This window comes from Phocoena sinus, chromosome 12 (genome assembly GCF_008692025.1).
Source record: "Phocoena sinus isolate mPhoSin1 chromosome 12, mPhoSin1.pri, whole genome shotgun sequence".
In the NCBI taxonomy this organism is placed as follows: domain Eukaryota; kingdom Metazoa; phylum Chordata; class Mammalia; order Artiodactyla; family Phocoenidae; genus Phocoena; species Phocoena sinus.
This window is the reverse complement of record NC_045774.1, coordinates 82,681,220-82,825,398: the sequence shown is the minus strand read 5'-3', so window position 1 is coordinate 82,825,398 and position 144,179 is coordinate 82,681,220.

The window sequence follows — 144,179 nt, the reverse complement described above, 5'->3', positions numbered from 1 at the left end:
AGAGTCCGCCTGCCGATGCAGGGGACACGAGTTCGTGCCCCGGTCCGGGAAGATCCCACGTGCCGCGGAGTGGTTGGGCCTGTGAGCCATGGCCGCTGAGCCTGCGTGTCTGGAGCCTGTGCTCCACAGTGGGAGAGGCCACAACAGTGAGAGGCCCGCGTGCCGCAAAAAACAAAAAAACAAGAAGGAATGTTATCTTTTAAGGAGTTGTCTTTTTGATGCTGTTCTTTATGGCTGAGCAGGTATCCCTGCCGATGCGGAGGTTGGTTGATGCTTGATGGAGATACACGATGCACAGTGTGGGGAGAGAGAAGGCCAAAGAGCAGAGAAGGATTTTTTACGTTTAAATATTTCTTGTCTTACCATAAAATATGAATTTTTTTTCACACTGCTTTCCTCTCCTTATTTTACTTTTGCTTCACCCTCCTCAACTTTTATCTTGCAACATTTTATGTATCTTTCTAAGTCACTGCAAATAATTTTTGGGGAAAACTAAGATATAAATGAACTAAAATGGACCTCCAGGAAAAATATTTCTAAGTACCAAATTAATTGGAAAATAAGAGCATGAAATTCAGGAATCAAATCCCAGCAACTGCTCTCTGCTATCTAAGCTTTAACCTTAACTTACATTGACCTAGAAGGGAAGCCCAGGAGAGTAATTTAACTTTGCAAGTCAATTTTTTTGATCCCTACAGCGGAATGGTTTTGATTCATCGCACTGGAAAAGTATGTTAAATAAGTGAATTCATTTCCTAATTGTTCTGCCGTTTGGAAATATGAATCTCAAATGGTTCTGCGATACTTATTTCATCTACTTAAAATGCTGTGTATCGCACCACTTAAAAATAAAATACACTTTTTATCTGAAAAGGTAGGCTCAGAATTTATTAAGTTTCTTGGCATTACTTTTTATAAGAAGATAATACGATTTAATTTTTCAATGAGGCAATTATGTAGTCTTCCTATCTTTTCCACTAAAGATGAGATATTGTATAATTCTCTGGTGGCACAATTAACATTTTATTTGATGCATCTCTATTAGGAATTCCTTATCTATGAAGAGCCATGAGTTTTATTAACTATGTCACCTACCATATCAGTTTTGTTTTAATCAAGTTTCATTCTGCTTCATTTGCTTACGGCACTAATTCTGGGCTGCAAAACCAGTTCACTCCTCTGTATATAAATTGATTATTTCATGAGAGGTAGCCACTGTAACTATTAAATGCAAAATTGACCATAACAGGGACTGCAGTTGCCAATTTGGCCACACCTAAATTGGGAAGCTGTGATTTTTCTGTAAGAGGAATTAATTTAACATCTTTCTGATTGTTTCTCATGGACATTCCTCAGTGTATCTAGAAATTTACAGAAGCAGAATGCTGTAAAATAAGCAAGTTACTGTTCTCAAGAACCATGAAAATTTATATGTGAAACACTGAGTCTTTCCTGGCCTTAGCATAAGAATTAGAATTAATTACATAAGGTGTTATTGATCTTTTGGGGTAAGTTGCAAGACAATTGAATACGTCTTTTACAAATAAAATTAAAACAGCAATCACGGGCTTCCCTGGTGGGGCAGTGGTTGAGAGCCTGCCTGCCGATGCAGGGGACACGGGTTCGTGCCCCGGTCCGGGAAGACCCCACATGCAGTGGAGTGGCTGGGCCCGTGGGCCATGGCCGCTGAGCCTGCGTGTCCTGAACCTGTGCTCCGCAACGGGAGAGGCCACAGCAGTGAGAGGCCCGCGTACCGCAAAAAAAACCCACAAAAAAACCACAGAAAAACAAACCAGCAACCACATGACTGTGTAATGACCACCAGGACACATTAAGTCCCTGTTCTCTCCACGTACTTTTCATTCCCTTTCCTGCCTTGTTGAGGTTGCTTCTGCTGCCTTGAAATGCCCACCTGTTGGAGTCCTAACCCAAGTTCAGTGCCTGGATCCCATATGGACAACTGAAGGGTCTTTTCTGCTTCCTCTGTGTGGCGACCTCTCCTCCTGGCTGCCCTTTGGTGACAGTGTGCGCCAGCCTGTCCTGCCCAGCACTTTCTATGTGTTTGTCATTTCCCCACAGCCTCCTCCCAGCTCCAGGCCTTCAGTGAGCTCTGGGCGGGGAGAGGAAGTGCCATGTTTGTGCATTTTTGTCACCCCTGACCCCAGAGCTCTGGGGCCACGGCTCTGCACCTGGAAGGTGGTCGAAAATGTTGACTGGATTATAAACTGAGGTTTGTGCGCCATGAAGTTGACGGAAAAATGTGTAACACCAAACCTTCATGAGATGATAGCTATTATGGTCACTGAGCAGGATCCTGTGGGGCCTTCCTGGGACAGACCCACCCCCGTGTCCTCCGCCTGCCTCTTGTCTGTAGAAAACTTTAGCCTCCTAGGTCTTTCCTGAGTTCCATAGGGTAAATTTAATCAGAGAAATGAGAAAATGCAGAAAGGAGGGAAAACAGTCAAGTAAGACAAAATAATAATAGTTTAGCCATTAAACAAATTCAAGGACTTTTAGTTTCTCCTCAAGCACTGTAGATAAATTTCTGAGCCTTGTCCCTGAGATGTTTTGAAGATGCTGAAGCCCCAACCAGGGGGAGAAGTTAACTGCATGCTGCCCACAAGCACGTAGACCCCAGACTGGTTGGAACCAGAAGGTTGATGATGCCGACTCCCAATGACTTCCCCACCAGCCAATCAGAAGAATGTCTATGAGCTGATCACACACCCCACACCCCCCTCCCTCACTCTGTTTTTAATTTTTTTATTTTTATTTTATTTTTTTTGCAGTATGCGGGCCTCTCACTGTTGTGGCCTCTCCCGTTGTGGAGCACAGGCTGCAGACATGCAGGCTCAGCGGCCATGGCTCACGGGCCCAGCCGCTCCATGGTATGTGGGATCTTCCCAGACCGGGCTACGGACCCGTGTCCCCTGCAGCGGCAGGCGTACTCTCAACCACTGCGCCACCAGGGAAGCCCCCCTCACCCTGTTTTTAAAACCCCTTCCTGAAAGCCATTGGGGAGTTCAGGCCGTTTTGAGCACAAGCTACCTGGACTCCTTGCTTGGCATCTGCAGTAAACACTGCACTTTCCTTCACCACGACCCGGTGTCAGCAGATGGGCTCTACTGTGTTTGTGGGCAAGTGGACCCACGTTTGATTTGGAAACATTATCATCTGTGAGCCCACTCTGTCTGGATGGACGTGTGTGTGTGTGTGTGTGTGTGTGTGTGTGTGTGTGTGTGTGGAGGGGGGGTGAGAGATGGCACGTGGAGCCTCTTGACACCCACACTTGTTTGCTCCTTCTAAGTGCTCCCGTTTGGTCAATAGCAGTGGCTTTGAGGAGTGGAGAGACTGCTGTGTGAACAGCACTCTCCCACCTGCCAGGACTTCATCCTCCCCTCCCCTTCCCTCTGTCTCTGGCTTGGTTGACTCCAGGCTTTGCCACTGCCTCCCTGCCTTGCCCCATTTAGGGTCAGAACGGGGTTTCAGACTGTCTGCCAGGATCCACCTGTCTCTCTTCTAGGAAGCGCCTTCTGGTAGCCACACCAGCGCGCTGCCCTGGCCTCCAGAGCCTGACTCTTCTTATCAGGGAGGGAACCTCAGCATTTATGATATTCCAAGTAATATGAATGGGATTCATTAATTTTGGAATGAATGTTCCTATCTCAATAGTCATGGTATTCTAAGGAAAAACTAATGAAGCTGATTGCCATACATGGGCCTTATTATTATTTTTTACTTTGTACTAGTTAAGTTTCCACTGGTTAGGTTTTTACCCTTGAGGCTCTTTTTAGATTGCATGACAAACAGACAAGATACAATCTTCTCAATGAGAGTATTTCGCAGTGACAGGGAAAGGGTGATGGATGCCTAGTGAGCAAAGTCAGGAGCCGGTGCCTCTCTCCTTTGCTGTCTGATTTGCTAAGACTCATGTCTTTATGGATGGAAGCAGCCTGAATTCTGGAGACACGAGTCGCTTCTGTAAAACTGCCCCACTCCCACTCCTTACCCGCAGCCCCTCACAGTATGCTTCTGGCATTTTATGATCTACAAAGTTTGTTAGAAAGTTGTTGGCCTGTTTAATTTTCCTGTTGGAATCTCAGAGACTGGTTTTTAACTAATGTTAATGGGTGCTTACTACCTTGAACACGATAGCTCTATTTGGTTTTCTGTGAAATTGAAGCATTCTAGAGCAAAAGCTTGGCTGCTAAAGGCTTAAAGACAAAAGTATAATTTATACTCACAAAGGTGAAGGGCTTTATAGCCCAAATTTTTGTGTCTACCTCACTCCTGGTCCCAGTTTAACTTTCTTGCTTTTATTATATCTATGCCTCGTGTTTTTACACCTATTTTGAATGCATTTTACTTGGTTGTATTACTCGAGTTTTATAAGCAATCAGGTCTTTTCTGCTACAAGGTAGGCTACACATAAACAAACTTCAGAAAGCACGCATATAATAGAATTGACATTTGAGAACCGTATGAAAATATTTTCAAGAGGGAATAAACCTATGATAAGACTTTGATCCCTATTTGATAAAGAGGTAATTCTGGTCAAGTGCACCCCATGGTCAAGTCAGAATGAATCAGAAGATGGTTATGGTTCAACTATTGCTAAGAAGCTTCTTGAAGTTACCGTGCTGCTCTTTGACCCTAGTCAGCGGAAAGTACTGAACATAATTGATTTTTTCTTAGGTGACCAAGGCTCTCACAATGGCCAGGGGTGTCACTGTGAACATCCATTTGAATTGGGCCATAATTGGAGATGTTTACATTTTAAGAGAGGAGGCTGAATTTGTGTGACCCCAGGGCACGAAAAACCTTAAATTTCGTCTCTCAGTTTGGTTGTCAGCCATTCATTTCTTTTTCCTCACAGTGACTGATAGCAAACCAAGCCCACCCTCACCACACCCTCACAAAGAAACACAGATATTTAATTAAAGACTTCCCTGATTAACTGAGATCTTATCGTTCACACCTTTGGGGCTGTTGGCGGTACCACTGGGGATGAGATCACGCCTTCCTAAAGTGGAATGAAAACCCTGGGATGGCTCTCCCATATTCAGTTTGTCTGTGAAAACTCAGTAGAATACTGCTTGGGAATTTTTAAATTAAGCAAATCATGTATTTTTAGTAGAAACAATACATTAAAGTTGTCCAGAAGAGGATTTAAAAAAAAGGACTCTTGTTTGCCAGTATACAGGATAATTAGATGCTGGTGAGGACAGTTAGTCTCCAATAAAGAAGGACATCTCAACTCAATCACTGGATGCAGATAAGAAGTCACCTCTGTCTGGCGGTTGGGTACCTGACCCTCTGAATGATTCCCCACATCCCTACACACTGCAAAGAAAGCGGGACGGGACTGTGAGTTGGGAGGACATTCTGTAGGGTGGAGTGGAAGCTGCCTTGGGACACACTTTGCACTACATTACATGAGACTCGATTTAGCAAGCTTGAATGTTTGGTTCCTCTAGTCGTCTTCAGTACTTCCTAGGGTTCAGAAGGCAGGGAATTAGAAGGAATGAGGGAGAGAGGGAAAAAAAGGCAGGTGATGTGTCTGTTGTGTGAGTGTGAGATCTCGTGGGTGTGGGCACATGAGGGAGACCTGGGGGGTCAGCATCCCGAGGGACGGCAACCACTGTGACAGAGAGAAGGACGGCATCTCCAATTATATAAATACGGTCACTTAAGGAAATTGACGTACATCCTCTATCCGCAGTTGTCTTGTAATTTTTAAGGAGATGGTCAGTTGGTGCAGCCACAGGAGGAGACGGAAGAGAACTCAGGAAAACCAAGGTGATTATATGCTCAGGTCCTAGAGGCAGGAGGCTCACATGTGCAGCCGCGTGGCAGATACACCGGGGTGGTCAGGAGACGGATGATGGGGGGTGGGCATTTAGGGAGCCATTTATTGGGGTTTCCTCGGGAAAGGCAAGGCAGGGCAGGAAAAACAGTTTAGGACTGGCTAGGTTGAATAATTTAGGTGGCTTTGGGTTATCGGGGTGTATCTGGTTGCCTGGTACCTGGCCTGGCATTCTGGAGGCAGAGGAATATTGGGACGATGGGCCGGGAGACAGGATGTGGACTCTCCCCAGCCACAGGCATTCTTTAAGATGGCAAAACATTGTGGTACACAGAAAGCTGAGAATAATATAATACAGCACGGAAGGTCATCCCTGAGAACCAAACGCTGTACGTGGAGACCAAAGTCTATAACGTCAAGCAAAGTTTCCCAAAGCAGAGACGTGCATATGTGTTGGGCAGACCTCTTTATTTCTTATTTATTTTTGAATGTCTCATAACTTTTTACTACATCATTCATATTTAAAACGTAAACTTATTTCCTCTTAATTGAGGTTGACAGTCTGGTCATAATCGCTTTCTTTCTCTTTTTAAAAAATTTTTATTGAAGTAACGTTGATTCACAACGTTGTGTTAGTTTCAGGTGTACAGCAAGGTGATTCAGTTATATATATATATTCTTTTTCATATTCTTTTCCCATGTAGGTTATTACAAGATATTGAGTATAGTTCCCTGTGCTATATAGTAGGTCCTTGTTGTTTATCTATTTTATATATAGTAGCATGTATATGTTAATCCCAAGCTCCTAATTTATCCCGCCATTTCCCCTTTGGTAATCATAAGTTTGTTTTCTATGTCTGTTGGTCTATTTCTGTTTTGTAAATAAGTTCATTTGTGTCATATTTTAGATTCCACATATAAGTGATATCATGACATTTGTCTTTCTCTGTCTGACTTACTTCACTTAGTATGACCATCTCTAGATCCATCCATGTTGCTGCAAGTAGCATTATTTCATTCTTTTTAATGGCTGAGTAATATTCCACTGTGTGTGTGTGTGTGTGTGTGTGTGTGTGTGTACCACATCTTCTTTATCCATTCATCTGTCGATGGACATTTAGGTTGCTTCCATGTTTTGGCTGTTGTAAATTGTACTACTATGAACATTGGGGTGCACGTATCTTTTCGAATTAGAGTTTTCTCTGGATAGGTGGGCAGACTTCTTTCTAGAGTGAGTTTGCCTGTATGTGCTGTGTGTCTCCTTAAGTTTTATCACCTCAGCTATAACCTTTGTTTCCCTAAAATGTTCGTTATCCAAACGTAACAATCCTAATGATAATAAATACATGGGATTTATGTGTTTTCCAAGATAAATGGTACACTTGTTCTAGGGGTACTATTGTTTCCTGCCATTATGGAAAATATAGGTTTACTACACCCAAGGTCAGGTCTCCGAAAAGAATGTTTAATGTTTAAGGAAGAAGAAAATATGCATGAAAGTATGTCTTAACATTCTGTAAATTCTATAGCTAACTACCTCTGAGTATGTCTGTGTTTGCAGCAAATCATTTCCAACTATGCCACATTTTTTTTTCACAGCTTCCCTCCAACGTCGTGCAGAGACATTAAATCAAGTTAGTAAACACTGAAAAAAAACAAAAAACAAACCAAAAAATGCTGATTGATGCCAGGCACAATTTAATATTTAAATTAATTAATTTAAATTAATTAAATTAATTTAAACATTTGCCTTGATTTAAAAAATGGATGTCATCTTTCGAGAATGTTTCTTTTCACTCATTTCTAGGTGTGTCATTTGAGAGGCTTTCATGGGGGTGAATGACAGACTTGAGGTGAGCTGGTGAAGAGCTTGTGTTTAATCAGAATGCATTCTTTGTTCTGCAAATCCTCCACCTTTGTTAAAGTTCTCTGTTCTACCTGATAAACTGTGTGCCCTACTTCCTTTTATGAAAGAGACTACTCTACCCAATCTGTTTGACATTTTCCTTTTACGTAATGAAACGTTGATAATGGCAAAAAAAAAAAAAAAAGTTCTCCTTTTTTCTTCACCCACTGGGGAAAACCTAATAGGATGAATGTATTGTGGCAACTCGGAAGGTAGAGAAGTAGTGAAGTTAGTGGGATCTGCTCAGATTAGGGCATGGTTTTTGACAGCTTGCATTTTTCATGACAGACATCACTTAGATCACTAAGAATTGCTTTGGGTTTTCCTGTTAGCTAATTCAGATGAAAGGATATAAATAACACTGTATAAGCCACATAAGATAAATGGAAACCAAGAAAGTATGGCTGTGAAAAGAAATGACATTGAGCTATATATACACCAAAGTCCCCATAAAATGACATCTCTGAAATATAAGGTATGATTATAAAGGAATTTAATTCATTTCAAAAGTATATAGTATCAGAACCTATACCTCCATCCAAAGAAGACATACAGATGGCCAAAAGGCACATGAAAAGATGCTCAACATCTCTAATTATTAGAGAAATGCAAATCGAAACCACAATGAGGTGTCACCTCACACCGGTCAGCATGGCCATCATCAGAAAGTCTACAAACAGTAAATGCTGGAGAGGGTGTGGAGAAAAGGGAACCCTCTTGCACTGTTGGTGGAAATGTAAATTGATACAGCCACTATGGAGAACAGTATGGAGGGTTCTTAAAAAACTAAAAGTAGAGCTGCCATATGACCCAACAATCCCACTCACAGGCCTATATCTGGAGAAAATAATAATTCGAAAAGATATATGCACCCCAATGTTCATTGCAGCACTATTTACAATATTTATTACATATATTTATACACACACACACACACACCATGGAATATTACTCAGCCATAAAACAGAATGAAATAATGCCACTTTTAGCAATATGGATGGACCTAGGGATTACCATACTAAGTGAAGTAAGCCAGATAGAGAAAGACAAATATCATATATCACTTATATGTAGAATCTAAAAAATAATGATACAAATGAACTTATATATATAACAGAAATAAACCCACAGACATAGAAAACAAACTTATGGTTACCAAAGGGGAAAGCGGGGGGAGGGATAAATTAGGAGGTTGGGATTAACATATACACACTACTATATATAAAATAGATAAACAACAAGGACCTGCTGTATAGCACAGGGATCTATACTCAATATTTTGTGATAACCTATATTGGGAAAAGAAGCTGAAAAAGAATAGATATGTGTATATATAAATATATATGACTAAAAATACCCTTATACCTCCAAAATGACCTTTGTCACCTTCAGAACTGTGGCAGCGTGGTCCAAAGAACACTGGTTTTCAAGGGCAAAGGAGTGGTAGTTATTCTGGCTTCACCACTCACCACGAAGCCGCCGTATCAGCCTAGGCCTCAGGTTCCTTCGTTATTTTATTTTTATTTTTTGTGGTACGCGGGCCTCTCACTGTTGTGGCCTGTCCCGTTGCGTAGCACAGGCTCCGGACGTGCAGGCTCAGCGGCCATGGCTCACGGGCCCAGCCGCTCTGCGGCACGTGGGATCTTCCCGGACCGGGGCACGAACCTGTGTCCCCTGCATCGGCAGGCGGACCCTCAACCACTGCGCCACCAGGGAAGCCCAGGTTCCTTGGTTATTAGCGGCGGTGATGAGGCCTACCTCTCTGGTTCCGAGGACCCAGTGAACATGCACCAGTGGCCACAAACACTAACTCTCTACTTCTCTTCCATCTAAAAATGGGACGTCTCAAAATACGACAGTGAGAGCAGGAGAGAATCTGTAACTGTCTCCAGAGCCTGTCTCCTATTTATTTAAATTAACCATATATGGACATGTAGCACCTACTGCATACATTTCCCTTTGAACGTCACATTTTACCTTTAAAGATGGGTTTGAATTTTGGATACTTCCAAGAGCCCCGGAAGTCACTTCTTGTGACTATGGTGACAGATCAAGGTGGGGTCAACGTGTTTTGGTAACATCACACGCACACACACAGACATGTGTGAGCCCACACTCCTTTATGTGTACCGTTTGACCTTAACGAGACAGGTGTGTGTGTCTCTCAATTTTTTTCCAAAGGGTCTTCCAAACCTGTTTGTGCTTCGGCAGCACTTCCTCTCTCCCCTACGGTGAGCAGGCCCTGGGGACCAGGGTTCACCAGCACAAACTGATGGGCGGTGGCTTCTGGCGATGATTCCTCCGTGGGCTGCATGGAGAAAACTGTACCTTCCTGACCTACTTCAGAAGCATGAATGGGCGTCCTGAGAGATAACCAATGAGTTCATAGACAGTGCTCCGACACTGCAGACATTTGTGAACGGCGGATTGGGAAGGACTTTCAGAGTCTAAACTCCCCATTGTAAACAGAAAGTGAGCCCCAGAAAAGCATCAGGAACACCAGGGGCAGATGCCACACCAACGATGGGATCGCAGCCTTCACATTCTCCCTTTTCCAGCTGCGGTGGTCGTGGTCCAGCAACTGTCAGCGAGGGTGAGTCTCCCTGGTTCATACACAGATGCTCTCAAAGATGCTGTCATTAAAGTCACTTACAAAAAAATAAAATAGCCCTTAATTTAAAAAGTGAGGCCATGGTCTTAAAAAAGAAAATTGCCGTGGTCTTCTTGCTTTCAGGGTCTCCATGCAGTCCTCTTCTTTTGTGTTCTCAATAAATATCCTCCTCTCCTCCAGCTTAATTGAGGTGTAATTGGTATATAAAAGCTGTACATAATTCATGTGTATAATTTCGTGAGTTTGGACATATGTATACCTCATATTACCATCACACAGGTGATAATTAAGGTAATAAAAATAGCCATCACCTCCCCCAATTTTTTTGTCTCCCCCTTTTTTGTGGTAAGAACACAACATGAGATCTACCCTCTTAACATATCTTAAGTGCACGATATCTATTTTTCTCCATGCAATGTTTGCGGTGCTTTTTGATCCATGCTTTCAGCCCGTTTTTGAAATGCTTCCTTATGTTTTCATTATACTTCTACTCCGCTGGAATGCAAGCATTGCTGTTACCATCTCTTGACAGCTCACATTTTCTTACACAGACTTCGTGGATTTGGACTAGTTGGGTGTTCTGCTAAGTTGCATCTTTAAATGCACTCCACACCTTTGTTTTGGCTGCCCTTTCACATGGATTCTTCTGTTTATATCGCATTTCTTTTCTCTGACATGGAAATCAGCGAACACATTTGCATGGACAATGGTAAAGTGTCACAATAATGAAGAAACTTACATAAAGGGAAACTTGATGAATGCAGCAGCATGTGTGTGTGATTAAACCAAAGGCAGACTCAAGGCTGCCTAGCAATCCAACCTGATTAACTGTTTTCCAAATCCTGACATAATACAAAGTAATCGACAATGACAGGGACAAGGGGAAAAGCAGACGCAGAGTTCGGTGTATCAGTGGCAGCTGGTTAACGAAACACATTGCCCAGAGTCTTCCAGAGTTTCCATAGTTCTGGAAATAATTGTTTCTGTGGCCAAACTTATTTTTACAGACAATAAAATAGTCTTCAGTATCCAGAGAATGGAAAAACATTACATCTTTAGTAAGAGCCTATCAGCCAATCTCTACCACCCATCAAAATGAAAGGCCAATTTTCTACTATTCTGTACAGTTACCAAAACCATCATCCCAAGCTCAAGATTATCCTGGAAATGTATTAAATCCCTCTCTTGTTCAAGGATAGTGACGTTGAAGTTAATCAAAATGAATCGTAATAGTTGATAAAAGCTGACATTTATTAGGTGCCAATAAATCTAACAGGCGTTCTTTGGCATTTGTTAAAAGTTCTAATCCTCCTAAGTGTATACAATAGGAATTATCATTTCTATTTTACATATGAAGAAACAGGCCCAGGGCTGTTGAACACTTTGCACGTAGTAGTGAGAACTAGAGCAGGCTTGTCAGACCCTAAATCTCATGCTGTTTCCACCCTGCTACGATCCCACTTTATCACTGTTGAACCTCCATAGATTTGCGAGTTAAACAATATTCTTGCAACATTTTTGTAGTTTATTTCCAATGTTATTCCAACACAGTCAGGTAATTAACTTGACAATAGTAAGCCAGTGAATTCCATTATTAAGACAGAGGCAGGAAAAAGAATATGGGATTTAGACTCAAATGACCTGGCTCTGCCATTGGTCAGCCACAAAACACTAGCTAAATCACTAATTCCACTGAACCCCAGTGTTCGTGATTTTTGGAAGCAATGGGTTATCAAAGGGTTTTGCGACAGTTAAATGATTACCACCAAGGAGTTTGTGCAAATTTAAAAACTTGATGCAAACACGGGTTATTAGGATTGAGCAGAAGACTGTTTAGTAAGTCTATTGTCAGAGCAAATCATCAGTAAGATTGGTCATGTCATTTGGGAGGCTAGGCAATGTTTCTAGCTGAGGGGAAATGAAACGGCTAAACGCTCGTTATACCCTCTTGTTCTCACTTCCAAGACATGGATGCACTTGTTTTTAACATCTTTAGCAATTTCATGAGTGCCACCTGTAAAGTCTCCAGGGACCATTCACTGAGAGAAAGGACATCAGGTAGTGAAATCACGCTGGGGGGCGGGGCAGGGGGGCAAGGTGTTCCTAAATCAGCAGGGAGAGCCAGGGGGAGGGGTAGACTGGAGAGGGGGCCCTGAGAGACGTGTGGAATCGAGGTGGGGCCATCCTGTCAATGCTGCCCACTGACAGGGTGCTGCGGGACAGACCAGCAGGAACAGAAACAGATGTGCTTCTGGAGTCCAGGCACCGGGGTGGGCGGGGTGGGGGCACTCAGCGGGACCCAGCAAAGACACCTAGAGAAGCCAACCAAAGTAAGTGTTTCCAGGTGCCCAGAAACGGACAACGCTTTGGTCAAACAACAGCTTTTTTTTTTTTTTCTTTACAGAAATATATTCACACCCTTATCTGTTTCTAATCACTTTCAAAGACACTATTTTGGAGGACGAAGAAGAGAAACATTAGGTGGTATGATCAAAGTCTTTATGGAGTTGTTCATTTGTGTGAATTCAAAGATGGCTGAAACATAAAGCAAACACGGGGACAGGTTCATTTCAACCATATTCGCCAGCCCCACATTTGCGCTGCCCATCTTTGGACCAAGGCCTTCAGCCACTGGTGAGGTGTGCCAGGCCGATGGCACTGCTGGTCCCTCGCCTCCCCAAGCGGGGACAAACCGGGGAGAGGATGACAAGCCCACAACAGACAGGGTCTCCCACTTAGCACTACAATTTTCCCATCTCTCCTCTCTCTCTCACATGCCCCTTTACCCCCTTGTTCACTGCTCAGGCGCCAGCGAGAAGCTGATCAGAGGCAGAGGGTGGTCCAGGGCTTTTGGGGGCGCCCCTGGCCGGCCCTCAGATCTCCCCTCAGGGGCGTCAATGTGCACGTTGGGCTACCCACATCCCGGCACGTGTGCATGTTTGGCGGCCATCTGGATTGGGACAGGCTTTCCTGACTGTGCTGGAACCGTCTCTTCCCACTGATTCCACGGTCGCAGATGGGGTGCAGAGGGGATTTCTCTCCTGCCCTGGAATCGATGGCCCTGCCGCTGTTCCCATCTGTCAGGGTGACACGCCAGCCCGCTAATGCTGAGTTGTTGATACTCCTTCCCAAAGCGAGTTCACCAAACAGTTCAAAATCGGTGAGAAGGGGGTGGTCAATTGCAAATGAGGTTAACCCCATTCTGTCCAGTGGACGGGAAGCTGGTAGCTGCGTCCCAGCCAAGTCTGCTTGATTATGTTACTGCAGAGAGGGGGCCTCAGGGCTGCAAAGAGAAAGCATGCGAAAGAGCGACACAGTTTGCCTTTTTACGGAAGAGGACTCAGATTGCTCTCCAAATAAGCCGCATTTACCAGCTAACCTTCCCTAGTTCCCCAGCAAAATGTGGGTACCAATAACCAGAGGGGAAGTTCTTTCCTAGTCCAAAGAAATGCCAAGATTTCCTTGAATAACCGGGATTCTAACATGAATTTGATCTTCAGTCCTCAGGGGAAGGTGGTGACTGGAAACACAGAGGCTCACCTCTGACTAAGCTCCTACCAATTTTCTCCTGGGTGTTAGGATACTAAGTGCAGCTAATGAGTGTAAGGTCTGACAACCCGTTGGTTTTACTGAGCAGTATCTCAGGAGATCACAGACTTTCTCTTCCATATTCGGTGTCATAAATTATACTCTTTAGGGAGCGCATTTATTGTTATGCACTGCGTAAACAGCTGCTTTATTTTATACACAGAGGTGCCAGGAGGTACGTTCTGAAGACACGGGAAGCCCAGGCTGCCGGTGTAATAAATGAATGGGCATGTTGTATACTTCCATTCATTTGGATGGACCTTTTATTTAAGGGCCTGCCAAGACACATGCAAGGCCAGAATGTTGAAAGGATTGACTTTCATAAATTTTAAGCCTTCCACATCGTTTCACCTGACCGTATTTTTCACTCTTCCAGCTCAGTGAACTGTTACAAACACGGGTCTGCGGCGCCATCTAGTGGACAGGAAGTGGGGGGCAGTGCACACATACCTGGCTCTAAAATTTGGAAGCGGGATTCCGGGTGTGGTCCGACCCTCCTGATCCTTGTGGAGGGTCTCGGTCATCCTCCGGATGAAACCTGAGTAGGATGGCAGGGACCCCTGCTGCAGGTTGGCTCCATGGAAGGGAGGGGAGGTGGGGCAGTGCACTGATCTGTGCGTTTTGATCAGTGGAGAAATCAGTTACTAATCAACAAAGAACTATTGATTTCCCAGCCAGGAAGCAGTGTATCTGCTGTTACTATTAACAGCCAGCGTGCTGGGAAGTTGCCCACTAGCATCTATGCCCCTGGCTTCGGTCAGCAGATCATTAAAGATGGGGGATCCTGAATCTCCAGAGTGATGGCTGGAAGAGGCTGAGGAATTCTAAACAAAACACAAAACGAATTTGCATTTTGTAGTTCAAAAGGGGTCCGGTCATTTATTCTCTTTACATAAAAGGAATGTGAAAACTGCATTATTTATGACATGTGGGTTCTCTTCCTTAACTAAAAATGGAATTATTAGGACCAAGGGGAAAAAAAATCAGTAATCAACAGATATTTACCAACTGCCTACCCAAGTCCAGATGCTCCTCTAGGGAACAGACGTTCCAATCCCTGCCCTTTCTTATCTATTACTATTTAATACTCTGGGTCGGGTGATACAGACACCATGGTACCACCACAGTTTTCAGTGTTTTTCTCATTTCGTATAAACACACTTCAGAGTTATATTAAAATAGCATTATGGTGTGAGGTATGTGTCTCAACAGAGGAACAAAACCCAAACACGTTCAGTTTAGCTGTCTCGTTTTTCTCCTATGTCAGTCTTTCATGAGATTATCCTTACTGAGGACGTGAAATATTCCAGACTTCAGTAGGGTTTCCTCGTGGCGATTGTCCTTTAAAACCAGCCTGGGCCAAGTTCAGATGAATGACTATCAGGTCCTCAGGCCGTTGGACAAAGGCTAGGTTCCTAAAAGCTTGCTCCCTGGATCCATCACCAAGGAAAAGGAGTTGGTGCTGGGGCTGCCTGGCTGGCTCGATAAGACGGATTTCACAGTCTGTCCTCTGGGGACAAGGGCTGTTGCCCAACCAACCTCTCCAGAGTTGACACCTATGGAGAACCTGGCAATTGAGGGAAGGCTGAACAGTGGCAGGAGAAAAATTATAGTGGTCTTTTGAAAACTGATGTTATGGATAGGACCGTAAAAAGCCAGGAATATGACTTATTTCTTATTTGATTTGCAGAAGTGGTTGATAGACTTGTGTGTTTCAGACGCTGAGGAAATAAGGTTGAGCTTCCTTGCATGCGAGGCCCTCCTTGCCGAGCAGTGAGCAGAAAGAACCAATAATTATAACGCAGCGTGAGGTGAGCCAGTGGCACGAACGCAGTGCTTTAGACAGATTCTCAAACTTGGACATGTATCTGTATCACCTTGTTAAGCTACAGATCATTTTGCCCCATGGCCAGAGGTGCTGCTTCAGAAGGTCTGTGGTGGATTCGGAGAATTTGCATTTCTAACAAGTTTCCCAAGTTGCTTCTAACAAGACAAGTTGCTGTCTCTCTGGGGACGACTGTTTAAGAGGTGGAGAAGCAGGGAAAGCTTCAGGCTGTGACATCTCCGCTGGGACGTGCAATCAATGTTGGGAGTTTGGCCAGTGGAGAGCGGTCTGAACATCTGAGGCAGAGATGGTACGAGAAGGCACATCTGGGGGTGGTCAACACTTCGGGGTCACTAGGGCACTGAGCATATGGGGGGTGGGGAAGAAGGAGGCCCAAACTGCAGGCTGGGCAGCTCTGAAGGCCCTTGGGTGCTGGGTGCAGAGTCTGGACACTGTCCTATGAGCAGCGTGGAACCACCAGAGGGTTTTCAGGAAAGTGGCGTTATCAGATTTGTTTCCTACAAAGGAAATTGTTGCCATTTGAAGAGAAAACTGAGGCAGGAAAAGCAACTAGGAAGTTGCTTCAGTGGTCCAGGGGATGGACAGTAAGGGCCTTCACTAAGGCCATGGCGGTCGGGATGCAAAGGCGGGAGCAGATGAGAAAGATCTGGGGGGCAGAATCCATTGTAACTGGGAACAGCTGAGACAGTGCTGCATGTAAAAGGTGAAGAGGGAGGAGCTGGGAATGGTGTGTAAGGCAGTTCTAGGGACCCTGCCCGGAAAGGCTTGGTGTGAGTTGAGATGCTGTAAGATAAAGAGCAAGTTTTGAAGGAAGCATTGCCAGGAGAAAAGAAAGAAAGAAAAGAAAAATGAATGAGAGTAACACAGTACCTGTGTTCAACTGAATGAAACTAATGGCCTGGTGGCGGGATTGACATTTATACACCTGCTTTAAATATTAAGCCATAAGCATAACCCTCCTAGACTTCAGACTATGCTACAAAACTACAGTGATCAAAACAGCATGATACTGGCACAAAAGCAGACATATGGATCAATGGAATGGAATAAAGGGCCCAGAAATAAATCACACACCTATGGTAAATTAATCTTTGATAAAGTAAGCAAGAATATACAATGGAGAAATGACAGTCTCTTCATCAAGTGTGTTGGGAAAGCTGGACATCCCCATGTAAATCAATGAAGTTAGAAAACACTCTCACACCATACACAAAAATAAACTCAAAATGGCTTAAAGACTTACATATAAGACTAGACACCATAAAATTCCTAAAAGAGAACATAGGCAAAACATTCTCTGACATGAATTGTACCAATGTTTTCTTAGATCAGTCTTCCAAGGAAATAGAAATAAAGGCAAAAATAAACAAATGGGACATAATCAGACTTACAAGCTTTTGTACAGCAAAGGAAATCATAAATAAAACAAAAAGACAACCTATGGACTAGGAGAAAACATTTGCTAATGATGCGACAAACGAGGGCTCAATTTCCAAAATATAAAAACAGCTCCTACAACTCAACAACAACAAAAAACCCAATCAAAAAATGGGCAGAAGGGCTTCCCTGGTGGCGCAGAGGTTGGGAGTCTGCCTGCCGATGCAGGGGACACGGGTTCGTGCCCCGGTCTGGGAAGATCCCACATGCCGCGGAGCGGCTAGGCACGTGAGCCATGGCCACTGAGCCTGCGCGTCCAGAGCCTGTGCTCCGCAGCGGGAGAGGCCACAACAGTGAGAGGCCCACGTACGGCAAAAAAAAAAAAAAAAAAAAAATGGGCAGAAGACCTAAATAGACATTTCTCCAAAGAAGACATATAGATGACCAAAAAGCACATGAAAAGATGCTCAACATCACTAATTATTAGAGAACTGCAAATCAAAACTACAATGAGTTATCACCTCACACCAGTCAGAATGGCCATCATCAAAAAGTCTACAAACAATAAATGTTAGAGAGGGTGTGGAGAATAGGGAACCCTCTTGCACTGTTGGTGGAAATGTGAATTGGTGCAGCCACTATGGAGAACAGTATGGAGGTTCCTTAAAAAAACTGAAAATAGAGCTACCATATGATTCAGCAATCCCACTCTTGGGCATGTATCTGGACAAAACTCTAATTCAAAAATATACATGCACCCCAATGTTCATTGCAGCACTATTCACAATAGCCAAGACATGGAACCAACCTAAATGTCCATCAACAGATGAATGGATAAAGGAGATGTGGTACATATATACAATGGAATATTACTCAGCCATAAAAAGGAATGAAATAATGCCATTTGCAGCAACATGGATGGACCTAGGGATTATCACACTAAGTGATGTAAGTCAGACAGAGGAAGACAAATATCATATGATATCGCTTATATGTGGAACCTAAAATACTACACAAATGAACATATCCATAAACCAAAAACAGACTCACAGCCATAGGGAACAGACTTGTGGTTGCCAAGGGGGAGGGAGGGTGGATGAGAGTTGGGTTGGGAGTTTGGGAATTAGCAGAGGCAAACTATTATATATAGAATGGGTAAACAACAAGGGCCGACTGTATGGCACAGGGAACTATATTCAATATCCTGTGATAAACCATAATGGAAAAGAACATGAAAAAATATATTTATGTGTATAACAATCACTTTGCTGTACAGCAGAAATCAACAGAATATTGTAAATCAACCATACTTTGATAAAAAAGAAAAAAATATTAAGCCAAAAGATGGACTCCCACTTCCCTTTTCCCTTTTATCTCAACAGAGCCGATGGAGATCAGAAGTTCACGTAATCAGGGCTTCTTTAAAGAAATTATTCAATCGAGTAATCACATACACACTACTTACAATGGGCTTAAAATATGATGGGGGAGATAAGACGAGGGCTCTTGAAATGATAACAAAAGTAGATTTTAAGTACATATCAAATGAGTAATTTAGATAAAGGTGAGCTTTCTAGTTGAAATATTCACAGAAACTGCAAAATCTTCTCGCCCTGCTCCTTTATTACCTGGCTCTTTTCTGTGACACTCACCAATCAGCTATTTTAGCCCCATTATTCCTGCCCTTTGGCTAGCACATCTGAGTAGAAAATATCATTGGGAAGTAACCGAGCTGTGTTCAGAGGCCCAGGAAATTCTAAGCGGCTGGAAACTGGAGGTCAGGTTGATGAGAGCAGAGCTTCTCAGCTCTAAGTGCACAGGAGTCACCTGGGGTCTTGTTAAAATGCGGATTCTGAGTCTCTGTGGGGCCTGAGAATTCCTAACAAGCCCTCCAGTGATGCTTCAATGCTGCTGGTCTGTGGACCACGCTGCCAGCAAGGTGCTAGGGCACTGTTGGAGCGGTGGAAACCATTGGCTTTAGAGTTAGATGGACTCGAGATGGGCCATTGGGCCTGTCAGTTAGTAGGTGGTTGGCCTTGGGTAAGTTACTCAACCTCAATTGAAGTTTCTCCTTCTGTAACGGTAACATCTTACTTTGGGGGTTGCCATTATCCATGTGCTTTCTGGCATCCTTGGTGTTTTTGAGGATGGCTTTTATGTACAGGTAAGAGTTTTCAGGGACCATTTTGGTATTACAAATTAACATTCAATTTAATTAAAATTGTGAATTCAAAAGTTTAAGAGATTGGACTCAGGAGAGGCAAAGGCTGTGTTTGAGTCTCAGCTATACCACTTAATGACTACAGCCTTGGACTAGTGACAGCCTCATAGACACAGTCATTTATCTCCACCACAACCCTGTATAGATGCCCTTATTAACCCCAGCTGGGTCTCAGTTTCCACATCTCTAAATTGGGAATACTAGTGGGGGGGGCAGTTGTGGGTTCCTGTGTGAAAAGCACTCAGAAAAGGCCTAGCACATGAGAAAGCTTGTATCAGCACTGTTCCTTAAGCCTTTGAGTTCAACTCATATGTCTTAGCTTTCTGTTTATAAGTCTAGCAGATTTTAACAATCATTTGTAAAGTAGCTGAAGGTGGTTCTGCCCACCAGTTAGGATGTGTGCGGGAGTTTTCCCCACACCACCGAGCAATGCTCTCACCTTAGAGGGTGTCCTACGATTCAACTCAGTTCTGATACCATCCACCCGGAGACAGGATCCGATCCCGCAGGTTAAGGGCTCAGTTTCACAAGACTGCTCCCCCTTTCCACCCCCTTCAGATACCAGTCGTAAGCCCGGGTTATCCCCTGTGCTTCTGACCCATGACTAATAGAGCAGAGGTTCCAATGACCCCCTCCTTGGGTTCGATTAATTTGCTGGAGAGGCTCACTGAGCTAAGAGAAACATTTTACTTACTAAGTCACCAGTGTATTATAAAAGGGTACAACTCAAGAACAGCCAGATGGAGGAGATGTACAGGACAAGGTATGGCTTTCCATGCCCTCTCCAGGTGAGCCACTCTCCCAGAACCCTTCACATGCTCACCAACCTGATATCTTTCCAAACTCCATCCTTTTGGGGTTTTATGGAGGCTTCGTTACACAGGCAGCATTCATTAAATCATTGGCCATTGCTAATTGAACTCAAGTACCCCTTTCCCAGGAGGTCGAGGGTGGGACTGAAAGTTTCAACCCTCTAATCACACAGTTGGTTCCTCTGGTGACCAGCCCCATCCTTAGGAGACCTGGGGACATTCCAAAAGTCACCTCATGAGCATAAAAAAAATGATACCTTTATAGCACTCTTCACTTAGGAAATTCCAAGGCTTTTAGGAGGTCTGTGCCGGAAATGGGGACAAGGTCAAATATATATTTCTTATTATAAACCACAATATCACAATTTAATTTACCTTATATGCTCTCAATTGCATTTCTAGAACCAGGGTTCCTTATTTTTTTTAAGGAATTCATTTGTCTGTAAAACAAACCATATCAAGTACCTAAATAAATCTTATAAATCTAAAACATTAAACTTATAAATATGGAGAATCTTAAGCAGTGGTGTAGCAATCGGGCTGATAAATGTGGTCTGCTCTGGGTGCAGACAATAAAGAGGTGCATTATCTGTAGGGAATTTAAAAACAATAATAAAACCAGTAAAATGTTTATTAGTCTGCTTTTTATTATCACTATGTACTGACAGGCTAACAATGACTGTGATAAAACACGCCTCCGTGCTGGGCTGGACCACACCTATTGTCTGTGCCCCTTTGTATATCCATCCTGAATTTAATTTCTCCCTAATGTTCCCAAACTACTTAAAATCTTAGCCAAAATCTCTTTTACTTTTCAATTAAAAATAACAAATCTGGTTGTCCCTAGACTTATCTATTGATTATTCTGTCATTAAATATTATAAATAATTAAAATACCAAATGTTCACTAGATTTCCCTAAACACAGTTCAAAATATTAATACTAAATGTTTGATTTATATCACTATTTATACATTTAACTATAAAATTTTCCCAGGGTTTTATAATGTTGACCCAGTGAAACACTTGTCATAGAAACAGAACAGCATACTGAGCTAAGATTATAAAATTTTGGTGCAGACTGTCTGGCTTTGAAGCCTGGCCCTGCCACTTGCTAGCTGTGTGACCCTGGGTGGGTTATATAACCTCTCTGTTCCTTCATTTATCAAATGCAATACTGATAGCTTCCTCATAAGGTGACTAAATTATTATGCTTAGTATAATGTTAAAATTTGATTGTCTGTGTATGGGTCTATTTCTGAATTCTCTTTTCATTTTATTGATCTATTTGTATATTTTTAGACCAATACTGTCCTGCCTGGATTATCGTAGCTTTATATTAAGTCTCGAAATCAGGTCATATGAATGTTCTTTTTCAAAGTTGTTTTGGTTGTTTTTCATCAGTGAAGCTATCTGGGCCTGATGTTTTCTTTGTAGGAAGGTTTTTAATTATAAATTCAATTTCTCTAACAGATATTGGGCTATTCATGTTATAAAAATTTTTCTTATTGTGTCAATTTTGGTAATATGTGTCTTTAAGTGATTTTTCCACTTAATATAGGTTGTTACATTTAGTGTCATAAAATTTTTTTATAACAGTTCCTTATCGTCCTTTTTGAAAACATGATTCTGTAGTGTTGACTTGAAACAAATAGACTGCTAGATATTTCTCCACAAAGATGGGTTTATTTGAGGTCAACAGAGAATTGCAGTTCAGGGTCTGCAATCATGGTGAGTCACATGCAAGTTCCCTCCCCCTTCCCCCCCTGCACAGTAAGGGAAGGAGAACCCTCTTGTAGAGGGAAAGGAAGGTGGGAGGGCTGGAGTAAACAAAACATCCATGGCTTTTCATTGGCTGACTCCTTGTCAGGAAAGAAGAGGAGTTTTTCTTCTTCCTGTTGGGCTTTGCCATTGTCACAGGAGTTGAGAGCTCCCCCTGCTGGTCTCCCCACTCTATTTAACTGTGTTTTATCTCTCTCTCTCTCTCTAGCTATCTCTATATATTTATAAATTTTTTTTTTTTTTACAGTAGTAAGGCCCCTAGTTCATTCTGGTATTGGTAATTTGTGTTTTGTGTTTTCTTCTTCTTTTTTTTCTTGACTGACTTTGCTAGAGATTTCTAAATCTTGTTAATCTTTTAAAAGAACCGAATTTCGCTTTGTTGATTTTCTCTATTATTTATTTCATTGGTGTAATGATGTCTGTTTTATCTTTATTATTTCCTTCCTTATACTTACTTTGGGCTTAATGTGCTTTTCTTTTTCTAGGTGTGTAAGTTGGAAGTTCAGATCACTGACTTTTAGGCATTTTGTGTTTCAAATATAGGCCAATTAAGCTATAAATTTCCCTCTAAGCACTGTTTTAGCTTCATGCCACACATTTTCATATGGGGTGTTTTAATTTTTATTCTGTTCAAAACATTTCCTAATATATCTTGTGATTCTTGGATCTATGAGTCATTTAACTGTGTTACTTAATTTCCGATTATTTTTCTGCCTTTGAGCTCTTACATTTCCCCCTTCAGGCCGTCTTCCTGGCCCCTCTGCCTGTTGCACTTGCAGTCACTTCTGCATTTATATAAGAGGAGATGGGGGGGTGGATTGAGTCAAATGGGTGCAGAGGGTCAAAAGGTACAGCATTCCAGTCATAAAGTGAATAAGTCCTGGGATGTAAAGTGCAACATGGTGACTACAGTTAACCATACCATACTGCATATCTGAAAGTAGCTAGGAGAGTGAATCTGGAAGGTTCTCACCACAAGAACTCTGAGAAAGGATTTCTGTGGTCCATATTGTTGGCACACTGTTTATTTCTAGTGTTATTTTTACTGTTTTACAATTACAATATATGGTGATACGTATTCTAATATTTTGAGGGACTAAGTCTTTACCTTCCTTCCCTCAAGGGATAGAAATTCTGATATGAGTCGAAGACAAAGTGGAGTCCCCAGGGGCCACTGGGACTGGTCCCAGTGGAAGAGTGAGCTTCTGTGCCAGGTTGTGGGTTCAGGGGCCAGAGAACAGGCTGCTCAGCCTGTGTGTCATCTGGGCCTTTTGATAAAGTCCAGGAAACAGTTCTCTAAGGGTGGAGGATGTGCCTGGAGAGTTCTGCTATAAACACCCACAAGGATTTCATCAGGATAGAAGCAGTGGGCGGCTGGAGATGAGATGTGTGTTGCTGTAACCATGTCTTCCTCTACACGGCTGACATGAACAGGTTACCACCTGGGACGACAGCCAATAACAAGAGCTAACAGTTAGGAGCACTTTCTATGCACAGGTGCTGGGCTAAGTTTTTCATATCTTATTTACATCACACAAAGCCCCTACGCTAAATACTATCATTATCAGCCTCAAGTGTAAAGACGCTTGAGGCATTCAGTGACTTGCCTCAGGTCACTCACAAGGACCCTTTCTACAGACATGTTTGCACCCAGTACAACTTAGCAAAAAGGAAGAGACTTTCCTCATCATCCTGGACATCCGGCCACTTTCTGTAATAGAGCCGACATTGGTTCCGGGGCAACTGGAAGTCAATGTATTTTGAAAAGCTCTCAACAGAATAGGCATCATGATAATAGAAGCATCCTCTTCCGGCTGTCTGGTCTCAGTTACACTGCAAAACACACGATGCAGAGAAACCTGGGTCATTCTCCACCAGCTGCCGATTGGGGAGGGGCAGGTACACCTCGAAGCCTACTGCCCATCAGCTTGAATTTATTCCTTGAAGAGTAACTCCAGACTTAAGAATGGATTCTTATTCTTGAGGGGAAATTTCCATACCCTGCATTAATAATCATAAGAATTCAGTAGCAATGTTGCTAAGAACCCTCAGAAAATTATTCTGTTCTCTCACATAGAGACAGGTCGATAATGGACTGAAAAACAGGACCTTGGAAAACCAAAGTTTACAGCATTAAGCTTGTCACTCAGTTTTTGATATGATGACTCTAATCTCCTGTCTCCTAAACATTTATTGTGATATTAAAGACACAAGAAAGATGCTGGCGAGGGACAGCCACCTCTGCATATCCTGATTTTCTTCTTTAACAGGAAACTCCTGGCTGGAAGGCTGGCTTCATGGCCCTGCCACCTGTGCGGTTGCACTGGGCCCTGAGCTCCGAAGGCCCTCTGCTCGTTTTAATGCTCTGCCGTTATCATCAGGAAATTCTTAATAATTTTATCCCTGAGCTTGTTTTTTGTCAGGTAGGTCTGGGCCCACCTGCCTGCAGTGTTGGTGATGCCCCATCAATGGTGTGATGCCCCATGGATGCCCCATTCTATGGAGAATGGAATTCCAGGGCCTGACAGGACATGGGGCTTTGGGAGTCAAAGGAATACCAGGTGAGCATGGTATGTACAGGACCGAGCACCTGGGGGTGCTGCCAGCCCCAAGAGGCTGCGCTTCCATTTGAACCAGAACTTGCTTCAAGCCCAGAAAGAAGGCACTGACATTCTAAGTACACGATTGACCAACAAACCCAATCATATCCTTTTTCCCTCTTGTCACTGCCTTGTGTTAGCCAACCACTCACTGGTGATGTTAATGGCATAAAGGAAAGGGAAAGATTGGGTGACCCACAGTTCTTTTCCTTTCAGGCCATCCTTACTCATTAACAAGCTCAAGGTACAGACTGTTGATAGAATATATGCATATTAAGAAGTGAAATAAAACAGTCGTGGTAATTTTGTGTGGCATTTCCACTGTTGGGGTGAGAACAAAATACATACGCACACATGAGCTACGAAATGAATTGTGTAATTTCAGTGATTCAGCATTTGAGTTAAATGCTTTTCCATTTGCATTTAAACGGGCATCACACGATATAAAGATTAATAGTAAAATGCATGCCAGTAATTTAAAATTTTAATTTTTCTTTACTTAGAATGACATTACATAGCATTTATAAAACACCATGACAAATCAAGAGAGTGTGCAGGAGGGAAAAGCTCTATGTTTTAGTACCTTTCACAACACACTGCCCCCTGCTTTTTGAACAAGGGACCCTTATTTTCATTTTGCACTGGGCCCTGCTTGGCTGAGCCATCTCTGCAGCTTGCTGGCAAGGGCCAGTTTCCCGCCCCTTCCCTTCCTGTCCAGCTGGCCATTCCTAGCTTCCTCCACCAGCTCATCCCTGGCTCTCTAAGGGTGGAGACTTGCACTGTGGTGCTGGAAGCACATGAAAGTGTAATCAGGAAGAACAAATCTGACTCCATATTGGATCTGTTTCTTTCACTTTAACCTTTGTACTCTATTGCTTTTGCTACAAGTTAAGAATGTTGCCTCTAGCCTGAAATATACAGGAGAACCCATTCTCAAGGCTCTGACCTTTAAGGAGATAACACATTTACATTCCTAGAGCGATACAAAGTTGCAGAACAGAGAATAACATTTGTCTTGTTGAGGTTTACAGGAACATATGACCTGACCTATGTGGTGTGGACTTCCTACACCAAGAAGTTTGTAACAACCAACCACACCCTTTCCTCACCTGACCTTTAACAATGCTTTGCTGAGACCCTTCCGGGAGTTTGGGGGTTTTTGGGGGCATGAGCCACCTGTTATCCTTGCATGGCCCTGTAATAAATCTTTCTCTGCATTGTTTGGCCACACTATGCATCAGGCACACAAACTTGCGCTTGGTAACAAAAGCCTCCTGATTAAGACAAAGTGTTGGCTCAGTATCAAGAACTTGAATGATGCTGGTGCCCAGGGTCAGACCATCTGGGTTCTGGCTTCTTTCCCCAGTGGAGTGTGAGTGCCTCATCCTGTAGCCGCCTCCTCCCAAACCCCACAGCTGTGGCTTGTGCCGCCCTGACATTTGCTATCTGCATCTCCTCATGTTGTTCTAATGTCTGGGTCTGACCTTGAGAAGCAGCCATGCTCCTCCTCTGCCCTGATCCCTTGATTCCAGACCCCTGGGTCCACCTTAACCGATGGTTACTTTACTTTTAAAAAGTGCTTGGTTTTTTGAGTATGTCATAAATGCACACTGCACAAAACTCAAAACATACAGAAGAGTGTACAATGAAAAGTGAAAGCCCCTCTCAAACTTGACCCTGACTCACTTGGCCTCATCCCTGAAATCAGTTTCTCTAATCAGATTTCCGTACAGACTTCTAGGGATATTTTATGCATGTGTGTGTCTGTGTACACACATATACATACATACACATATATATGTGTAAATATATGCACTCTCACACACATATATGTTTTTCGTGTTCTCAAAAACGCAAATGGAGCATATTCACCTTGTCTTTTTACTTAAGAATATATCTTGGAGATTATTCCACATTAGTACATATTGGGCTCAGTTATTCTTTTTAAGGTCTAGATCGTTGTTTATTGTGTTCTTTGAAAGACATTTAGATTATTTCTAATATTTTGATTTTGCAAACAATGCTGAAATGAACCTCTTTCTTGCACCTAATTTCACACGTTGGTGGATAATTTTTTAGATGTAGAAATGGAGGTTCTAAGAGAATATACAATTTTAATTGAGAAATAGATCAACAAATCACTCTCCATACAGGTTGTATCATTTACACTTCCACCAGCCATGTGTGCAAGTCTGTGGATCTTTGAACTTACTGCTCTTTGCCACTCTGGCAGGGGACAACTTGTTTTTCTAGGGTCTTTACCTATGAGTCGATGTCCAAGGTCTTGGAGAGCAGATATATTTGAATTCACTAGGGAGTGTCGGCCTGTCAGGTGGTCTTCTGCCTCCTGGCCAATACTTAGTGCTGTTAGACTTCTAACTCTCTCCGGTAGGTGAAGGGGGAATAATATTTCAGTGTGGTTTTAACTTGCATTTCCCTAATTACTAATAAGGTTGAACATTTTTTTCTTCGTGTACCCATGAATTGTTCTTGGTTCTTCACCAATGAAATGTCAGTTGTGTCTTGCCCAATTTCTATTGGGTTTTCTTTTTAAAAAATATTCTGATACCCGTCCTCCATGAAGTATATGTGTTGTAAAAATCACTCCCAACTTTGTGCTTATCTTTCTACTCTCCTTGTGATATCTTTCCATGGACAGAAGTTCTTAATTTTACATTCATTTAATGTATCCACCCTGAACTTTATGCTTTATGCCTTTTATACTTATTTAGGAAATCATTTCCTGCCCTAATGTAAAAATGGTAGATTCTTACACTATTTCCTAAAAGTTTTAAAGTTCTGTCTTTCATAGCAAAGTCTTTAATCTGCTTGAAGTTAAACTCTTATATGGTGAGAGGTAGGAATCCCCTTTTGTATTCACTCTGTGGATAAATAATTGGTTCATTACTTTTTATTGGGTGGTTTATTGAATAGTTTCTCCTTTTATCACTGATCTTCAGCTCTCTCTCTATCATAAGTCAAGTTTTCATACCTGTGTGGTTCTGCTCTGGACTCTCTTCCCTCTTCCTGGTCAACCTGTCTTGACCACCTTGATACCGCACTACCTTAATTACTATAGTTTCATAAGTTTTCATATCTCATGGGACCAGTTCCTCCACTTTATCCTTCCTTTAGTGCTTTGCTCTTCCATAGAAATTTGAGAGTTTATCAAGTCTTCCAAAAGTCCTGCTTGGAGCTGCATAGCACAGGGAGATCAGCTCCGTGCTTTGTGTCCACCTAGAGGGGTGGGATAGGGAGGGTGAGAGGGAGACGCAGAGGGATGGGATATGGGGATATATGTATACATATAGCTGATTCACTTTGTTATACAGCAGCGACTAACATAACATTGTAAAGCAATTACACTCCAATAAAGATGTTAAAAAAGAATCCTGCTTGGGGTTTTGTTGAATTGCAGTTAATCTATAAGTCAATTGGGAAAGAACTGCCATTTTAAAAATATTGAGTCTTCCTAGACAATAACATATATATATATATATATATGTTACTTTACTGGTTTTTTTTACTGCTTTAAAAAATTTATAATTTTTTTCATGATTGGCTTTCACATATTTAGACTTTTCCTTAAATAATTTGTTGCCATTAAATAATTTTGTTGCTATTGAAAATGGTGTCTCTAGAAGCCATTTCCAGCTAATCACGCATGGTGAATAGAAAAGTGATTGACTTCTTAATATTGGTTTAGTACCCAGCAAAAGTGTACCTTCTGCGTTTTCACACAGAAACACAGCAAAGTAATAAGCCTACGGAAAAGTTTTAAATGGCCAAGTCAAGGTGGCATTTGCAAATAATGGCAGATTTGCAAATAATGACAGATTTGTTTCATCCTTTCCGATCTTAATGCCTCTAGAAAAGGTCTAAGAGAAGTGGCAATAGGAGGCATCTCTGTTTCTTAATCCCAAAGATAATGTTTTCAGCATTCCAGGATAAAGTGTATTTGCTATGTTTTATTTTCTGTATATACTTTTAATGAAATTAAGGGAAGTTCCCTTCTATTCCTAGTTTGCCAAAGGGCTTTATTTTTAATCTTCAATTTTTATCTTTGTGAGAAATGACGAAATTACTATACTTTCATTTTCTGCATTGTTTCTTCTTTTGCCCCCACCATGCTTTATGTTGATGATATGTTTACCTTTACATATGACACACTTATACCTCTTCCTAGTGGTTTAATATCTTTAATTGCTATTTTTATCCCTATCTGTAAAATGTGAGGAATTCAGTGTACTACTTTATCTCTCACCGTTCAGTTTTTTTCTTCCTAAATTTTATTAGTTATATCATGGTAATATTGTCTATATTCATTTATTTAGATTCTGTTCTTCAATCATAATCCCTACATTTGTTTTAGCTTTTTTTCCTTTCGTTAGATTTAGGACTTACTGCCAGTCTGTCCTTTGTAGTTTTGTCATCATCTTTTGTTTGGCTGACAGGTGTCCTCTAACAATATCTTCAAGAATTGCTTGTAGCAGCTATATTCTCAGGGATTTTTTTTCTGTTTATACTTGAACAATAATTTGTTGGGTATAAATTCTTGAGTTATATATTCTTTCCTTAGTAACTTTTTGGCTTTGGACTATTACACTATTTTCTAGGATCTCATGAAAAAGACATTTTTCCTTTAATAGATGAATGTTTTGCCTTGAGGTCCACATAATTCTTTCGTTATCTCTGAAGTTCAGTCACGTTTCCAGGAGATGTCACAGTGTTAACGGTTTTGTTTCACTTTTTTTTTTCCCCTTGGGACATGGCATGTAGTTTCCAGTGCAGGTTCAAATCTAACTTTCGTTTTTGAAAAGTGTCTTGTACACAACATTGTAAATCAACTGTAATTCAATTCTAAAAAATTTTTTAAAAAAGTATCTTGAATTATATCTTTCCTGTTCTATTATTTCAGTTAAAAAATTCGTTTTTTGGTGGTGGGCAAGAGAGAACCACGTAAGATCTCCTTTTAAAACCTTCTGTATTTATCAGTTTAGCTGTAATTATTTTTAAGTCTTCATTTCCATTGTATTTGCTTGTATTTCTCAGTCCTGTCCTCTGGGTCCCTTTTGGTGGTTTTAGTGGTGTCTGTTATCTTTTGTGGCTGCTCCTGGCGTGGCCTTCATTTTGGTAATGATATTGTTTTCTCTCTTCTTTCCTGGATGCTGTAACTCCTTGTATTGTCTCTTCAGGCTCCATCTGAGTCCTGGCTCTGCTCCAAGCTCCCCGTTTATCCTGGCAGCTGCTTTTTAATACGGTTATGAATTCTTGCTGGTATATTAGCTCACAACCTCATCTGTCTTGTGGCAACATTTTCAAGGTGCCATGTTTCGGGAATTCTCCTTGTGTACAGTCTTATAAGTGTGAATTTTTATTATTATTATTATTATTTTTTGCGGTACGTGGGCCTCTCACTGTTGCGGCCTCTCCCGTTGCGGAGCACAGGCTCCGGACGCGCAGGCTCAGCGGCCATGGCTCACGGGCCCAGCCGCTCCGCGGCATGTGGGATCTTCCCGGACCGGGGCACGAACCCGTGTCCCCTGCATCGGCAGGCGGACTCCTAACCACTGCGCCACCAGGAGAGCCAAGTGTGAGTTACTTTGATCTTGATTTCTCTCTTCCTGATTGATACGGCAGCTGCAAACTCCTGATGGGGTATCACTCCTCTGTCTTGTCTCACTGACCCGCTACGTCCTACATTTATAGACCATCGGTATGGTTCTTTACTCGTTCCCATCTTCTCTAATTTTCCTTTGTGCCAACCAGGTCTAGGCAAGCTCCCTCCTCTCTCCCATATGCACCCTTCCCGTTGACGTTGCCCGTCAGATGGTACCACTTACTTGAGAGTATTGTGCTCTCTCGTTGGGTTTGAGCTCTGTAGCCGTGGGCATCCCTTCTCAGCATCTTCCAGGGCCCATCTCGACTGTCATGCATCTGACGGCTCTTACTTCAGTACTAGTTTCAGTGAAGATAGAATTTGCATTTCTGTCTCTCATCCTGCTTATTGCTTTTAGATGATATTTTAGAAAAGAAGAACTGCCACCTTGACTTGGCCATATAAAACTTTTCTAGGGACTTCTTACTCTGCTGTTGGAAGCGTCTAATCCTGGGCCCATCTCCAGCTCCATCCCACCTTCCAGGCCTCGTTCAGGAAATGTGCACGCCCAGCCCCATGCCCCATGGGTTGCCGGTACTGCCTGCCACATGAGACTCTGAAGAATGCCTCTGGGTATTAATCCGTGATGATGGGTGAAACTTTGCCCTTTAAAAGAAAAGAAACCGTGTCAGTACTTTTAGTCACTCTTGAGAAAACTAATTAGATCCTGAACTATTCCTACGAGATCTGAAAGCTCTGTATTTTTATACTTAGCAATAGGAGAGCTTGCAACTCTCTCCTTGAAAAAAGGCCAATCCGTGCTCAGTTCTGAGGCTCACACTCCAGGCGTTTCCTGCTCTCAAGGTATGACATCCGAGCAGCAAGACTCATAGTGGTTCTCCAGTAATTTTCTTACATGAATGCATATCCGTGGTTTCCTAAACGGGGACTAATACAATCAAGACCATACTTTTATTACTTCTGTATGTAACCACAGTCTAAATAAAAACAACAACAAAAAAGAGAAATAAAAGAAGGGTTGCACAGTGATGCGATCATACACACACAACCGTGCGCGAGTCATTTTGCTGAAGTCTCATTCGTAAAGTGGGAATGACGACCTATCCTCACAGCGTTGTTAAAAGGGGCAAAGAGGAAAATGCATGTCAAGTGCTGCATAAACTACAAGAGTCGCACCAGTGCTGGGTGCAGCTGCATTTTTCGCTGCTGGGGTGGCGGCTGCCTGAGCCCTCAGACACTGGCCGGCAGAGAAAGGTGACCTCTGACCGCAGCCCCGGAGTGTCGGGGGCTGGCCAGGCGACACAGTCTCACAGCTCACAGCTGTGGGACGGCCCCTGCCGATCCTCTCACCCACAGTCTCCTCTGGTTTTTTGTTTATTTTTAAATTTTATTTTGGCTGTGTTGGGTCTTCATTGCTGTGCCTCTGCTTTTCTCTAGTTGCGGTGAGCAGGGGCTACTCTTTGTTGCAGTGTGTGGGCTTCTCATTGCGGTGGCTTCTCTTGTTGCGGAGCACGGGCTCTAGGTGTGGACTTCAGTAGTGTGGTGCATGGACTCAGTAGTTGTGGCTCACGGGCTCAGTAGTTGCGGCTCGTGGGCTCTAGAGTGCAGGCTCAGTAGTTGTGGCACATGGGCTCAGTAGTTGCGGCTCATGGGCTCTAGAGCGCAGGCTCAGTAGTTGTGGTGCACAGGCTTAGTTGCTCCATGGCATATGGGATCTTTCCGGACCAGGGCTCAAACCCATGTCCCCTGCGTTGGCAGGCGGATTCTTTTAGTTATTTATTTATTTTTACATCTTTATTGGAGTATAATTGCTTTACAATGGTGTGTTAGTTTCTGCTTTATAACAAAGTGAATCAGTTATACATATACATATGTTCCCATATCTCTTCCCTCTTCCCACCCTCCCTATCCCACCCCTTCAGGCAGTCACAAAGTACCGAGCTGAGCTGATCTCCCTGTGCCATGCGGCTGCTTCCCGCTAGCTATCTACCTTACGTTTGGTAGGGCAGGCGGATTCTTAACCACTGCGTCACCAGGGAAGCCCTGGTGTTTTGTTTAAATTAAAGTAGTTTTATTTTAAATTTCAAAGTTACTTTTTTTTCATACAACTAAGATATAAAATTTAAATCATGTATATGAATACAAAGATGCACATGAGTGCTTTAAACACCGAAGATATCTAGTTACAGCACAATATATATTTTTAAACCACTGGGCCGCCAGTGGTGCTGTCAGCTCAGTGCTGTGAGAAGCACGCTGACCAGGCTGATAGGATCGTACTCCCTGTTTCCTGGGCCTCGATTGTCTGCGTGTCTTTGAGCTAGGATGCTTCCTGAGCGTGCACGAGGGGTAAGATGCAGAGAGCACGGGCTCTGGGGTCAGGCTGCCTGGATTCCAGCCCCGACGCTGTCACCAATAAAGTGTGCTGTGAGGCAAGTTCTTAATTTCTCTGTGTCTTGCTTTCTTCTATAAAAAGCGGATAAAGATGCCAATAATATTACCTCAGCCTGGGTTTTTGAGGAGTAAAGTAGGTAATGTACATAAAGTGTCTGGCAAGTAGCACTTAGTAAATACATATTAATCTTATGATAGAGTGGAATGTTATCTTTTTAATGAAATACTAATGAGAAGGGGCCGATTCTTGATACTGAGACCCCAGAGGAGACTGTGGGTGAGAGGATCGGCAGGGGCCGTCCCACAGCTGTGAGCTGTGAGACTGTGTCGCCTGGCCAGCCCCCGACACTCCGGGGCTGCGGTCAGAGGTCACCTTTCTCTGCCGGCCAGTGTCTGAGGGCTCAGGCAGCCGCCACCCCAGCAGCGAAAAATGCAGCTGCACCCAGCACTGGTGCGACTCTTGTAGTTTATGCAGCACTTGACATGCATTTTCCTCTTTGCCCCTTTTAACAACGCTGCGAGGATAGGTTGTCATTCCCACTTAACGAATTAGACTTCAGCTAAATGACTCACGCACGGTTGTGCTCCTGGGGATATGCGGAATCCTTCCTCAGACCTATGTCTTGCGCATGGAGGCATTTAGACATTGGCCACAAGAGCCTCTGAAACAGACTCTCCACCGAGCTCCTGAAACTCTGGGGCCTGTAAGAATGACCAAGGGAACTTTTAACAAGTGGATTCCTAGGCCCATGGCTGGAGGGTCTGAGGTCGGGAAGGCGCCTGGGAGTCTGCCAACTTCGTGGGCCCAGAGGTCCGTCAGCATCTTCCAGGCCCCGTCTGCTCTGCACTACATTTGGCTGGCCTTCCTTCAAGATTATAGTTTGGATGTACGTTCATCTCTTAGTTTCACTGGACACAGAGCCAGATGGTTCTCCTCTAGCCCAGGAAACTACACTGGTGAGGGAGAGGGGTGAGTAGGACAGACAGAGCCATTGCCCTCCGGGGTTCGGAGACGGTGCCCTGCTGCAGTGCCACCAGGCTGGCACATTCGTCTGCAGCATCAGTTGCCCCAGTCCTGCCCCTTCTGTGATTTTGCTTGTGGGTAGCTGTGTACGTAGCCCTGTGTTTGTCATCAGCACAATCTGGGGAGACATCTGATTCTGTGCTTATGAAGGTCCCATGTTTGACTGACCCAGATTTAAATCACATAAAAGTCACGTGGAGTTAACAGGGACCCATACGTGTTCACATGTGGCGCTTCCCCTTTATGTCATTTCCCCGCACAGCATCGTCCTTTCCTCCCAGGCATGGTGGGAAATATCTCCCCACAGCATCTTGGATGACAAATGCTGTGACTGTATGTTTGATCAGTGACATTACTTATCAAGCTCTTTTGCTTATCTGTGTTACTGGATTCTCAGATCGACCTGGTGAGGTGGAGAGAAGAATTAGCTGTTTGTTTACAGAGAGGAGACAGAGGTTGAGGGAAGCTGGGCTTGACCGTTATTACCCAGCTCGTTGGTGGAGGAGCTGGAAGCAAAGCCCCTTCCTCTGGCCCCCGATGCAGGGCTGTTCCAGGGCATCCAGTGCAGAACAGATCAGGGCCCGTCGAGCAAAGCTGCGGAGGCTGGAACCTGCCGGCCCTGAGCCGGGCCCCACACCATCAGCGTGGGCGTGCAGTGCTCTCCGTGTAGTGGTACCTATGGACGACCGTGCTGCCTGGTCCCCAAAGCTGTGTTCTAAATACAGATGGTGGCAAGCTGAGCAAATCGCAGGGCGAGAGCCGCACGCCCATTAAGGATAGGTGACATGAGCACCTGTAAATCTGTCCATAGGCCTTACAGGGCAACACATGCATGCACTACAGGAGACCAAACCCAGCAGCTGAACGCCTTTGAAATCCAACAAGAAAACTCATCTCAAGCAAGGACTAGAGCTTCTATCAGAGAGAGATTAAACGTCAGGGTCTATTTCTACCATTTTCTTTCTTAGCAGTGTTGACCTTCCTTTCCTAAAATAAGAGTTAATAACTGCATGTGTTTTTCAGAAGGTAAGCTAATTCCTTCTTCGTTCTGTTTGATCACCTTTATTGGAACACCTTTTTATTTGAACACATAAAATACCGGAGAGAGTCAAAGCAAGGCTGTGTGAACTGGTTAGTAACACACAGTTATTAACAGAGTCATTAGGGAATTTAAAGATACAGTTCCAGAGTGAACAGTGTCTAAAGCTGGCGGTAAGCCCTCTTCGAATGTTTACTTTACCACCCAAGCAGCTGGAGATGGAGAGTCTGATTCACCAGCTTTAGACTTGGCTTCACAGCAAATAAAGTAGTTTTCTGAAAATCAATAGTGACTACAGTTACCAAGTGCATTACTTGCAAGGTATTAAGCACCCTAAATCAAACATGTCAGCTGGGAAATAACAACCATGTTATGTGAAAACGAGAAAGCACGTTATCAGCTGAGGAACTGGCCAGAATCTCATTCTAAGGTTTCTCAGGAAAATAAGTCGTTGCTGCTTGTTTTTTGTTGTGTTTTTTGCATCACTTTTAAGGCCGTTTGTCACAGTCTGACAAAGCAAAATATACAGTTTTGTAATCACTGACAGACAGTTGGAAGGGAGAAGAAATGCAGTCTGCTGAAAGGTTTGCCTGGAGTTGTCTCCACTCAGGTGGCAGAGGTAGGCCTGGCAGGGGAGGTCGTGCTCAGTGCAGCCCCCAGCTCGACCGAGCCCAGGCTGGGCCAGGACAGCTGAAGAGGAAGTGCCTGACGTGCTAATTTTTTTTTTTTTTTTTTTTTTTTTTTTGCGGTACGCGGGCCTCTCACCGTTGTGGCTTCTCCCGTTGCGGAGCACAGGCTCCGGACGCGCAGGCTCAGCGGCCATGGCTCACGGGTCCAGCCGCTCCGCGGCACGCGGGATTCCCCGGGACCGGGGCACGAACCCATGTCCCCTGCATCGGCAGGCGGACTCTCAACCACTGCGCCACCGGGGAAGTCCCCCGACGTGCTAATTAATTTGCATCCTGGAAGGTCAGGGTTGGAGAATCTGCAGGAAAACTCCACTGTGAGCACCCCTGTGATGCTCACGGCCTTTCTACCACCCCCAGCGGTGGCCACACGCTCTGGCCCACGAAGCCCTCTCGTCCTGCCATTTCTGGCTGGTAGGAATTTCTGAAACGTGGTTCAGCCCCCTTGGGACCGCATGGCATCATCTCAAGAATTTGCAGGTCGCCTTCTCCAAGGTAAGCAACCTTAGTTTCTCCAGCTGTTCCTCAGCTCTCATGGTTTCCAACCCTTCACTTTTCTGTTTGGGCTTCACCAGATGGGCTCCAGTATCCACTTTCTCCTTGAAGGGTGGCGCCCACATGTGGAATGTCATGGTCAGCCTGACTCACGCAGAGGAAGGTGAGCCTAGTACTTTCCTCATTCCTGGTGTTTCATTTCGTGCAGCTAATGAACAACTTTGGGTTCTAAAGCCTATCTTGTAATAAGCTATAATGGAAAGGAATCTAAAAAAGAATATATATATCACTTTGCTGTATACCTGAAACCAACCAATCACTGTAAATCAAATATATTTCGGCCCTACTGTATAGCATAGGGATTCAATATCCTGGGATAAACCATAATGGAAAGACTAAAAAAAAGAATATATATATGTATAACTGAGTTGCTTTGCTCTACAGCAGAAATTAACACAACACTGTAAATCAATTATACTTCAATAAAAAATAAATTAAAAAAAAAATAGGGCTTCCCTGGTGGCACAGTGGTTGGGAGTCCGCCTGCCGATGCAGGGGACATGGGTTCGTGCCCCGGTCCGGGGGAATCCCGCGTGCCGCGGAGCGGCTGGGCCCATGAGCCATGGCCGCTGAGCCTGTGCTCTGCAACGGGAGAGGCCACAGCAGTGAGAGGCCCGCGTACCGCAAAAAAAAAAAAAGAATTACAGTGGACCTCTCACCAAAAACCAGGCAAGCAAGAAAAGCTTGGAGTGAAATCTTTAAATGTTGAAAGAAAACAATAACAAAAATCGTGGCCAACCTAGATTTACGTATTCAGCAAAATTACCCTTTAAAAGTGAACAAAAACTAAATATTTTTTCAAACAAAACAAAACAAAAAGTATATTTCAATAAAAATTAAAAAATAAAGCCTGTAGGTGATTCATATGCATGAGATAACGCTGATTGACTCATTCAGTATTAACTGAGCCCTCACTATGTGTCAGGTGCCAGGTGCATCTGCCCACCAGGACTCTCTAAGAGGGCGGAGGATCTAAATGTAATGCAGTAGAAACTGGCGTGAGGAAGGCTGGGGTCAGACGGAGGAGGGCACCTCCACCTGCCAAGCGATATTGGTTATCGGAGCGGTGGGGCTGGAGGAGGACTGGGGGCCCGGGCGGCTTCTGGGAAGACGCGGAGCCGGGCTGGTTCGTGATGGACGGTGGGAGGTTAGGGAGACTAGCAAAAGCGGGAGGCAAAAATGAACACCTGGCACCCACACACCTGAGCGCTGGTGGTCGGCAGTGCTGGGAGATGGAAGAAGAGGCTTGAGAGGAACCTGATGTCGTCGTTGCCAGAGGATTTGGATTTTATTCTGAGCACAGAGGGAAAGCACTGGACGCTCTGCTGAGCACGTGTGGGAAGCCTCCAGGGAAGCAGGTGTGGAGATCCGCCAGAGCCCTGCGCTGGCACAGCGGGGACCACAGGACACAGAAGGCGGACACCGGGCCTGAGTGACACGGCGCTCAGGGAGCTTCTATACAGCTTTATACGGTAATACAGCTTGCTTTGGGCGCTGAGCTCTCCCGGCAAAGGAAAGGTTAATCCAGCTCAGTGTCATCCGGCTCCTAGCGCAGACCTCCCGGAGAATGATGAGTTAGAATCCTCAGTGATCTTAGTAATGGGCTCATTTTAGTTTGCAAATATCAAAGTTTAGTAATCTTCGATAACTAATTTAGCAGTTACTGTGTAAGTAACTCTCTTTTTCAGAGACTCTAAAAAGGAGGGTCTCTGGAGCTACTCATCATTTTATTTGTCTCTAAGCATCAAAGCCAGGACATGCAGTTTGGGAACACTTTGAAGACTCTCAGGGGCTCTTTTGTAATAGACAACAATCCTCCAGGTGGACACTCCCGAATTAATTTGCAGTCGTTCGCCTTGTCACGTAACCCATTACGAGCCATAAAATTGCGTTGCCGCCTCTTCCCCCGTTCTCCGTCCTGTCCACAAATACCTCACGAGAGACTTTGTTATAATTTCTTCTGGCACCATCAGCTTCAGCTGGTGTATTAGCTACACCTAATATTTATTAAGCACTTTACATGGACGATTGTCCTTTAATGCTCGGAGCATCCCTGTTGGGGACGTGATTTTAGCGCGAAGCTTGGGGGAGGTAAGTAACGGCACAAGGGTCTGCGAGCTAATGGAAGGGCAGGATACACGGGGGACCTCGGAAAACTGGTCCTTGCTCGCTCTGCGGAAGAGTTTCACGCTTCCTGGAGGGAGCAGAAATGAGAGTGTGCGAGTCTCCCTGACCTTGGCAGAGCAAAAGGGCTCTGTTCTTCCCTCACGCCCAAAGGTATCCCCCTGTAGCCCAGATGGGGCGCTGGTTGCTGTCCGCATCCTGGGTCGCCCCGCGGGGCTCAGCATCTTCCAACCTGGCTGGCTGGCCCCCTCCCTGCAGCTGCTGGTCCCTGGAGCCCCAGTGCCCCTTGGGGGGACGGACACCTCCATCCAGGAAAACCCCTCCTGCCTCACCCTCGCTGAGACATAGGGTGGCCTCGCGCTGCCCTCTGGGGTCGGGCTGGGACCCGGGGAAGCTGCTCCTTTGCTCTTTCTCTGGGCTGAGACTTCTCTCCTCTCACCTGCCTTCTCATCCCTCTGATTCCACCAGGGCCCCCTCCCTGTTCCCATCTCTCTCAGTCTGTTTCTTCTTTGTCTCTCTGCCCATTACCCGCGCCCGCCACATCTAGATTCATACCCGCCCCCCTCCTCTGCCGTCTGGGAACTTTTGTTACACAGATGCAAGATTTACCCTCTCTGGGACTTCCCTGGCTGTCCAGTGGTTAAGACTTCGTCTTCCAATGCAGGGGATGCGGGTTCGATCCCTGGTCGGGGAACTAAGATCCCACATGCCTCGAGACCAAAAACATAAAAACTGAAGCAATATTGTAACAAATTCAATAAAGACTTTAAAAATGGTCCACATCAAAAAAAAAAAAAAAAAAAGATTTGCCCTACATCTTCTTTCCTCCTCTGCCCAGTCTGCACAGGAAATATGGTCGGCCTGTCAATACTTGTTCTTACTAAGAATCTATACTTGTTCCCAGTGATCCAGGCGTCCTTCCCTAAGCCTTCCCAAACCATCCTTTGGAGAAGTAATCTTGGAATCTAGCTGCAGTTTATAGTACAAATGTCTACAGTTTATAAAATTTCTAGTTTTGACAAAAATGAGAACAATTTTTGCCCATCTTCAGGCATGGAGCCCAGGCAGTGGGTCAGGGACCTTATCTGCTGGTCTTCCCACCTCTGGGACATAATTCATCAAGACCCAAGACTGAAGCCACGGAGAGCGCTAGAGGCTGCCTTCCTCAAGCCCCCAACCCCTCTTAACAATGTTCTGTTTCGTTGGGAGAAGATCACTTCCATCGACAGAGAAACCGACAGTAGAGTGTCGGTGTCCTGAGGCAGCACACCACAGCACCCCAAATCGATAGTCTGCATTTACCCCCTGGAGCCTGGCTTAGTTAACCCTTTTAGTTTACAGCTGAGGCAACCGGTAAGCACCAGAACTGGAATCCACGTTTCTTGCCTCCTAGTCATCCAACTTTCCATTTTTGAATTAAGTTTTGCTAACATGTTCTCAAATTGAATATATGTTGATCAAACATATTATATGCATTTGGAACTTTAGGTCTTCAAAGAGTTTTCCAATTCTTTTCTTATTTAAAGGAATCTATTTAGGGACACCTTCCCAATTTATCTCATACTAGGTAGCAAAACAAATGCAATATTCAAAGCTTATGGAGAATAGTAAAGATGATACACTGGCATATAGTTTGACATCACTGGGGTCTTAGCTGTATTGCGGACAATGGTGCTGGTCTTTGAGTTTACAAAGAACACGGTAGGATAGCCCCTTAAAACCCATTTCTTGAAATTCAGCTTGAAATACCAAAACATAATTAAATATAGATATAATCATGTGTTATCTTATTCTGAAATCATGTACCTTCAGCAAGATGGTCATCCACAAAATCCTTCCATCACCAAACGGGAGTGAGGACTTTCTCGGTGGGTGTGTCCCAGGATTCATATGAAATGTGGACCAGTGACGAGTGATGGGGGTGCTCATGGAGACCTCAACACAGGTGTTTCTCTAGTGCCTTTTGCAGGAGGAACATCCTTTATCTGAGGCTATTCCTTTAGAGGGCCTGGGGGTAGGTACAGGAAGGTAAAATCCTACTGGATGACGGACACAGTAAGGCCGCGACCGCAGAGCCAGAAGAGAAGGGTTCTCCTCACCACACATGCGCTCAAATCCATCCTAATTTGTGGGTGAAAAGTTACATTATGGTGGAATTTCATCCTTTCATATTTATTGGCTCTTCAAATAAAGGAAGAGAGCAGTGGATTAGAATAAGAAATAAGATGTGATCGCCATGGCAGGTAGAATTCCTGCGAGGGGTGTGCTCTGTTGCTGGGACGGGAGAAACACAAGGCAAGGAGCTGAGGGCAGCTTCCAGGAGCCGAGGATGTCGCTCGGTTGACAGCCAACAGGACAACGGGGACCTCAGTCCTACAACCACTAGGACATGAGGGAGCTTGGCAGAAATTATTCTAGTCGAGGCTCTAGATGACATCTCTAGCTGACATCTTGTTTTCAGCCTAGGGAGACCCTGAGCAGGGGACCCAGCTAAGCTGTGCCAGACTCCTGACCCCTGGACATGATGAGATAATGCACCTGTGTTTAAATTTGTGGCAGTTAGTTTGTTACACAGCAATAGAAGATGAATCCAACTGTGCTCAGGTTTTCTCTGAAATTAACTGGGTTTTCCTTAGGTCCATTTAACAGTACTCTGAACCCACTAGATGGAAGAGTCAGCCTTACGGCAGGGCTCAGTGACGGTGGAAAGCCAACCTGGAGGTGAAAGTTGGTGTGACAAACCTAGAAAATCTTTAGCTATCACTATGGGATAGGCATAGTGGTCATGTGCATGGACATTGGAATCTGGACTCTCCCACCTTGCTATTTATTTATGGGGCATTGGTTAAGTTACTAAAGCCCTTGTCTAAATTGGGATACAAATATTTACCTTGTATATATACTTGTGCAGTTTTAGTGAAATACAGCATTTAGCACAGGGCCGGCACATAGTAAGTATTTAATACTGATCACTATTATTATTGTTCTAATTAAACAGGAAAAGCTGTGGGGATTGTTAAAGGACCACGATAGCAAGAAGGAGAAAAAAAAAGCAAAGCACACTCATGGGAAAAATGCATCTATGTGCCAGGTTTTGCTGTGGATCACCAGCTATCACAGGTACACAGCAGCCAGATTTTGTTCATGGGAAAACCTTCAAAGAGCCTGGAGACAGAGCGAGTAGCACATTTTTTTTTTGCAGTGAAATAGATTGCATCCCCAGGTTATGGGTCAGTCACCCAAGGCTTATTCAGATTCTGTTCCTGTTTTGAATTTAATGTTCCATCTATCTCACTGAACCCGAGGCCACTCAAAAGTGAAGCTGAAACTACAGATGGTGAAGTAGTGGAACGCACAGGAGAAAAGGGAAGGGAGTCCCAAGACACGGCTTTCCGACCTGACTCCATTGGCGGAAGGCTCCGGGGGCACCACCTCTAACAGGGAGATCGTGTCTCTCTATTCACACGGCACTTCAGAAACACAAGAGGAGAAGGGGAAAAAAAGACTTGGTATCTAGAGATTTTTTTCCCCCAAATGTGATGGGCCCAATGCACGCCACCTTTCCAAACACTGGAACAGGGAGTAACACGCGGAGGTTAAACCCATTAATGTTTTATGTCCATGTATTTCTGATAGAATTTTGTTATAAAATGGAAGATGTTTGAATGTTTATGAATTTAGTGTTAGATGCATAAACATATATGAATGGGTACAAATAGAACGTATTCAGTGTTTTTTAAAATTGAAGTATAGGTGATTTACAGTGTTGTGTTAGTTTCAGGTGTACAACAAAGTGAATCAGTTATGCATGTATATATATTTTTTCATATTCTTTTCCATTATAATTTATTACAAGATATTATAGAGTTCCCTGTGCTATATGGTAGGTACTTGTTGTTCATCTGTTTTATATATAGTAGTGTGTACATGTTAATCTCAAACTCCTAATTTATCTCCTCCCTGGCGCTGCCCCCGTTACCCCCTCTGCTCACCATCAATTTGTTTTCTACGTCTGTGAGTCTATTTCTGTTTTGTAAATAAGTTCATTTGTATCATATTTTAGATTCCACATGTAAGCAATGTCATATGATATTTGTCTTTCTCTGTCTGACTTACTTCACTTAGTATGATCATTTCCAGGTCCATCCATGTTGCTGCAAATGGTACAGTTTTTTTTTTTTTAATTTCAGAAAAGTCTCTAAGGTGTTGTCAATTTATTCTTATTTTGTTTCAAGAGTATCTACACTGTGGGTGGTATCTATATGGATGTTAAATGTTAGTTTTCTCTAACATCACCAAACACAGGAAAAAATATAACTTTAACATTTTCATCTTACACAAAATATTTATTACTTAGTGTCTCTCTTTAAATACAAAAAACATTAAGAATTGAGCAACCCTCAAGGACTAGTTCTTATCTTGTTTTTTTTCATATCTTTTCCACAGCCCTCTCTAGAGCCACAGAGTACTGGCCAATGTCTGTGGAAGGAATGAAATATTTCAGACTCTGTTCTCCAAGAAGGAGGCTGCATTGAGATGCAAAGCCCGGCGGCCACCTTCACGGGGTCTTGGCAAAATCATGGCCCCTGTCCTGTGGTTTCCTGTGTGAAAAACAAGATGGCAGCCCTGTTCCCTTCTAACTCCGCCATATGGGATTTTAATGAAGCAAGGAAAATTCCCTGAAGTAGGACAATCGAGGTTTTTTTTATGAATATGCAAGAGAATACACACCATACAACTAGTAGGGCTTGTGGAGTGTGTGTGTATAGGAGGGCGACGTTCAGGCTGCCTCTTGCATTTTTGACTAAATCTGCTTCGGAGATGCCGAAGAGCTATCAAAAGTGATCTGTTGAAGAAAGCCTCTTTTCCTCTCCTTGAAAAAGTGACCTGTGGTCTACTGGCAATGATTTCAGAGGACATTAATTGTAGGTCACGTGCGTTAGTGGGAGAATGTTTGCGCGTGTATGCTCACCTGCCATCACATTCCTATTTGTGTTGTTATAATTATGATCAAGGGAATCATTGCCATCAACTCCTGTGGCAACAGTTCACTCACGGAGCCTTCCTTTTTTTTTTTTTTTTTCGTGTTTTATGTCTGAAAAAGGAGGGGATACGGGAGAAAGGAAATGACTCTTCTTTCCAGCTGCTTTGTCCTCAGATATCAAGCATAACAGGTTTCAAGAGCAAAGGAGGAATGTGAAGGGTGGGAGTAAAAGGAATCACCCTTTGAAAACTAATGTCAAATGATAAAAATAAGTTCCTAAAAGACAGAGCACCTTTTGATGCAGAGCGAGCTTTGATTCCAACAGTGCTGGCTCTTGTTGGAACCAGCACAGAGAAATGAAAGCCTTGGCTATTTCAACCCTTAGACACCTACCCCAGAAAATGCTGCTGGAACCAGTTACCAGGCATGTTACAGGTTTCTGCCATCGGCTCTGCCAAAGATGCCATCTGCTCAGAGACACCCAGCACTGACCTGTTGGCTTCCTGACCTGCACAGTCCCGGGTTAGGATGCAGCCCCTCATACAGCCAGATTGCCCCCACCCCATGCCCCGAGCTAATTTCACACTGAGATGGCTTAGACAGCTAATGGGTAAGCTGGACTGCAGCACATCCAGAAAATGAGGTCACGTGAGCCGCCAGCCCTCCAGTCTCTCTTGGGTAATGAGCCACCGAGAAATGCATTGAATGGGTCCACATTTAAGAAGACATCGACAAATATATAATTTTTTACAACTGTGGCTTGTACCTGACCATGGAAAAAAGCTTTCCAAATGAAAAATTATAAACCCTGATGTTGTGAAACAGGACTGTCATCCTCAAGTTATTTGGAATCAGGTCACTGGAAAGACAGACCAAGTTACTTCTCAGAAAAATGGCTTGAATGTGAAAGGGGGTCAGAATCCTGGATGTTCCAATACCAGATCTTTGCCCACTGGACACACTGATTCTTTCAGAGTTTTTTGTTTGCTGAGGAAGATGTGAATGACCTCTTTGAGAAACTGCAGCAGGGAAAGGGGGTGAAAAGCATTTGGGGATGGGGAGAGGAGATGTGGGTGGGCCTTCTGGTCAACTCATTACCAGCCCTGTCTCTTGGAGCTAGTTTCTTAACCTCTGTGCATCTCAGCATTCTTATCTGTAAAACAAAGGTGAGAGTACCCTTCTGATCTACCTCATAGAAAATTTGAAAATTGAAAAGATAATACATATAAAAGTCTTTGATACATATAAAACCCTTCCCTACAACACTGCAGGGTAACAAGCACTGAATGCTCTTAAGCCTGCAAAGTCATTTTTGTATGATCGTATTTTTGTATTGCTTAGCGAAAGATTCTTAAGAGAGCATATCCAGACTCTGAAATCAGCACTCAGAGAGATTGTGTTGACCTCAATAAAAGCTCAGATTGAACCAAACCATTTTCTTGCCTTATTCCAAACTTCCAGGTGGCTGAGGCTCATGTGTCTTGAGTTCCCATATGGGGCATTCAATATATTTCGTGCTACTCAGGGGGCATTAAAGCTTCTCCTTCTTGTGTCCAGATTCTGGACATTGACTTCAGAGATTTAGCTGGCAAGTGTTCTCTTCAACCCTGGCTGATAATAGAAAAGTGCTCCCGCTTTTTAGGATTTCTTAAGATTGTAACAATTGTTATCTACAATCTCTGGTCTCACAAAGCATATTTTCATTTTCAAAATTACCCAGCAGATTTCCAAGGCCTAATTTGGAACGTTACACAAAAGACGTTTTTGGAAGGAGTAATATGAAATATGAAGTATTCTATCTTAACACACTTTTGAGCTTTGGAACCTTTGCAAAATGCTTAGATCCCTGCAAACTAAATTAAAGTTTCCTCTGCTCCTGATTTAGGGATTAAGTGTAGAAATTCTGACTTGGAACACTGGGTAGCATAAAAGTCTTAGCCATGTTTTGGGAACATTAAGACTTGGATGATGGAAAACAAAACTACAGCTGTCTCAGAGGAAACTTACCAACTTTTTAAGATAATTCTCTTGAAACCAGTATTTTAATTCTTCTCGCTAATAAATGAAAACAAGTCTTATTGTATAAAAACAGAAAATAAGCGTATGTAATACCTATGCCACAAGCTTGAAAATATATGCTGGGGAAAAAAAAAGGTTGTTTCTGTTTTATTACAGATTCTTAGGTTGGGTGTAATCAACATTCGTTTTACTGACCCTTTAGGAATTTAATTACTTGCTGTAGTCTCCAAAGAATAAGTAAGTGGCCCCCTGTATTATTAAAATAGCTAATCTACATCCCAGCTTTGTCGTCTTTTCTTTCCAATAGGCTTGATAACATTTCTCCCGAAAGGATCATTTGTGTACTCGTGGTATGTAAAATACGGGAATTGGCAGAGAGAGCTATAATTGAGGGAAAATGTTACTTTGGCCCTCTCCTTTGGAAGGGCCCCATTTGAGGGTAACTTGCATTATTCTCTAGAATTATTCCCCAATCACCCTCTGTGCCATCTGGAAAGTCGGAAGCCCTGCTTTCCAATATGTACACTGATGAATGTAGGTTCTTGGAAATTCTCACAGCCTCATATAATTAAAGGGAGTCCTTTTTTGGCTCCTTTGCTCAACTCGAAAGCAGAGCTCAGTTGTAACTTCCAGTACCCAAGTGGCTCCTTATGACACCCACATATACGTGCTACCTAGTCCCTAGGTAGCATCCCACCTGGGTGTAAAATGAGAAATCTGAGTTACCAGAGAATTCGGGTCTTTTTGGCCTTGTGCTAAGGAGGTAATAAATCTAGATTTAGAACCGCAGAGCTGGAGGGAAGCTTACAGATTATAAAGTCCAATTCCTCATTTTAAACAAAAAACATCTAAGGCCCTAAGAAATTAGGTGGCCTGCTCAAGGCCACAGAGAGAATGTCTAGTGTTGGTGGCTTTTTTTTTTCATGTAATAATTAACATTTTCTACCTGGAGACTTTACTGATGAGTTTCCATAAAGGAGGGAAAATATTCTATTTAAAACCCATCCAGCCAATCAACCAACCAACCAACCAACCAACCTGAAGCCCCTAGTTTCTGTGTGTGTGTAAATAGATGGGCTGACTGTATGGAGAGGGAGGGGCTATGTCTAGGAATTCTCGTGTGTATCATTAGCATCATACAGGATACTGAATTTCCTGCCAAGAATACTCATTACTCCTTGAGGATCAATGAACAGTATGTGGGTATAGACCGACAGCAAAATAACTGTTCAAATGATTTTGAGATCCTGTTTTGCAACTTCTGTTCATAGCTTTCATTCATGTGTGTGTGTCATCATTCCCAACATTTTGGATTTCTACAGCTCAACTGGGTCTCATGAGATAACATATTCACTAAAAATAGGAACATAGAATTAGTAACAGATTAGCACTTAAAGTAATGATAACAATGATTGAATAAAATCAGTAAAAACTATGTATCTGCACATTTTGAATGGCGAAGTAAGAGTGGGCATTCAAATCACATATGATGCCATGATCGTGATGTCACGAGTTTTCATTTTCGCACATTTTGGGTTGTACCCTGAAACAACATGAAACAAACGCAAATTTGTTTCTTCTTGATGTATTCTTTTCTTTCCCCACTCTTTGAACCTTTTGATGATCACAAAACAACTGATAGACTTTTCCTGGGGAACAACTTTTAAAGATGTGTTATTGTCCACAGAGGTACCACAGTGACACCAGCAAGCTACCCCTTTTCACCCCATCTCTCTCACACAAGGCGTGTGACATCCTGCACTTGATGCTTTCCATGTGCATCCGGTTCCTCTATGCTGCCACCAGCTTATTTGTTTTGGAGCCTTTATTTTTGTAACTCTAACAATAAGACTCATGATAAATTCTAATAATAAAATATTCAGTGCACAGACTGAAGAAGAAGTAACTGCTTAATTACTAGTCTTAAAATCATGTCCCTACTGTGAGTAAATGATGAATAAACAAAATGCATACGTACCTTGGCTTTCAAAAATCAGCTTTAATGAGTTGTTTTCTGGAAAAGCTAAAATACTCTGATCATCTCCCAAGGGTATTGTCTTGTTCAGTTAAAGCGACCCACATATTTAGTGTCTCAAGTTAGAAAGTCTTGAAATAGAGATTTTTATAGTGCACTACATACACAAGGGTCAAAAACCACCTTAGCAAAACCATTTTAGTGAAAACAACGACCATAAATACTTTTGTACAATAAATACTATTGCCTGGGCGTTTTCATTATTGAAGTGTCATGACTGATATAAAATCATAAATAATTCATATACTATAGAAAGGAGGCCTTAGGGAGAGGGAAATTGCTTCTCTCTCCATGTGTGCGTGTGTGTGTGTGTGTGTGTGTGTGTGTGCATATGTATGTATGCGTATGTGTATAACTTATTTTCTTTCACAGAAGCCTATATGGATAAAACAACTTAATCTGCTATATTCTTGTTGCAAAGTGATTAATTTATGAAGAAATCAATAAATCCAAAATAATCTGTCTTGAAAAGCTGTCTGAACAGATGGAAGAATATGAGAGAACACCCTGCTGGTGGTGGAGGGGCTGAAGGGGAGGAGAAACAGCGGGGAAGAGAGACAGCCCCTTCCCTGGGAAGGAATTTGTATCTTGTTAATTCCAGCAGGAATTCTGTGATTCTTTTGTCACCACCCTCTGTTTCGCCCAAATAAACAACACTTTAACCCTTCTTTCCTCTCTTCTTGAATTGATATATTTCTATGATAAAGCTATTTTGTTTTACACCGAAGGTGTGGAAACACATCACAATATAATTTAAAGCTATGTAAGACATTGTTATTCCAGATGTAGAAAGAAGGCTTTGAATACTGATTCCCTCATTATCTTCACAGTTTCTTTGCCTTAGTTTAAAGGGGAAACGTTGTGTTATGCTGTAGAGATATCAGTGCAGGGGTTGAGCTGACGATGATGATGTGTAATGTATTAGAATACATTTCCAGTTTCCCGTGAAATTGCCTATGATGGGGTCGAAATTCTCAGGACACTTAGAACCATCCGACTCAGATTTAGTCGACCAGGTGAAAACAAAGATGGCTGCTGTGGGCGGGGGGAGGGTAAACCACACTTAGGCTTGAGAATTATGATGGAACATAAATTCACTTGTGAGGTTTGGATTTATCGAAGCTGTCTGAAAATATTGACCCCTGCTATTAGAAAGTATAATAGCCAGTCGACTTTCCCCAGCTTTGGATCTTAATCTTTCCTAGGACGCTATATTGTGATAAATGAGACTTGAAAGGACTGAGTTTCATCTGGCTTATTGTATATTTATTACATCTAAAAAATTGGTGAAAAGTACTTCCTCTCCTCAGTAGAAATACACTAAATATTTTATGTATTCTACATTTGAAATGGAAGGAGTTCCAAGAAAACAAATCCTGGATCATTTCCAAAAAGTGATAATAACAACATTATGTGATCATTATAGTCATTTGTAAATACAAGTATGATAAATGCAACAGCCGCTTGAATGAACTTGGGATGGTTGCATTTTATTAATGAGGGAAGTTGTTCATTGCAGCACTTGGAGTAATGTAATCTCGGCTTGGTCTTGACCTGTTAATTGATCAAAAAATCTAAGCAGAGTAAATCTAAATAGTATCCTCCTACACGATAATTTAAAAACCACTCACTTGCTTTCCATGCTGTCTCTGCTTATTGACCTCAGTACATAACAGGATGTGGAATCACGTACACAGCTTTCCATTAGCATTGTGTAAAGTGCCAGGGTTCACCCCAGACATGAGTCTCTGAAGAGTATCTTGAAGCCACGGCTGCTGGAATGCACTTCCAAATGATATCCAGGCTGACTTGCAACTTCTGTTTGTAACTCTATGTACTGGTATGAATACATCATTATTCATTGTTACTATAGCAATTTTAATACAATAGTTTGGCTAGACCCTTGTTATCATTCCTATGTCATAATATAACTTATAGAACATTGTAACAGTAAAAATTACAGATTGCATTTCAGAATAATTAAAATTAGTGGAAAGTAGTAGACAGGATTTTGTAGGTTTTTCTTTTTCTTCTTTTGATCAGAGAGGTTTATTGCGGGGTGAAGCAAGGAGAATGGGTGGCTCACGCTCAACAAATACGAACTCAGGATTTTGTGCATTTTGGAAGGCCCAAGAAAAGATGGCCTTGCATCTATTCTCATGGGCAGTCAGCAAGCTGTATCAGTTCCCAGCCTGCAGCGCTGACAGCTCCAGGTGATGGCTGTGCTGAGTGCCAATGCCACAGGGCTCACCTTTCGGATGAAGGTGGGTGGAATGAGCATCTCCCATCTGAGCAGGTAGATCCTCCTTTTAGTTCCTCTGGGTCCAAAGTAGGAAGTTGTTTTAGGTCCACATCCAGGCTCCGTGTACTGAGACACGTGAGTGAAAAGACGGTGGATTCGTCCTTGTTTTGAATCACCTCTACTCTTGTCCTTGTTCTCTCCACTTCAACCATGAGCAGTGGCGGCTTCTCTAGAATGCAAGAAGCCATATTGCTTTAGGAAGGGTCAATGCTTTTGCTTTGAGTAGGAGATTCATGTTGCATCTTTTCAGGAAGTGAACAGATGCTTTCATCACTGAACACAAGGAGGATGTATGGACACAATTAGAACCGTGTGTCCCTTCAGGGTTTCGTTCCTTTCTCTCTGGTCATGTCAGCTCTTGTCTCTGGGCTGGCCTTGAATCCCATTGTGCACAGGAAGTGCTCCCTGCAGCTCCCAATGTGCACGGTCCCTTCTGAGCCTTCTGATAAATCCTCAAAGGAACCTTATGAGATACATGCCATTGTGACCCCTGTGATATGTACAGGGAACCTGAGACCCAATGAAGCCATGAAACTTGCCCAAAGTCACACAGGGAGTGAGGATTCAAGCCAGGTTTCGGATTCTGTTCTCTGCAAATTTATTTTATTGAAGTATAGTTGATTTATAATGTGTTAATTTCTACTGTACAGCAGAGTTATTCAGTTATACATATACATACATTCTTTTTCATATTCTTTTCCATTATGATTTATCCCAGGATATTGAATATAATTCCCTGTGCTCTACAGTAGGACCTTGTTGTTTATCCATTCTCTATATACCAGTTTGCATCTACTAATCCCGAACTCCTCGTGCATCCCTCCCCCACCTCCCTCCCCCTTGACAACCACACGTCTGTTCTCTATGTCTATGTTCAGACCCCTCTTCTGAACTCATGTTTCTAATAGGATGACTGGCCTTGACCCAAGGTGGGCAACTTTGGTGGTCGTCTGTCTGCCAGGCACTCACAGTGGGCCTGGAGGCAGGGGTCACCTTTGAAAGAATATTCCGAGGGAAAAGCTATGGTGTTTAAAATTTTTATTTTATTTTTTAAAATTCAAGTTAGCTCTTGTGGGTTAAAAAGTTAAAACGTATGAAGAAAATGTTCATTAAGCAGCTTGGAGATAAGCAATCTGCCAGCAGAAATGGAATCCTATTTTCTTTAACAAAAACCTTTGTGAGAGGTTTGGAATCGACTTGTTTTATTGCTGAAAAGCCAAGATTCCTCTCCAGATAATAACAATGACGATTATGAAAAGTGCATTGCATACGTCGGAAATTTAATGCTCTCGACAACTTTATGAGCTAGGCACCACAGAATGTTCATTCTGCAGACAGTATGAGGCTTAGAAACATTGAGTAACTTACCCAAGCACACACAGGGAGTAGAGAGGGACAAAGCTGATGGTCCAACTCAAATCTCACCTGATTCTAAAAACCAGGCTCTTCAGTACAGACCTAGCTGCCTCTTCAGTCATGAAGAGGCTACCCTGATTTTGGAAGGCCAAGTTGCCTTTAACCAGGGAATTTAGCTTCGAAGGGAAAGCATGGATGTTTCTGTATCTACCAGTGGCATCAAAATACCCTGAGACTTTTTCTTCACTGGTTTGCAAAAAGTAATAAGAAAGGTGTTATGGCAGCATCATATCCAGGTCGGAGTTACTGTGAGCTGTGGGGAGAGCCACTGTTGAATGTATCTTCATGTCCCTGGTACCTAGTGCAGTGTCTGGCATGTCTAGTCAATGGTGTGTGCTGAATGAACGTCCAAATGAATGAGCTCTCCCCTCGTTATCCTCCTGCTTATCTAATGATTTGGGTTTTCGTTTAACTTTTTGACTCATTAATACATTTACATGGTTCAAAATCCCAAAGACACAAGACAGCATACAATGAAATCTCCCTGCCTGCCCCTGCCACTGTGTTCCAGCGACCCAGCTCCTCTCTCCACGGGCAATCACATTATTGGTTTCTTGCATCTACTTCCATAAATTTAATGCATATTTAAGCAAAAATCAACATATATCCCTTTAACACAATCTGGTTCTTAAAAACAATATACTCATTATAAAGATGTAAGGCTTATTAAAAATTTGAACTATGCAGGAAAGTAGAAAGAGAAAAAAATTCTAATATCTCAATAATTCATTAGAAACCTTGGAGGGTATTTTCTTCCACCTGATGGAATTATTAGGTCCCCTTTAATTACTGTTTCCCTGACTCTATGTCTAATCCAGGTATTCACAAAGCCTGGCCAGGTTTCAGTGGACTTGCTCTTCACTTTGGCCGCTGCAGTGGAGGACACTTTTCGTGGTGACTCAGGAGGTGGGGACTTCCAGCGTCTGGAGTCTCCTGCTTTCTGCCACAAACCGTGGCAGGAGGGGGACATGGAAGACACTGTTAAGTATTTTGCAACCCGCATCTTGAGGGGGGTCCTTTTTTTTTTTACATCTTTATCGGAGTATAATTGCTTTACAATGTTGTGTTAGTTTCTGCTGTATAACAAAGTGAATCAGCTATACATATACATATATCCCCATATCCCCTCCTTCTTGTGTCTCCCTCCCACCCTCCCTATCCCACCCCTCTAGGTGGTCACAAAGCACCGAGCTGATCTCCCTGAGCTATGCAGCTGCTTCCTACTAGCTATCTATTTTACATTTGGTAGTGTATATATGTCAATGCTACTCTCTCACTTCATCCCAGCCTCCCCTTCCCCACCATATCCTCAAGTCTGTTCTCTTCATCTGCGTCCTTATTCCTGCCCTGCCACTAGGTTCATCAGTACCATTTTGCTAGACTCCATATATATGCATTAGCATATGGTATTTGTTTTTCTCTTTCTGACGTACTTCACTCTGTATGATAGACTCTAGGTCCATCCACCTCACTTCAAATAACTCAATTTCATTCCTTTTTATGGCTGAGTAATATTCCATTGCATATATGTGTCACATCTCCTTTATCCATTCATCTGTTGATGGGCATATAGGTTGGTTCCATGTCCTGGTTATTGTAAACAGTGCTGCAAAAAACATGGTGGTACATGTATCTTTTTTTTTTTTTTTATGGTACATGGGCCTCTCACTGTTGTGGCCTCTCCCGTTGCAGAGCACAGGCTCTGGATGCACAGGCTCAGCGGCCATGGCTCACAGGCCCAGCTGCTCCGTGGCATGTGGGATCTTCCTGGACTGGAGCACGAACCTGTGTCCCCTGCATCAGCAGGCAGACTCTCAACCACTGCGCCACCAGGGAAGTCCCCATGTATCTTTCTGAATTACGGTTTTCTCAAGGTATATGCCCAGTAGTGGGACTGCTGGGTCGTATGGTAGTTCTATTTTTAGATTTTTAAGGAACCTCCATACTGTTCTCCATAGTGGCTGTATCAATCTATATTCCCACAAGCAGTGCAGGAGGGTTCCCTTTTCTCCACACCCTCTCCAGAATTTATTGTTTGTAGATTTTTGGATGATGGCCATTCTGACTGGTGTGAGGTGATACCTTATTGTGGTTTTGATTTGCATTTCTCTAATGATTAGAGATGTTGAGCATCTTTTCATGTGTTTGTTGGCAATCTGTATGTCTTCTTTGGAGAAATGTCTATTTAGATCTTCCGTCCATTTTTGGATTGGGTTGCTCATTTTTTTGATATTGAGCTGCATGAGCTATTTGTATATTTTGGAGATTAATCCCCTGTCAATTGCATCATTTGCAAATATTTTCTCCCATTCTGAGGGTTGTCTTTTCGTCTTGTTCATGGTTTCCTTTGCTGTGCAAAAGCTTTTAAGTTTCATAAGGTCCCATTTGTTTATTTTTACTTTTATTTCCATTACTCTAGGAGGTGAGTCAAAAAGGACCTTGCTGTGATTTATGTCATAGAGTGTTCTGCCTGTGATTTCCTCTAAGAGTTTTATAGTCTCTGGCCTTATATTTAGGTCTTTAATCCATTTTGAGTTTATTTTTGTGTATGGTGTTAGGAAGTGTTCTAATTTCATTCTTTTACACACAGCTGTCCAGTTTTCCCAGCACCACTTATTGAAGAGGCTGTCTTTTCTCCATTGTATATTCTTGCCTCCTTTGGCAAAGATAAGGTGACCATATGTGCACGGGTTTATCTCTGGGCTTTCTGTCCTGTTCCATTGATCTATATTTCTGTTTTTGTGCTTGTACCATACTGTCTTGATTACTGTAGGTTTGTAGTATAATCTGAAGTCAGGGAGCCTGATTCCTCCGGCTCCATTTTTCTTTCTCAAGATTGCTTTGGCTATTTGGGGTCTTTTGTGTTTCCATACAAAACAGTGAAATTTTTCGTTCTAGTTCTGTAAAAAATGTCATTGGTAATTTGAAGGGATTGCATTGAATGTGTACATTATTTTGTGTAGTATAGTCATTTTCACAATGTTGATTCTTCGAATCCAAGAACATGGTATATCTCTCCATCTGTTTCTGTCATCTTTGATTTCTTTCATCAGTGTCTTATAGTTTTATGCATACAGGTCCTTTGTCTCCTTAGGTAGGTTTATTTCTAGGTATTTTATTCTTTTTGTTGCAGTGGTAAATGGGAGTGTTTCCTTAATTTCTCTTTCAGATATTTCATCATTAATGTATAGGAATGCAAGAGATTTCTGTGCATTAATTTTGTATCCTGCTACTTTACCAAATTCATTGATTAGCTCTAGTAGTTTTCTGGTAGCATCTTTAGGATTCGCTATGTATAGTATCAGGTCGTCTGCAAATAGTGACAGTTTTTCTTCTTCTTTTCCTATTTGGATTCCTTTTATTTCGTTTTCTTCTCTGATTGCTGTGGCTAAAACTTCCAAAGCTATGTTGAATAATAGTGGTGAGAGTGGACATCCTTGTCTTGTTCCTGATCTTAGAGGCAATGCTTTCAGTTTTTCACCATTGAGAATGATGTTTGCTGTGGGTTTGTCATATATAGCCTTTATTATGTTGAGGTAAGTTCCCTCTATGCAAGGGGGTCCTTTTGAAGCATCTGTTCCCGTTGGCAGAGATCAAGTGTGGAAGGATGGAGATTTGAACAGTTGTATGCAGTCTGAGGATGCTGTGAAGTTAGCCTGTCAGCTCCAAGGAAAGAGCACAGCGCTTACCCCGGGGATGTATGCTGACGTGGCGTGGGCATGGATCCGTGGTGACCTGTACACAATAGTGGAAACAGACAGTACTGACCCAAACGGAATCCGTAGCATGTGTTTGCAAGCTCAGTGGTACCGCAAGGTCAGGGCTTACTAGTGCTCTGATGGAAGGACTGGTAAGTTACACCCTGACGCCTGGGTAAATATGTTGGCACAGTGAATGCAGTTACTGTGTGTGTGTATTTACACCCACACATACAGACTTTCAGGACATTTAACATTTTCCATGACAAATAGAGTTCAACCAGTTCTCAATTGTTACCTCTTTTGTTTATTGTTTTTAAAATTGGGATGAAAAACCCATTCATGTGTGGTTCAGAAAGGTGTCTGGATCGTGGGAATTAAACACAATCGTGGTTGACAGAAGCCCAGCGTGGATGGGCCAGGGAAGCAGCAGCCCTTACAAAGTGGTGTCTGAGGACAGTGCAGTCCGGTCTGGGAAAGCCACAAGCCACAGAGACCTTCTCCAAGGTTAGGTCTGGTGATTCTTCTCTCCTAACTTTCAGCTTCAGTGGACTGAGATTAATACGTTCAGTGGAAAAGGGGAAGACATTCGCCTTACTGCAGGTCAGAGTGGAGGAAATGCCCATGCCATGCATCCCCAGCAGGAAAGTTACAAGCTGTTGCTCACACTCTCCTCACCACTGCCCCCGCTCCCGGCCATGTGCTGTGCTGGCTGATTTTTCCTCTGTCTGCCACAGTAACCCCCCAGCCTGGGGCCCCAGAACCTCACAAAGTGTCTGGCATATGGGGAGTTCTCACTAAGTATTTCTGGAATGAATACTGAATACATTCGCATTAAAAAAGAAATAGGGCGGTGAGGATGAAGTACCAGCCTTGCTCCAGGGACCTCACATAAATGATGGTCTTTCTTATCCCTCCCCACCAGGCTTTGTTACCTGTCCTCTGGTCCTTTGAAAGGACATCCTTCCGGGGCTTCTGGTTTACTCTCTTGAATTACTTCAAACTGCTCTAATTACCTCTGGAAGACTAGTATTTCTAAGGAACAGATTTAATCACGTTATTCCCCTGCATAAAAAGGTACCCTTCCACTTGGTAGTATTCCAGACCTCTGCAATGTGTCAGTATCCCCCCCACCCCACTGTTTCTGTGTGCCCACCCTTTGCCAAACTCACATCCTGTAGTCCGGTTAGGCCGGACCACCTCCTTATTTCCCAAGCAAATCTTACACTTTCCCATGTGCTACCTGCTGCTGTCTGCATGTGCCTAGTGAAACCCTGGAGTGTCTGCCACGTGAAGTCCATCAACCCGTCTGTGCTGCTTCATCATGACCATCCCTCCCCCCATACGTGATCTTCCTCGGCCTCACCTTCCTCTTTCAGACGTATCTCATTCTCTCCACCCTTGAACTGGACTCTTTGCTCACTTTTCCATCCCCTATAAACTGTTTCCCAACCTCTCTGGAGAGCAGAATACCGCGGGCCCTTGTTACCTGGAAATTCTGGTTCAGTAAATTTGGATTGGGCCTCTAGAAATTTTCAAAAAAATAAGTGCCCTGGGTGATTCTTACCACCAGGTGACTTTGGCAAGCTTCTCTAGAGCCTGCTGAACAGGACATCTTACGCATATGAGCGCTCAGTAAAGAGGTGTGAAGTAAATTCAGTTCCCCAGGCAAGAATCCACAGCTGCACAGGGAGGCAGGTCGTGCCATATGGAAAAGAAAACGTCGTCAGGTTTATACTTGACTTGGAAGGCCCAACAGTATTGCAGGAGCAGACCCTCAAGGAAGACAATATTCTGAATGTGGGAACAATAATTCAATTTTGGGGAAACGTATCCTTTTGAATGTGCAGCATATGGGCACAGTCATAGAAAACTGAGCAGGTACAAAGCATCTTATTTACAATTTTAACCATTCAGAAATGTTCAGATACAGTTGTTTACTTCCCCGTGAGGAAGATGAACAGCGGCAACGGAAACAATTAAACTGTCCATTTTCTAAAGGAAACTTCTGAGCTCTCGTTCACAAGCCCGTGTATATCCTACCACCCCTCTTCCTTAAATATGTAGCTTAAGAAGCAGAAGCAAGTTACCACCCAGAATATTACCTCATGATCTGTGGGAAAGAATCGAAGACAAGTTTAGAAAGAAGACCCGCTGAACACATTGTCACTTACCTTTGCTCTCTAGGACTTTACTCATCCTTCTTTTGTACACCCACTTGTCCTTTTTATTTTCCTTTAGGTATCTTTACTTTAGAGCTGGAGTCTGCACACTGCCTTCTGTCCTTGTGTGCGCTCACTACTACTTGCCCCTATCCACTGCCCAACTTCCTTCCTGTAGTTAAATTCAAATTATTGTAGGATTGGGCTTCCCTGGTGGCGCAGTGGTTGAGGGTCCGCCTGCCGATGCAGGGGACACGGGTTCGTGCCCCGGTCCGGGAAGATCCCACATGCTGCGGAGCGGCTGGGCCCGTGAGCCATGGCCGCTGAGCCTGAGCGTCTGGAGCCTGTGCTCCGCAACGGGAGAGGCCACAACAGTGAGAGGCCTGTGTACCACAAAAAAAAAAAAAAAAAAAAAAAAATTTTGTAGGAGGGACTCTGATAAGTCCAGCTAATCCCTATTTTCTTTCTTTCTTCCTTTTCTTCCTCCTTCCCTCCCACTTTCTTTTTCTTCCTTCCTTCCTCCTTCCCTCCCTCCCTCCCTCCTTCCCTCTCTCTCTCTCTCTCTCTCTCGTTCTCTCTCTCTCTCTCTCTCTCTCTCTCTCTCTCTCTCTTTCTTTCTTTCTTTCTTGTTAATTTAGGAAGAATTTTCATGCCAGCTCCTTTCTAGGTGGCTGGGTCACTTATACACTAATTGCCCTTTACCTAGTATCTTTGGGGTCTGAACGTCTTGCCCAGGTCGCTGGGCCACATGGTTTAGAACACAGTCCTACTTCTGTGTGAAGTGACAGGGCCATTGTCTCCAGCAAGAGCTAGTGGGTGGAAACAATTAGACAGTCAGGGAGGTGGGGGGCATCCTCAGGCTTGGCTACTGTGGGATGTCTCTGTCTGCTCGAGTCATAAGTGATAATTTAGTTTTTATTCATAAATAATAATTCAAAGGGCATTTTCTTGACAAATATATTTCTCTACTATTAATATATATATTATGATGATATATATATATACATTTTTTTCCTGAAGACGCATGCAAGTCTTTAAAGTACTTAAAATCATTACCTAAAAGTAATGTTGAGTAGATAATATTTGCAGGCCCACTGGAACGTAGAGACAGCAGTGCATGAAGTGTTCTGGGTTTTAGTGTTGCCTTTCTTCCTTATCCCTCCCTGACCTTTGTCCACAACTGGCAGGACCCTCTCACATTACTATTTGCAAGTTCAAGGGAGAAGAGTGAGTGGTGTGTCAAGAAGTGCCCCTGAGGTTAGCCCTTCAAAGACAGAGGAGCCAGGCTGGTTATGAGCGACGAGGGAGGGACACAGGCCTGATGTTAGTCGACCAAGGTAGCCATGCTGGCTGGGGCAGGCTTTCCTGGAAAGCTGGGCACCTGGCCCAAACCCAATTCTGCACACCTGGTGGGACCCTCCCAGAGCCTCCTGCGGGTCTTGGCTTTGTTCTCTGTTGTTCTCTCTGTGCTTTCTCACCCTTGCTGATGCTGCCTCAGTCTTGGCCACATTCATTTGGGTGCAAAGCCCAGTCCTTTCATCATTTTTAAAAATTCTCTGATTTCCAACGTTGCATACATTTTAGTAACTCTTCTGAGAATTTAGGGGTTGCGAGGAGGGGTCGAAACAAGGAAGCCTCAGCCTTTCGCCATCTTCCTGGCTCGCCTTCCCTCCCCTCTGTGGTGCAACCGGAAAGAAACTTTCTCCCCTGGCTCTCGAATGTTCTTTCCACATTCAGGCCCCCTTAAGAGGTGTATCAGGATGTCTCTTTGTGAGCTGGGAATGGTTTCACCTTAGAGGTGAGATCTGAGGTCAGCTTCAACCTTTGGGGATTAGTCAAAGCATTTCCTTCCACCTAAGCCATCTTTCATTGATACTAAATGATGGGATAAGCAAATGTCTAATAAGGATGGGGAAGAAACACAGGGATGGTGCAACAGGATAACAGGATTTAGAAGTTAGAGAAAAATGAGCAAATGAGAAAAGGCAGACAGCAGTGACTCAAACTGTTGAATGAGATAGTTGGGAATAAAAGAGATATTGGGAGGAAGGACACCGTTTCTCATTTCATCTCTCAATTCTGCAGACTGACTCAGGTCCCTTCTCATCTTTTCAATCTTCTCTAAACCTCTCCTCTCACCTCTTTTTAAAAAGTGGGGGTCTTTTTGCCTAGATAAACAGTCTAAATTTGATATATCAGATAATTTCCTATATTGTAATATGGATAAACGTTTATATTTCTAAGATGCTAGTGAGTGAATATGAACTCTGAAATGGTGCACAATTCAGGTATTAAAGAAGATTTGTTCAGAAGTGTAAGTTGAAGAGAACCGGTAACAGATGGCCCAACATCAGTGAGACGTATTAAATGCATCTCTGATTGGTATTAAATACCTCCCTCTTCTGCAGGGAGCGGAGGAGAAAGCAGATTCACAAACACTGAAATGATTGTATGGGCACAGCCATTGTGCACTTTTATTTGTCAAGATGGCATACGTTTTTCTCATTATTAAACGTCCACTGGGGACTTCCCTGGTGGTGCAGTGGTTAAGAATCCACCTGCCAGTGCAGGGGACACAGGTTCGAGCCCTGGTCTGGGAAGATCACACATGCCGTGGAGCAACTAAGCCCGTGTGCTGCAACTATTGAGCCTGCGCTCTAGAGCCCGCAAGCCACAACTACATATACACACTACTATATATAAAACAGATAACCAAGAAGGACCTATTGCATAGCACAGGGAGCTATACTCAATGCCTTGTAATAACCTGTAATGGAAAAGAATCTAAAAAATAATGGATATATATTTATAACTGAATCACTTTGCTGTATGCCTGAACCTAACACAACATTGTAAATCAACTATATTTCAATAAAAATGTTTTAAAATATATAAAAAATAAAATATCTAGAAAAAAGAGGCAAAGAAACACTATAATTTGTGTTTCTATTGTAGTTGCTTGAGCAGCTACATGTTAAATGTGCTGTAGTGTTTATGGGTGGAAATTTCTCTGAATAATAGCTTGGATAATGATGGAATAGGAAAGTCTTAATATTGTCTGGGGCAACACCCCTCTCCCCCTTCCACCTCATACACACTTTTTTCCCCAAGATGAACACACGAGGCTCAAAAGGATTAAAGGTGCTTTTCTCAAGATTGCAGATGTTGTCAGAAGTAGAGCTGAAACTAGAAGCAAGGTCTCCTTATTCTGAGGCCCCCATCTCTACCTTCAGTTTCTGCATGAACCACACTTGTTCATTTCCAGCATCTCCCAGTGTGTGCAAAGCCATTTCCGGAGGAGCTGTGTTTCCTTGTCTCCTGGAATATGATGCCAGGGGTCACGTGGGATCGTTGTGGGAATTAGTCAGCCGTGCAGCCCTCCAGGGCTTTGTTCCTTTCTCCGCTCCTAACCCATGCTTCTCAGACTCTCCAGTTTTGTTTTTTTTAATTTTTAAAAATGAAAGTATAGTTGATTTACAATGTTGTGTTAGTTTCAAGTGTACAGCAAAGTGATTCAGCTATACACACATATATATATCTATTCTTTTTCAGATTCTTTTCCATTATAGGTTATTACAAGATACTGAGTACATTCCCTGTGCTCGCCAGCAGGTCCTTGTTGTTTACCTATTTTATATGTAGTGGTGTGTATATACTAATCCCAAACTCCTAATTTATCTCTCTTCCTTCTGCCCCCTTTCCTATCTGTGAGTCTATTTCTGTTTTGTAAAATGGTTATTATTATTTAAATTGCCAGTGACCTTGCTCCATTGGTGAGTTCTCTGACACTTGAAGTCATCTGTATCCTCTTTGAGGAGACAAGGCACTTGTCTCATACACTTGGCTCTGCAGCAATGTCAACTTGCTATAAATATCTCTAAATGCCTACCTTCAACCTCTGTCCTAAATAATCTGGGGAAAGGCAACAAAAAGCTTGCAAACCAGGCCTGGTGCACGGACCACACTCCTAACACGCTAACTCCAGGGGTCTCTAACTCCAAGGAGAAGCCAGATGTCTACAAGGTGAGGCCTTGGATGACCCCTCTGGGATGGGGTTGGGGGGTGACGTCTGGGAAATTCTCAGCAGCTTCACCGTAATCAGGGAGGAACGCACCCTTGGTATCTTCAGCTCCGCTCTGAAGGTTCCTGGGGACACTTGACTTCCTATGATGTCAGAGAGACGTGAGTAATCCACATGTGAGGAGCACTAATCCTTCAGAAGACTAGACACCCAGTTTCTTGTCACTGAATGTGAGTATCGGAGCTACAAATGCCTTTTGGCAATGAAGGCACTCAGGTGTGGGGGGGGGGGAAGTAGCATCTGTGGATGTAGTGGAGAGAGAGGCTTATTTAGGAACTCAAGGCGGTGGAAATAAACTGTCAAAAAGTGACAGGCGGTTTTGAGAAGTTCAGATAAAACCTGAAATGCTGAACCAGGAGGTAAAGGAATACTTGAAGGAATATGGGGAATTCAAAGAACACCAGCTGCGACTGGGTGCTGGGCTGTAGACTGAAGGCACAGGTCCAGTTAGGCGTGCTCGAGAAAACCGGCGTCTTCAGGGAGGTGTTGGCATCTGGCGTGATGGCCTCTTGGGCGTCAGTAGAAGCTTCAGCCAAGTCTCCTCCCCAGTGACTCCGTGGCTGGAATGTGATGAACACTGCTCGGAGGTAGAGGATGTTTCTGCTCATGTTCTGTCCAATAAATGGCGCTGAATTTCAGAGGTACTGACTTGCCCCTTGTGGAAATGACTTTTATTTGGAGTCTGACCTGGAGCTGCCTTGGACAGTTCTAGAGGCTCAGACATTTTCTTGGACACACATTTGACCATGTGATGGAGGCTTTCCTGACTGCCCACAGCAGCGTGACACAGAGGATGAGAAAGGGGAGTTTGGTCACCATCTGCCCCCTCTCTCGCCAGGACAGAGACGTGGTTGGCAACAAGGAAGGGGAGATGAGTCCTACCCCAACAGAGCCCTTTGAGGCCACGTGTTGCTTTTCATTGCTTCTTATATCTGCTTATATCCCTGACTTTCACCGGGAACTTCTTCACCGGGCCTGAAATTGCCTTTTGGTATTTTACCTAGTACAGGTCAGCTGATGACAAAATTTCCGGTTTTCTTTATCTGAACATATTTTCACGTTACATTCATTTGTGAAAGCTATTCTTACGGTATGTAGAATTATAGGTTAGCAGTTATTGCCTTTTAGTGCTTAAATGCACTATTTCATTTACTTATTGCCCGTGCTTATGTTAAGAACTACACTGTCAGTCTAATTGCGGGTTTTTAATTTTTTTGGAAGCGAATCAGTCTTTTCTCCTCTGGCTGCTTTTAGGAATTTTCTCTTTGTCTTTGGCAGTTTTATTATAGTGTGTTGAACAATTTTTTTTGTTTATGTTGTTTGGGATTTGTAGTAATTCTTGAGTTTTTGGCTTGATGTTTTTCATCATTTTTAGAACAATCTTTTAGTCATCACCTCCTCAAATACCGTTTTTAACCCACTCTCTGTCTTCTCTCCTAATGGGACTCAATTTACACCTATGTTAGAACTTCTCACTGTATCCCTTATGTCTCTGCCCTCTCTTCTGTATTTTTCATTTTTTTTGAGTTTCCATAGTTCATGCTGAATAATTTCTTCTTACTTATTTACCAGTTCACTAATTCTTCCTACAACTGTGTATAATCTTTTGCTAAATACATTAATGGAATACTTTGTTTTGGTTTTTGTATTTTTCGGGCTAGAATTCTCATTTTGTTATTTTTTTGTATAGCTTCCAGAACTCCACAAAAATTATCTTTTATCTCCCTTAACATAAAATCCTAGTTATTTAAAAGTCTATGTCTGATAACAAAAATATTTGGTTGGAGCCTCTGTGGGTGTAAATATTGTTCTTTTTTGGGGGCAGGGTTTTAATCACATTTTACTTACTTATACCCTTGTATACCTTGTTATTTAAAAAAAATGATTAACGTATGCTATTCAAACAGAAAAGTGCACATATAAGCATATAGCATGATACATTTCCACACACTAAGCACATTTATGTAAGTTTCACCTAAATCGAAAAACACATCATGACCAACACTCTAGAAGTCCTGTTTGAAACTTTCTAGAAATTATCTTTTCCTTCTCTTCTCCTCCACCCACCCAAGGAGAACAATTACACTATTATGTCATGGCATAGGTGAGCTTTTGCCTGATTTTTGGACTTTATATGAATTTTATGCATTTTTTTGTCTTTTGATTTTTTTCATTTAACGCTGTGTTTGTGAGCTTCATCTATACTATTTCATGTAGTAGCTGCAGCTTGTTCATTCCCACTGCTATTTAGTATTCTATTGTGTTTATGCCACAAGTTATTTAGCATTCTATTGAATATTATTTATAATTTTCAGTTTGAGGTTTTAACCAGCAGTGTGGCTAAGACTATCCTTGGTGAACATATTTTGGTGAACATATGGACTGTCTAGTTATTTTTGATTGAGTGCTAGGCATTGTATTAGCAAAACTGTAGAAAAATCTGACACTTAGGATGATGTTACCATTCCTTAGGGAACATTTACGTTTGTTTCTACCTAGAACAACCTCAAGAGATCCTAGCTTTAAATACACATGCAACTTAATATTTTAAAAATATTTGAGCTCAAGTATGTGTTTAACTATGAGAGTCATAAAGCAATAAAACAAATGAGAGGGTACTTGGGAGGTATTCAGACTTTAACAAGGGGGTGTGTGAGAGCTCTGTACACATGGGATCACTCACACTGTGCTAAACCTCTCAGCATGCTGCTCTCTAATCTCTAGTCATCAGGATAATTACTGATATGAAGTCAGTGGCTTCCAATATATTCATGCTTGTAAAATGTCTTATAGTTTCCAATTGCTTTCATATTCATTATGAAAATGATTATGTCTGGGGTGATATCAGCATATAAGCATGTACTGACAGGATTGCATCTAAAAGATTCTTTTTAAGGTCCACACACAAGCAAATGTAAATGTTGATTACTGTCATGTAGGAGAGAAATCAAACATCCACTGGAAATGGATTCTTCACAGGGACTCCTATGGGGGATAACACATCATGTAGATTTGTGTTAAGCCTATGGGCAGCATGGTGCCAAGGAAAGAAGGTAGGGTCAGGAATTGGAACCCCTGGGCCACTTCTACCAAGGGATGTTACAATCCTAAGTAAATCACTTCATCTTTCTGCATCTTAAATTTCTCATCTGTAGAACAAGGCTATTGATACCATCCCTGGCAAGTCTAGTATAACACGTCTGAAAGAATTTTTTAACCAGGCAAGCACTGCATCAGTGCAAGGGAGTCGTTATTGGGAGGGCAAAGTAGAGCAGGGATGTGTTTGAGCAGAAGGACCCTGCAGCTGAGGGGCCTGGGTGTCAGTCCCGACTCTGCCACCCATCAGCCGTGTGACGTTAGCCATCTGCTGCTTTTCTCACATGTAAAGTGGGATCACAATGATAGTTCTTACCTCACAGGACTGTTGTGGAGATTAATACTTATAAAGCACTGACACTGCCTGGCACATCGTAAGAGCTGCATCGTCAACGGCTGTTATCATTCTTTGTAGTTTCATACATGATCTAAAAAACAGGTAGTCTGAGATGTTGTCGACTTGCTGAGAAACACCTGGCTGAGGAATGAAATAGCCCATTGAACAATTTTTTTTCTGACCTGTAGTTTATATTTTCAAGGACACAGGCAAAGTCCCTGTCCTAGAGACTTATATTTGATAGAGTGGGGAAGAGACAAAATCCCAGGGAGGTTCAGGTCTGCCTTGCAGACTTAGGGGCAGAAAGGGTGACGGGGCTGGGAGGTAGTATGGTTGGGAGAAGACATTCAGTAAGGTCAGAGTGGGTAGTTAGTTAGGCCATGGCAAGGAGCTGGATTTTACTCCTTGAATGCCAAGAAACTATTGAAGTGTTTTGTTCAGGAAAAGGATCAAAGAAAACAATAGGGCATATTTAATTTTATATGCCAAAGGCCTTTTCAGGATTAAAAAGTGAGTTTAAATGATGAACCATGATTTTACAATAAATTATTTTGCTCAGTTAGCAGATTTTGATGGCTTTTGGCCAGTTTTCAGAATAAATCTGATTGAGAGTAGGACCTTAATTAAAGGTAGTATTTCCAATTAGTATGCTAGGTTTAGATGACGTTTTGCTTTTGGGGAATCAATGGCCTCTAAATCCATACTATTGGTGTAGGCAGAAACCATCATATTGTTATGCCATCATAGGACAACACTTAATCTCACCCTCCAAGGTGACTGTGTGTCCTCCAGGGGAGATTAATAACTCCTCATTTATCAGAGTTAAAAGGGAGGGCTTGTTTTTACTTGTTCATAAGATATAGCCAGACTAATAGAGCCTTAAAGACATGTCGGTTTATTTACTATGATTATTTTTTGCTTCATTCAGCAAGTCCAGAGTGGTTTGGAGGCTCAAGTTATATCCGAGTCCACTTCTTTGCAGTTCTCTTCATTTTCTGCTTCATGGTCCCTCAGTGGTTGCTGCAGCTCCTGTCAACACATCCATGATCCAGGTAAGAAGAAACAGGGGAAGGAAGCAAGGGTGGTGCCTGCATCAAGGAATCAGAGACTTGCTCAGACACTCCTGGAAATCTGCTTTTACTTCTTTGACTTGCACTGTGTCACAGCGTGAGCTTTTTAGTGGTCAGGCAGTCAGAAAAGGTGAATTTGAATTTTTGAGTGCAATAGTCAGGGAAGAAAAGGAACTAAGGTTGAAATGGGTTTGAGTGAGCCAGCCTATGTTACTTTTCACAGCAGGGCTCTCCCAGAACTTTAGTTCCCCATCCAGTGCCAAGATCTACAGCCGACACCAAACTGCTGTAAACTCTTGGCGTGAAAGATCACACCTGGAGACGGTTATCTGGGGAGGTAGTTACATACCTTTTCCAGCTGACTATGAAATCTGAAAGTGAAGGTAAACATCTGTGTCGGGTAGTAAATAAAATTTCAGGATTGACTAACTTCCAGAATTGATCCCAGATTTCTGTGATGAGTCATGCATACAGCCATCCATTTAAATGCTCTTTGACCTTGATAGGGTGAGACCCATGGTTTCACTTAGCTTTGTAATAAAGCATCCGGACGCAAAGCACAGTTGCTTCTGAGTGAGTCAGGCTGACGTCAGTTGTGTATTTTCATGTAACTTTGTAATGGAGCAGAACCCTACGGGCCTCCCAGGACAGACCCCTCCCCCATATCCTCAGCTTTAGCCCCTCCCTGAAGTACCCAGATGATGGTGTCTGGTACACATTCCTGAGCTGTGTTACAGGTGCTAAACACCCACCAATGGAAGAAGTTAACTACCTGATGACCATGAGCATGTAGCCCCCAGACCTACTGGAGCCTGAGGACTGATGACATTAAGCCCTGTGACACCGCCTGGTTACCTCACCATCAACCAAGCAGAGAACTGTGACCGAGCTGATCACACACCCTGGGACGTGCCTCCCTCACCTGGCCTGTGAAAATGCTTCCCTGAAACCCATCGGGGAGTTCAGGTGTTTTGAGCATTAGATGCCTGGAGTCTTTTTTTTGGTGCCTACAACAAATGCTGCACCTTCCTTCACCACAACCCGGTGTCAGCAGATGGGCTTTACCACATGCGGGACTCAAGTTTGGTTCAGTAACAACTTGAGGGTATCACCCCTGGGATTTATTCTTGGATGGAGAAGAAGATGCAGACTCCCAGATTTTGTCATATCTGGAAATGCCTTTAAAAGGGCAAAGAAAAGCAGCTAAGTGGCTAGAAACACTGGAACAATTATAAATCCCAAGCGACGTCCTTACAGAACAACAAAATAGGCTTGGCCGGAAGCTGGTAAATTTAATCAGTTAAGAAAGTCAAGCTTGGCTAGCCAGCGAGTGCAGTGGGAGGTGCACAGTGGAGACATGAGTGCCATTCCTCCATTCCCTGTGACCTTGGGGCAAGTCTCCTTCACTGTGAAACACGTAGAGTAATAGGTCCTGCATGAGAGAGTTGCCATTTGACTACACAGAGGCCAAATATCCTTTAAATTCTGAGGTACTCCTGAAACAGTTGGGAAACGTGGGCCCTTTCCCCATGGAAAGGGAAAATATCTCCCCTCTTTATCTGTAGGAGCCAGAGCTCCAGGCAGCAAGTAGATTTTGCTGAAGAGAATCACCAGCTGCTTCCTGATAGCACTGCCGAGTCCTGAGAGCACTGCCAACTCCTGAGAGCATTGCTGAGTCCTGAGAGCACCGCTGACTCCTGAGAGCACCGCCGAGTCCTGAGAGCACCGCCGAGTCCTGATGGAGAGCCCTGAGAAGGCAGTTAGACATTAATTGAGAAAGGGGCTGAGGTCAAGCCTGGAGTCCAGTGGGGCCAGTGGCCAGGGTCCAGGGGCGGCTGTCTAGGGAGGTGTTGGTGGGAGGTCTAAGTTGTGCCTTTCCCCGCTTTGTTCCTGTCTTGATCCTGGTTCCGTGGGCTTCCCGTGGATTCTTCCCAAACATCCACTTGCCGTCCGAGTTACCTGAGAGCTTCTGTATCTGTAGCAGGGGCTCTGTCGGCACCGGGTTGGGGGCAGTGGTGAAGCACAGAGCCCTCCATCAGGAAGGCTGCTTCTCCTGGGTCAGGGGTCACCTCTGCAGCAGACAGCTGCCCGGGCTGGACAGCTGCCAGATCTCTACTTCTTTTTTGCCCTGCACACTCATTTACCCTTAAGTGTTTAAAACTCCGTCGCTGTGGGATGCTCATTTTTTACAAGCATTTAAAAATGCTGCTTGGGACATTTGAGTCACTCCATTAAAAGACTCCTTTGGTCTGTGCCTCCGTTGGTTGGGTTAACTGGTGGCAACAAATAGTGATTCTTTAGAGCACTTTCAACTACCAGAAAGTTCATCCTTGCTGCGTGTAAAGCAGTTATTTCTTCAGGCAAAAAAACTAGCACAGTTCTTGAAGGTGTCAAATGTGAAGTTATGTCTACTTCTAGATTATTCACAGCTGGTGAGAATACATCCTGTTTATTTTTCATAAATCTGAAGAAGAGCTAATCTTTGTACTTTTTTGGGGGGTGGTGTATTCAGTATCTATTTGTTGATTAATTCAATCTCAGATTTATGGGAGAAGGGAAAGTAGCTCTTCAGATACACCAGGCCCAGTGCTGACACTTTTAGGTACACTTTTCTCAATCCTCTCGGCAACTCCGAAAGTTACACACTTCATAGATGAGGATCTGAGATACATTTTATCCCCAAAACAAAATTAGCTCAAGGTCACCCGGTTAAGAAATAGTGGCAAAGTGATGGCACACAGGTTTGTCTATTCTAAGACCCATGTCTTTTCATCCATCTGATCATGGAAGCTCAGCGGGTACTTAGCCTGGGCCGGGGATGGGGCTTGAATAACAAGTGAGCATCTCTTCCCTCAGGGGACACAGACCCAGTGACCAACAGCATACATACAATGCAGTGTGGGTAATCCATGCTGGAAGCAGGTAGAGGTACAGTGGGGTGGGCTGGGGGGGTGCTGGGGGGATGGTGGTCAAGGAGGGTGTCACTAGTGAGTGAAGGCTAAGCCGAGGCTAGAATGGAGATTGGGGTTGGCCAGGTGAGAGAGCGGTGGGTGGATTTATCAGTTATCCATCTGTTATGGACCAAAGGTGTTCCCCCCACCCCAATTTATATGTTGAAGCCCTAATCCCCCAGTGTGGCTGGATTTGCAGACAGGTAGGTAACTAGGTCAAATGAGGTCATAAGGGTGGAACCCTGTTCTGATCTGATCATCAGATTTGAAGCTGGAATGGGCCTCACAGATCATCTAAAAGAAAACCAAACAGATACAGATTAACTTATCTACAAAACAGAAGGAGATCCACAGACCTAGAGAGAAAACTTATGGTTACCAAAGGGGATAGTGGGTGGAGGGATCAATTAGGAGTTTGGGATTAGCATATACACACTACTATATGTAAAATAGCTAAACAACAAGGACCTACTGTAGAGCACAGGGAACTCGACTCAATATTTTGTAATGACCAATAAGGGAAAAGAGTCTGAAAAAGCATACCTATATATATGTACATATATATATAATACATATATAACTGAATCACTTTGCTGTACACCTGAAACTGACACGACATTGTAAATGAACTCTACTTCAATAAAATTAAAAATAAAATGGTCTCCTTTTACAGATGAAGAGACTGAGACCCATAAATGTTAAACTGTTGAAGTTGCTCAGTATTAGTGACTCACATACAACCAGAACCCAAGTTTCCCTAACTCTTAACTCTGTGCTTTCCAGATCACACGTGACAGACCTCAGAAACAGGCTCACGTGTCCCAATCCAGGCCACGCCTGCTTCCCCTGTAGAATACAGCTTTCCCCCTCTGCATAGCAGTTAGGAAGAGAATAGATTCACTTCTTCAAAGCTTGATGGAAAATGACATTCCTTATGCTGAAATGCTTATGCTGGAGATGCTTTTACAATATATATATATATATATTTATGATTCCATGCTTGTTTCTGAATTTAAAATCAGTGTATTTAAGTAAGGGACACTTGTGATTTTTACTTGTACGCCTTCCATAAGTTATCTTTGCAAGCACATTTTTTTCAGTGTAGGCAGTTTTTTCTTCAACAGATATTACCAAGATCTCATTTTTCTTAGTCTCATATCTTTTAACAGCAGGATCTGCTCTTAGAAAATTTTAATTATTCATTTGCATTGCATGTGAAGTGCTATGTTATGTCAAACAGTTCTTTCAAAGAGTCTGTTTACTTGATTTCTCTTAATTCCCGACTAGCAAGAGAAAAAGAAAATGAATTACATTTGCCATAAAATCTGCTGAACTGACCACAGGCAACTCAGGATCTATAAACCTTTAATCAAAGCCTCTTAACAATGCAAAGTATTAGTTTGGGGAAAGAAAAAAAAAAAAACACGATTGAAGGAAAAGGAAACTCACATTCTAAGGATGCAATAGCTCCCCTCCCCAAACTTGTGTGCACGCATTTCCCCTCATCTGGCCGACTCCAGCGTGCCCCAGGAGTGACATCCTCCTGACAATTAGTAGCTAAGATGCCAGGTAATGAGGTATTGTCAGGCATTACTAATCTTACAGGGATAAGTTAAATAAATAGGCATCAAGCAACTGAAAGCAAGTAAAGAAGATGGTAGTTTAATAGGAAGGAAATCTGTCAAGTGTTGAACACGGAGAAAAGATTTGGGTTCCAAAGTGAGACATATTAAGGATTGAAGAATTTCCCTGCACCGCACAGGACCTTTGGTTATAGCTGAACGCATGTGTCAGAGCAGAGGAGGAGGGTGCCCGGGGAGACGGAAAAGGACAATTGACAAGGACAAACGAGGGCAAATTGGCCTCTCCCGACTCGTCACACTGGGTTGCTCCTTGTCAGTGAGTCCACACCGCCTGTACTTGCTCATGACCTTCCACACTGTCTGTCCTTCCCTGCCTGTCTTCAAATCCTAGCTCTGCCCCGACTTGCCATGTGATATTGGCTAAGTGACTTAGCTGACTCTGTCTCCTCAGTCTCCCCACCTGTAATATGGGGATAATAAGGGAACTCACTTCAGAGGGTTCCTGTGTGCAGGAATGCCAGTGTGCACACCTGAAGCCTTAAGCTTTCCAGATGGTTAATTCAATTTCGTTAGGAAGGAGCCCTCTGTCTGCCTAGGGGTAAAACACCCCCATGGTGCTCTTAGTGCCAGAGTTGGGGTGAGAATTGGAGGGTGGGGCTCAGGCTGGGAGTCTACAGAACTGTAGAGTTATAGGAATAACTCTACAGTTATTCCTATACAGCAGGGGTCCCCAACCCCCTGTTAGGAACCAGACTGCACAGCAGGAGGTAAGTGGCAGGTGAGTGAGCGAAGCTTCATCTGCTGTTGCCCATCACTTGCATTACCACCGGAACCATCACTGGGATTCCTGCCTGAACCATTCCTCCCTCCCCCCACCTCCGTGGAAAAATTGTCTTCCACGAAACCGGTCCCTGGTGCCTAAACGGTTGGGGACCTCTGTTGTATAGACGTTCAAGGAACCTGCCCTTCCCTCTTCCTCTTGTTACTGAGTCCAAGCTCATACTGCTTGCCACATGACAGGCTGATAAATTGAGAGATGAGGTGTTGGGGTAAGGAATAGAGACTTTATTTGGAAAGCCAGCAGACCGAGAAGACGGTGGACTCGTGTCCCAAAGAACCATATGACCTGGGTTTGGATGCTAGTTTCTTTTATAGAACAGATAAGGAGAGGTGAGGTGGTAAAGTAAAAAAGGCGATAAGGTTTTGCAAATATTTCCTGGTTCTGGCCAGATTCCGGAGGGGATGTGTTCATTTCTTCTTTCCTGCAACCATTCACAGGTGGTCCTGATCAGGATGTTTCCTGTGAGCTAAACAAAGGTATTTTAGCTTAACACTCAGGCATGGGAGGTGGTGTTTCTGGAGGTGGGCCATTATGTATAATTTAAGCTTATAGGCACATCCCTTTAGTGATTAACGTGTAGCAAAAGCACTAGAACACAAAGGTTAAAGTAAAAGAAACAGATGTAATAAGGAGGCAGATTTGTTCTTCCCTGTTCCACTCTCACCCAATCGCAGCCCCCTCTGTTACTCCAGTTACAGAGCAATGGAGAACTAACACAGGTTCAAAGGTTTACCTGTGGTCCAGAAACTAATGTAACCAGGGGTGGGTGATGGAGTGAGTAACTGAGATGGAAAACAACTCCAGGCTAGTTTGGAGTACGGTTACAAGATAGGATCCTCATCGTAATCTGTGAAATATGACATTAAGCCAAGGAATAAGTAAGTTTGAATGTGTAAGAAAGAGGGACGTTTCAAATTATTCTAAGTGGAAGTTTAAAGACGAGCATAAATGATCACAGTGAGGCTTAAGTTTAACAAATGAGATTGGGACCAACAGAATATTATACGGCCATTACCAACAAGCATCCCCTTCGACTCTGTGCTGTAAGAAACACAGAGTCTGCTTCGTCAGACCCTTTACTGCACAGAGAGAAAGATGAGACATAAAGAGGTTAGTGATGCCAACCTTTGAGCCACATCTGAATCCCAGGAAGCCCATTAGACTGTGAGTGTCGACAGGCTGGAATCCTGTTACAGCATCTCTGCTCCAGTCTCCTCATTACATGTTTGATTCATTTCCAAGGACGACAGTGTGAGTGTGCTTTCAGGATGCTGACTGCTCAACAATTTATGTAAGGCTGTAAACACATTTCAGCACATTTAGGGAACCGATTTTCCTTAATTTTTTTCTATAGCATAGCCTCTAAACAATTTCTGGTCAATTAAGAGCTCTTGTGATCAATGGTCTTGTCATTTCCATTTTTCATAATTTTCAGAAAACCTAGCCTAAAATGCATTTCTCACCATGTCATCATATCTAAGCATTAGCTTTCTACTATTTTTGTCCGTATTGCAGATTCTGCCAAAACCATTTCCTTTGTCAACCAGAGCTCTAATATCACCATTTCTCTTATAAAATATTATGTCATCCATCATCATTAACATCACCCATCTCCTCTTTATCATGTTTATGTCTTTCTAGCATACATAGTTCTTTGATATTTTGAATCCTCCCTGCTACCATTTCCTTATTTTAACTATGTTTCAGTAATCCCAAGAACATAGCACATTTTTTGTTTTTCTTTTAGAGAGATACCTCACAGGAATCAATCTTAATATGTTTTTCCAGATATGGCTGGTATAATAGACCTTTCATTTTGGAGTTTTATTTTTTCCTCTTATCTCAGCTTGACTTTTCTTTTGATTCTTTCCTTTTGCGTTTGCCTGTAGACATATTTGTGGTATCTAGGTTCTGTTTTCCTTTCTCTTTTTTATGTCACGAATATAAATAAAGTCAATAAAATTATTTCCTAGATTAATCACAGGATTTCAAGGTTGGAAGAATGATAAAGGTTATCCAGCCCAATAACCCATTGGAAGCTGAATTTCCTTGACAATATCTCTCTAATGTTTATCAGCTGTGTTTGAACGAGTGCCATCTCCCAAGTTTGTTTCCTGTATGCGCAGCTCAGTTTTTAGAAAATTCTTCCTTACATTGGGTCAGATCTGCATTGTACCAAATTACCTCCTTGCTCTGTCCCCCCCCACCCCCATAAGTATCCTTTCTTCGATATAAATACCTGACCAACAATGATGCTATCTGCACATTTCCTTTTTCTTCTGGTTCTTGTAAAGGGCTCTTTCACCATCTCAGAAGTTTACGTTCTACTAATGAACATGGTTTTTAATTTGCATCATTAAACATTACAGCATGTTACTTTTCTAACTAATTATAAAGATTATAAAACCTAAGTCATATAAAAACATACCCATTTAAGTCATATTTCCTGAGACAAGTGATCCTATGGTGGGAATGAACTAAGACTTGTGATGGAAGGATAGAACAGCCTTGAATAAAGAGGCTGATTTTTTCCCCCCAGATGCTGTATTAGTGTTTTATTGGTGCTGTAACAAATTAGCATGAACTCAGCAGCTTAAATAACATGGTTTTGTTATCTTACAGTTCTGTAGGTCAGAAGTCTGCCGTGGGTGTCGCTGTACTAAAGTCAAGATGTCGGCAGGGCTGGGTTCCTCTTCGGAGGCTCCGGGTGGGATCTGTGTTTTGCCCTTCCCTGCGTCTAGGTGCCGCCTCCATTCCTTGACGGGTGGCCCCTCCCTCTACCCTCAGAGCAGCAACAGCTCGTTGAGTCTTCACACCGTACCACTCTGACCTGCCTTCTTCCTCCCCTTTCCACTTTTAAGGACCCGTGTGATTAGCGTGACCTTACCTGGATAATCCAGGCCAACCTCCGCATCTCAAACTGAATCACATTGGCAAAGTCCCTTTTGCCATGTAAGGTAACATAGTCGTAGGTTCCAGATATTAGGACAAGGACAACTTTGGGGGCCGCTATTCCGCCTGCTACAGACTCTGAACCTGAAACTTTGGTGATTGCCACCAGTATACCCAGAGGTGCCTTATAGCCCCTTTTAATTCACTGAATCAATAGCTATCGAGCACTTACTGTTTAAAAGATATTACGTTAAATATTATGAGAGATTAAAGTTACGCTGTGTGAACCATCTGCCTTGAACACAAATCTTGCACACTTTCTCCAGTTTTCTCAATGCTTCCTCCTTCCCTCCTGCACTGTTTGGGCCCACTTTTGGACTTGGATGAAACATCACTGCAGGGAGTGGGGCTGGCACTGCCTCTGGGGCTGCTCAGGGTTTGAGTACCCACTGAGGGGCTGATGGAATGCAACCCCAAAGTTGAGGGGAGTTAGCCTCCAATGGGGGCAGAAACTTGCTCAAAGGGAAAAGGGAGATGGGAGGGGGTAGAGTGAAAATCCCCGCTCCGCTGTCTGGCGTGTGGACACCTCTTGGGGCACTTCCTCCTCCCAGTGTTCTGGAGAAGTTCCATGTGCTGAGTGAGCACATCTGCTGAGTGTCTCTTGGTTTCTCTGAAGCCAGCTGTGAAGCCACAGCCAGTGAGGAGGACCACTTTCCATCACATTCTACTTCTTCCTTTACCCTTTTACTCACCACCCTGGGCTTGCACTTCTCAAATAAATCCTTAGCAACTTAATCCTCGCCTCAGGCTCTGCCTTCTAGAAGACCAGGGCTGTGACACCAACTAACTCAGCCTTCTCAAAATATCAGAAATTAAGAGAGACAAATGTTTCTAAACTCACAGATTCTTTTTTTTTTTTAAATAAAGACCTTAAAATAATGGTAAGGATTAATCTTAAACATAAACTACAGGAGTTAAACAGAGAAGCACACTAGGGTAAAATTTTAAAAGAAACACCATAAACCTGCCTTTTTGTTCACAGACTTTGCTATTGCTTTGGTGCTGAATTTCATCCTTTATCAATCGCTACTTAACTTTGACTTTTTTTTTTTTTTTTTTGCGGTATGTGGACCTCTCACTGTTGTGGCCTCTCCCGCTGCAGAGCACAGGCTCCAGATGCGCAGGCTCAGCGGCCATGGCTCACGGGCCCAGCCGCTCCGCGGCATGTGGGATCCTCTCAGACTGGGGCACGAACCCGTGTCCCCTGCATTGGCAGGCGGACTCCCAACGACTGTGCCACCAGGGAAGTCCTTAACCTTGACTTTTTATGGAGGATGAAATTCTTTTATAATCCCTCCTGTTATATATATAAAAAAATGCACGCACTTCTGCAGGTAGCATGCTTCTTTTGAAATCCCTGCTTTTCCAAACAATGAAAGAATTCTGAATTTCAAGTGAGGATCTGAGTCTTGGCTGTTTGACTTATTGACTGTATAACACAGAGGAATTGCTTTCTGGAAGGTAAGGAAATGAAGGATCAGGGAGAATTAACCAGTGCAAGATAACAGCAACATTTGGACTTTTTTGCCTAGTATCAAATAAACAGCTCTTGAAAGGTTTCCCTTACAGAGTCTGCCCTGGTGTCTACAGACACCATCCACCCAGGCCTCCTTTTGCTGATGGGGTCCCAGCATCTCTCTTGTCTCCCAAGCAGACTGTAGGGGCCTGAGAGCAGATTCTCTCTTGGCTTTTTTGCTTTTCCCACAGGGTCCAGCAGGGCACCTTTTATGAAGCAGGCATGTGGTAACGGTTGATTTCTTATTGAAGATGAGGGCAACCATCACTCACGTAGTAAATACTGCATCGATCTAAGGAATCTTTGATATCCTTTCTCTGCATGTGCAGTGACCAGAGGATGAAATCAATACAAAAGTATTCTCTGCATCCGGACTTTGACGTTCTGCTCTCCAGTTCTGAATGGTCCCTGGACGTGACCAAATAGTATAACTTCATGTGCAGAGGAATATTCAGGCTCATGTGAAATGTACCTGTACCCCTGCCCCCCGAAAGGGAGAGCCGGGGGGCTACATGGCACCCGATGGATGGTGGGTGTTGTTTGCGCTGTCATGTTACACAAATTCTTCAGGGCCATACCGTTTTAGCTTTACAAAATTTGGTCCAAGAGCCTAGAGAACTGAACAGAATACGTCTTTCCCGTGTTTTATTTCTCAAAAATAGCAATTCAAATTATATTAATCTCTGGTGATATTTACCTTGGTTAAAGCATGTATCATAAAGCAGACAATTTTCTCCTCATCAAAGTGGGATTGATAGATAGTTTTAAAAATAGATCAGCCTATTGTGCACATCAGGCTATAAAAATAGAAGCCAGGTCTAAGCTTGACAGATTCCAAAGATAGTCTTCGGTGTGACTAGCTAATATTCACGGTGTTGCAGGTCTCTTGAATATTAATGAACTGCTAATGTCAATGCGAGAAACTCACAAAGAGCGTGGAAGCTTTTGAATATAATCACCCAGGCAGCAGTAAGATTTACATCTGGGATTTTGCAGTAATTAGAGAAATCTCCATGAATAAGCATAGGCTACAGTACACCCATTTTACAGAATATAGTGTGTGGATGTGACAAGAAGAAAGATGATGTTCCAGATCAAGAGTTGTGACTTTTCCTGGACTTGTTCCCTGGCCAACAGATTGAGAACATATTTGTCTACACTGCAGGGCATCCAACAGCTTCTCTAGATCAGGTGCCAGATGGGGTTTAATCCTCCACCGTCTGCACCGCATCCAGGGATGTCCCTCCGAACACCGTGGCGGGGAAGTTACTCAGATGATGATGTGTATTCCCTGAGGATGCAGCGTCAGGGGAATGAGGCTTATTTGGGAGTGGTGTCCTCTTTGTTTCTCTGTCTGCAGACCTGTATCAGAAGGTGCCTCAAGACATGCTCTTCCTTGAGGAGACCTTAGCTCCTTGAGTGTCCCCAGGAATCCCTGAGGAGCTGGGGGACGGCAAGGCCCAGAGGACTAGATGGGGCACCTTCTGAGGAGCCCTCCTGTAAGCACCAACTCATCCTGCTGTACTGTCATGTCATATTTATTCAACTCTCTCCCGCCACTGGACCAGAAAAGCTCAGTTTTTGAATACTGATGTGAGTCCTTCTTGCAAGAATTTTTAGTTTCTAGAACTTTTTAATTGTCTTTCTTATGATAACGTGTAAAAATGAAAATTACTTAAGCCCCTCTCCAGTGTTTTGAAGTGATAGATAGGAATATTGAGAACTTTCAGGAAAAGAGAAATAATATTCATCTAAAAATATGGACACAGTAACACTGCCAGTGTTCCTCCAATAAACGAAATCCTCCATCCAATCGAGGACTTACTTTGGCTCATGTGAGGCAGGTCTGGGCAGATCAGAATATTTCCAATATTTTACTTTTTTCATTGTTATAGGTATACTATTTGTCAGTTTTAAGAAAATTGTAATACATAGACAAGTATAAAAAAATCACGATAATCTCACCATGAGATAACTATGCTTATTTTCTGTTCTTTTAGACTTTTTTCAGTGTTACATATGAGCACATGTGTGTACACACACATGCGTTTTTACAAAAACATCATCTTACTTTACGTATTGCTTTCAGACCTATTTCTTTTCTCTTAACCTACTGTGGATCTTTCCTTGTGAATTAATAAGTCAATTTGTACATCACGATTTGTCATGATTAAATAGTATTCCATCATATGGATGTGTAATAATATATTTATTATTATATAGGTACTTATGAATTGATACATTTGTCTGATTATTCTCTTAGAATAATTATTAAAAATATATAAATAATAAAATAAACAAATGGGACCTAATTAAACTTAAAAGCTTCTGCACAGCAAAGGAAACCATAAACAAAACAAAAAGACTACCCTCAGAATGGGAGAAAATATTTGCAAATGAAGCAACTGACAAGGTATTAATCTCCAAAATATACAAACAGCTCAATAGCAAATAAATAAACAACTCAATCAAAAAATGGGCAGAAGACCTAAGTAGATATTTCGCCAAAGAAGACATACAGATGGCCAAAAGGCACATAAAAAGATGCTCAACATCACTAATTATTAGAGAAATGCAAATCGGAACTGCAATGAAGTATCACCTCACACCTGTCAGAATGGCCATCATCAGAAAATCTACAAACAATAAATGCTGCAGAGGGTGTGGAGAAAAGGGAACCCTCCTGCACTGTTGCTGGGAATGTAAATTGATACAGCCACTATGGAGAACAGTATGGAGGTTCCTTAAAAAACTAAAAATAGGGACTTCCCTGGTGGCGCAGTGGTTGAGAGTCTGCCTGCCGATGCAGGGGACACAGGTTCGTGCCCTGGTCCAGGAAGATCCCACAAGCTGTGGAACGGCTGGGCCAGTGAGCCATGGTCGCTGAGCCTGCGCATCCGGAGCCTGTGCTCTGCAACGGGAGAGGCCACAGCAGTGAGAGGCCTGCGTACCGCAAAAAACCACACACACACACACACACACACACACACAAAAACTAAAAATAGAACTACCATATGACCCAGCAATCCCACTCTTGGGTATATACCTGGAGAAAACCATAATTCAAAAAGACACATGCACCCCAACGTTCATAATAGCACAGTTTACAATAGCCAGGACATGGAAGCAAACTCAATGTCCATCAACAGGGGAATGGATAAAGAAGATGTGGTACATATATACAAAGGAATATTATTCAGTCATCAAAAAGAATGAAATAATGCCATTTGCTGCAACACAGATGGACCTAGAGGTTCTCATACCAAGTGAAGTAAGTCAGATCAGACAGAGAAAGACAAATATCATATGATATTACTTATAGGTGGAATCTAAAAAAAGATACAAATGAATATTTTTACAAAACAGAAATAGACTCATAGACATAGAAAATAAACTTAGGCTTACCAAAAGGGAAAGAGGGGAAGGACGGACAAATTAGGAGTTTGGGATTAACAGATACACACTATTATATATAAAACAGATAAATGGCAAGGGCCTACTGTATAGTACAGGGAACTATATTCAATACCTTATAATAACTTATAATGGAAAAGTTGAAAAAAAATGTATAACTGAATCACTTTGCTGTATACCTGAAACTAATATAACATTGTAAATCGACTATACTTCTATAAAAGTATATATATAATAATTAAAATAATTAAAAAATTCAAATATTAATAACATTTTTATCTTAAAATACATTTAAAAGTTGTGGTCTTTTAGCCAAAAGGATACATTTTTTTTAAGTTTTGCCAAAAGTTTGCCTAGAACACCTGTCGGGGTGTATACTGACCCCCCAAATTGAAGGTATAAACTTATCCATTTCCTCCCATCATTAGCCTGAACTGGGTACTGTTATTCTTTCATGTCTTTTCCAAATTGATAAGTGAAAAATCGTTCCTCTTGGTTTAACTTGCATTTCTCAGCATACTAGTGAGGCTGAACTTCTTTTCTCAAGTTTTTTGGCCATATGTAGGTTCAATTTTTGTCTAACCAGAACTTTGGATAGTTTTGGGCCAACGTGGTTTAAGAAACAGAACTCTGCCAGTTCCCAGGGGACCTGTGTACCCTTCCTCATGGCAGTGCCCCTCCCTCCCCAAGGTGAGCGCTAACATGACTTCTGTGATCATTGTTCTTTTTACAGCTGTACCACTTCTGTGGACACCCCTAAACGACAGAGGATTCCTTGCCTGTGTGTGGCCTGAATATGAATACAGCACAGCTGCGTGCTTTCTTCCAAGGCTAGCCTGCTGCGCTCGTACTGGGCCTGTTGGCTCACTGGTTGGAACGCCTGCGAAGGGGAGCCCCCTCTAATGGATGCGAGGTCTCCCCAGGGCTTAGCAAAGGCTTTCTAGTTCTGCTGTGCAATCTGTGGCTCTCCCTTCCCCCCTTCTTCGTATGGTCTGACCTGCGCTGTGGCCTGAAGGCTCTGCACACTTGTGTCCATTTCCTAGGGCTTCTGTAACAGATGACCACAAAGTTGGTGGCCTAAAGCAACAGAAATGGATCATCTCACAGTTCCGGAGGCCAGAGGCCCCATTCAAGGTGTCGGCAGAGCGGCGCTCGCTCCAGAGGCTCCAGGGTAGACCCTCCCCCGGCCTCTTCCAGCTTCTGATGCTCCAGGGGTCTCTTGGTTTGGGGCTGCATCACCCAGTCTCTGCCCCATCGTCACGTGGCCATCTCCCCTTCTCTCTCCTAAGTCCCCCTCTACCTTTTCTCCTACAAGGGCACTTGGATTTAGGGACCACCTGGATAACATAGCATGATGTCATCTCAAGATCCCCAACCCAATTACATCTGAAAAGACTCGGGTTCTGGGACAGGGACATATATTTTGCAGGGTGGCATGGGTCAAGCCACCCTTCAATCACCCCCTCTGCTTCTCGCCTCTTTCTTCTGCGTGTGGGGTTCCCCCACCCCCGACCCTGGCACATCGATCTCAGGCCTGGTCCCATCTTAGCATTTGCATTTGCTGCGTGAAGGACCTGAACCGACACAGATCACTAAGCCAAGCAAGCTGGCCCTACTGTTAGGGAGGGCATGGGGGCAGGGAGCTCACACCCTATGAAAGAGGGGGGAGGCCAGCAGACTGGGTGGGAAGAATGGGACGAGGTACAGTTTCGGGAAGGATGCGGCTGGCACAGTGGCGATACCTGCACCCGTGGAAGGAGTTCCGGTCCCCCAGGCAGAGCTTGTGTCCCGCGTCCTTGGGCTTAGCTGTCAGCAGGGTGCGGCAGCCGGGGTCACCTGCGGCCTCGGCAGGAGGGAGGGCGGCATCTGGAATGTTCTCTGCCGCAAGACATCCGAGAAGCTCCTTTTTGCGGCAGGCACACCCCTTGCACCCCTGTCCCGCGCCCGTGGACCTCTTTCCCAGAGGAGAGACTTCAGAGAAGCGGGTCCCCCTTTTAGGGACAAACCAAGGTCCCGTCACCGCAGCTGGCCTCAGGGCCACCCCGGTGCTCGTCCTCCCTGCACCCCCATCATCCTCCGCTGTCACCTAGCAGGTCTCGGTGGCTCACCTCTGGGACGTGTGGTCTGAACCTTTATACCTGAGGGGCTGAGCCCGTGGTAATCACACCCTCCTCAGACGCTCAGGCTGTGGCACAGGGAGAATTACCCTTCGCTTCCTGGACCCATGAGTTCTTCCTGTGGGGACAGAGTGCCGTACAGAGGACTCTGATTTCAGGTAGATGCTGCACCACGGAGGAGGGCGCCCCATCTCTCAGAGCGTTGCCCCAGAGCTGGCACTTCAGCCTTGCCCTCGGAAAGTCGTTTTTGCGCTCTGTGAGGCTTGCAGCTGTGTGCTGTCACCAGGGACGTGGGCGTGTGCCCCGCTGGGCTGTGGAAGAGGAGGGGAATGGGGGTGTCTCCACTCACCCTCCCTCCCGGGTCCACTTTCTGCCCCTCCACGCCTCGCTCTGCACCCCAGGAGGCTGAGCCTTTGGGATGGCATCACCAGGTTGGATTCAGGCGCTGGAGAAGGGCCGGGTGGGGGGCAGAAGCACGACATTGAAGGGAAAGTGCAGAGTGTCTGAGATATGTTTTTCTGCCAGACCTCCTGCCTCGGGACAACAGGTACATGTGTCTGTCTTCCTCCCCCCTCCCTTGCACAGCCCCTCTCCATCAGATCCCAGCTTTACTATTTCCTGGGGGCGGCAACAGCTCCTCTCAGCCTTTTCCTTAAGCTCGCCCCGCGGCGGATACGCTATCGTGTGGGTCCCCAACCCAAGTGGATTAGGTATCATGTCAGCCCCCAGAGAGGGTGTTGGCTGAGGGTCTGAGGACAGCAAAAACAAAACCATGTGTATAACAATGAGACAGGCTGGGACCTGGGCCCCTCTGCTGCAGGGCTGGCACCTGGACAATCGTCTCCTTGAGCAACGAAATACAAAGAAACTATAAGGGACTAAAAATAACTGCACGCATGCTCAGTCGGGGCAAATTATGAACAAGATGCAAAAAAGACCAAAAACCCAACTGCCACTTCTAAGGCGCCAGGAGCAAAAGCAGGGTCCAGGGCACAACACAGATCCCCGCACACAGCACCACCAGGGGTGGGCAGACCACTTAAGTCACCCCTCAGGCCTGACCCCTGGGTCTGCCCACCCCCCCACCTCGGGGATCGAGCAAGGGCACCCGTTACTTGTTTCGACTCCCCCTGCTACAGTACGAGTCCCAATAAAGCCTTGCCTGAATTTCTTGTCTATTGATTAAGGAGGCCAAGAACCCTGGTTGGTAATAATAGGTGTCTAGCCCTGTGAAGGGGAAACACTGGCCCTTCCAGGATGGAAGGGGTGCAAAGTAGTCAGCTTGCCACCAAGTGGCCAGCTGGTCTCTTTGAGGGGTGAACCATATCGGGGCTCAGTTTGGGTTCTGTTGCCAGGAGGTTGGGCAGTCAGAGGCGGAAGGGCTGGGTGGGGTCTGTGAAGTGGGCGTCAGGCTGCTGGGTCCCCGTGCATCCTCCACAGCATCCGTGTGCATCAGAGCCGGTCCTGGGGTAGCTGATGATGAAAGCTGGCTGAGTCCTGAATTCTTATTTACTGCCTCTTCTGTGGTGGGTGATCTCTGGTGGGTGTTCACACGTGACACAGGAATATCCACACCTTGTGGCCACTGCCCTATGGCCACCCCCAACACCCTTGCCTGAGGAATGTAGTAAATATGGCCCTTTTGGATTAGCAGACTTTAAAAATGATTCTAGTCTTATACAAAGTTGAGTAGTAGTTCAAGAGACTATCACAAATGGAATAACATCGATTCGTAAGTTTGACTGAAGTTGGGATTACTTAAGATTTAGAAATCTCATACTTTCTTTTTTTGAATTTTATTTTATTTTATTTTTATACAGCAGGTTCTTATTAGTTACCATTTTATACATATTAGTGTATATGTCAATCCCAATCTCCCAATTCATCCCACCACCACCACGACCCCCCGCCCCCTGCTTTCACCTTTGGTGTCCATACATTGGTTCTCTATATCTGTGTCCCAATTTCTGCCCTGCAAACTGGTTAATCTGTACCATTTTTCTAGGTTCCACATATATGCGTTAATACAATGATATTTGTTTTTCTCTTTCTGACTTACTTCACTCTGTATGACAGTCTCTAGATCCATCCACATCTCTACAAATGACCCAATTTCGTTCCTTTTTATGGTTGAGTACTATTCCATTGTATATATGTGCCACATCTTCTTTATCCATTCATCTGTTGATGGACACTTAGGTTGCTTCCATGACCTGGCTATTGTAAATAGTGCTGCAAAGAATATTGGGGTGCATGTGTCTTTTTGAATTATGGTTTTCTCAGGGTATATGCCTGCGGCGAGCCGCTTCTGACCAGCAGAATGACGAATCACCACACGCTAGATTCTTCTCGCATCACACTTTATTGGAGTACAGCTTGGTTTCGGGCGGATGGAAGGAAGACCCCGTACGCTCGAGCCTGTCTGCTTATATAAGGGCTTAAGGACTCGTGTAAGTCCCTGATTCGTCCGTATGGTTATCGCATTTCGCAAGCCGGACTTTGGATAGGCCACTGCTTCAAAACCTGATTAGCATATTAGGTGCATACGCCCTAGCGGCATACTTAGTGCATGCGTAATGGCTATCCGGCCGCGCCCTACATCTCCCCCTTTTTTCTTTTCGACCATTGCAGCGGACATTGACCTGTACCAGTGCTCATACCGGGGTATGTACACGGTGTACCGGTAGTTTCCGCTTGCATTCGCAGACACCCTCCTGCGTGCAATGCTCGCAATCGAACTGCAGGGTGCAAGGGCTGTCTTCACGTGGCATGGGCTCCTCATGGAGGTGCAATGGTAACGAGACCTCTCCGTGCAGAGGCAGCCCCTAGGGCCGATCCCCTATAGAGGTGCAATGGCGGCAAGGCCCCTCTGTGCAAGGGCGATCATATGTTTTTTAGGGTGGAGAGCCAGGCTGCGGGGGACTCGCCTTCACTGATGGCCACAAGGGCCTGAGTGAGCATTATCCTATCTCGCCAGGTTCGAATGCGAATACGACAGACCAACCAGAGACACAACACTATCCCAAACAAACAGCAGGCTGCGAACAGTCCCACACCCACCCATTCCTTAAAAAAGGAAAATGCTCTAGCTAGCCATGCGGTAAATTCTCCAAGAGTCACTGGATCCACTCTGGTTGCATTCAGCTGCAGGATATTCAACTTCTGCTTAAATATCCCCTGGCAGCCTCTGCAAGATCCTTAAGTATTTTATAATCCACCATCTCATAATATCTTTGACGCGTGGCTGGGTCTTCAAACACCGGAAAAGCTGTGGGTACCTGAGACCAGACTTCTCTGGGTATGAATGTACACTTTGGCGGTTCCCGAACCGCAGTGCCAGGGGGGGGCGCTAGCAATAAAAGCGGAAGTCTGAGTACATGTTAAAGCTTTTGATTTAGCAGAAGCACAAAATGGTGGACGAGCACATGGGGAACTGCCATATCGTCCTCTTTCATATTCGGCAGCTGCTTCTTCCAGATCCGCCTCCTCCTTGGGATTCAACTCATCTTGAGATAAATAAAGCGCTTTAAATTCATCTAAAAGTGGATACAATCCTGGCGTTGCATCCGATTTTTCTATTTGTTTTTCTCTCTTTTTCCTAGGATTCTTAGGCCTATCTACCGTAGTCCCTATATTTTCACTTTCTGACGCACTATCTTGATGTATGCTAAGAGCTTTACGGCCCATCTGTACAATATCTTCGCATTTCCCTTCTCTTAAGCACGAATGTATCATTCTCCATAACGGAAACGTGCCTCGAGAGAGCTCCCCCATTTTGTGACGATCAGCCAAGTCCTTCCCCAGTTTTTCCCAAGATGGAACAGTCAGGCTTCCAGACACCGCAAACCATGGGGCGGCACCATCAATATCCTGCAACAGTTTACAAATAGTTTTATGTGAAATCTTAAGTCCTCGATCGTTCAGAAGGGCTTGGATGGGCTCATGGAATCCAACGGTTGGTTCCGCGGATGAACTATTCCCCATAGTTCACTCTCATATATGAACAACTTGCTAAAGCGGGAAGATCTCTGACCTATCTAATGGCCAGGGGAGACACACTCGGTCGGGCTGATGGCACCGTAGCCACACGCAGACAAAAAGTGCGACAGCTATGAAGAGAACGAAAGCGAAAATAAAAATCTCGGGCTCTATTGCAGCAAAAACATACCTAAACTGGACTACTTAACGGCGGTTCACTCCGTGTGTCGAGTTCTGAATCGGTCCTCCATGCGGGGCGCGCAGGTTCCCGGGTTTCGGCACCACTTGCGGCGAGCCGCTTCTGACCAGCAGAATGACGAATCACCACACGCTAGATTCTTCTCGCATCACACTTTATTGGAGTACAGCTTGGTTTCGGGCGGATGGAAGGAAGACCCCGTACGCTCGAGCCTGTCTGCTTATATAAGGGCTTAAGGACTCGTGTAAGTCCCTGATTCGTCCGTATGGTTATCGCATTTCGCAAGCCGGACTTTGGATAGGCCACTGCTTCAAAACCTGATTAGCATATTAGGTGCATACGCCCTAGCGGCATACTTAGTGCATGCGTAATGGCTATCCGGCCGCGCCCTACATATGCCCAGTAGTGAGATTGCTGGGTCGTATGGTAATTCTATTTTTAGTTTTTTAAGGAACCTCCATACTGTTCTCCATAGTGGCTGTATCAATTTACATTCCCACCAACAGTGCAAGAGGGTTCCCTTTTCTCCACACTCTCTCCAGTATTTGTTGTTTGTAGATTTTCTGATGATGCCCATTCTAACTGGTGTGAGGTGACACCTCGTTGTAGTTTTGATTTGCATTTCTCTAATAATTAGTGATATTGAGCAGATTTTCATGTGCTTCTTGGCCATCTGTACGTCCTCTTTGGAGAAATATATATTTAGGTCTTCTGTCCATTTTTGGATTAGCTGGTTTGTTTTTTTAATATTGAGTTGCATGAGCTGTTTATATATTTTGGGGTTTAATCCTTTGTCCGTTGATTCATTTGCAAATATTTTCTCCCATTCTGAGGGTTGTCTTTTCATCTTGTTTGTAGTTTCCTTTGCTGTGCAAAACTTTTAAGTTTCATTAGGTCCCATTTCTTTATTTTTGTTTTTATTTCCATTACTCTAGGAGGGGATCAAAAAAGATCCTGCTGTGATTTATGTCAAAGAGTGTTCTTCCTTTGTTTTCCTCTAAGAGTTTTATAGTGTCTGGTCTTATATTTAGGTCTTTAATCCATTTTGAGTTTATTTTTGTGTATGGTGTTAGGGAGTGGTCTAATTTCATTCTTTTACATGTAGCTGTCCAGTTTTCCCAGCACCACTTATTGAAGAGACTGTCTTTTCTCCATTGTATATCCTTGCCTCCTTTGTCATAGATTAGTTGACCATTGGTGCATGGGTTTATCTCGGTGCTTTCTATCCTGTTCCATTGACCTACATTTCTGTTTTTGGGCCAGTACCACATTGTCTTGATTACTGTAGCTTCGTATTATAGTCTGAAGTCAGGGAGTCTGATTCATCCAGCTCTGTTTTTTTTTCTCTCAAGACTGCTTTGGCTATTTGGGGTCTTTTGTGTCTCCATACAAATTTTAAGATTTTTTGTTCTAGTTCTGTAAAAGATGCCATTGGTAATATGAAGGGATTCCATTTAATCTGTAGATTGCTTTGGGTAGTAGAGTCATTTTCACAATATTGATTTTTCCAATCCAAGAACATGGTATATCTCTCCATCTATTTTTATCATCTTTAATTTCTTTCATCAGTGTCTTATAGTTTTCTGCATACAGGTCTTTTGTCTTGCTAGGTAGGTTTATTCCTAGGTACTTTATTTGTTTTGTGGCAGTGGTAAATGGGAGTGTTTCATTAATTTCTCTTTCAGATTTCTCATCATTAGTGTATAGGAATGCAAGAGATTTCTGTGCATTAATTTTGTATCCTGCAACTTTACCAAATTCATTGATTAGTTCTAGTAGTTTTCTGGTGGCATCTTTAGGATTCTCTATATATAGTATCATGTCATCTGCAAACAGTGACAGTTTTACTTCTTCCTTTCCAATTTGTATTCCTTTTATTTCGTTTTCTTCTCTGATTACTGTGGCTAGGAGTTCCAAAACTATGTTGAATAATAGTGGTGAGAATGGACATCCTTGTCTTGTTGCTGATCTTAGAGGAAATGCTTTCAGTTTTTCAGCATTGAGAATGATGTTTGCTGTGGGTTTCTAATATATAGCCTTTACTATGTTGAGGTAGGTGCCCTCTATGCCCACTTTCTGGAGAGTTTTTATCATAAGTGGGTGTTGAATTTTGTCAAAAGCTTTTTCTGCATCTATTGAGATGATCATATGGTTTTTAATTTTTCAGTTTGTTAATATGGTGTATCACACTGATTGATTTGCATATATTGAAGAATCCTTGCATCCCTGGGATAAATCCCACTTGATCAAGGTGTATGATCCTTTTAATGTGTTGTTGGATTCTGTTTGCTAGTATTTTGTTGAGGATTTTTGCATCTATATTCATTAGTGATATTGGTCTGTACTTTTCTTTTTTTGAAGTATCTTTGTCTGGTTTTGGTGTCAGAGTGATGGTGGTCTCATAGAATGAGTTTGGGAGTGTTCCTTCCTCTGCAATTTTCTGGAAGAGTTTGAGAACGATGGGTGTTAGCTCTTCTCTAAATGTTTGATAGAATTCACCTGTGAAGCCATCTGGTCCTGGACTTTTGTTTGTTGGAAGATTTTTTTTTTTTTTTTTTTTTTTTTTGCGGTACGAGGGCCTCTCACTGTTGTGGCCTCTCCCGTTGCAGAGCACAGGCTCCAGATGCGCAGGCTCATGGGCCTAGCCACTCCGCGGCACGTGGGATCTTTCTGGACTGGGGTACGAACCCGTGTCCCCTGCATCGGCAGGCAGACTCTCAACCACTGTGCCACCAGGGAAGCCCTGTTGGAAGATTTTTAATCACAGTTTTAATTTCATTACTTGTGATTGGTCTGTTCATATTTTCTATTTCTTCCTGATTCAATCTTGGAAGGTTGTACCTTTCTAAGAATTTGTCCATTTCTTCCAGGTTGTCCATTTTATTGGCATAGAGCTGCTTGTAGTAGTCTTTTAGGATGCTTTGTATTTCTGTTGTATCTGTTGTAACTTCTCTTTTTTCATTTCCAATTTTATTGATTTGAGTCCTCTCCCTCTTTTTCTTGATGAGTCTGGCTAATGGTTTATCAATTTTGTTTATCTTCTTGAAGAACCAGCTTTTAGTTTTGTTGATCTTTGCTATTGTTTTCTTTGTTTCTATTTCATTTATTTCTGCCCTGATCTTTATGATTTCTTTCCTTCTGCTAACTTTGGGTTTTGTTTTTTTCTTCTTTTTCTAGTTCTTTAGGTGTAAGGTTAGATTGTTTAAGTTGCTTTTTGTTTCTTGAGGTAGGATTGTATTGCTATAAACTTCCCTCTAGAACTGCTTTTGCTGCATCCCATAGGTTTTGGATCATCGTGTTTTCAGTGTCATTTGTCTCTAGGTATTTTTTGATTTCCTCTTTGATATCTTCAGTGATCTCTTGGTTATTTAGTAACGTATTGTTTAGCCTCCATGTGTTTGTGTTTTTTATGTTTTTTCCCCTGTAATTGATTTCTAATCTCATAGCGTTGTGGTCAGGAAAGATGCTTGATATGATTTCAATCTGCTTAAATTTACTGTGGCCTGATTTGTGACCCAAGATGTGATCTATTCTGGAGAATGTTCTGTGCGCACTTGAGAAGAAAGTGTAATCTGCTGTTTTTGGATGGAATGTCCTATAAATATCAAATAAATCTATCTGGTCTCTTGTGTCATTTAAAGCTTGTGTTTCCTTACTAATTTTCTGTTTGGATAATCTGTCCATTGGTGTGGTGGTGTAAGTGAGGTGTTAAAGTCCCCCACTATTATTGTGTTAGTGTCAATTTCCTCTTTTATAGCTGCTAGCATTTGCCTTATGTATTGAGGTGCTCTGATGCTGGGTGCATATATATTTATAATTGTTGTATCTTCTTCTTGGATTGATCCCTGGATCATTACCTAGTGTCCTTCCTTGTCTCTTGTAACATTCTTTATTTTAAAGTCTATTTCATCTGTTATAAGTATTGCTACTCCAGCTTTCTTTTGATTTCCATTTGCATGGAATATCTTTTTCCATCCCCTCACTTTCAGCCTGTATGTGTCCCTAGATCTGAAGTGGGTCTCTTGTAGACAGCATATATATGGGTCTTGTTTTTGTAACCATTCAGCCAGCCTGTGTCTTTTGGTTGGAGCATTTAATCCGTTCACGTTTAAGGTAATTATTGATATGTATGTTCCTATGACCATGTTCTTAATTGTTTTGAGTTTGTTTTTGTAGGTCCTTTTCTTCTCTTGCGTTTCCCACTTACAGAAGTTCCTTTAACATTTGTTGTAGAAGTGGTTTGGTGGTGCTGAATTCTTTATCTTTTGCTTGTCTGTAAAGCTTTTGATTTCTCCAACGAATCTGAATGAGATCCTTGCTATGGGTAGTAATCTTGGTTGTAGATTCTTCCCTTTTATCACTTTAAATTTGTCATGCCACTCCCTTCTGGCTTGTAGAGTTTCTGCTGAGAAATCAGCTCTTAACCTTATGGGAGTTCCCTTGTATGTTACTTGTCATTTTTCCCTTGCTGCTTTCAATAATTATTTTTTTCTTTAATTTTTGACAATTTGATTACTATGTGTCTTGGCATATTTCTCCTTGGGTTTATCCTGCCTGGGTCTGCGCTTCCTGGACTTGGGTGGCTATTTCCTTTTCCATGTTAGGGAAGTTTTCGACTATAATCTCTTCAAATATTTTCTCGGGTCTCTTCTCTCTCTCTTCTCCTTCTGGGACCCCTATAATGCAAATGTTGTTGTGTTTAATGTTGTCCCAGAGGTCTCTTAGGCTGTCTTCATTTCTTTCCATTCTTTTTTCTTTATTCTGCTCTGCAGCAGTGAATTCCACCATTCTGTCTTCCAAGTCACTTATTCGTTCTTCTGCCTCAGTTATTCTGCTATTGATTCCTTCTAGTGTAGTTTTCATTTCAGTTATCTTATTGTTCATTTCTGTTTGTTTGTTCTTTAATTCTTTTAGGTCTTTTTTAAACATTTCTTGCATCTTCTCGCTCTTTGCCTCCTTTCTTTTTTCAAGGTGCTGGGTTGTCTTCACTATCATTATTCTGAATTCTTTTTCTGGAAGGTTGCCTATCTCCACTTCATTTAGTTGTTTTTCTGGGGTTTTACCTTATTCCTTCATCTGGTACATTGCCCTCTGCGTTTTCATCTTGTCTATCTTTCTGTGAATGTGGTTTTTGTTCCACAGGCTGCAGGATTGTAGTTCTTCTTGCTTCTGCTGTCTGCCCTCTGATGGATGACTATCTAAGAGGCTTGTGCAAATTTCATGATGGGAGGGACTGGTGATGGCTAGAGGTGTCTGTTGCTCTGGTGGGCAGAGCTCAGTAAAACTTTAATCTGCTTATCTGGTGATGGGTGGGGCTGGGTTCCCTCCCTGTTGGTTGTTTGGACTGATGCGACCCAGCACTGGAGCCTACCCGCGCTCTTTGTTGGGGCTAATGGCAGACTCTGGGAGGGCTCAAGCCAAGGAGTACTTCCCAGAACTTCTGCTGCCAGTGTCCTTGGCCTCATGGTGAGACACAGCCACCCCCCACCCCTGCAGGAGACCCTCCAACACTAGCAGGTAGGTCTGGTTCAGTATCCTTTGGGGTCACTGCTTGTTCCCCTGGGTCCCGATGTGCACACTACTTTGTGTGTGACCCCGAAGATTGGAGTCTCTGTTTCCCCCAGTCCTGTTGAACTCCTGCCATCAGCTCCCACTAGCCTTCAAAGTCTGATTCTCTTGGAATTCCTCCTCCCGTTGCTGGACCCCCAGGTTGGGAAGCCTGACATGGGGCTCAGAACCTTCACTCCAGTGGGTGGTCTTCTGTGGTATAAGTGTTCTTCAGTCTGTGAGTCACCCACCCAGCAGTTATGGGATTTGATTTTATTGTGATTGCGCCCCTACTACTGTCTCATTGCAGCTTCTCCTTTGTCTGTGGATGTGGGGTGTCCTTTTTGGTGAGTTCCAGTGTCTTCCTGTCGATGATTGTTCAGCAGTTAGCTGTGATTCTGGTGCTCTTGAAAGAGGGATTGAGAGCACATCCTCCTACTCTGCTATCTTAAACCAATCTAATTCAATTATTAATTGAAAATACATTAAACCAGAGCAGCAGTGACTTGTGCTGGTATATTGGTTGATGAGTTTCTAGAAATCTCATACTTTTTATTCTTAGAAAGCACCTCCAAGCTTATGTTAAAGGGAGAGTGATGCTAAAAGAGAGAGAAAGAGACTGAGAAGTGTTTCCTGGGTAGTTACTAAGTCTGAGGCCTCATTCTAGCTGGGTGCTGCATCTACTGCAACTCTGAGGAAGGTGGTATATTTAAGAATGAGACTCTCTGACCGAATCAATGGCCTCCATCTGGGAAATATCCCCCAGAGAGAGAGGAATTTGTGATCTCTTGTGAAGGCAGGCACTCAGTGGGTATATATTTAACTTGTAAACGTGGAAGGGGTGTCCCGTAAGCCAGCTCCTAAGTGAGTCCTAAAGGCCCAAAAAGGTGCCCGCATAGCAATTACTCACCACGTGTTTTGTCATCCAGTGGTCTGTGAATGGAAAGAACCTTCACTTGCACCTGGACAAAGAACCACTGGGTCATCCATCACTGTACGCACATCACATGCCCAGAAGCCACCTGGAGGTTAATTGTCTTCACAGACGGGAAAATACAATTTTGTGAGCCACATCTGAGGAACCGATGCAGGAGGGCAGGCTTGAGGATGAATTTGAAACGCACAGGTGGATCACAGTTTTTCCACGCCTGTTTTCTTTGCATTTAATGTATCCCTACTGGTGACCTGTGTTGGATTCCTGCGTTTCAGACTGCGGATATATAATTCTACCAGTGGGAAATAAGGTTCTCGTGGTCCTATTAGGGAAAGCCAAATTGCTTCATCCCCAGAAGCCGGAGGATTTCACTGGCGAGCAGTGGGAAGCCTATACAAAGCTGTAATTTGCAGTCTGAGTCTAATTTAAAACCTCTTCTAAAAAAATAGAAATTAGTATATTGAAGAAACTCCCTGTATTACTAGCTAGCTTCCTCCTCAATTCTTTAGAATTCATGGGTAATCGATTTCTTGAGGAAAGTTAATTGGAGCTTAATCATTGCTTTCCATATCCTTTGATTTTTGCATGTACTGACCGTGGTAAATACGATGTGCAGGGCCACTGTGCATATTGGGAGACAAGTCATCGCATTATCCAAAGGCATGAATGCCTTTCACATTTTACCAGCTGAAGAGAACAATTTTGCCTTTTAATAAAAGTGAAAAATCTCCATGAATTCAGCCTTAAAATAGCCTGGAAAAGAGAGTGCAGTACCAGTGTGAGGCTGAACGTAGGGGCCGCAGGGATGGAGAGAGCAAGGATGCAGCGAAAGGCCACACAGACCTAGGCTTTGGCTCTGCTCACGGGCACCCAACCCTCCTGCAGCCGAGTTAAGGGGGGGCGCTGTGGTCCCCAGCTTCTCTACCACGACCAGCGCACAGAAGAGGAAGGAAACTGACCAGGGAAATTCACAGCAGAGACACGTGCTCTGAGACTTGCAAGGCTCTCTGTGGGCCCGAGGAGACAGGAATATTACTAGACAGACAAACACTCCTCCTTCCAGCGTGAAACTTGAAAACCAAGGTACGGGGCAGCCCCCCTCTAGAGGAAAGTGGCGAACAATACTAATACCCCTTGGATTTCTGGAGCTCTTCAAAAATGATGAGAACCGGCCAAGTTGTGCTTTTCCTCCCATCGCTTCTTTGCAGCCTCTGCTGAAAGTAAAAGCTAAAAAGCTGAGAAATGATCACAAGTTGAACTGAATGAGGTACCAGCTTCTGTTCGGCTCTGGGTCACTAAAGCCTGAAGGACACGCCCTGGTGGGGAAATTGGGGGTGGGGGACCAGCACAGATATCATGTTTTGGGGGGTGGGTTCTTTAAGAAGAAGACCCATTTATGAAATCAATAATAGGTATGAACGTGTACAATTATTCAGAGTGAGAAATCACAGGGAATCACATATTTTTAAAAGTTGAGAAATACTTCCCCTCCTAGGACCTGCCATTTCTCATTTCAAATACTTCACTAATCCTGTTCTGTTTTCACCACCACCAGAGAAATGCTGTCAGGACCAGCTACATAACTTGGGGGTGGGGGGAAGGGGCAGGGGTAAAATGAAAATCCATGACCCCTTGTCAAAAATTAAGGATTTCAAGATGGTGACAGCAGGGCATTAAACCTGGCACCAGGAGCTTCTGTGTACAGGGCCTTATGTGACTTCACAGGCAGTGTGCTCACCAAGCCCATCTTAACAGCATTGCAGAATACAGAAATATAATACATTTTTATTAATCATAGATCCACATCTATGATACAGCTTCCCTACATTTTTTGGCTGTAAACTCTTTCATTGCCACTTCATGTGATGACTGTTTTGTAACATCATTTTATGTTTTGTTTCGTTTAAAACTTTTTTTAATTAAAGTATAGTTGATTTACAATCTTGTTTAGTTTTAGCTGTACAGCAAAGTGATTCAGTTATACATATATATGTATATACATATTTATATTTATATATATACGTAATCTTTTTCAGATTCTTTTCCCTTATAGGTTATTACAAAATACTGAGTATAGTTCACTGTGCTATACAGTAGATTCTTCTTGGTTATCTATTATATATAGAGTAGTGTGTATACATTAATCCCAAACTCCTAATTTATCCCTCCTCCCCCTTTCCCTTTTGGTAACCATAAGTTTGTTTTCTATGTCTGTGGGTCTCTTTCTGTTTGGTAAATAAAGTTTATTACTACCCAAGGCAATCTACAGATTCAGTGAAATCCCTATCAAATTACCAATGACATTTTTCACAGACCTAGAACAAAAAATGTTTAAATTTGTATGGAAACACAAAAGATCCTGAATAGACAAAGCAACCTTGAGGAAGAAAAATGGAGCTGGAGGAATCAGGCTCTCTGACTCAGACTACACTACAAACCTTTAGTAATCAAAATAGCATGGTACTGGCACAAAACCAGAAACATAGATCAATGGGACAGGATAGAAAGCCCAGAAATAAACCCATACACCTATGGTCAATTAATTTATGGCAAAAAAGGTAAGAATATACAATGGCAAAAAGACAGTAAAACTGGAGAGCTACATGTAAAAGAATGAAATCAGGACATTCTCTAATAGCATATGCAAAAACAAACTCAAAATGGATTAAAGACCTAAATTTAAGACTGACTACTATAAAACTCCTAGAGGAAAACATAGGCAGGACACCCTTTGACATAAATTGCAGCTATATCGTTTAGGATCCATGTTCTAAAGTAATGGAAACAAAAATAAACAAGTGGTACCTAATTAAATATAAAGGCTTTGCACAGCAAAGGAAACCATAAACAACATGAAAAGACAACCCACAGAATGGAGGGAAATATTTGCAAATGACAAGGGATTAATTTCCAAAATATACAAACAGCCCATACAACTCAACATCAAAAAAATAACCTCAATCAAAAAATGGGCAGAAGATCTAAATAGATATTTCTCCAAAGAAGACATATAAATGGGCAAAAAGCACATGAAAAGATGCTCAGCATCACTAACTATTAGAGAAATGCAAATCAAAACTACAATGAGGTATCACCTCACACCGGCCAGAATGGCCATGATGAAAAAGTCTACAAACAATAAATGCTAGAGAGGGTGTGGAGAAAGGGAACCCTCATACACTGTTGGTGGGAATGTAAACTGGTATAGGCACTATGGAGCACCATATGGAGGTTCCTCAAAAACTAAAAATAGAGTTGCCATATGATCTAACAGTCCCACTCCTGGGCATATATCCTGAGAAAACCATAATTCAAAAAGATACATGCAACCCAATGTTCACATCAGCACTATTTACAATAGTCAGGACATGGAAGCAACATAAATGTCCATCAACAGATGAATGGATAAAGAAGATGTGGTACATATATACAATGGAATACTACTCAGCCATAAAAAAGAATGAAATAAGGCCATTTGCAGCAACATGGATGGACCTAGAGATTATCATACTAAGTGAAATAAGTCAGACAGAGAAAGAAAAATATCATATGATATCGCTTTTACATAGTATCTTTTTCAATAGGGAGACTTGAAAAATAATTGTCTTCCCTTTAGCACATTTGATTGAAATTTGTCTCTTGTTGAATTATTGGTGGCTTAGAAAAAAGTTTCAGCATCACAACTCATTGTTGTGCATATTTTCAGGGCTGTTGTCAAATTTGGGGAAAGCACTGAGTTTCTTTCTCATAGTAGCTGTGGGATTTGTTTTCCACAGAGAGGCTTCGTGTCACTGGCACGCTTCCAGTGCTAGGCTGTCTAGGACATGATCTCGCAGCAATGTGACTTCTAGCCCTATTTCCTGCTGTGTTGCTGGGGGACTGGGCACAGGAGTGGGTGGGGGGAGTGCTTCTTGAGGCCGTTCCTCCACCAGAACAGCTGGCAATAACGTGGAAGTGACATCTCAAACAGAACGATTCCCAAACTCGAGTTCCTCTCAGCTGGATTCCAAAGATACCCAACACCATCAGAAAGGAGGGAACATGAGATTGAGTTTGGGGGAGGAGGGATGTCAAGGTGGAAAGAGACAGTGCCCAATGCTGATCAGTATTAAAATCTCTCAGTTTTGCAAATTTAATAATAACAGGTGACATGGAACGGACCTGTGCAAGCTTAACCCTCATTAGCTTCTCAGTAAATCAACCTCTGAGGGTAAAACACACCACACTGGCATCTGGCGGTCTACCCGGCTGGAGTCCAGTATCATGCCAGCCCAGAGCTATGGAGCTGGCTGTGATATAAGCGGGGAGAATGGTGGCCATTATTTTTGTTAGAGGAGAGGTGATTTTAAATACCACGTGGCAAAGGCTGCTGCTTGGCCAGCCATGGTTTTAAGCACACGTGTCCACTTAGGTAATGAAGCAGACAGCAGTGGCCTGATGAACATGTTGTACGATGGATGGAAAGAGGTCACCCACTTATTTTAAGTAAATGGTCCGCTCTGAACAGATCATTTGGCATCTACTCCCAGAATAGTGCTTACACAATTATGATAAAAAGTCCTTCCCAGAAAACCAAAGCTCTGTTTTGAAATAAAGCATTTTACCCACTCCTCTAAAGGACCAGGATTATGCTAACCAAGGACTTCTCCTTGGAGAAGACCTAAGTGGGCAGTGCTCACTCTGTGTCACTCAGACCCCAGGTACCCGGCATCCTACGGAACTGAGGGGCAACTGAGATTCTCAAAGTTGGTTTTACAATCCAGGTTCAAGGGACAAAGCAGGACAACTGGCTATAAAACAAGGGGAAGAGCAGCAATGATACACAGCAGTGTTGATGTGCCTTTAGAGTCTATTTCAGTCCCTCGTGCCTGAGAGAGTGGTGATGTGGACGCCTGAGAAGTGGACGGTCCTCCCAGCTGGCCAGGCCACAGCCCCGCTTCATACCCTCCTCCCTGACCTCTCACCACCTTTGAGACTGGGAACCTCTTCTCCTTCTTGAACTTTCTTTGGTGGACTTTGCCCACTCCACACCCCCCTTACCTCCCCCTGGGGTGGACTTCCTGCCCCCTCCCCTCCCCCTGCTGTCTCCGGGGCTCTGGCACCCTCTCACCACCTCAGGGATGCTCTCTGAGGATGCTCCCAGTAGCCTGTATCTCCCTTCCCTTCCCGTCTCACCCGGCTGACCCACTGGCTTCTAAAGCCTCAGCACGCCCAGGTCTTCCTTCTGTTATCACCACCCCAGTCCTCCTAGGCACTCTTTTCAAAGCCTTGGGGTCACCAACTCTTCCAACCTCCACTTCTGAGGTCTCCGCCCCTCTGCCCTTTTCTTTCCATTTCCAATAGCGCATCTTAGTTTGGGACCACTGATGAACACGATCTCCTAATTACTCTCCCTGCTTCAACCCCCATCCTTTTAATCTATTTAAGATAAAATGATACTATCTTTTAATATCATTAAAAGCGGAGAAGGATTAGAGTTTTAATAAGAAAGAAGTTATAAAAAATAATGTCCGAGAGTAGAGAGTTAAGTATGAAATTAACACAAGATGATTTCCTACCTGGGCAATGCCGAACACCCCTTTAGGATCTCTCGTAAATTTAAGGTGAGACCGGCCAGCAGGGTTCTGTGATTTTCTCTAGTTGTAAATTTTAAAAAAATGATATTAAATTATCTTAATCTTCTCCATATCTCCTCTAAGTACAATTAAAAGATCACCCTCCCTGCTCAAACCCCTTCCGTGGCTCCCCACTGCCATCCTTCATCAGGTACAGAGTTCCTTGGGGCAACATTTGGGGCTTCCGTGATTTGACTTCAACACATCTTTCCAGCATTATATCATGTAACCCTTCCTCACTCACCCTTTAATTTCGCAGAGAGGGAGTAAAAGGACAATGTGTAGCATAGAATCTCCATGTGGATAGCTGAGACTTGACCGCATTTTGTCTTTCCTCCAAAGCACAAACAAATGCTTTGCTGAGAGATTTAGTGAGATAGGGCAGGTCGCTAGGTTAATGGCTGAGGAATGCACAGAGGCACCAAGCCCATGATGAGCACAGCTGCTTTTAAATGGGACAAGGTGAATACACAGGCTGTCCTTACCCAGGGAATGTAGAAAGCAACTCAGCTGGTGCTGGCAGACTTTACCAACATCCCTCAGCACCATTCTTGGAACACCCAAATCTCATCAAAATTATTATTAATGGACTGACAATTTCTGCCTTTCTTTATGAAAGGCAGGGAAATGCTGCAGAATACCTACTCTGACATGCTTCCCCTAGATCTCCTATTATCTCTTTCTTTGCACTGATATTTTATGTCATCTTTTGTGAAAAGCTAATTTTAAGGCACTTTTCTCCGCATTGCTTTTCCTCAGAAGGAGATCTGATCTTCTGAGGGCATAAAAGGAAGTGAGGAAAATGCATTAGGCAAAACCAAGGCTAGGATATTAGGAGAAAGGGGCACTATGATAAACCATAGGCAAAAATCACTTTCCTTAAATTATTTTCTTTGTTAACTCATTGGAAGAAGAGCTATGAGAAGACAATATATATTCTTATTCTTAAATACCCAAGTCCTATTTTTCTTTACCTATTTTTCTTTACATTTATCATGAACTTTACTTCTAACACACATATGTTGAACTTATATCTGTCCCCTGACCCCATCATACACATATATGCACATATATTCACACCATATTTGGTTTTTTTTTTGAGGTACGCGGGCCTCCCACTGTTGTGGCCACTTCTGTTGCGGAGCACAGGCTGCGGACGCGCAGGCTCAGCGGCCATGGCTCACAGGCCCAGCCGCTCCACGGCATGTGGGATCTTCCCAGACCGGGGCACAAACCCGTGTCCCCTGCATCGGCAGGCGGACTCTCAACCACTGCGCCACCAGGGAAGCCCCTCACACCATATATGAAAGAATAAGATGAATGAGGTGAGCATTTAAAGCTCATTTACAATCTATTGATACATATTCTTAATTGACAAATGAATCCCCTTATGTCAATTATATTGGCTTTGAACAAAAGTAAAAACAGAACAATGGATACATGTTAGAAATGAGGTACATAAAGTTTAAAATTTAGGAGAGAATATTTTGGTGTAGTTTGTATTAAGTCGAATGTTAAGAGATTTTGTCACTTTGAAAAGCCATAGATATGTTTTAAAAATTAAAATATGTTGTGATTAGTTGAATTAAAATAAAGATCATTTAAAAAGTTTGCAGGTTTAATCATTTAAACATCTTAAAATACTTTCAAAATTAAAAAGTAGTGCATAATTAGCCTTTTTAAGCAAAGAAAATTAGTTTACCAACATTAATTATGTTTTCTACTGACATTAGAAGTAAATTAAGAATATTATTAAATTGGTTTTACAAATGGCTAAGTTGAGACAGAGAAATATCAAGTGAATTTCCCAGAGTTATAGTCAAGCCAGTGGAAATTGAAACCTGTGGATTTTAATTTATATAGTATGGTTCTAATGATTATTAAAGTGTGTCTTCTTCAAAGTAGACCTGTTAATGACATTAGTTATATAAAAAAATTTTTACAAGATTTCTCACTCTTTTGAGAATCATGTTTCTTCTAACTTTTATAAAATGTTAAGAAGAGCACAAGTTAATACAGTTCTCAAAGTAATAAAAATATTTTAAAAATTATTTGGGTACATCTAAAATAAAAATAGCTTTTGTGATAAGAATAGAGAATACTGATTGGTATAAGGATGAGTGAAATATAAGACCAACATCAAAGGAAACCATGACCCATGTCCTTTTGATTCCCCCGGTCCCTGTACATCATCATCAGCTTTGCTTTTCATCCTGGATTTGAGTTTTTATGGTTTCTGATCACTTGGGGTTTCCTTTCTGTCTTTTTGCCTAAGCTATGCTTCGTGATACTGCTATTATTTTTCAAAGGCTTTATGTTTTAGAGCAGCTTTAAGCTTACAACAAAACTGAGGTGGAGGTACAGAGATCTCTTGTACACCCCTTTGCACCCAGACATGCACAGCATCCCCATTATCAACATCGCTCACCAAAATGATACATTTTTTTTTTAACCAAGGATGAACCTACGCTGACACACTGTAATCACCCCAAGTTCATAGCTTACCTTAGGGTTCACTCTTAGTGTTGTACATTCTGTGAGTTTGAACAAATGTGTAATGACATATATCCATCACTATAATATCTTACAGAGCAGTTTCACTGCCCTAAAAGTTCTCTGTTGTCTGCCGATTCACCTCTCCCTCTACCTCCATCCTCCCACACCACTGATCTTTTACTGTGTCCACAGTTTTGCCGTTTCCAGAATGCCGTATAGTTGGAATCACACAGTCTGGAGCCTTTTCACATTGGTCTCTTTCACTTAGTCATATGCATTTAAGGTTCCTCCGCGTCCCTTCTTGGCTTGATTGCTCATTTATTTTTAGCACTGGATGATATTCCATTGTCTGAGTGGACCACAGTTTATTTATTCCATTTATTCGCCTACCGAAGGACATCTTTTGGTTGCTTCCAACTTTTGGCAAGTTTGAATAAAGCTGCCATAAACCTCGTTGTGCAGGTTTTTGTGTGGACATAAGTTTAATTTTGTGAGAAACTGCCCAAGCTGTCTTCCAAAGTGGCTGCACCAATTTGCATTCCCACCAGCAATGATGAGAGTTCCTGTTGCTCCACATCCTCTCCAGCATTTCGTGGTGTCAGTGTTCCAGACTATGCCCATTCTAATAGGTGTGTAGTGGTGTCTCATTCTTGTTTTAGTTTGCATTTCCCTGATAACATATGAGGTGGAGCATATTTTTATATGCTTATTTGCAATTTGTATATCTTATTTAGTCAGGTGTCTCTGTTGATGTCTTTGGCCCAATTTTGAATGGTGTTATTTGTTTTCTTATTATTGAGTTTTAAGAGTTATTTGTATATTTGGATAACAGTCCCTTATCAGATGTGTCTTTTGCAAATATTTTCTGTCATTCTGTGGCTTGTGTTTTTACTCTTTTAACAGTATCTTTTGCAGAGCAGATCTTTTTAATCTTAATGAAGTCCAGCTTATTCATTATTTCTTTCATGGATCCTGTCTTTGGTGTTGTATACAAAAAGGCATCACCATACCCAAGGTCATCTAGGTTTTCTCCTGTTATCGTTTAGGAGTTTTATAGTTTTGTATTTTACATTGAGGTCTATGATCCATTTTGAGTTAATTTTTGTGGAGGATGTAAAGTCTGTGTCTAGATTTATTTTTCTTGCATGTGGATGTCCAGTTTTCCCTGCACCATTTGGTGAAGAGATTATCTTCGCTCCATTGTATTGCACTAGCTCCTTTGTCAAAGATCAGTTGACCCTATTTGTGGGGGTCTATTTCTGGGCTCTCTATTCTGTTCCATTGCTCTTTTTGTCTAGTCTGTTACTGATGCCACACCGTCTTGATTACTGTAGCTTTAGTGTAAGTCTTGAAGTTGGGTAGCATCAGTCCTCCAACTTTGCTCTTCTTCAACATTGTGCTGGCTATCTTGGGTCTTTTGCCTCTCCATGATAACTTTAGAATCGATTTGTTGATATCCATAACACAAGTTGCTGGGATGTTTCTTGGGACTACATTGACCCTTAGATCAAGTAAGGAAGAACCAACACCTTGACAATTTTAAGTCTCCTATCCACAAACATGGAATATCTTTCCATGTTTTCAGTTCTTCTTTGATTTCAATCATCAATCTTATTTTTTATCCAGAAACTTGGGGTTCCATTAGCACAGTCTGTCATATTGCCAGGAATTTCCTAATTTTTCCATATTTCTTGCTTTCTGAACTTGGACAGGAGAAGTAAGCTCTAGTCCTTTCCTTGATATTTAGAAATGGAGACATATAATACCTGGATAAGCCAGAATTTGAGCCCATACTCTCAGAGTTCATTAGCAGGAAGGTGAAAAGATATGGAAGTTGGAAAAGATTCTGTAACAAAAAAGGGGAGAGGAACTGAACTAGGGGAGTAGGGAACCAGGAAGCTGTGTACATTCCCTCAAGGCTAAGCCATTCAGAGCATCCAAGCAGAAACAATGCTTCCTTGAATGTACATGTACATGCACTGATCCCCCATTTTTCTTAGTAATGAACAAAAGGTATCTCATAAGGTAAGGAGGTTGAATACACCTTATCCATCTTAGATTTTTAACATATTCACACTTTCAGAGAAAGACAAATACCATATGATATCACTTATAGGTGGACTCTAAAATACAACACAGAGGAACATATCTATGAAGGAGAAACAGACTCACAGACATAGAGAGCAGACTTGTGGTTGCCAAGGGGGAGGTGGGGGAGGGATGAATTGGAAGCTTGGGATTAGCAGAGGCAAAATATTATATATAGGATGGATAAACAACAAGGTCCTACTGTATAGTACAGGGAACTATATTCAATATCCTGTAATAAACCATAATGAAAAAGAATGTATATATATGTGTGTGTGTATATATATATATATACCTATATATCTATATCTGAATCACTTTGCTATACAGCAGAAGTTAACACAACATCGTAAATCAACTATACTTCAAAAAAAAAAAAAAACTGGAAAAAATATCAAAACTTTCAAATCCACTAAGTTCAGTTCACAAGCACAGGAAATTTCAGGATGAATTAGCCTTATATTTTCACAAAGTTAAGCTTATCTTTAAACTTCTAAATAGTGTTGAGCAGAATTGGAAAGCTTTTGGATATTTAAACACTTTTATTTTGGGCAATATAGTCACGACAAAATGATGCCATCTTTTTGATGTTTGACATTAATACTGCTGCTTCTGCAGCATGTAAATTTTTGGTCTATGTGAATTATATCTCTTTTTGATGTGCTTTGTCAAAATCAAGATTATTTATCATAATAAATAGTTTATTATACAAAACAAGAGGTAATTTTACAACATCCACTTTCCTCATTCTGTAGCCCTGTTTTATAATGTGGTAGGCATTAAAAAAAATACAATGTCGGCATAGTTTTGGAGAAGAGTCTCAGAGAAGAACTCTGCACCATGATCCTTTGCATAGAGGTCAAGAAAGCACCTTAATTTTTAAAATCTTTTTTATTCCCTGGGCGGTGGAGGAATAATAGTACAGTATAATATAACATTAATTTGAGCAAATTTAATCCACTAGGATAGCAGACCTTTAAGAAACAGGAAACAAAAAAAACCCCTAGGACTTTATTTGCATTCATCTGCACTGTCTCCCTGGACACTCAGAAGGCAAACCGCCTTCGTTCATCCTCTCACTTTAGATCAAGTCCCTTGGACAGCCATTTTCATAACACCCTGGACCTTTGCCTTTTGGCACTAAGCACTGTTGCAATGACACTCTTGTGAGATGAATGTCTAGCTGCCCCTCTAGACTAGAAGAACCCCAAGGGTAAGGAGGGAGGTCTGTTTTGCCTTCAGCTGTATCTCCAGCATCTAGCCCAGTGCCAGGCTCTTAGTAGGTACACAGTAAATATTTTTGACTGAATATATTCATATATTATACAATTATGGACGGGCTGTACTCTACCATGCAGTAATTATTGTAATGGAGAAAATTTCTGATAATCTTTAGAACTGGCACAAATGTAGGAATGACAGTAAGTTTCATGATAAAAAATTGTTGACTATAGCACAAACTTTACGGTTGATTTGAGATACTTTCTGGGAACCAATTTGGCAAGGACAATGATTTTCAACTGTTTCTTTCTTTTTATGTATTAATTTGATTCTTTCTATGTTATGTCTTTATGTTCTTCCCTCTGTCTTCCAAAATCTTTTATTTGATTTTCTCTAAATATAACTATGTAATAAGTTCATGCAGATATCTCTTTTAAAATATTAAATTTCTGATGAACAAGTGAAACTCAGGAGAAAAATCTATTGTATATCCTTTTTTTGGATTTGCATGTGAAACCTTTTGTTCTTCTAACATCTGAAATATTATAGGTACAGTTTACAATTCTGTATTTAATAATTCCACCTCTGCAAAATAATTTTCTTTCAGAGATATTTACAATTTCTTCCTGACAATAAAATTATGACATTTAGTTGACAGGGGTCTGTCTGATGAAGCATGGCTTGATTGAGTACCTACCCCTGAGGTTATTTAGGTTTGAATCTTGAATTTATGATGTCACTGTGTTCCCATTATCACTATCAGTAAGAGTCTATACAGTTTTATTTTAAAATGTTTTCTAATGAGTTTCAAAATCTGGTCATATTTAAACAGAAATATGGGAGCTTTAATGAAAGAAATGAACACTGTCAGGTTATAACCTGCCAGGCAGATGAAAACCATATATACTGCAAATGATCAAAAACATAACATGGGAGGTTTTTTGGCCCAAGGATTTAGCTAAGATGATTACATAACATGAGGAAGAAGAAATAAAAAAGATAAGAATCAACAAAAAGATATTTTGAAAACTGACACCTCAACCTATAATACAGGCTTGATTCTTGCCTGAGACAAGTAAATGACAATTCTCCTCTGGTTCTCAGAAATATGTCACTATGAGGAAAGATGCAAGGAAGTTTAAGTTGCTCAAAATTAAAGTTTTAAAAATTATTTGTGACATGGGGGGAACAAAATATATTTTTTGAATGATTTTTTTTTTTTTTAGGGAATGTAGTTGTTCCTAATTGCTATTTTTTCCATGTTTCTAGCTGCAGTGGTCAAATCACTTCAGTGGGGCTGGGATTAAGCACTTTTATTCTGGAGGCCTTTGCAGCAGCGAGGCCTTTCAGCAGACAGGACTAGATCATCAGCAGGAAGTGGAGCAGGCTATCCTTCTGTAATAGGAAAGGACAAATCTGACACCATATTGGATCTGTTTATTTTACTGTAACCTTTATATTCTGCTTTTGCTACAAGTTAAGAATGTTGCCTATAGCCTGAAATATACAGTATAGCCCATTCTCAAGGCTGTGACCTTTAAGGGTATAACAGTTTTCCATTCATATAGACATAAGAAGTTGCAAAACAGAGAATAACATTTGTCTTGCTGGAGGGTTATAGGAACATGTGACCTGACCTACCTGGACAGCTGCAAGAACAAAGGGTTCCAGCACCAAGAAGTTTGCAGCAACCAACCACGACCCTGTCCCATTTTAGTGTAAAATGAAGCCTGAATTCTAACTTGGGTGAGATGGTTCTTTGGGACACTAGTCCACCCTCTTCTCAGTCTTCTGGCTTTCTGAATAAAGTCTCTATTCTTTGCCCCAGCATCTTCTCTCCCGAGTTATTGGCCTGTCGTGCAGAGAGAAGAATGGAGTTTGGGCTTGGTAACACTTCCTGGATGCTTTGTCTGGGGCTTATCACCTTGAGAATTTGCATGGCCTGCTCTGAAGAGATCTGAAGTTTATATAAGCCCAAAGTTTACCCTAATTTCATCCTTAAAGTTAGACAGGATGGAGGGTGGTCTCTGAGGCCTAGATAAACTGGTTACAGAAATGAGGGATTACTATTCGTGTTCCCGTGGGGCTGGCTAAGCCATTCTCAATCTTTGGATACAAAATAACCTTGGTCTCAGAGATACTTTGCTCCTTCAGGTCAGGAAATAACAGGAGAGTTTAGAATGTGACAACTAAGGGTTAAAGGGATGTTTCTTAGGCCAAGAAATTTTTTTAAAAGGGAATTTTGTGACTTCTCTTTGTAAAAGGAAGGAAGACTAGAGAATTACACATATCTCACAAGGACTGGCTGATGATAATATCATATATTTGGAGGTGTTTTGAAAAGTGTAAAGTGTCCAGCTGCAAGCTGTTTTGGTCATTGTTATTAATAGAGAATATCTTAGTGAATGAAATTATTTTAAAAATAAGCTTTTAAAGGAAAACATACCTCTATAATAATGTTTTATAAAATGGAGAAGGCAGTATAATACCCGGATTGGCTTTGAAAAATGATCAGAAAAGTAGTGAAAATAATATTATCTTGAAAAATAATGGATTTTGTACAAAAGAAAAATTAGTGGGGAAATAATAGTAGTTTATAACTTTAATGCTGCATCCACAAAACCCCTTTGTTTTATGCCAAAAGCTGGACTTTCATTCATTTGCAGATCTTGGGCTGGAGAGGTGTTTATTATGCAATTAATTAAGGATGACAGTATTTCTAAAAATTCAACTGTGGCATCTTAGATTTCATTAATTAAGGCAAACATTTATTGAATGTTCATCATATGCTGGTAATTTTTTAGCTTCTGAGGATGCAAAAAGACATCGATTTTCTTTGCTTGAGAGCAGTAATCCGTTGACTAAGAATATCACAAATAGGACATGTGGTGCCTTGTAAGTCCTTATACAGTGTAAAACACAATCTTTGGTTTTTCTGTAATGAACCCTTAATTTTTTCCTCTATAGACAAAACATTCCTGAAATTCTAGTGGGGCTAGAAGAAGTCTTGGGTGATAGGGACCCAGAGAAACTGTGTTATGGAAGAGGCAGCAGTAGGCACATGCAACCTCAAGGTGTCTCGGTAGGCACAGCAGTCTTCAAATATTTTGAGAGCTCTCAGGTAAGGAGAGTAGACTTTTTCTGTTGTTCAGAGGTCAGAACCATGCAGCTCTAAATAAGGATGCTTTTCCCAAGTAACTGTTAGGGTTTCCAACATTGGTACTGGCTGCCTCCTTACCCCAGGAGTTCAAGAAGAAACTGGGTACCCATGTTTCAGGGTAGAAATATAGATAGGTTTCCAAATAAGGAAGAAGTTGCATTGGATAAGCTCTCAGAAACCAGGAGTTTGTCATTCCAGATCTTTGGATGAGGATGAGTCTGTGTGTCACGAGGCTGAAGAGCTAGTGAGAAGCCGATGAGTGTGGGAGAAGCTAATTAGTGTCAAATATGCATGGCAGTACGTGGTGTTAATTTGCTTTCCATAGACACTTTTTCCCCCTGGATATCTTCCAAAATTAGACAACTCTAAGCCATGAAATAATAATATTGTTTACGAAAAGAAGCCTTTAAAACACTTTTATCACAAACCAAAAAGATTAAAATTCGTACCTGGTTTCTAATTTAAGAGTAGAGAGCGTGTTTCTTTTAAAATAGGAATCACTAGGTGGTAATATTCTCTTATAAATGAAAATCAAATCATCATAGTGGTGAACCCATAAATGTCTCAGAATATCCCGGCGAGGTTTGAGAAAATGAATTATCGTAGCCTAATTGACATTATGTAAGGAAACATAACATGATTTTTTTTTAATTGGAATGGAGATTTCAAAATATTTTAAAGGAGTCACAAATAACAAAATGTTTTTCAGCTACCAAGTAAAAATTTAAATCTAGATAAGCCAGAATACATATATCTTGTGCAAAATTAAATCTTCATGTTTCCATCATCAAAAAATCTAGAAACAATGAATGCTGGAGCAGGTGTGGAGAAAAGGGAACACTCTTGCACAGTTGGTGGGAATGTAAATTGATACAGCCACTATGGAGAACAGTATGGAGGTTCCTTAAAAAACTAAAAATAGAACTACCTTACAACTCAGCAATCCCACTACTGGGCATATACCCTGAGAAAACCATAATTCAAATGACACAAACCTACTAGAGAATGGACTTGAGGATATGCGGAGGGGGAAGGGTGAGCTGTGACAAAGCAAGAGAGTGGCATGGACATATATACACTACCAAATGTAAAATAGATAGTTAGTGGGAAGCAGCCGCATAGCACAGGGAGATCAGCTCGGTGCTTTGTGACCACCTAGAGGGGTGGGATAGGGAGGGTGGGAGGGAGGGAGATGCAAGAGGGAAGAGATATGGGAACATATGTATATGTATAATTGATTCACTTTGTTATAAAGCAGAAACTAACACACCATTGTAAAGCAATTATACTCCAACAAAGATGTAAAAAAAAAAAAAGAGTCATGTACCAAAATGTTCATTGCAGCTCTATTTACAATAGCCAGGACATGGAAGCAACCTAAGTGTCCATCAACAGATGAATGGATAAAGAAGATGTGGCACATATATACAGTGGAATATTACTCAGTCATAAAAAGAAACGAAATTGAGTTATTTGTAGTAAGGTGGATGGACCTAGAGTCTGTCATACAGAGTGAAGTAAGTCAGAAAGAGAAAAACAAATACCGTATGCTAAAACATATATATGGAATCTAAGAAAAAAAAAATGGTCATGAAGAACCTAGGGGTAAGACGGGAATGGAGACGCAGACCTACTAGAGAATGGACTTGAGGATGTGGGGAGAGGGAAGGTAAGCTGTAACAAAGTGAGAGAGTGGCATGGACATATACACACTACCAAATGTAAAATAGATAGCTAGTGGGAAGCAGCTGCACAGCACAGGGAGATCAGCTACATGGTTTGTGACCACCTAGAGGGGTGGGATAGGGAGGGTGGGAGGGAGGGAGACGCAAGAGGGAAGAGATATGGGAACATGTGTATATGTATAACTGATTCACTTTGTTATAAAGCAGAGACTAACACACCATTGTAAAGCAATTATACTCCAGTAAAGATGTTAAAAAAAAAATCTTCCTGTTTGTGGTTGTAAGAAGCCCCTAACGGAGCTGTAAGCCCAGCAGTAATTGTACCGTTCGTGAGTGTAACTAATAGAACTGAGGGATGAGGATGGTCCTAAATGAGATATTTCCCTTCAGATACTGTATCATCAGACTACCACTCGTGTGTGTCATTGCCTGTGCCAGCCCACTGCACAGCCCAGTGTGGCATCTCAGAAAAGGAAAGTTAATATCAAATGAAAACATTTGCTCTCTCTACACTTACGACTTACATTCAGTCTCTTGAAAAAGTACCTGCTTTTTATAGCTCTTGAGATAGGCTTATCTGCCAACCTCTACTCAGTCCCCTTCAGTTCTTGTAATTGTTTGGCTTGGAGGTGCATTGTGAACTCAAAGGCAAAGGCAGATGTTTTATGCCACGTGCCCTTTCTCCCCTACAACCAACTAGTAAAACAAAATTAACAGTGCCCAGTAAGTGAATCTATCTGAAAACCAAACAGCCCTGCTACTTCTGTGGCTCATTGGACACTCAACACCCAACTTGATGATGGGCATCTCAGTCCTTTGATTTCGGTGACTCACGGATCACTCTGGGGTTTTAGAGCTGGAGGGGATTGTACAGATTATACAGGCCAGTGGTTTCCAAAACTGGTTCTGTTTCAGAGTCATTGGAGGGACTTCTAAAAAATTCATACGACTGAACTCAGGCCAGATCTGGCGGAGTTGAGTTCTCAGGCGTGGCTCTGGCAACCTCCCCTGGTGATTCTGGTTTGGGGACCAGTGATCTGGTCTTACATTTTTACTTAATAAAAGCCTGAAGAGATGGGATTGTGTATCATGGAAAACATGGGATTGTGTATCATGGAAAAATTTAGATTTAATGGAATTAAATGACTTGTCCAAGGGTTGGTTAGGGACAGAACTAGGACAACTCATATGTCCTCGATTCCAATTTTCTTTTCATACCACCATCCAGTCCTATGGCCAGCATCACTAGAGAGCACATAATTTGTACCCATTTGTGAATAAAAGAAGTGTACACACACACATACACACACACACACACACACACACACACACACCAGATCTTTCCTGGGCTTTCTGATTGCCTTTGACACACCTTTCTCCAATTCCATCCCTCGATATTTTAATCATCTCCTTGACAATGTTCCCTGAGCTCCACCTTCTCTTTGGCTGTTTAACTCAGTCTCCTCTGAAGGCTTCCAAAGTCCATTCATCTGTTTCTACTCATTTTCCGCCAAGACTGTTACTCATGGTAGAGCTGGTCTTTACCGTGTCTCACCATCTTCCATTCTGTTCCTGTCTTCCATTCTGGAGGTGTTTAGGTCTCCTGTATTCATCTTCCAAGTGGTTCATTTTCTCCCTGGTTATTTCTGTATCTTTATCTGCTTGCTTTGAGCTTTGAGACATTTCTTCCACCTGATTTTGCGATTCCCTAACCTGGTTCTCCATCAGGACCTTCTTCCTCTTCAATTCAACTACTGAACGTTTTAGTCCTTAGATGCTTAGTCCTTAAATACATATATTTATATTTTCTCTAAGGAATTGGTTTATTTGACTATGGAGGCTTAGAGGACCAAGATTAGCAGTTGACAGGCTAGAGACCCAGAAATACCGATGGTGTGGTTCCAGTCTGGTTTGAAGTCTTGATGGCCAAGCCATGTGTAAGTTACAGTCCGAGTCTGAAGACAGGAGAAGACTGATGTCCTATCTCAGAGAATGAATTCTCTCTTACTCAGCCTTTTATGCCATTCAGGTCTTCAAAGCATCAGACAAAGCCCACACGCATTGGGAGGGCAACGTGCTTTACTCAGTCCACTGATTCAAACATTAATCTCATCAGAAACACCCTCACAGACACACCGAGAAATAACGTTTAACCAAATATCTGAGTACCGTGTGGTCCAGTCAAATTGACACGTAAAATGAGCAAGTTCACCCCCTTGTGTACTTGGCATCCATACACAGCTCCTTAGCCCATACTCAGTCTCCAAAAATAGACAACAATGAGGTCATAATTCTGCCTTACAGGATACAACTTACTGAGTACCACTGGAAACTCACTAACCCCTTCTTCAGAAGAGGGTATCCCCTAACCTCCTTCCTGTCACTTTACTGAGGATCAAACTAGAGCCTACCTACAGCCTTTGTCTTTTCAACATGGAATTAGATTATTTCACCACATCATAGCACCAGGAGTAGATATGCCATTAGTATTCACAGTAACTGCAGTGACCAGCGCTCATATAGTTTACTAGGTCACTAGGCCTTCATTTCAAATACAGGACGTCACCTTTTAGCTATTCCTCCACAAGGACCTTTTTAATGTATCCCAATTAATTACCGACTTTTATAATCACCTGTCCGACTATGATTCCTTTGCTCGTTCTGGAGTCCCCACCAACTGACCATGACAGCGGTTCAGAGGTCAGTGTAGGATGACCTCTATGTTGTGCGGGGGTGGTCAGGATGAGCCATGGTGGTTCCAGCAGAACCAGTGGGCCTGTGGGCTCTGGGCCCCCTGCGTCCCTGCTCAGGGACAGTGGTAGGCCCTGGGTACCACTTCCGTCCCATTTTGCCTCTTCAGTCCTTCCAACATGTCTATAACCAAATCACCGTCACAATTCTGTTTTCACATTTTTGTTACTAATCACTCCGTTCGAAATAACCAGAAAACTTTCTCTTTCCCTGGCTGGAAACCAACTGACATATTTAGATAATGAGACTTCTAGAAAAGAGTCTTGTTTACAGTGAGCTCGACCATGTTATCAAACAGAGCCATCAAACAGAGCCATGGGTCTTTCAAGCCATACTTGGTAGCAATTCCTCCACGAGCTGATTCTCTTCCCATGGCTCAGTCTAAGGTAATTGCACCTCGCAGAGGCAGCTATGCAGTTTCCAGGGGCTGATTTCTTCACATGGCAGCTCTGCTGTCTGTCCCTTCCCCTGTTGGGTAACTGCCCTGTCCCTCATGGAGGCCGTTCAGGTCGAGATCTTTGGCTAGCTGACAGCTTGCATCCAACAAAGCAGTGAAGTAGGAGAAAACATTGTGTCTGTCATCTACACTCATGATCTGACTGGTTAATGTAGCAATGACTTTCAGTGCATGGTAATCTCCAGTAGGTACTTTCTTTTAAAGCATTTAGTCTCTGATTTAGAATTAAAACCTTTTCCCACTGAAGGCATTTTAGGCACCAGGCAGAGGTTTTTCATCAGTGCACACTCCGGGGATACCGTGATACCACACTACTCGCCAAGCCAGTTCTGAGTTTCACCCTGAGGGGTCACTGCAGTGTGAATCCTTCTGTGGGAGAGAGGGGTTGATGCCCCAGGAAGAATGGGAAGGCACCAATGGTGACCTTTTCTCACTGATTCATAAATATTTGTGAGAAACAAATATTTACAAATCTTCATATGCAGCAGGTATGTGCTGGGCACTTTTTGTTTTGCATATTCAAGGTTATATGCAGCCCTATTTGATGATACTTTTCTACAAAGACCCCTGTCCTCATATCTGAGACTTCATTCCTCAGCCTCCTGCATTATTTCTCCCTGTGATAATGAAGCTTCTCACAAAGCTGTATTCAACACATTCTCTTTATTAGTAATGATATTCCTGTATAAAAATTATTTTGGGGACTTCCTTGGTGGCACAGTGGTTAAGGATCTGCCTGCCAATGCAGGGGACACGGGTTCGACCCTGGTCCACGAAGATCCCACATGCTGTGGAGCAAGTAAGCCTGTGAGCCACAACTACTGAGCCTGCGCTCTAGAGCCCGGGAGCCACAACTACTGAAGCCTGCGTGCCTAGAGCCTGTGCTCCACAAGAGAGACCATCGCAATGAGAAGCCTGCGCACCACAATGAAGAGTAGCTCCCGCTCGCCACAACTAGAGAAAGCCCGCGCGCAGCAACAAAGACCCAATGCAGCCATAAATAAATAAATGAATTTATTTAAAAAAAAAAAAGAGTGGTGATGGGGTGGAGAGCTGCGCGTCTTATTAAAAAAAAAGTTATTTTGCCAAGATAATGCCAAGGCACTGCTTAGTAATCAGAGAATATTCATAAAGAAGTCATGTTTGACGTTTCCCGATGTAAGACAAAGTCTAAAACAGCCACTGTATCTAGTGTAGACTCTACCTGCTGCCTGATCACCCAGTATAGCACATTTTTGGATTTAACACAGGATTGCCAAGGAGGATCTGGGGAAATGTCAGTGGCAGTGACACAATGATGGCTGTATATTCAAAACTTCCCCAAACGGTCTTTAAAATAATAAAAGGAGGAAATGAAGCCACACTGCTGCTGGGAATATTTATATAACACTACTCCTTTTCTAAATTAAAATGTGTCCCTTCTATAATATTAGAATATTATGGGTCATAGTTATAAATTTTTATGGCTATTTGACATCACTTTAATTTGCCCCAATAGACTCTATTTCCCTGTATTTCAGGGCACCCCTGAAAGCAGAGTCTGAGGAAAAGGGGTTAAGGTAGTCTATGTCGGGAGTGAACTTGGAAGTGAAATATGGAGAGGGCGAGCCCAGGCGAGGATACAATCCTGAGTCAGCGCTGCGAGGGACTGAGGCTGCACCACTGGCATCCTTGGGCATTGCAGAGGATGCTGGTCAGAACTGCCTCCTGGAGAGGAAGGGGAGGGCGTCTGCTCATCTCTGCTCCCATTGGCTGAGGGTCACCCACCGGGTGTTGAGTCCCCCGCAGGTGTCTGGGGGCTTGTGCGGAGCTGAGCGAGCCCGGACAGTGGGAGGTGTTTGGGGGAGAGGTGCTGTGAGGTGGGGCTGGACAGAGCTCTAAGGAGCTGCTGGTGGTGCGTCTGTTCCCCCCCTCAGGGGCACAGGAGGCCGTGGGGCCGGGTTCCAGAGTGTCCAACACGGGCTACCAGCGTTCAGTTGAAAAAAAAAATTAGATCAAAGGATAAAAATTGTTCATAAGGAAAACGATCCCATTTGAAGATTGTCCACTTTCCTTAACTGCTAAAATCTGTATTTCCATATTTCCATATAAAAACAACTCATCAGAGTTAGATCATTGAGTTAATTAAATATAATAAATCTGCGGTTTGAACACTAGGTAGGGTGATTAATTCTGTATTCCCTAGTCTAGCCTCATTTGAAACAGACCCCTGGGACACTGTTCTCACATTTATAAATTATGAACTCAGTGAACCTAATATTTTGCTGATAATGGGATATAATACATTAAGGCGTGCTTGCTTAAACAGACATTCTTCTTCGGAGCAGTTAGGATGGGGAATGTCTCTTGTGGTGGTACATCTTATTTTCAGGCTTTCTTGTAATTTAGCTTAGTAATTATAGGATCATTAAAGCAATGTGAATGCATTAACCCTCACAAATTTGAACAAAACAATTATAAAAATGAAAAGAGGAGTGAGAACTGGAATGGAAAGATATGGTGAGTGAGAAAAAGGAGTGTTTCCCAAGATCCACGTAAAAGAGTGGATTCGGAGGAAAGGACCCAGGGAGAAACCCTTGCACTCACACATCGGGAGAGAGGTCTGTGTTACTCTGCCTTTTACACCATTCAAAGTCCTCAACAGCTTTCTGTTGTTTTTCAGAACAAGCCCAGGTCATGTCACTTCAAGGACCTCAGCAAGCCAACCCCAGCTTACCTTTTCAGACCGGATCCCAGGGCTCGCTGGCAGGCACTGAACCCGCCTAAGTGTCTAGGAGGTGCCGAGGGGCGCACAGGTGAGTGATCTGACCCAGAGCATCAGCTGGTCGGTGGGGCAGCCAGGATGGGGACCCAGCCTGACTCCGGAGTCTGGGGTCTTCCTGGTCACATCCCTGCAGGGCTGCTTTCCTTATGTAGATGGTGGCCCTCCCTCCTTTCTACCTTTTGAAGCCCACTGGTCCTTCACGGCTGAAACCAAGTTCTACTGTCCTCCAGAAAGCCTCTGAGGCTGGACGGCTCCTGGTCAGCCATTCTTCCTTAGGTTATAGAGACTGCAAGTGGGCATGGGTCCCTTGGTCCCCCACCACCACAAAGCAGGATCTGAGTCCCGGCATGCATGCATTTCTCCCTAATCTGGACCTGCCCTTGTTGAAGGGAGGCCAGAACCTTATTTAAAAACAAGTTGCTTTCACTTTGCGGCAGAGTTGAAGTTGAGGACACCAGGACCCCAGAGGACAGGGCTTTGGCGGGGACACCTCTTTGGGCTTTCTGTCACGCCCACTGCCCTCTCTGCATTGTGCATAGCTAGTGTTCAGAATTCATGGACGTGAACTGTAGTTGGGAGCTGTGATGATTCAGACAGCCATGGCTCCAGTTCTATTTATTCAAATGAAAGTTTAATATGCATTCCAGATTCAAAATAAGTGCAGAATGGCAATCTGAATACCAGAAATGACAGGTAATTTTTAAAGTGCTAAGAGTTGCAGTGTGGGCCTGGAAATGCTTCCTTACTCTCCTTTTCTAGGGAGAAATTGCACTTTCACAGCAAGCGGCCAGTGGCCACCATAACAGTAGTAATTAAAAGTATGCAGGCTTAATGTAAATGAAAGACAAATATACATTCAGACACACAGATTTCCAGTGGTTTTTCTGAGGGGAAAATGGAGAGAGTTGAAATACACAAAGACAGCCTCTCTTGCTCATTTCCTGCCTAACACTCTTGGTGCAAAAGCCAAAAATGCATGTGTGTGTCTGACGCCTGGCATGTTGGTGGATTCAGTTTGCCCGTCTTTGTTCTTGGAGTCAGCGTTTCCAGGGAAAGGGAGGGCAGGTGACCTCGAGAGGGTGGCAGTGGATTTGGGAGGATGCTCTCCTCACAAAGGTTACTGTTTGCATCTCAGCCCCTTCCTGGCTAAACATATTTATTGTGCCGTATCTGATGAGAGTAACAATGGCACTAATGACCATCGACTTCCCCTGCTTTGCAGGGAACCACAGCACGCGCTCCAGACCTGGACTGGTCTCTGATGTCTGTTCCCTTCCTCCTTCACTAGAGAACCTGGGGGAGGGCTGCTCAGTCAGACCCACCCAATCCCCAGGCCCGGGTGCAGCGGCCAAGGTCAGTTACTATTTTGCTTAGAAGTGACTCTCTCGCTGGTAATTTCCAGACCTCACAAATACGTGGTAAAGACTCCTTTCCTTAACCGATGTTTGATTTTGTCCCTTTTCCTCTGCCTCTGTAGCTGTCCCTTGCAAATTATATCACCTTCTAGATACAGTGAGCTCCGTGAATGCAGGGTCTGAGCCTCCTAGTTTCCCCTCTGCTTTGTGAGAGAGGCTCTCCAGAGAGAGAGAAGCCTCGCAGATGTGTGGGGTGGGACATATGTTATTCCCAGCTGTGAATTTCAAGTAACATCAATGGAGTAAGAGAATTTTTAAATTAACTTTCCACACATTGCATAACTTGTAGGAAATAAAATTATCTTGAAATGCTTTTTTTTGGCTGTGGGGAGGTCAATATGATTTTTCTTTTCTTGTTTTTTTTCTTCTTTTTTTGGGGGGTGGTCAGGATTGCTGACCTCAGGAAAGAGTGCTTTTCAGCCATTCTGACAAAAAGATGTTTTCCACTTGTTACCGGGTATGTGTATATATGTGCGTAGGGGAGGAGTGAGGCTGGGAATTTATTTCACCATTTCCCCTTAATTTAAAATTATACTTCTTAATTCTATATAAAATTTAACTGGATACAGAGAAAATTTCTTAGAAGCAATAGGCATACCTATTAAAAAAAGGCCACTTGTCGTATAACCAACAGATTCTCAAACATTACTGTTGATGTGACTCACCTGGGATCTTGTCAAAACGCAGTTTGGAGTCTGTGGGTCCAGCGTGGAAGCTGCGATTTTGCGTTTCTAACAAACTCTGGGTGATACTCCACCCCGAGCAGTAAGAAGCCACACACAAGCCAGCATAACCCTTTATTTTAAAAGAATTTCATCATTAGGGCAGCATTTGTGGGGTTTTTTTTAGCCTATCTGTGGTGGGTTTCGCATAGGTAGTAACAGTCCGCTTTCCTAGGTTTGCAGGAGGACTCAGTGATGTCCGCCCTTGGTCCGCACAGTGTACTCTGTAGGTCAGGACAGTGGAGTAACCGGGAGCCTTCCAGAAACTCCGACTCCTGGGCCCCACGTGGGTGGACGGACTCACCCGCATTTCAGTAAGGTGCCCAAATATTGTAGGCACAAGGATGCTTGGGAAGCATGGACACAGTCCAGATGAGTAACCACTGCACGGGAAGCAAACAGTTATCCTCTGAGTTCATTCATTTTTCCGTTTACAGGTGAGAAGACTGTACCCCAGTTAGTTACAGGACTAGAGTTCCAACCCCGTGCCCTTAAGAGAAGTGAGTGTCCCGAGCAGCGAAAGCCTGGGTGACTCCCCCTTCTTCCAGCCCCCTTTCGCCCCGGGGAGCTCAGGCCCCTGACTGGTCCAAGTCCAGCTCCTGCACACGGGGTCCCCCATGGAACCTGTCCCCCTTTCTCCAGAGAGAGACCCCTGTGCCTTGTCCCATAGTTGAATATTCCAGTGGACTCTGCTGAACACTGACTAGGTCCTGGGCTCACCTCCCCAGAGGAGTGCGCTTTACACAGGGTTTTCTGAATATAGCCATTTTGCTCAAAGAGGCACTCCTGGGGGGGGAAATTCTAGACTTTGTAGGACTGGTGAGCGTGTACTTTAGGACGTAGTGTGTGTGTGTGTGTGTGTGTGTGTGTGTGTGTGTACTATGTGTGTGGAGTGTGTGTAGTATGTGTGGGTGGACTGTGTGTGTAGTAAGTGTATGTGTGCATGTGTGTGTGCATGTGTGTGTCATGTGTGAGTGTATGTGTGCATGCGTGTGTGTGTGGAGTGTGTATGTGTGTGCGTGTGTCGTGTGTGTGTGGAGTGTGTATGTGTGCCTGCGTGTGCCTCACGATGGCTGTGGAGACGGCTCCTAGCGTCCCTGCACCCCAGCTGGTGGCGGGCACCTGCCCTGTCATGTGTGTCTGGCCTTGGGTGTCCAGATGCTTGGAGAGAAGATGGTTCTGCAGGAAAAGTCTGAACAGAAAGGGACATGGGGGGCAAGGGGAGGAAAGGACTATGGCTCTGAGGTCTGACCAGCAACGTCCAGGGCGTGAAGGACATGATTTGGGGCCAGTGCTCTGGGGGAACAGGGGTATCGTGAAGACCATTCGTCCCACCCCGAGTATGCCATTTTCAAATTTAAATGCCATTTTTGTTTCTGATTTTCCTTTCAGGTTTTCAGAAACGGGCTAATCGGCTGCAGGTGCACTGTGGTCTGTTCAGCCATGTCTCGTGGTCTTAACTGCTTTGTATCTACACCTGAGGTGCTTTCCAATTTGCTCATGTTTCTCACCGCACGGGCGCTGATTGATTTGCTTTCGTTTTGCATTTTTGCTGATAGGAATCGAATGAGTTTGCTGATTCTCATTAGGCCTGTTTTGATAGCGTCATTTAAAACTCAAAATTTTGGTTTATTCTATGGTTTTGTCTCTTGGGTCAAGACCACTTGCCAGATAATGAATTCAGAGCCTGGAGGAAAACAGGTTAGGCCTCCAAGCCTTTCTATCCCTTTTGATTTCGTTGTGATTTATATTTTGATGTGTCTTTTTAAAAAATAAATTTATTTATTTATTTATTGGCTGCGTTGGGTCTTTCTTGCTGCATGTGGGCTTTCTCTAGTTGTGGCGAGCAGGGGCTACTCTTCGTTGTGGTGCGTGGGCTTCTCATCGCAGTGGCTTCTCTTGTTGCAGAGCACAGGCTTGAGGCACACAGGCTTCAGTAGTTGTGCCATGTGGGCTCAGTAGTTGTGGCTCACGGGCTCTAGACATGCGGGCTTCAGTAGTTGTGGCTCATGGACTCAGTAGCTGTGGCTCGTGGCTCTAGAGCGCAGGCTCAGTAGTTGTGGTGCACGGTCTTAGTTGCTCTGCGGCACGTGAGACCTTCCCAGATCAGGGATCGAACTCTTGTCTCCTGCATTGGCAGGTGGATTCTTAACTATTGCGTCACCAGGGAAGCCCTGATGTGTCTATTTAGGAGTTTGCAAGCATGTCTTGGTGTTGGTGATAGCACATGTAGAGGAAGAGATCATTTCACAGGTATATTTGGGTAGGTATGAGGTATGAAAAGCAGTTCACTACCCCTGTCCTAGATCAACTTGGAAAGGCATTTATTTAGGACTAAAATGTAATAGTACAAAAAGCTTGCCCTCGGTGACTGTGAGAGACTTAGGCAAATCTGCTGGTTTGCATCAAACTCTCTGGTTCCAATGATTTTTTTCTGAACAAGGATGGACTAGGCCACTATAATGAAGAAGTGGAGAGGACCATTTACAGTGCATTCAAATTCTGAATTAGGGGACTCAGAGGTTCATCTTTCTTCCTCTGACATCTCTCCTTCTCCAGCCCCCATCAGCACCTGCATACGTATACATAGACATATGCATATACTCACTCCTCTGCCTTTAGTACAAACCATTTTATAGGCAGTTTGACTTCAGAAATCTATGGGAATTACTTCAATGATGTAGCACATTGGACCTGTCATATAATGAAACACGAAAAGTAAGAGCGGTCATGTGGCACGAATATTGTACAGTGCGCACACACTGTGTGTGCATGTGTATATTTGTGGTGGGCTGAACCTCAATCCACAATCTCAGGTGGGCAAGGAATGTAACCTTGTATTCTGCAACCCAGCTTCAGTTTTTGATCTTGTGCCCTGGTGTGCTGGGAGTGGGTGAAGTCTCCACACCAGCCCTTTCTGGAGTTCTCCCTGCTTCCCTCCCTGGTGTTACTCCATCATCCAAGGTCCTTCCAGTTTCAGGAGCTGAGCTGCAAAGGGGGATGGTACCTGGTCCCTGTATTCCCACTGAAGTCTCAGCGTCCTGGAGCCCCTGGCCTCCTCACATACGACTTCCCGCTGCCTGGTGCCGTCAGTAGGGACTCTCCCCTGCCCTGTCCATGGTCCTGTTTCCTGGATGCACAGCACAGCCGCCATCTCTGGGCTCTGGCCATTTCTCTTTTCTCCGGGAACTCCCACTCTCTGTTTTCCTTGTTCGTCCTTCCAAGCTTGGTCTGAAATCCATCTTTCTTCATGGTATGCCTGCTCAATCCTCTGCTCTTGGGCTTTTGGGAACTGAGGCTGGGGTTTCAGCGGGAGGGCCCCTTTGCGCCCTCCTGAGGCACCGGACCTGGATGTAAATGCGACTGGGCGGGAGTCGGTGGGAAGAAGGGCTACCCCAAACAGAGGGAAGACAGCTCAAAGATCAGCTCTGTGCAATCCTGGGATCTAGTCGTGTGTGTTTCATTCTGTAACAACTATTCCAGAACACGGTGCTGATGACTTTTCGTTTCAGTTGCAGAATCTGCCAGCAATGAGAAATCAACAAGTGTTCGCACACCCTTTGTCACTTATCAGATAGCCTGCTTGGTAGAAGAGATCCAAATTGTAAGCTGTGCAGAGAAATTACCTTTCTATTGTAAGTTTCTAAGGACGATTAATTTTCAAAGGTGGCTGGCAAGTACACGGTGAAAAGAAGTGGATTGTTAAGTACCTATGTGAGGCCAAGTGTTTTTTTTTTTCTTCTAATAAGGCACTTAAAATCTTACCTTTTAAATACACTGCTTGATCAATGTGAATTATATCTGCAGCCTGACAAATATCTTTCAAAAACCATATTCATGGAGAGAAATAAAAGCAGAAGTAAATGGATGGGTGTGAAATCCTTTCATTACTAAAATAATAGGATAATTTATGCAATACCTCAAGCATCTAAGTCTTCTAATGGCTTTTTTGAAAATATAAAAGACTGAAAAAAATCAGTTATGCCCGTTCTCTCCTTCACTGAGTGTTTGTTTGAAAAACTCCTTGTTCAGTTAATGTTGTCTTGAAAAATAATAGTGGCCCTGTCTGGAAGAAAGGGGGAAGGATTGAATTCTTGTGGTTTTCTTTTCAGAAACTTCTATAGCTGTTTTGGGGAAATGTTTTCCCAGTTATAGTCCTTTTTTCTTCCAGTATTCTGATAACAGCTTATGATGTACATCCTCTCTCGAATCTTCAGCATGACTTCAAATCTGATGCACCAACTTCCATCATCAGGTTTCTTTTTTCACTTTGAGGCCCACATTGCTGCACCTCTGGATGTCCACGGTAGCTTCTCAAGCAATCCGTGGTGAAGCACCAAGTTCCTAAACCTGCACCGCTCTTCCTGTACTAACCTCCTCGCAGATTGGACACAGTAGCTGTCACTGGTGCCTGGCCCCATACATCGTAGGGGTAGCTAATGGTGATCTTTATAAGACATCTGGTGCTTACTTCAGGACCATTTTAACTTAAAATCGGCCACTTGTTCCCCTTAAATAAGACATCTCGATGGGTTAATGACTGATCAGCCCATGCTCACACATAACTGAGATTCCATACATTTGGTATGTTTTATTTTTCGGGGGAGGCCTGCACCGACTCAGATATGGCCTTAAGACTTGGGGTGTTCCGGGGTCCCGTTCTGGAGCCCACTGTCTCTGCCTTCCCCTCCTCCCCTGCCATCCTGGATACCTTCCCAAAGTACTGCTTTCTGAAATGAAATCCTTGCTCATAATGCCGGAACTCATAGACCCTGCCTGCAGCACCCGACAACACTTGGCCTGTGTCCTGGCCATTCACCCAGACCTTCTCTGTGGCTCTTCCCCTCCCCGGGGAAGCAAGCCCTCAGCACCCAGCCAGAGAGAAACCTGTGTCCACTACACTTGGCCGCTGTGATTTCCAGATGGCCTATAACATTCTGAACCACAAACACCGCTCTCTAATTGCCTTATGTTTTCAAATGGATTGCTTATTTTAATTAATGAATAACTAATGAATTTGATGGGGAAGAAGCATGGAGGGTTTCCAGTCAGGGAGGAGTGGGGCAGGAAGCAGGCCACTGTCTGTACAGGGGGCAGGGGTGGTGGTGTGAAGATGGACAGGAATTCTTCACCTGGGCTCTTTAGGACGGCCCCAGGGAGCTGTCCACCCCTGATGTGAAGAGGTGTGTGGGGCATTTATGAGGGCGTACACTACAACTGGTGTATAACCTTTTCTTAATTGAATTTTTATTGACATAACTAGACTCCCGTCTTGGCTGTAATGCCAAGAGATCCCACACACCCTGCCCGGCCCCGAGTGCAGCTCCCTGGCTGGACAGACGTAACACAGCTACACTCCAGTCACGTGAACAGGACGTCACCGTAGATTCAACCCACCAAGCAGAGGCAGATGTCCCCAGGTTTATGCACGTTCAGCACATGCGTAGGTTTGGGTGGCTACGATCAGAGTAAAGAGAGAGAACAGCTTCATCACCACAAGGACCTGTCCTGTTGCCCTTTGAAACCACCCTCACTTGGTTCCTCCAGCCTCACCCTACTCCTCAGCCCTGGCCCCTGCTGAACTGTCCTCCATTTCTAAATTGGGTCGTTCCAAAAATGTTACGTACATGGAAGCATTCAGTCTGTAACCTTTCGGGATTGTCTTTTTTCACTCAGCATAAGTCTTTGGAGATTCACCCTAACTGTTGTATATATTGATAGTTTCTTTATATTGCTAAGCAGTGTTCCATGGTATGGACGCATTAGAGCCTGTTTAATCATTCACCTGCTAAAGGACATCTGGGCTGATTCCAGTTTTAGGTTGTTACAAATAAGGCTGCAATGAGCATTCATGTACAGGTTTTTGTGTGAACATGATTTTTTCTTTCTCCGGGTTAAATGTCCAAAAGTGCAATGCTGGGTCACACAGTAGTTGCATATTTTGTTTAATCTCTTAAACTCATTATTTAACGTTGTTTTCCTACTGTACGTTTTTGTATCATGATGCAAAGTCCAGTTGCTGGAGCAGTTATGGCTCTGATATTAATCCCTGAATAAAACCTTCTTCCTTTCTTAGTCTTTTTGACTCTTGGAAAATAATCTTAAAACTTAGATCTCATTTTATTCTTAAAGTAAATCTATAAGCTCAATGGCATTTTACAGGAAAACTGAGACACAGAAATGTTATGTGACTTGGTCATACAGGGAATTAATGGGATGGTCTGAAGAAAATCCCCAAGACCCCTAAAATAGAATTCTTTAAACCATACCTGACAACATATTAATGGGTCATGAAATCAACAAAGTCAGTCTCAAAAAGAATGTTTTTATAAAGAAAGTGACTAGACTAGAATACAAAATACCATAGTGCATCACACATAATAAGAGTATGTACTGTGTAATCTTTGTTGCATTTTTACAAGACCAGTGCTAACGCCTGAGCTATGCAACCACTTTGTTGCATGTATATATAGTATGTGTGTGTGTATATATATATATAAATATATATATATAGTATGCATGTGTGTACGTAAGTATATACGTATATATGTATATAGTTGGCTGCTAGTTAAAATATATGTATATAAATCAGTGATGGTTAAAATATATATATTTATATAAAATCGAGCAGTGGTTAAAAATGTTAGAAACTCTATCCCTATAGATTCACTCTTTCCGTTAAAACCCACATATATTTACCTTACATTTTCCCTTAACAAGGACTTGCAATACTCCAACTAGAATGGAGGTTTAATTAAGAATTCTTGGTTAATATTGGTATAAATGTAGGTTTGAAGGGAGATCTCTTATCCGATGGGAATTTGTCCAACTCTTATTTGTCACTTTATAGAACTTTATTTTCTTCATCACTTGAGACAGACCTCATGTACAAACGCTTCCATATTATAGGAAAAAAGAAAACTCCACCCAGCACATATGATAAAATTACCCTCACATGGATAACAAGACATTCTGATGGCAATGCAAGGAGTCAGAAGTTAGAGGACGTCCCCAAGGTCACACATTTAGAAATGACTGGAGCTAAGACCCAAGTCCGAATGTCCAACTCCCAATAATATGCTTCCCCTGAGATCTTACCCTGGTTCTCCGCTGTGGTATTTTCAAAGTAGTTACACTGATCTTGTTATGAGCAGTCTACATGTGCCAGGATTTTCATACAGAGATGAAAGCTGCAGCCAAGAAGCCTAGGGAAGACAGATGGACAGTCTGCAGACACTGGAAGGGCTGCCATGTCGGAAAGGTGGATAGCGCTTCTGTGTTACAACAGAGGCAGAAGTAGGATGAGCGTTTGGCAGTTAGGACGAGGGAAATGGGTCCATCCCAAGGAAAATATTTCTAAGTAAACTATCCAGGAATGAGAGAGCTGCCTAGCGTGGTCTTGAACTAGCCAAATGAAGAAGTACTCATGGACTCATCAGGAAACCATCTACTCTAGCTGCAGGGAGACAAAATTCTGGGATTAGACCAAATGTTTTTTAAGATCTTTTCCAAATGCAACTTCCTAGGAATCTACCGCTAAATGACTTTCTACTCTGTGAGCCATTTGTCTCTGCAAATTCTGCCCACACACCAGATTTCCTTGCAATCTGTTTAGAGTAAAGAAATTATTTCAAATCAAAACCTTAACTACAATGATTTTATTTCAAATAGACATCATTTATCAAAAACTGAGCTTGAGGAATATGGTTTTTTTCCTCGTTATATTTTGGGTTGGGTCATAAATCAATTAATTCATATTGTGGAATGGAATAGAACAGGATATGTGGAATTAGGTGTTAATGTGAAACAGAGATTTGCCCCCTCATAAGCTTCAAGAAGTAGGTAGGGGCAGGGCTTCCCTGGTGGTGCAGTAGTTAAGAATCCACCTGCCAGTGCAGGGGACACGGGTTTGAACCCTGTAACGGAAGATCCCACATGCTGTGGAGCAACTAGGCCTGCGTGCCAGAGCTACCGAGCCTGCACTCTAGAGCCTGTGAGCCACAACTACTGAGCCCACGAGCCACAACTGCTGAAGCCCATGCACCTAGAGCCCATGCTCCACAAGAGAAGCCACCGCGATGAGAAGCCCACGCACTGCAATGAAGAGTAGCCCCCGCTCACCGCAACTAGAGAAAGCCCGTGTGCAGCAACAAAGACACAATGCAGCCAAAAAATAATAATATAATAAGTTAAAAAAAAAAAAAAAGAAGTAGGTAGGGGCAGAAATTCCAACAGGGGGAGAAAAAGTGATTTTCTTTGCAGGGGGAGAAAAAGTGATTTGCTCAAGGTCATGGAACTAATAAGTGATCACACAGCTAATATATTGTCATACAGCTAATGAGTCCTGGGCTTGCTAACTGGTGACTTCTTGAATAAATATTAAACTTTCCACAGGAGAATATGTGTGAAGGACACTTCTTACTTCTAATGAGAGCATTTTCAAAGGGTTATGAGTCCAACTGTGAGTGAGTTATTATTTACATAATAAAACTCACCCCTGCTTTGCTTACTAATATGTTGCTAGAAAAAAACAGAAGCTACTTCCCCCTTCCATGGGGTTTTGCCTTATAAACAGACTCTTCTATTCCGAAAGCAAAACATTCTAAATCATAAGATTTTATGTCGTGGTTTTACATTTCAAATCCCTCCACAAAAGATATTGAAGCTCACGTCAAGTACTGTCAGGAAAAAATGTGAGTATATAACTAAAATGTTCAAGTAATCCAATCCGTACCTTTTTACACTGTAGTGTCAACTAGAAAACAATATTTACATATCTTTTGCTCTCACTTGGTTTCCATTTCATCTAGTTGTATTTGAGCTCAAACTCCTGTGCGCTGGCACCAGAGAAAAGAGCGGGTGTCGACTCCAAGGTCTGACAGATGTTTTTCATAACGTCTCTGGGCCTACAGTAATAAAAGGAGGTTTGATTAGCTCTGATTTAGAAAGTTCTAGAGATTTGACTTGGAAAAGCCTGGATGGAGAGATGAGGGAGTTGTACTGTGAGAGTGAGTGATTACTGTATATGTGCAGGGAGTGACTTAACAGAGAAAGGGTGGCCAGGCTCTGGGGAGAACCCTATTCTATGCCCTTGGACTCCCCATCTCTACCCTGGCTGTGTGGCCCCTTGGACGTTTTAAGACATGCACAGGCGAACGGGGAGACAGCATGGAGGCCAATTTGGAAATCAAGGCTCTGCTGCTGCTGTTTGAGCCTGTTTTCCTAGTAAGCGAACTGCTGCTGAGGGCATCATAGGTCTGGGCCTCGGCAGATCCCTTCCAACCCTCCCTAGTGTTGGGGGAATTTTCAGAAATTTGTCTTTGGGGCTTAAGTCTGTGAGAGGTTTAATAAATCCCACACGTTGCCACAACCCCAAGAAGCTACTTAGGCAGAGTCCAGTAGACACAGCTCACTGAGAACTGAGTTTCAGGGATTGTTTTGGGGGCTTTTGCTCTTTCTGCGTCAAGAGCTGTAAGGAGAGTGAGTGCTGTGTGTCTGGGGGGAGGGGTGCTTAGCTCTCCTGTCCTCCCAGCCCACCATCCCCATCCCTCATCCAGGCAAAACCCAAGCAGCAGTTTCCACGTCTTACTCTTCGCAGGAGGAATTTTGGTGATTAAAGGAGGGAGCAAAGGTGGATGCTTATGTTAAATTCTTTTGTCTTTACCCAGAAATTTTACTCTAACTTCTAAAAGTTCCCTTTAGAGTAAAGAAATTTCTTTACTCTAACTTCTAAAAGTTTAATTTTTAAACATTCTTGATCATTTTTATAGTCTCTTCTTTAGTCTATTCTATTTATTTAAATTGATTTTTTTTTTTAGAATGGCAGATTCACAAGAAGTTTTAAGGAATAGTAGAGAGATCCCCGTTTCCTCCAGTGAAAACATCTTATGAAACTCAAGCAGAATATCACAACAGGATATCGACACGGATACTGTCAAGATAGAGAACATTTCCATCACCACAAGGAGCCCTTGTACAGTCACTTCCTACCCACCTCATCTCCTCCTCAACCCCTGGAAAACACAGCTCTGTTCTCCACTTCTGTAATTTTGTCATTTTCAAATGGAATCTTATATAATAGAATCATATGTTATACAACTTTGGGGGCTGGCTTTTTCACTCTGTAATCCTTTGGGAATTCACCCAGGTTGGTTGTGGGTATCAATAGTTTGTTTCTTTTGATTGCTGAATAGTATTCCATGATATAAATGCACCACCATCCGCCTGTGGAAAGACACCTGGACTAACTCCAGGTTTTGGCTATCATGAAAAATCCACTAGAAACACTTGTAGACAAAGTTTGGTATGAATGTAAGTAGTGTCTTGCCAAGTTTTATCAATCTTTTCAAGCTCTTTGGGGTGTTTGCTTTTTCTATTGATTTCTTTTCTCAATTTCAGTGATTTCTGATTTTACCTTTATTATTTCCTTACTTCTACTTGCTTTCAGTTTATTTTGCTTTCCTTTTTTTCCCCCCGCTGGGTTCTTGAAATGGGAGCTTAAATGATTGATTTGAGACTTTTATTCTTTATAATATCTTCACTTAGTGCTATCAATTTCCCTTTCAGTACTGCTTTAGTTATGTCCCACAAATTTTGATATATTGTATTTTCATTCAATGTATTAAAAATATTTTCTTGAGACTTCCTCTTTTACCCATGGGTTATTTAGAAATGTGTTGTTTAGTTTCCAAGTGTTTCAAAAATTTCTTACTCTTTCTATTTTTGATTACTAGAGTGATTCAAGTTGGAGAACACACTTTGTATGATTTCAATTATTTTAAATTTGTTGGGGTATTTTTATGGCTTGGGATATAGTCTATATTAACATATGTTCTGTGGGCACTTGAAAATAATGTATTTTCTGCTGTTGTTGGGTGGAGTGTTCTATAAATGTTGATTAGATTGTGATGATGTTGAGTTCTATATCCTGTTGATTTTCTGTCTGGTTGTTCTATTAATTGTTGAGAGGAAGTGTTAAAGTCTCCTGCTATCACTACAGATGATACATTTCTCTTTTAGTTCTATTAGTTTTTGCTTTACGTATCTTCCAATTTTTTAATTTGGTGCATACACATTTGAGATTTTTATATCTTCTTGGTGAATTTAACTCTTTTATTGTTGTATCATGCCCTTCTCTGTCTCTCATAAATTGCTTTGCTCTGATGTCTATTTTATCTGATAGTAACAAAGTCAGTTACGCTATCCTTGATTAATGCTTATATGATATGTATTTTCTCATTTTTTTAAACATTCAATCTGCCTATATTGTTATATTTGAAGTAAGTTTCATGTAGACAGCACATAGTTGAGACATGTTTTTAAATCCACTCTGCCAATTTGTTTTTTTTTTAAAACATCTTTATTGGAGTATAATTGCTTTACAATGGTGTGTTAGTTTCTGCTTCATAACAAAGTGAATCAGCTATACATATACATATATCCCCATATCTCCTCCTTCTTGCACCTCCCTCCCACCCTCCCTATCCCACCCCTCTAGGCGGTCACAAAGCACCGAGCTGATCTCCCTGTGCTATGTGGCTGCTTCCCACTAGCTATCTATTTTACATGTGGTAGTATACGTAAGTCCATACCACTCTCTCACTTCGTCCCAGCTTACCCTGCCCCCTCCCTGTGTCTTCAAGTCCATTCTCTACGTCTGCATCTTTATTCCTGTCCTACCCCTAGGTTCTTCAGAACCTTTTTTTTTTTTTTTAGGTTCCATATATATTTGTTAGCATACGGTATTTGTTTTTCTCTTTCTGACTCACTCTATTCGGTATGACAGACTCTAGGTCCATCCATCTCACTACAAATAACTCAATTTCATTTCTTTTTATGGCTGAGTAATATTCCTTTGTATATATGTGCCACATCTTCTTTATCCATTCATCTGTCGATGGACACTTAGGTTGTTTCCATGTCCTGGCTATTGTAAATAGAGCTACAATGAACATTGTGGTACATGACTCTTTTTGAATTATGGTTTTCTCAGTGTATATGCCCACTAGTGGGATTGCTGGGTCGTATGGTAGTTCCTTTTGTAGTTTTTTAAGGAACTTCCATAATGTTCTCCATAGTGGCTGTATCAATTTACATTCCCACCAACAGTGCAAGAGGGTTCCCTTTTCTCCACACCCTCTCCAGCATTTATTGTTTCTAGATTTTTTGATGATGGCCATTCTAACTGGTGTGAGGTGACACCTCCTTGTAGTTTTGATTTGCATTTCTCTAATGATCAGTGATGTTGAGCATCCTTTCATGTGTTTGTTGGCAATCTGTATGTCTTCTTTGGAGAAACATCTATTTAGGTCTGTGCATTTTTGGATTGGGTTGTTTGTTTTTTTGATATTGAGCTGCGTGAGCTGTTTGTATATTTTGAAGAAAAATCCTTTGTCAGTTGCTTCATTTGCAAATATTTTCTCCCATTCTGAGGGCTGTCTTTTCATCTTGTTTATGGTTTCCTTCGCTGTGCAAAAGCTTTGAAGTTTCATTAGGTCCCATTTGCTTATTTTTGGTTTTATTTCCATTTCTGCAGGAGCTGGGTCAAAAAGGATCTTGCTGTGATTTATGTCATAGAGTGTTCTACCTATTTTTTCCTCTAAGAGTTTTATAGTGTCTGGTCTTACATTTAGGTCTTTAATCCACTTTGAGTTTATTTTTGTGCATGGTGTTAGGGAGTGTTCTAATTTCATTCTTTTACATGTCCAGTTTTCCCAGCACCACTTATTGAAGAGGTTGTCTTTTCTCCATTGTATGCTCTTACCTCCTTTATCAAAGATAAGGTGACCATAGGTGTATGGTTTTATCTCTGGGCTTTCTATCCTGTTCCATTGATCTATATTTCTGGTTTTGTGCCAGTATCATACTCCCTTGATTACTGTAGCTTTGTAGTATAGTCTGTAGTCAGGGAGCCTGATTCCTCCAGCTCCATTTTTCTTTCTCAAGATTACTTTGGCTCTTAAGGGTCTTTTGTGTTTCCATACAAATTATGAATTTTTTTGTTCTAGTTCTGTGAAAAATGCCATTGGTAGTTTGATAGGGATTGCATTGAATCTGTAGATTGCTTTGGGTAGTATAGTCATTTTTATAATGCTGATTCTTCCAATCCAAGAACATGGTATATCTCTCCATCTGTTTATATCATCTTTAATTTCTTTCATCAGTGTCTTGTAGTTTTCTGCATACAGGTATTTTTCTCCTTAGGTAGGTTTATTCCTAGGTATTTTATTCTTTTTGTTGCAATGGTAAATGGGAGTGTTTCCTTACTTTCTCTTTCTAATCTTTTGCTATTAGTGTATAAGAATGCAGGGCTTCCCTGGTGGTGAAGTGGTTGAGAGTCCGCCTGCTGAGGCAGGGGAAGCGGGTTCGTGCCCCGGTCCGGGAAGATCCCACATGCTGTGGAGTGGCTGGGCCCGTGAGCCATGGCCGCTGAGCCTGCATGTCCAGAGCCTGTGCTCTGCAACAGGAGAGGCCACAACTGTGAGAGGCCTGCGTACTGCAAAAATAAACAACAGAAGAAAAAGAATGCAAAAGATTTCTGTGCATTAATTTTGTATTCTGCTACTTTACTGAATTCATTGATTAACTCTAGTAGTTTTCTGGTAGTATCTTTAGGATTCTCTCTATATAGTACCATGTCATCCACAAACAGTGACAGTTTTACTTCTTCTTTTCCAATTTGGATTACTTTTATTTCTTTTTGTCTCTGATTGTTGTGGCTAAAGCTTCCAAAACTATGTTGAATAATAATGGTGAGAGTGGACAACCTTATCTTGTTCCTGATCTTAGTGGAAATGGTTTCAGTTTTTCACCATTGAGAACAATGTTTGCTGTGGGTTTGTCCTATATAGCCTTTATTATGTTGAGGTAAGTTCCCTCTATGCCTACTTTCTAGAAAGTTTTTTTTAATCATAAATAGGTGTTGAATTTTGTCAAAAGCTTTTTCTGCATCTATTGAGTTGATCATATGGTTTTTCTCTTTCAGTTTGTTAATATAGTGTATCACATTGATTGATTTGCGTATATTGAAAAATCCTTGCATTCCTGGGATAAACCCCAATTGATTACGATGTATGATCCTTATAATGTGCTGTTGGATTCTGTTTCCTAGTATTTTGTTGAAGACTTTTGCATCTATGTTCATCAATGATGTTAGCATGAAATTTTCTCTTTTTGTGACATCTATGTCTGGTTTTGGTATCAGGGTGATGGTGGCCTCATAGAATGAGTTTGGGAGTATTCCTTCCTCTGCTATATTTTTGAAGAGTTTGAGAAGAATAGGTGTTAGCTCCTCTCTAAATATATGATAGAATTTGCCTGTGAAGCCATCTGGTCCTGGGCTTTTGTTTGTTGGAAGTTTTTAATCACAGTTTTAATTTCAGTGCTTGTGATTGGTCTGTTCATATTTTCTGTTTCTTCCTGGTTCAGTCTTGGAAGGTTGTGCTTTTCTAAGAAGTTGTCCATTTCTTCCAGGTTGTCCATTTTATTAGCATGGAGTTGCTTATAGTAATCTCTCATGGTCCTTTGTATTTCTGCAGTGTCCATTGTTACTTCTCCTTTTTCATTTCTAATTCTACTGATTTAAGTCTTCTCCCTTTTTTTTCTTGATGAGTCTGGCTAATGGTTTATTAATATTTTTTATCTTCTCAAAGAACCAGCTGTTAGTTTTATTGATCTTTGCTATCATTTCCTTCATTTCTGTTTCATTTATTTCTGATCTGATCTTTATGATTTCTTTCCTTCTGCTAACTTTGGGTTTTCTATGTTCTTCTTTTTCTAACTGCTTTAGGTGTAAGTTTAGGTTGTTTATTTGAGATGTTTCTTGTTTCTTGAAGTAGGATTGTATTGCTATAAAGTTCTGTCTTAGAACTGCTTTTACTGCATCCCTTAGGTTTTGGGTCGTCGTGTTTTCGTTGTCATTTGTTTCTAGGTACTCTTTGGTTTCCTCTTTGATTTCTTCAGTAGTCTCTTGGTTATTTAGAAGTGTATTGTTTAGCCTACATGTGTTTGTATTTTTTACAGTTTTTTTTTCCTGTAACTGATATCTAGTCTCATAGTGTTGTGGTCAGAAAAGAAACTTGATAAGATTTCAGTTTTCTTAAATTTACCAAGGCTTGATTTGTGACCCAAGATACAATCTATCCTGGAGAATGTTCCACGAGCACTTAAGAAGAAAGTGTATTCTGTTGTTTTTGGATGGAATGTCTTATAAATATCAATTAATTCCATCTTGTTTAATGTATCATTTAAAGCTTGTGTTGCCTTATTTATTTTCATTTTGGATGATCTGTCCATTGGTGAAAGTGGGGTGTTAAAGACCCCTACTATGATAGTGTTACTGTTGATTTCCCCTTTTATGGATATTAACATTTGCCTTAGGTATTGAGGTGCTCCAGTGTTGGGTGCATAAATATTTACAGTTGTTATATCTTCTTCTTGGATTGATCCCTTGATCATTATGTAGCATCCTTCTTTGTCTCCTGTAATAGTCTTTATTTTAAAGTCCATTTTGTCTGATATGAGAATTGATACTCCAGCTTTCTTTTGATTTCCATTTGCATGAAATACATTTTTCTATCCCCTCACTTTCAGTCTGTATGTGTCCCTATGTCTGAAGTGGGTCTCTGTAGACAGCATATATATGGGTCTTGTTTTTGTATCCATCAGCCGGTCTATGTCTTTTGGTTGGAGCATTTAGTCCATTTACATTTAGGGTTGTTATCGTTATGTATGTTCCTGTTACCATTTCCTTACTTGTTTTGTGTTTGTTATTGTAGGTCTTTTCCTTCTCTTATGTTTCCTGCCTATAGAAGTTCTTTTAGCATTTGTTGTAAAGCTGGTTTGGTGGTGCTGAATTCTCTTAGCTTTTGCTTGTCTGTAAAGCTTTTAATTTCTCCATCAACTCTGAATGAGATCCTTGCAAGGTAGAGTAATCTTGTTTGTAGGTTTTTCTCTTTCATCACTTTAAATATGTCCTGCCACTCCCTTCTGGCTTGCAGAGTTTCTACTGAAATATCAGCTGTTAACCCTATGGGGATTCCCTTGTATTATTTGTTGTTTTTCCCTTGCTGCTTTTAATATTTTTTCTTTGTATTTAATTTTTGATAGTTTGATTACTATGTGCCTTGGCATGTTTCTCCTTGGATTTATCCTGTCTGAGACTCTCTGTGCTTCCTGGACTTGACTGACTATTTCCTTTCCCACATTAGGGAAGTTTTCAACCATAATCTCTTCAAATATTTTCTCCGTCTTTTTTTTTTTTTTCTCTTCTTCTTCTGGGACCCCTATAATTCGAATGTTGGTGCGTTTAAAGTTGTCCCAGCGGTCTCTGAGACTGTCCTTAATTCTTTCCATTGTTTTTCTTTATTCTGCTCTGTGGTGGTTATTTCTACTATTTTATTTTCCTGGTCACTTATCCGTTCTTCTGCCTCAGTTATTCTGCTATTGATTTATTCTAGAGAATTTTTAATATCGCTTATTGTGTTGTTCATCATTGCTTATTTGCTCTTTAATTCTTCTAGGTCCTTGTTAAACATTTCTTGTATTTTCTCCATTCTATTTCCGAGATTTTGGATCATCTTTACTATCATTATTCTGAATTCTTTTTCAGGTAGACTGCCCATTTCCTCTTCGTTTGTTTGGTCTGGTGGGTTTTTACCTTGCTCCTTCATCGCCTGTGTATCTCTCTATCTTCTCATTTTGCTTAACTTACTGTGTTTTGGGTCTCCTTTTCACAGGCTGCCGGTTCTTAGTTCCCGTCCTTTTTGATGTCTGCCCCCAGTGAGTAAGGTTGGTTCAGTGGGTTTTGTAGGCTTCCTGGTGGAGGGGACTGGTGCTTATGTTCTGGTGGATGAGTCTGGATCTTGTCTTTCTGGTTGGCAAGACTTCTTCCAGTGGTGTGTTTTGGTATGTCTGTGAACTTATTCTCTTTTTAGGCAGGCTCTCTGTTAATGGGTGGGACTTTGTTCCTGCCTTGTTTTTTGTTTGGCATAGGGTGTCCAGCACTGGAGCTTGCTGGTCGTTGAGTGGAGCTGGGTCTTAGCATTGAGATAGAGATCTCTGGGAGAGCTTTTGTTGTTTGATATTACGAGGGGCTGGAAAGTCTCTGGTGGAGGAATGTCCTGAACTTGGCTCTCCCACCTCAGAGGCTTGGGCCTGACACCTGGCTGGAACACCAGGGTCAACCACATGGTCCAGAAGAAATGGCAGAAAAAGAAGGAAGGAAAGAAAATAATAAAATAAATAAAGTTGTTAAAATAAAAAAACAAAAATGTAATAATAAAAAGAAAGAAAGAAAGAAGAGAGCAACCGAACCAAAGAATCCATCAGTTACAACAAGTGCTAAAAACCTGCTCCGGTGGGTGAACAGACAAGCCTCTCGGGCTACTGAGTGCTGGCCGGCACTGATCCTCTGTGCAGGAATCTCTCTGCTTTGCCCTCTGCACCCCTGTTGCTGCGCTCTCCTCCGTGGCTCCAAAGCTTCCCCCCAGGCCACTCACAGCCTCCTCCCACAAAGGGGTTTCCTAGTGTGTGGAAACCTTTCCTCCTTCACAGCTCCCTCCCAGAGGTGCAGGTCCCGTCCCTATTCTTTTGTCTTTGTTTTTTCTTTTTTTCTATTGCCCTACCCAGGTACGTGGGGAGTTTCTTGCCTTTTGGGAGGTCTGAGGTCTTCTACCAGTGTTCAGTAGGTGTTCTGTAGGAGTTGCTCCACATGTAGAGGTATTTTTGATGTATTTGTGGGGAAGAAGGTGATCTCCACCTCTTACTCTTCTGCCATCTTGAAGGTCCCCCTGACTGTAAGCTTCTTGACAGCAGGGATTGCATCTTACTTACCCTTATATTTCCAGTATTAGAAGATAGAATCCTGCCATTTTGATGCCTTCAAGAAATACCTGTTGACTGTTGTATGAATATCAGTGGTCTATCCTTACTTCACTGCCACATTTTGTTTGATAGCTGAGACTCAGAAGCCGATATCAGAGCTTAAATTCTGGCTCCATCAATTAACATTTGGGTCAAGGGTGACAATCTCTCTATGCCTCAGTTTCCTCATTTTTAAAACAAGATAATTCATTAAAGTAATAAATACATTTACTAGTGCTGAGTGAAATGGTTGGCAGATAGTTAGTTCTACTATATGCTGGCTATTGTTATATTAGTTTTGTCTTTTATTGAGAGAATGAACGAAAGAGAGAGATAGAAGGATAAAAAGGAGAGAAAACACTACTTTGGTAGAAAGTATTGTATTCTGTGCAAGATCATTTAAACTAAGCACTGGCAGGAGGCGGTCTTTATGTGTATGTTTTTTTTTAATTTTTATATTTAATTTAATTTATTTTTTTATACAGCAGGTCCCTATTAGTCATCAATTTTATACACATCAGTGTATACACGTCAATCCCAATCTCCCAATTCATCACACCCACCCCTCCGCCGCTTTCCCCCCTTGGTGTCCATACGTTTCTTCTCTACCTCTGTGTCTCAATTTCTGCCCTGCAAACCAGTTCATCTGTACCATTTTTCTAGGTTCCACATATATGCATTAATATACGATATTTGTTTTTCTCCTTCTGACTTCACTCTGTATGACAGTCTCTAGATACATCCACGTCTCTACAAATGACCCAATTTCGTTCCTTGTTATGGCTGAGAAATACTCCATTGCATATATGTACCACAACTTCTTTATCCACTTGTCTTTCAATGGGCATTTAGGTTGCTTCCATGACCTGGCAATTGTAAATAGTGCTGCAGGGAACATTGGGGTGCATATGTCCTTTTGAATTATGTTTTTCTCTGGATATATGCCCAGTAGTGGGATTGCTGGGTCATATGGTAATTCTACTTTTAGTTTTTTAAGGAAGCTCCATACTGTTCTCCACAGTGGCTGCACCAATTTACATTCCCACCAACAGTGCAAGAGGGTTCCCCTTTCTCCACACCCTCTCCAGCATTTGTTGTTTGTAGATTTTCTGATGATGCCCATTCTAACTGGTGTGAGGTGATACTTCATTGTAGTTTTGATTTGCATTTCCCTAATGATTAGTGATGCTGAGCAGTTTTCATGAGCTTCTTGGTCATCTGTATGTCTTCTTTGGAGAAATGTCTATTTAGGTCTTCTGCCCATTTTTGGATTGGCTTGTTTGTTTTTTTAATATTGAGCTGCATGAGCTGTTTATATATTTTGGAGATTAAATCTTTATCCGTTGATTCATTTGCAAATATTTTCTTCCATTCTGAGGGTTGTCTTTTCGTCTTGTTCATGGTTTCCTTTGCTGTGCAAAAGATTTGAAGTTCCATTAGGTCTCATTTTTAAATTTTTGTTTTTAGTTCCATTACTCTAGAAGGTGGATCAAAAAAGATCTTGCTGTGTTTTATGTCATAGAGTGTTCTACCTATGTTTTCCTCTAAGAGTTTTATTGTGTCTCATCTTACATTTAGGTTTCTAATCCATTTTGTGTTTATTTTTGTGTATGGTGTTAGGGAGTGTTCTAATTTCATTCTTTTACATGTAGCTCTCCAGTTTTCTCAGCACCACTTATTGAAGAGACTGTCTTTTCTCCATTGTATATCCTTTCCTCCTTTGTCATAGATTAGTTGACCATAAGTGTGTGGGTTTATCTCTGGGCTTTCTATCTTGTTCCATTGATCTATGTTTCTGTTTTTGTGTCAGTACCATATTGTCTTGATTACTGTAGCTTTGTAGTATAGTCTGAAGTCAGGGAGTCTGATTCCTCCAGCTCCGTTTTTTCCCCTGAAGACTGCTTTGGCTATTTGAGGTCTTTTGTGTCTCCATACAAATTTTAAGATTTTTTTGTCCCAGTTCTGTAAAAAATGCCACTGGTAATTTGATAGGGATTGCATTGAATCTGTAGATTGCTTTGGGTAGTATAGTCATGTTCACAATATTGATTCTTTAAATCCAAGAACATGACGTATTTCCCCATCTGTTTGTGTCATCTTTGATTTCTTCCATCGGTGCCTTATAATTTTCTGCATACAGGTCTTCTGTCTCCGTAGGTAAGTTTATTCCTAGGTATTTTATTCTTTTTGTTGTAATGGTAAATGGGAGTGTTTTCTTAATTTCTCTTTCTGATCTTTTGTTATTAGTGTATAGGAATGCAAGAGATTTCTGTGCATTAATTTTGTATCCTGCTACTTTACCAAATTCATTGATTAGCTCTAGTAGTTTTCTGGTGGCATCTTTAGGATTCTCTATGTATAGTATCATGTCATCTGCAAACAGTGACAGTTTTACTTCTTTTTTCCAATGTGTATTCCTTTTTTTTCATTTTCTTCTCTGATTGCTGTGGCTAGGGCTTCTAAAGCTATGTTGAATAATAGTGGTGAGAGTGGACATCCTTGTTTTCTTCCTGATCTTAGAGGAAATGTTTTCGGTTTTTCACCATTGAGAATGATGTTTGCTGTGGGTTTGCTATGGCCTTTATTGTGTTCAGATAGGTTCCCTCTATGCCCACTTTCTGGAGAGTTTTTGTCATAAATGGATGCTGAATTTCGTCAAAAGCTTTTTCTCCATCTATTGAGATGATCATATGGTTTTTATTCTTCAGTTTGTTAATATGGTTTATCACATTGATTGATTTTCATATATTGAAGAATCCTTGCGTCCCTGGGATCAACCCCACTTGATCATGATGTATGATCCTTTTCATGTGTTGCTGGATTCTGTTTGTTAGAATTTTGTTGAGGATTTTTGCATCTATATTCATCAGTGATATTGGTCTATAATTTTCTTTTATTGAAGTATCTTTGTTTGTTTTTGGTATCAGGGTGATGGTGACCTCATAGAACGCGTTTGGGAGTGCTCCTTCGTCTGCAATTTTTTGGAAGAGTTTGAGAAGGATGGGTGTTAGCTTTTCTCTAAATGTTTGATAGAATTCACCTGTGAAGCCATCTGGTCCTGGACTTTTGTTTATTGGAAGATTTTAAATCACAGTTTCAATTTCATTACTTGTGATTGGTCTGTTCATATTTTCTATTTCTTCCTTTCAGTCTTGGAAGGTTATACCTTTCTAAGAATGTGTCCATTTCTTCCAGGTTGTCCATTTTATTGGCATAGAGTTCCTTGTAGTACTCTCTTAGGATACTTTGTATTTCTGCAGTGTCTGTTGTAACTTCTCCTTTTTCATTTCTAATTTTATTGATTTGAGCCCTCTCCCTCTTTTTTGTGATGAGTCTGGCTAATGGTTTATCAATTTTGTTTATCTTCTCAAATAACCAGCTTTTAGTTTTATTGATCTTTGCTATTGTTTTCTTTGTTTCTATTTCATTTATTTCTGCTCTGATCTTTATGATTTCTTTCCTTCTGCTAACTTTGGGTTTTGTTTCTTCTTCTTTGTCTAGTTCCTTTAGGTGTAAGGTTAGATTGTTTATTTGAGATTTTTCTTGTTTCTTGAGGTAGTCTTGTATAGCTATAAACTTCCCTCGTAGAACTGCTTTTGCTGCATTCCATAGGTTTTGTATCATTGTGTTTTCATTGTCATTTGTCTCCAGGATTTTTTTGATTTCATCTTTGATTTATTCAGTGATCTCTTGGTTATTTAGTAACATATTGTTTAGCCTCCATGTGTTTGTGTTTTTTATGTTTTATTCCCTGTAATTCATTTCTAATCTCGTAGCGTTGTGGTCAGAAAAGATGTTTGATATGATTTCAATTTGCTTAAATTTACTGTGGCTTGATGTGTGACCCAAGATGTGATCTATCCTGGAGAATGTTCCGTGTGCACTTGAGAAGAAAGTGTAATCTCTTGTTTTTGGATGGAATGTCCTATAAATATCAAATAAATCTATCTGGTCTATTGTGTCATTTAAAGGTTGTGCTTCCTTATTTATTTTCATTATGGATGATCTGTCCATTGGTGTAAGTGAGGTGTTAAAGTCTCCCACTATTACTGTGTTACTGTTGATTTTCTCTTTTATAGCTGTTAACAGTTGCCTTATGTATTGAGGTGCTCCTATGTTTGGTGCATGTATATTTATAATTGTTATATCTTCTTCTTGGATTGATCCCTTGATCATTATGTAGTGTCTTTCCTTGTCTCTTGTAACATTCTTTATTTTAAAGTCTATTTTATCTGATATGAGTATTGCTACTCCAGTTTTCTTTTGATTTCCATTTGCATGGAATATCTTTTTCCATCCCCTCTGTTTCAGTCTGTACATGTCCCTAGGTCTGAAGTGGGTCTCTTGTATACAGCATATATATGGGTCTTGTTTTTGTATCCATTCAGCAAGCCTGTGTCTGTTTTTTTTTTTTTTTTTTTTTTTTTTGCGGTGTGCAGGCCTCTCACTGTTGTGGCCTCTCCCATTGCAGAGCACAGGCTCTGGACGCGCAGGCTCAGCATCCATAGCCCATGGGCCCAGCCGCTCCACAGCATGTGGGATCTTCCCGGACCGGAGCATGAACCCATGTCCCCTGCATTGGCAGGCGGACTCTCAACCACTTCACCACCAGGGGAGCCCAAGCCTGTGTCTTTTGGTTGGAGCATTTAATCCATTCACTTTTAAGGTAATTATCAATATGTATGTTCCTATGACCATTTCCTTAATTGTTTTGGGTTTGCTTTTGTAGGTCCTTTTCTTGTCTTGTGTTTCCCACTTAGAGAAGTTCCTTTAGCATTTGTTGTAGAGCTGGTTTTGTGGTGCTGAATTATTTTAGCTTTTGCTTGCCTGTAAAGCTTTTGATTTCTCCATCGAATATGAATGAGATCCTTGCCAGGTAGAGTAATCTTGGTTGTGGGTTCTTCCCTTTCATCACTTTAAGTATATCATGCCACTCCCTTCTGGCTTGAAGAGTTTCTCCTGAGAAATCAGCTATTAACCTTATGGGAGTTCCTTTGTATGTTATTTGTCATTTTTCCCTTGCTGCTTTCAATAATTTTTCTTTGTCTTTAATTTTTGCCAATTCTGTTACTATGTGTCTTGGCATGTTTCTCCTTGGGTTTATCCTGTATGGGATTCTCTGCGCTTCCTGGACTTGGGTGACTATTTCTTTTCCCATGTTAAGGAAGTTTTCTACTATAATCTCTTCAAATATTTTCTCTGGTCCTTTCTTTCTTCTCCTTCTGGGACCCCTATAATACGAAGGTTGTTGTTTTTAATGTCATCCCAGAGGTCTCTTAGGCTGTCTTCATTTCTTTTCATTCTTTTTTCTTTATTCTGTTCCGCAGCCATGGATTCCACCATTCTGTCTTCCAGGTCACTTAACTGTTCTTCTGCCTCAGTTATTCTGCTATTGATTCCTTCTAGGGTAGTTTTCATTTCAGTTATTGTATTGTTCATCTCTGTTTGTTTGTTCTTTAATTCTTCTAGGTCTTTGTTAAACAATTCTTGCATCTTCTCGCTCTTTGCCTCCATTCTTTTTTTGAGGTCCTGGATCATCTTCACTATCATTATTCTGACTTCTTTTTCTGGAAGGTTGCCTATCTTCACTTCATTTAGTTGTTTTTCTGGGGTTTAATCTTGTTGCTTCATCTGGTACTTAGCCCTCTGCCTTTTCATCTTGTTTATCTTCCTATGAATGTGGTTTTCATTCAGCAGGCTGCAGGGTTGTAGTTCCTCTTGTTCTGCTGTGTGCCCTGTGGTGGATGATGTTATCTAAGAGGCTTGTGCAAGTTTCCAGATGGGAGGGACTGGTGGTGGTTAGAGCTGGCTGTTGCTCTGGTGGGCAGAGCTCAGTAAAACTTTAATCCGCTTGTCTGGTGATGGGTGTGGCTGGGTTCCCTCTCTGTTGGTTGTTTGGTCTGAAGCAACCCAACACCGGAGGCTACCTGGGCTTCTTTTTGGGGATAATGGCAGACTCTGGGAGGGCTCACGCCAAGGAGTACTTCCCAGAACTTCTGCTGCCAGTGTTCTTGTCCCCACGGTGAGCCACAGCCACCCCCTGCCTCTGCAGAAGACCCTCCAACACTAGCAGGTAGGGCTGGTTCAGTCTCCTCCGGGGTCACTGCTCCTTCCCCTGGATCCCGATGCACACACTACTTTGTGTGTGCCCTCCAAGAGTGGAGTCTCTGTTTTCCCCAGTCCTGTTGAAGTCCTGCAATCAAATCCCACTAGACTTCAAAGTCTGACTCTCTAGGAATTCCTCCTCCCGTTGCCAGACCCCCATGTTGGGAAGCCTGACATGGGGCTCCGAACCTTCACTCCAGTGGGTGGACTTCTGTGATATAAGTGTTCTCCAGTCTGTGAGTCACCTAGCCACCAGTTATGGGATTTAATTTTACTGTGATTGCGCCCCTCCTACTGTCTCATTGTGGCTTCTCCTTTGTCTTTGGATGTGGGGTATCTTTTTTGGGGGAGTTTCTGTGTCTTCCTGTCAATGATTGTCCAGCAGCTATTTGTGATTCTCATGTTCTCGCAAGAGGGAGGGAGAGCAGGTCCTTCTGCTTCGCCATCTTGGTTCCTAATCCCCAGGTCATTCTTACTAGCAGGAAAGTTTGGGAAAAAACATGCCAGGATCCCTCATTCCACAGGACTTCCCAAATGCTCTATGTGTATGTTATTTTATTTGAGAATCTTAACCATCAAAAGGACTGCTGCTGTGATGTGTCCCGTATGGGATGGACTACAGTGCATGGTTGAGACAGCACAATAAACAAAGGCTATAAAATAGAGTAATTCAGAGTACAGATGGAGTGACACTTTTGTTAGTGACAGCTACCTTACTATCATTTATAATATAAATTAAATGTAATCAATAGTAGACACATGTACCTTATAAAGAATGTCAGTAAGGTTGCTGACAGGTGCAATGCCATCCAGGTGCAGTCGTCCACTGCTGTCAGTCTGAGCCAGCACCGTTTGAAACCAGGCAGTGGCGTCTCTCCTCTGCAGTGGCAAATTACATCACATTTTTCTTTCCTGGTTTGACATCTGTTTTTCAATACAGAGCTGATGAGTGAGTTAAAAAAGCGTCTTAACCCTGAAAATGATTTCTTTCTTCATATTCAGATTGTTATTTTGATGTATTGATATGTCTATCTCCATTTGGGGAATTAGAATCTGGTGGTGGCTCTTGGCTTTGGACAACTCAGGCCATGCCCTCTCCATTTTGGAGGAAACTTGGGGCATTATTATCCATTTTTTCAGTTAGGAAAACTAAATCTCGGAGACGTGCTATTTGCCCAAAGCCACACGGTTCATAGTAAATAATAGAGTTTGGAACTAGGGTCTGGGTTTTGCAATTTCTAGTTCAAGGCATTTTAAATGAGTTTTGAGTTTAGAAGATGGTGGAAGAAAAGAGAGAAGGGGTAGAAAGAGGAATAACCCTAAGCAGGTTTTATTTATTTCAGTGGAGTTTAGCCTCTTTTTAATCATCAGTGAAAATCTATTGTAAGCTGCTGAGCCTCCCTTCAAGAAAATGAACATAAATTTTTTTGCTGACAATTTTGGGTGAAAATAGTCCCTGAAATCCACTGATAGGCCCTTATTGAAACATACCTAGTGTGAAAAGAGTCTGGTCTTTTTAAGGGATCATAAATAATGCCTCCAGCCCTCTGTACTTCATTATGCTTTGAAACATCTGCTGGAAAAGGGAACATTCTCAGGGGAGAGGGTGGATGCGGAACAGGTTTTATTATTCTCGATTATTGAAAACACTAACTGTAGATTGTACAGCTTCTCCTACTTTCATACCTGATGGGTCATGACAACAAGCTATGAAATTACACTGTAATACCTTTTCTTTTTCTTTAATAAGAAAGCATTATCATATGTTCCTTCTTACCAATAACATTTGAAGTTAGTTAATGTTACCGATTATTACCAAAGTGTATATATTTCAACAGCATTTGCTTCCTAGGAAGTAAAATATTCTAACTCCAAGGAGTAAAAGTGGAAGATACATTTGCTACATGGCTCTTTCAAGTTTGTAAAATTGTACTAGGAAAAAAGCAAGAAAATATCTGAGATGCTTTTAATAATGCTGACATTTTAAGAATTTAAATAAGTTGCTAAAAGGATTAAAGAAATTGTGGTAAGTAACCAGATACCTCTTTAAACATGGATATTAGTGTCAAATATGAAATCCACTAACCGCAAGTTGCTGGTGGGGACAGTATAAAAATTTAAAGAGACATTATGAAGGTTTTATTACTGGTTTAAATCCTCATTTTTACTTCTTAATGGGAAAATATGAAACCACTTCTCAGAAGAGTAATTTTAAATTGTGTAAATGAGGAATGAAATCATGGTAAAGAAGTATGTACCTTTAATACCTGTTTTAGAAAGTACAATAAGCCATTATTTATTTATCTTAAATATATAGGAAATAGCTCCAGGGCAGCTTGGATAAAATTGATCTCATCTGTCATTGGAGGTGCTTTCTATTTATTTTAAAGGTACTGGTAGGGTCTTATGAAGAATTTTATTTCTTTAATAAACTCAGGCTATCCTTTCTTTCAGGACACACTCTTTCATGCTGAGAGAGAGAGAGAGACTGAGCGTTCACGTCTGCTCTCACACAAGTACGTTTCTGTAACACAACGGTGCAACACCAGTGTGCCCCTCCCTAGAAACAGTCTATAACCAGAGTTGTCCATTGTAAAGAAGGCCACACTCTAGTTACCCCTGATCATGGTGCAACGCTCTTTTTACAGCCTGATTTGATCTAAGCAAACAACTTTTAAAGTACACTCATAAAACAGATGGACTCACAAGTGAAAACATGTGGTAGGGCTTTAACTGTAGTGGTTTCGTTCCTACAGGAGAACTGGGGGAAACCATGTCTTGTCACATCAGTTTTTCTCAGAGCCTAATATAGTCAGCGCAACGACCAGCCCAGTTCAACACCTGTTTGTTGAACACTTTTTATACATCAGGCTCTGTGCTTGGTGCTGGGGATACCAAGATGAGTGGGACTCAACGACTGCCTTCAGGATCCCCACAGATGACGGGCAAGAACGGATTCATTAGGACGTGATTTTGATACAATAGACACGATGCCTTGAGAGAGGTATGCACAGAGCATAGTGAATATGAGAAGGTACCAAGGGCACCCTGGAGACAAGAATGCTTGTCATTCAAAGAAAAGAGTGCAGTAGGGGCACGCGGGTGTTAACAAGCATGAGGACCAGCGCGAGCAGAAGCATGGTGCTAGAAACAGCAACAGTTTGGGAGTTGCTGGAGTAAGAAGCAGCTATGGGGCTGGAGAGAAAAGCAGGGTCCATATGCCATTCCAAGGAGGACCTCGTACGCCATGCTCTCCAAGGAGTGGACTTTATTCCATGTCTCTACCTGTTTATAGGGAAGAAATGCGTGGGAGGCTCGGGGACATCATCAGAGGTCTGGAGGTCCTCAACGTGTATTAGGAACCGCAGAATGGAAGTGACCAGTGGGGGAGGGTCTGTATAGAGTAGCCTGAGGAGAGCACGGGAGAACCTCGACACTCAGTGGGTGCTCGAGGAAGGGTAAGAAAAAGACTGCGGGGTAGGAGGACCACAGTGCAGCAACACTGTGGAGGCCGTGGGGAGCCCCGGGATTAAAGCCAGGAAGTGTATCTGGCCATGAAGGGGTAACAGCGTCTTAGTTTCAGGGGTTAGTAGGTTCGGGAGTGAGGGCCACGCTGCAATGAATGGAGAAGTGAAGGCAGGTGAGAAGCTTGGCTGAGCGCAGATGGAGAAGGCTGCGGCAGGAAGTCCGTTTTCTCGGAAGGAGGCTTCGGGGTGCATTTAAAGGCTGGTGGTGGGTCTGTGGAGGTGAAGGGGAGAGGGAGTATTGCTGGAGCCAGGTCCGTGTGAATTTAGGAGAGAGCGGGATAGAGGCTCTATGAAGTGAGTTGTCTTTCAGCCGCAGGGGGACCTGTCTTCCTCCGAGACTGAACAGAAGGAAGCGAGAGATGCTAGAGCAACTTTATAAAACATTTAAGTAATTTATATTTTGAGTAGATAATTCTATCCATGCCATGATTCAAAATTTGAGAGGTATAAAATGTTATACAGTGAAAAATGTTCTTCTGCTCTCTGCTCCTTCTTCATCTGTTACCTCCTTAGAAAACACTTTATTGAACATCTACAATTTACAGATGCTGATTGCTGTACTGGAGAAGCAACAGCGGATGAAATAGAAGAAGTTCCTGCTGACGTGGCGTGTGTGCATGTGTGTGTGTGTGCGTGTGTGCGTGTGTGTGAGAGAGAGAGAGAGAGAGAGAAAGAGAGAGAAGGAGAGAGAGAAGGAGAGAGAGAAGAGATTGACAATAAAGAAATAAAACAAATAGTTGAATAACAAAATATATTAAATTTCTTAGAAGAAAATAAAGTAGGCAAGAGTTAGAAGGAGGCAGACAGAGAAATTCTGTATATTTGCAGGGCGACCAAGGAGGGTGCTCTGAGAAATGGATGTGGAACTAAGCTGTAACTGCACTGAGTGTATTAGGCTCTGAGAAAAACGAGTGTAAGAAAGCATGGTTCCCCCCATCCTCCTGCAGGAATGAAACCACTACAATTAAAGTTCTACCAGATATTTTCCCACGTGAGTCCATCTGTGTTGTGAGTGTACTTGCAGGGTCTCTGATTCTATCATCTATTATTATTATTATTATTTTGGCCGCGCCGCGCAGCTTGCAGAAC